At 46.9% G+C, this 126,383-nt stretch overlaps 4 protein-coding genes and 1 long non-coding RNA gene across 17 annotated transcripts; 1 reads left to right on the top strand and 4 right to left on the bottom strand.

The window, feature by feature from the left end:
• Positions 1 to 5,205: 5,205 nt before the first annotated feature.
• Positions 5,206 to 14,894, bottom strand: RABIF (RAB interacting factor). Its single transcript, XM_004321348.4, has 2 exons — positions 12,537 to 14,894; positions 5,206 to 7,813 (listed from the first exon to the last, which is right to left on the bottom strand). The coding sequence occupies exons 1-2, from the start codon at positions 12,660 to 12,662 to the stop codon at positions 7,568 to 7,570; spliced, it is 372 nt and encodes a 123-aa protein (XP_004321396.1). The 5' UTR covers positions 12,663 to 14,894; the 3' UTR covers positions 5,206 to 7,567.
• A 141-nt stretch (positions 14,895 to 15,035) lies between these two features.
• KLHL12 (kelch like family member 12) lies at positions 15,036 to 43,910 on the bottom strand. Of its 7 annotated transcripts, none has more exons than XM_004321347.4 (12): positions 43,612 to 43,910; positions 41,247 to 41,490; positions 34,789 to 34,942; positions 33,321 to 33,538; positions 28,885 to 29,034; positions 26,611 to 26,725; positions 19,430 to 19,536; positions 18,448 to 18,643; positions 17,855 to 18,013; positions 17,445 to 17,543; positions 16,560 to 16,746; positions 15,036 to 16,418 (listed from the first exon to the last, which is right to left on the bottom strand). In XM_004321347.4, exons 1-12 carry the CDS (start codon positions 43,908 to 43,910, stop codon positions 16,292 to 16,294), a joined length of 2,055 nt encoding a protein of 684 aa, XP_004321395.4. In that variant the 3' UTR covers positions 15,036 to 16,291. The 7 variants fall into 7 exon arrangements, with proteins under 7 accessions (XP_004321395.4, XP_019801118.1, XP_073653129.1 ...); XM_019945559.2 differs by lacking the exon at positions 43,612 to 43,910 and adding an exon at positions 43,221 to 43,336 and having other exon boundaries at positions 41,247 to 41,480; XM_073797028.1 differs by lacking the exon at positions 43,612 to 43,910 and adding an exon at positions 43,221 to 43,336 and having other exon boundaries at positions 17,445 to 17,486; positions 41,247 to 41,480.
• On the top strand, positions 43,235 to 44,123 carry LOC109551755 (uncharacterized). Its single transcript, XR_002178453.3, has 2 exons — positions 43,235 to 43,355; positions 43,615 to 44,123. It is a non-coding gene; the product is annotated as an uncharacterized lncRNA (long non-coding RNA).
• Positions 44,124 to 48,656: 4,533 nt separating this feature from the next.
• Positions 48,657 to 61,917, bottom strand: ADIPOR1 (adiponectin receptor 1). 3 transcript variants are annotated; one of them, XM_033841980.2, is made up of 9 exons: positions 61,763 to 61,870; positions 56,747 to 56,896; positions 55,936 to 56,170; positions 54,164 to 54,280; positions 52,969 to 53,140; positions 52,336 to 52,522; positions 51,182 to 51,369; positions 49,833 to 50,026; positions 48,657 to 49,486 (listed from the first exon to the last, which is right to left on the bottom strand). In XM_033841980.2, the coding sequence occupies exons 3-9, from the start codon at positions 56,074 to 56,076 to the stop codon at positions 49,358 to 49,360; spliced, it is 1,128 nt and encodes a 375-aa protein (XP_033697871.1). In that variant the 5' UTR covers positions 56,077 to 56,170; positions 56,747 to 56,896; positions 61,763 to 61,870; the 3' UTR covers positions 48,657 to 49,357. The 3 variants fall into 3 exon arrangements, with proteins under 3 accessions (XP_033697871.1, XP_033697806.1, XP_033697909.1); XM_033841915.2 differs by lacking the exon at positions 56,747 to 56,896 and having other exon boundaries at positions 61,763 to 61,917; XM_033842018.2 differs by lacking the exons at positions 56,747 to 56,896; positions 61,763 to 61,870 and adding an exon at positions 61,312 to 61,679.
• Positions 61,918 to 64,506: 2,589 nt separating this feature from the next.
• On the bottom strand, positions 64,507 to 69,643 carry CYB5R1 (cytochrome b5 reductase 1). 5 transcript variants are annotated; one of them, XM_019945567.2, is made up of 9 exons: positions 69,571 to 69,643; positions 69,115 to 69,264; positions 68,928 to 69,000; positions 68,302 to 68,408; positions 67,931 to 68,060; positions 67,188 to 67,271; positions 66,223 to 66,308; positions 65,650 to 65,749; positions 64,507 to 65,320 (listed from the first exon to the last, which is right to left on the bottom strand). In XM_019945567.2, exons 1-9 carry the CDS (start codon positions 69,583 to 69,585, stop codon positions 65,148 to 65,150), a joined length of 918 nt encoding a protein of 305 aa, XP_019801126.1. In that variant the 5' UTR covers positions 69,586 to 69,643; the 3' UTR covers positions 64,507 to 65,147. The 5 variants fall into 5 exon arrangements, 3 of the variants coding, with proteins under 3 accessions (XP_019801126.1, XP_019801125.1, XP_019801127.1); XM_019945566.3 differs by having other exon boundaries at positions 69,508 to 69,624; XR_002178456.3 differs by having other exon boundaries at positions 65,183 to 65,320; positions 66,171 to 66,308; positions 67,133 to 67,271; positions 69,508 to 69,633.
• Between the last annotated feature and the right edge of the window lie 56,740 nt (positions 69,644 to 126,383).

Genomic DNA, 126,383 nt, shown 5'->3' with positions numbered 1-126,383 from the left:
TTTTGATCAGAGGAGTGATGTGATCAGAGAAGCATTTTAGACAGTACACAGATGTACTTTTTTTTCCCCCAGTAGTGGTTTCGTATTTTTCCATGATGAAGGGCATACACACGTTTTCCCTCTCCCCAAGCTGTCAACTGAGGGACCTCTGAGATGAAGTTTTACTTCTAAATACCTAAGTGAAACTCGCTGGTCCATCTTGTAGTGTGAGAGGCTGGCTGTCGTCTTTTTTTTTTTTTTTTTTTTCTGTTTGTTTGTTTTGCGGTACGCGGGCCTCTCACTGCTGTGGCCTCTCCCGTTGCGGAGCACAGGCTCCGGACGCGCAGGCTCAGCGGCCATGGCTCACGGGCCCAGCCGCTCCGCGGCATGTGGGATCTTCCTGGACCGGGGCACGAACCCGTGTTCCCTGCATCGGCAGGCGGACTCTCAACCACTGCGCCACCAGGGAAGCCCTGTTGTCTGGTTTTAAAAGATGATTGGGGCCCCCCCAATGATACCCTCACCATTGTGCAGCGCCGTCCAAAGGACCTCACGCACCTGTCATCTCCTGTGGACAGGTGACTGCACCCAGTGTATGTGGGTCGGGCTTGGAGGCTTGGATTCTTGCCTTGGAAAACCTGCAGCGGTAATGACTTCCTGCTGGTAGAGCTCAGGAAGACAAAGTTACGGTCACCCACCAGTGCCCCTGGATTCCTGCACCTGTTTACCCACAAGACACTAGCCATGTCATTTGAAAGTATCCTGAAATATTTTAAAACTAAATGCCCAGGGGGCTTCCCTGGTGGCGCAGTGGTTGAGAGTCCGCCTGCCGATGCAGGGAACACGGGTTCGTGCCCCGGTCCGGGAAGATCCCACACGCCGCGGAGTGGCTAGGCCCGTGAGCCGTGGCCACTGAGCCTGCGCGTCCCGAGCCTGTGCTCTGCAACGGGAGAGGCCACAACAGTGAGAGGCCCACGTACCACAAAAAGAATAAAATAAAAATAAAAAAAATAAATGCCCAGGCTTCCCTGGTGATGCAGTGGTTAAGAATCCGCCTGCCAATGCAGGGGACATGGGTTTGAGCCCTGGCCTGGGAAGATCCCACGTGCCACGGAGCAACTAAGCCCGTGTGCCACAACTACTGAGCCTGAGCTCTAGAGCCCTCAAGCCACAACTACTGAGCCCACGTGCCACAACTACTGAAGCCTGTGCGCCCAGAGCCCGTGCTCCGCAACAAGAGAAGCCACCGCAATGAGAAGCCCGCGCACCGCAATGAAGAGTAGCCCCCACTCGCCACAACTAGAGAAAGCCCGCTTGTAGCAACGAAGACCCAATGCAGCCAAAAATAAATAAATAAATTAATTTAAAAAAACCCAAAAAACTAAATGCCCAGGTGTCTCAGGTGGCTTAAGTCCAGGGTGCCCAGCTGAACCTGGAACTCTGAAAAGTGTCATTTGGTCCCAACTGTGGGGTTTTCTGAGGCTGCCAACGCTAAAGTGGATGTTCCGGTCAAGGGATAAGGGGAGAATGTGTGGGTGGACATTCAAGTGAGTGCTTTGAAACCTCACGTGTACAAAGCTCAGATGTAACCTATTGCCTGTCACTGCCTTGAACAAAACAATTTTCACGGGGTGTCCTGCTGAAGGTGGGCACTTCAATGATCAGAGTGAAGCTGCCTGGCCATGAACTCAACACCATCGTCTCTGCCTTTGCCTCTTTGGCATTCATCCCACCCGCTGGCAGAGTCACCCAGTTACAGTCCTTCCATCCCCCAACTGGATAGAGCCCCTCCGACCCAGGGATTATAAATACATTTGAAACAGTGACATCCTCAGTGTTACTTGTGGAAATGACACCGCCCCCTTGACACCATGCTTCTTTACATCACACCAATTAAAATTAGTCCTTTTTACAAGGTATTTGGATTTATTTCTACTATCTAGACTATTTCCAAGTTTAGACTTTTATTTCTGACTTTTCCTCCTCCCTTTCTCTATATCTCCTGTTAACCTGAAAAATAAAAGAGGCAGTTATTTTACCAGCAAAATGGGTTTACTCAGGAATGGCAGAGAATTTAGACTTGGGACAGGCAAGCTGTGGTGAATCGCAGGTAAGCTGGGAGAGCGCGGAGGGACGTGCTTTCACCAGGTTTAGAAGGAGCTTGGGGACATGTGTTCTGAACAGGACACAGGGGAAGAACAGGGGTCCGAGGCTGTGAGGCTTCTCATTGGCTGCCGGGGTGGTCAGAGTGGGACCACCACTGGGCAGGGAGGGACTTTCCTTCCCTTTTTTTTTAAGCAGGAGATAATCTGCCTATGTGAAAAATGCCCTCCCTTGTACCAGAGGGAAAAAAGCAACATCTTATCTTCCCTCTTCCTGCTGGTGATGCAGGCACGAGCGTGAAAGGCCCCCCTTCCGGCCTCCCCACTCCATGTAAGATGAGGTTCCTTGATTTCTTCTCACACACTCCCCGCACACACACACAGTCATCTCAGCTCCAGGAATTTAAAATACTCCCAAGGTTGGAGGGGAAGGCCCACGGTCAACTCTAGTTTTCAAGCCATCTGAAGAATCCTGACAAGTCTGCATCCTTTTCCTCTCGGCACCCCTGCCCCATGCTCCCCCATCACGTAGCAACAAAATGACATGTAACTGAAATGACAAACACGGTGAGCCTGGGCAGGGGAGGGGCAAAGGAAGAGGGAGAGTCTTTGTGGGAACAAGATTATCCTCTTGGTGAACAATCAGGGTACCAGGGAGACACCAGGGCCATGCCCAGGCTCATCATTCTTGAGCCAGTGACAAGGCTGTGCAGGTGGTTCCTGCTTTCAAATGACTGAATTGCTTACAAAAGTGGGCTCTGTATAGGACCATTAGTTACTTTCTTTTAAAAATCTTTTTATTATGAAAATATAACGTGTTCAGAAAAGCACACAAAAGATGTACAGCTTAATTTATGACATAACCACTATGCAGATATTTAAAAACTAGAACGTTACCAACCTTGCAGAAGCCCTCCTGACCCTGCCCTTCCAGATCACGACCCCCATCTTTGTCATAAATCAAGTATCCATATGCATGGTGCTGTTTCTGGGAGATTTTGTTTTACCCTTGTGACAAACTGTGGTGTCTCTTCAAAGGAGAAACTCTCCCATCTGGTTGTCTCTCCAAAGGAGAAACTCTCCCGTCTGGTTGTCTCCCCAAAGGAGAAACTCTCCCGTCTGGTTGTCTCCCCAAAGGAGAAACTCTCCCGTCTGGTTGTCTCTCCAAAGGAGAAACTCTCCCGTCTGGTTGTCTCTCCAAAGGAGAAACTCTCCCGTCTGGTTGTCTCTCCAAAGGAGAAACTCTTGCATCTGCTTTTTCTCCTTGACCGTCTTGGCTAGTCTTAGTCCTCTGCACTTACATATAACTTTTATTTTATTTTATTACTTTATTTAAAAAGATATTTATCTATTTATTTGGCTGTGCCAGGTCTTAGTTGCAGCACTCGGGATCTCCATCGCTGAGTGCGGGATCTTTAGTTGTGGCATGCATGTGGGATCTATTTCCCTGACGCGGGATCAAACCTGGGTCCCCTGCATTGGGAGCTTGGGGTCTTAGTCACTGGATCATCAGGGAAGTCCCCTTACATATAACTTTTAGAATCAGTTTGTTGAATTTCACACACACAAAACCTGTTGGGTTTTTGATTGGGATTTTATTAAATTTATATACATCAGTTTGGGGAAAAGTCAACATCTTTACAATTAGTCACGAATTGGCAAAATTTTTCTTTAAGGACCAGATAAATATTTTAGGCTTTGTGGGCTAAGAGGCAAAACTGAGAATTTTATGTAGGCAAAAACCATCCTTAATTCACAGGCTCTCGAATCTCAATAAATCAGATGTCAGCTTGAATGGATCTGGGCTGTGGTTTTCTGGCCCTGTGAATTTGCTTGTTTTCCTTCAACTTCTCTGGGTAACGCCGTATGAGGTCTTGCGTTGCGGGCTTGCAAATCTACTGGCAGCTCCCAGTTGCCTAGTTCTCTCTCCAGCTGTTGTCTAATCTTCTATTAAAACCTTCGGTGAATTCTCACTTCTGGTTTTGGATTTTTTTAGATTCTAGAATTCACTTTTTTTTTTTTTCTCACACGTCTGGTATCTCCTTTGCAGAGTAAGCAGTTACTTTACCGTCTACCTCTGAAAGCTCCTGTTTCCCCAGCCTCAGTGGGCCTGTTCCCATGGCCTTTTGTTTTACTGGTTTTATCATCTTGTCTCATATGCTTGGTTACATTTTATTATATTCAGTATATTGTCTTAGCAAAATTGTTTGCAGAAAGAATTTGAAGTTTAGGATGGTGACATCTTCCTCTAGAGAGGGTTTTTGTTTGCTCATGCCAAAGGCCTGGGGCAACGACCACTTGGGATCACCTTAATCCAATTTCAAGGGCTGAGATTTTGAGGCTGAGCTGCAATCCATCTTAGAAACTTTCTACTCCCCACCCTGCCTCGCCCTGCTTCCGGGGGCAAAGGACCGAGGGCACCAACCCGAAGTGAAGGCAGGCCGCCTGGTCCACACCCTGTGACAGGCCCTGTCCCTGCCTTCTGCAAGGCCGTCAGGACCGCCCATCACCCTCCGAACTGCCTCCTCTAAGCTGGGAAACACCCGCAGGAGGAGAGCGTCCATCACGCTAAGCCCACTGCCCGGGGCCTCCATCTTCTCCGTGGTCCAGATCCAGTAATTCTCCAAACTTGTGTTAGCGCCCTGATGCCTCCGGACTTTTAAAGCACGTATCCAGCCTTTCGAGCTGCCCTCACTGGGATGGTCAGTCCACCAGTACTGGGAGCAGAGGTCCTCATAGCCACATGGCGGAGTTCTGAGGAGCCTCATACAGTGCGCTAACAGCAGTAAAGTGTCAGTACACCGCTGTCCACCTTTAATTCTGTGTCAAAACAGGAAGGCCCTGGAAAAATCAACTGCTCCCCCACTGCAGCTGCAGCCTCGATACTCACAGCCGCGGTCGTGGGCTCCCCCTTGTGCCCCGGCGCACACAGCGACCTGACTCACAAGGCTTTCCCCAGAGCCCACCATGTGTGGGGGGCAGGGAGACGACCTTCATTCCACGACAGACACTGAAGGGCTGATTCCTCAGCCGACAGACCCCAGGGTAAATCCTAAGGCGCAGGTTTCAGCCCTCATCTCTGTTTCCAGTTATACATTCTTCCCAAGGACGTGCAAGAATCTAATTGTCACTGTTTAAATGCCTTTATTTCTTTCAAATCAAGCTGAAAAGGCAGAATAACAACTTGATATTTTGGCTACTGGAGGAACAAAGTTTGGGAATTCTCAAGAAACGAAACACAAGTGACCAGTAAGTATATAAAAATTTCATTAGAAATAAAATAAATGCAAATTAAAACAATGAGACGCTATTTTTCCTACTATTAAAGTATCAACATATTCATTTAAGACAATAAATACCCAGTGTTAGGAACTGCTGGGGAGGAGGGTAAAGCCGCACAGCCGTTCCGAGCTGTGCGCGTCAGTCAGCAGAGCCGTGAAGACGCACACACCCTGCAAGCCCGCTGCTGCTGACGCAGCCGGGGAAACAGTAGAAAAGCCTGGACAGATTCAGCCACAAGGTTGCACCTTATATCACATGGTTTAGGAGAGGCTGGAGACAATCTAACAGTGGACTGTAAAATAAATTACAGTACAGAAATACAACGGCGGAGATGGACATCACCTACGTGGGAAGTCAGTATTTTGTTAAATGGAAAAAGCAAGTTATGAGAGTACCACATGATCTCATATTTGTTTTAAAAACCCGACGTTTATTTATACAGTACATACTGAAAAACACTGAGAAGAACGTAACACCACACTACCGTCGGCAATCTCTGCATGGTGAAAATATGAATGATTAAAAACATTTTTATACCTACTTTTTTTTTTAACATCTTGGTTGGAGTATAATTGCTTTACAATGGTGTGTTAGTTTCTGCCCTACAACACAGTGAATCAGCTATACATATACACATATCCCCGTATACCTACTTTTGTATTTATCTGCTATTTCTGTGATTAAAAAAGGAAAGAAAAGTAAAAGTCTAATTTAAAAAACGCCTTGCCCAGGTTTTGGCTCATGATATGAGGGGCCACATGTCCCCAGAGGCATCTACGTGGTTTTGTTCCTTCTGACCTGAGTGGATATTCTCACAGTTTTTCTGCAAATGCCATAATCATGGACATCTGACCATCCGTCTAGAAAACAGTTCTCTCATTTTCTACCAGAGCTCGTGAGGCTACGGCCGGGGACGGAAGCCACCTTTCTAGGGGAGGAGGTTGGTGGCAAAACTGTGCCCAAGGCCCGCACTTTAGTTGGGGGGCCCTTAGACCAAGTTCTGGGGAGAAGGAGGGAGGAAGCAACTGGAAAACAGGTCCGAAGGAATGCCTGTAAGGTCTCCACTTAGCCCTCATTTGCATTCTAGGTCTCCTGAGCCTTAGAGGCACGGAAGATAGGAGGATGCCTGGAACCTGGTTTCACAGATTCTTTCTGAGATGGTGAGTCGTTTCAGAAGAGAAATGACAGAACTGAGAATTGTACTGAACATCAAACTGTCAGAGCAACCCCACAGCTACAAAGAGAGGCATCTGGATGGAAAGTCTGTATTCTGGGTTAGTCTAGAGATTCCAACTGAATCAGAAATCTGTGAGGACCACGCCCAGCGCATACAGTAATGAGGCCACCATCCACTTAAGAAGTCTGTCCTAGGAGCAAAGAGAGAGTTATATGAGAGTTATATGAGTCCACGTAAGACAAACCAATGAAGTCATGTATGATGCGGCAAAGGCCCGCCCCCTATGTCCTGCCCTCTCCGCTGACTCCAGGAGATCTTGGGAACACAGCCAGGGCTGAGTTTTCCTCGGGGTAGCTGACAGATGGGGTTGGAAATCTGACTTTCAGCTTACAGGCTATATATAGCAGTGCGGAGCTAACACAAAGAAAAACTACATCAAGATTTGAAGGGAAGAGTGGCCACACCCACCTTGACAATAAAGTCGCTGTCAGCCTAGAGGAGAGGCCCCTAAACGTGGTCTTAGAGGCATGTCCAAAGGAATGTATTTCTGATTAGTGGTTTAAATACTGCAGTTGGGAAATGTTTTACTTTTAGAAAGAATAAATTACTGTAAATAAAGTTAGCCACACAACAGACGTCCGTGCACTTTCCTGAATGAGAAAAAGGCGGGTTTCAACCGTCAGCACCTCATGAGCACCATCCGTCACGTGTCATCACGGCTAAAAGTTTGCATAACTGCTCGGAGGGTGAGAGCCCCAGGGTACAGGACAGCAGGAGGCCGGGAGGGGAGCAGATCTGTGGAAGCGCCCCGTGTCCTAAACCCGGGGGGAAAGGGGGCTGAGCAAAGGCGGTAACGCCTGTGAACTAAGCAGGAGGCCGGCGCTGAGGCCGTGAGGAAGCACGTGGACGCGTGCTGGACGGGGCGGGCTGACGCCCGTGACTGACGTTAGTGCAGAGAAGGCGACGCGGCCGTCCTTGTGGGGAGTAGCTTTTATAGTGGGGGTGGAGCTGAGTCCCCTCCCCTCAGTCACTCATGGGAAACCCGTTCCAAGGCCACATAGAAACTGTTCTTGTCGTCCAGGCAGTGCCAGCCGATGGGGCCGATCTCGCAGTCTGCGCAGACCAGGAACTTGATGTTGCCCACGTCCTTGGTGAAGCCCACGTTCTCGAAAGTGAACATGTCCTCCACCAGCCAGTGGTCCTGCAGAAGGTCGCCCTCAGGGCTGCCGCCGTCGGCCAGCGCCGGCTTCTTCCTCATGGGCGGGAGGCAGAGCTGCGTGGACAGAACACAGCAGAGCCCTGCTCACTCCGCACGGCCGGCCCCCGAAGCTCCCCCAGCCCAGGCGCCCGGCAGTAAGCCCCAGGCTGCCCCGGCCCTCGCCCGCCTCTCAGGAGAAGGGGGAGAGGCGCTGCCTGGTTGCCGCGGTAACCGGGACGCCCTGGGTCCTCAGGACCAGCCTGTTCCTCCCCGCCCCCGCCCCCGGACCCTCCAGGGCCAGCTCCTCCCGGACACTCGGCTCCCACGTGGCCTCCTCAGGGTCTCCCCCAACCGGACAACCTGCACGAGCTTCCCATGCTGCCCACTGCATGTGTATTCGTTAAAGTGGCTCGGCTGAGGCATAACTGACGCACACTGCACAGATCCAAAGTGGACATCTGACACATTCTGGCACACGTATACCGCACACCAACAAAGCTTTACCACGATCAAGATAACGAGCATATTCGTCACCCCCAAATTTCCTCATGCTGCTCCATTTCCTACTCGTCGTTTCTGAAATCATCTTATCAGTTTACTGGCTCAGTTACTTACCAGGGGGCTCCCTCCACCAGCTCACTTTTCCTGTTCATTACCACATCCCCACTGCCTGGAACAGCAAGAGACACAGAGCAGAACGCAAATATCTGGGACAAGGGTAAACACAGGATGTCTGGCTTCACGCTATTCCACCACTGTTGTTACGAAGATACTGGGTTTATCTTATAAAAGGAACATTAAAAAGGAAAATCTAGTTCTAGAATTGGGAATATTATCTCTAGGACCCTTGCATCTCCCATTCACGAGGAGAAAGCATGCGCACACACGCACGCACGCATGCAATCCCTTTGACTTCTTCCACGTGGTTAGCGGACGCCTCAGCTGCCCCGCCCACTGCAGGACACGTCAGCCAAGCTCCTTCCCTGCTCCACCCTATGGCTGCCGCCAATGCGCGGAGTATTTCCCACCCCATGATTCACTTCCAACGCACCCCCAAACTCTAATAAAATAGGACGGCCTTAATGTGCTAGCCTGGCATTGGCAATGAGGACAAAAGCAAACAATTTAAAAAGTTTTTTAAAAATTCGACCGACATCAATGCTCTGGTGGGGATGAGAACGTCAGGAGGCCACAAGAGCCGCCAGTGTGTGAAACACCCTGGAGCCCGCACTTCTGAACTCCAGGCCTGCAGACGCTGGTAGGGTATCCCTGGCAGGGAGGAGGGAGCTCTGACCCAGGACATTCCCCCTCCCTGTCCTCCAAGCACTCGGCTTGTTAAAACACATCTGTGCATTTCCCTTTGCTGTGTCACCTGAGGCTTCATCTGAGGCCATCATAAAATATGATAGTCCCTCTTCCTGTTATATTGTCATTCCAGCCACTCCTTTTGCCTCATCTGATGGTTAAATGAGTCCCTAATGCTTTGTTTTACCCTGAGTGAAAATGGGAACAGGCAGAGGCAAAGAGAGGTAGGAATCAAAATTCAGGAACCAGAAAACCTGAATTCCTGTCCTTTGAGTAATTTTCTGTGGGCCTAAACGTCCCTAGGTACATTTCCAGCCACCTCCTATACTGTCGGTGTGAAATCACATCTTAACTAAATGCAAGAGGAGTGAAATGTGAGGGGAGAAAATCAAAGACTATATAAGCGTTAGCCCTCAGGACATGTCTAGCAAAGGAGCACGAATCCCCCACACTGTCCCCGTTTGCAGTGCATAAGGCCACTTCTGCTGTCTCCCATTTGATTAGTGACTAAAGGGCAGGACTATTACTAGCCATTCATTCAAGGGGTCAGTCACACTGGGTCCTGTTCCCGCTCTTCCTCAACATGCCCATTTTTACTGAAATCCTGTTAAGTCAGACCCATGTATTTGCACTCGTCTGTGTATCTGTGCCTGGATCTCAACAAAGTAGAGGACAACGCTAGGGTCACGCTGTGGGATGTATCATGTGGGACACAATGAGGCTTTCTGGACAGACTACTGGGGTGGAAATCTAGAAATTAATACCTAATTTGAGGTGGCCAACTCGGCTGTCTGGGAGCCAAAGTCGCCAGACCCCTGACGAGGTGGGTTAGCTGTGCCCCAGGGCCCCGGCCAGCACCCCTGATCCCGGCCAGCTCTCTGAGACGCATCGAACACCACGACGCTGAGATTCTGCTGATGTCTCACTGAAACTTCTTTTGCTTTCTTCAAGAACTATTAACAGTACCCGTTAAAAAATAAAATATTTTCTTTCTCTTTGTAAAAATACATTCTCATTATAGAGAACTTGGCAAGCACGCTGTACTATAGATGAGAATAAAAACTGTCACAGTACAAAGTAAACTTGTTAACCTTTTTTGTAATTTTTCCCCCTTCAGTGAGTACATGTGGTGGTTTTATTATTTTTTATTATTATTTTTTTAAAAATACTGACATGGGGAAAGAACCCGTCTCATATATATATATATATATATATATATATATATTTATTTATTTATTTATTTATTTATTTATCACTGCATTGGGTCTTCGTTGCCGCGCGTGGTTTTCTCTAGTTGCAGTGAGTGGGGGCTACTCTTCGTTGGGGTGCGCGGGCTTCTCATTGCAGTGGCTTCTCTTGTTGTGGAGCACGGGCTCTACGTGCATGGGCTTTGGTAGTTGCAGTGTGCGGGCTCACTACTTGTGGCTCACGGGCTTAGTTGCTCCGCGGCATGTGGGATCTTCCAGGACCAGGGCTCAAACCCGTGTCTCCTGCACTGGCAGGCGGATTCTTAACCACAGCGCCACCAGGGAAGTCCTTTGTAGTGGTTTTAAAACCACACAAATGTCCACAAATTCTCTGACAACCTTTCCAAGAAGTGGAGACTATGCCTCTCCCCTTGAGCCTGGGCAGGCCAAGGTGGGTGGGACAGGCTAGGTTAGGGAAGGCTGGGCCACTTTCGCAGGTTGCTCTTGGAACAATTGCTCTGGGAGCCCTGGTGACCCTGGAAGAACCATGGCTATCCTGCGGCCTCCTGGCGGATACCGGGAGGAGCGGTCCATCACAGCCTGTCCCAGGTGCCTGAATCCTCTCAGTCCACAGGCAGACATGGGAGTGGGCAAGCTTCTGAGATGACCCCTCTAACTGCTGCCCCATGAAACACCATGAATGAGAGAACTGCCGAGCTGGGCCCTGCCAACCCCCAAATTTGTGAGCAAAATAAACGTTCATGTTTTAAGTCACTGTCTGGGGTGATTTTGTTATGCAGCAATAACTAGAACAACACTGCCCAACACACCTGAGGCATGTTCCATTTTAATTCCTGATTTTTCACTGTGATAAACTATACATAACATAAACTGTACCATCTAAATAATTTTTAAGTGTGCAGTTTGGTGCCATTAAGTACATTCACATTACTGTGCAACCATCACCACCATCCGTCTACCCTTTTATAACCACACTTGCCAACACCCCTGACCCGCCCCCGCTTCCTAAACCCTGGCAATCACTAATCTGTTGACCATTTCTAAAATTCAAAAATGTCATATAAATGGAATGACACAATAGTAATCTTTTGGGACCAGCTTTCTTCACTCAGCATAATTCCCGGGAGATTCATCCTCATCCAAGTTGTGGTGCCCGTGGTGTGGCATCATTCACCAGCAGAATGCCTGCTGGGCTGTTTCTGGTTTTCGGCTCTTAGGAATAAAGGTGCAGTGAACATTTGTGCACAGGTTTGGTGTGAACATGTTTTCATCCCGCCAGGGATAAAGGCCCGGAGAACACTTGCTGGGTCCTATGTTAGGTGCATGCTTAGTTTGAGAATAATGTCTCGGTTTGCTCTCATTCTCACCCAAACAGTGCTCTATCCTTTCTCTCCCACAATCTCATCTTCCACCCCCCTCTCCTGCCCCAACTGCCCTCTCCCTCAAAAGGTAAGAAAGCAACTATTCCCTTCTCTAACTCATCACCCTTTCCCTACATTATCAAGCTCTTTGGTGTTTCTTTCCTCTGTGACTGTAATTTTCTCCTCTGCCCCAGACTGCAGGTGAGATTTCACAAAGGACCGAGTCGGGGGTCTGAACATTTTATAAAGAAACCGCTCACAGGACTTAAAAAAAAGGACACGTCGGGTGATCGATGGCGCCTGCGACACACGGATTCGCTCCGCCTGCTCTAACCCTTAGTCTCACGGACTGAGAACTTCACTCCCTCATTTGCTTAATATTCCAAAGTCTCCCTCACGCGCGCGCAGTCTCCTCCCTCACGCGCGCGCAGTCTCGGGGCAGCGGGCGCGGGACACGGGGTCTGTGCAGCGGTGTGAACGACACTCCTAGTGATTCACGACGTCGACGGGGATCACAGACCCGGGAGCGAGCGAGCGCTCTGAGGGTTCGGGCCTCGCCCCCAGGACGACCCCCGCGTCCCGTCCCTCCCCACCCCGTGCCCACCCGCCCAGTCCCTGCGAACCGCCCCCCAGTTTCCCCGCCCACTCCCCCCCCCCGGGACTCCGCGCCCACTCCCGGGGCGGGGCGTGGCGGCGCAGTGGAAAGGAGGCTGCGGAACGTGACAGCTGGACGAAGGGCACCGACACCTGAGCCTGAGGAAGTAACACTCAGGCTCCCTAGAAGGTCGGTCTGCAGAGGCCCGGCGTCGGGACCCCGCGGTCGGCAGGCGCGGCCCCGGGGCGCCAGTGTCCGGTCGTGTGTCCGGGTCCAAGCCGAACTGGACCCGGTGTCGCCGCCCCTCCCCCCCCCCCGCGTCCCCTCACCTGCCGGCGGGAGAAGAGCGCCGTGCCCGGCTGCAGCACGCGGGAGCCACAGCGCTGGCACAGCACCGCCTTCCGGTTCCGGCCCTCCGCCGACACCAGGTCGCTCGGCGGCGCCGCGGGCTCCATGGCCTCTACCCGGGCCCTTGGCGGCGACGCGCACGCGCGGTCTCAGGGCGACGTCTTCGTACCGCGCAGGCGCGGTCGCGGCGGCGCTCCTTCAGCGCAGGCGCCGCTTCCCGGCCCTGGACGCCAGTGCGCAGGCGCGGCCGTTCGCTGCCGCCCAGGCGGCCGGCGTGGTTTTGTAACAGATGTCTCCTGGGATGTGACAGAGCTTCTGCCCAGGCTCACCTGGGCGTTGGGCTTCCCTTACACTGAGTGAAACCTGAGCCAGTCCAGGTGTGCGTTTAGTCCCGTGAACGACGGGGACGTCCTGGGGTCAGACCCCCATCAGCAAATCTCAGCCGCAGTGGCTCACATGGGACGCGACCTACAGGGACACCTGCCTTGTGGGCGGAGGCAGGCGCCTGGAAGCTTCAGTTGCTGCTCTCTGTTCTCATCATACGGACCACTAACTACGTGGCAAGACGTGGTGTTGACGCGCTTCCAGAAACGTCTCGAGTCCCAGTTTCCCTATGGGTCGGTCGTAGCGCAGTGAAGCGGTAGAAGTCGGAAAGGCTGCCTTCCAGGGCCCACGGGTCCAGGCATGGCCCTAGAGCCACTGCTGGGTCGTTACGCTGTGTCTCACGCTCTCCGGTTCGTCTTCGGATGTCTAGCTTACTAGTTGTAGAGCGGCAGGCGTGGCCTTCCTGAGATGGCAGGGGAGGCAGATAGAAGGGGAGCCAAGCCACCTGAGAAACGTCTCATCTACCCAGCACCCCCTGTCGGCGGCACGTTTTTCTTCTTCCTCTTTGTCCTTCATTAATTCAACATTGGCTGAGCAATTACAGAACATGCTACACCCTGAGGATACTACGACGATAGGCACTTTGTACTGGAGAACACAGTTTAAACAGGAAGACAGACCCAAACCCAAGGACATGTGATAAAGACGATCCAGGGAACAAAGTAAATGGAAGCACAGATCAGGGGTAATTCCACATGGGGAGTCAGAAAAGGCTTTACTTAGGTGACACTTGAATTGGGCATTAAAAGGTGACTAGGATTTTGCCGGGACAGCAAGATTATTTCAGATAGAAGGAACGGTGTAATATATCCACGAGGGTGAGAACAGATTTAGGAATGGTTAAGACCACTGTGGATGAAGCACGTGATACCTGGGGGGAGTGAGGGTGGTAGAGGAGGCGAGTTCAGAAAGGTGCCGTGAGTCCAGATCACCATGGGTCTAATGTCATGCTAAGGAATTCAAACCTTATAACACGGACAACGGGAATCTATGGACTTTTAGGCCAGAAATATCTGTTTGGTATTTACTGAAAATGTGCTGTATGTTTGGTATTGTAATGGCCCTGTCCGTGCTTTAGAAAGATAACTGATGACAAAATGGAGGGGCTAGACTGGAAAGCAAGAGAAGAGTAGAGGTAAGGGTATCAGGAGACGGTGCTCCATGAGTCTGGGCAAAAGATAGGGGAAAAAAACACAGGAATGGATTTGGAAAAATTAAACTCATGTACAACCTAAAAACTAATCGGATGTCTGTATTGTGGTGGAGGTGACAGGTGACACAAGATGAAGGTAGCTTTAGCTTTCAGAGGTTGCATAACTTAGTGGCTGCCTGCCAGTTAACGGGAGCTAGAAAAACAGGAGGAACCACCAAATAAGGGGTAGCTGTGTGTAGGTCCATGAGCAGGGGAAAGCACAGAAGATTGGGGAAAGAGTGGAAAGGGATGGAGGGGGCTATTCAGCTGTGGCTGCCATCGAAGAACCATTTGGGAATTTGGTCTGAAACTCAGAAGTCAGCCGTGAAGACAGCCCAGAGCCCAGAGCCATGGGTTCTTCACCCCCTCCCCTCCTCTGCCTCCCCTGGTCTCTTCCTGAGAGAACAAGTCACATGTCTCACAGTTCGATTTAATCGGCAGGCACAATCCCTCTGCTAGAGAAAGGCCGGCCGGCCTCTTTGCTGAGCCTCTCTGGCTCCCCCTTCCCTTTGCTCTGGGAGTATCAAGATTTTTGCATTTCTGCAAGCCTTCCGCGTAGCTGTTTGCATGACAAACAGCTGTTTGTGGCACAAATCGAGGCAAACGGAAAAAGGACTGGGGCGACTAAAACCCTAAAATTCAAGTGGTTACAAAACGAGCCCAAGATTGCCTCTTCTTTATCCCCTGTGGTTTCTAAGTAAAGTCCAACTGTGAGAGTCCGTGAATACGCAATTCAGTTAACCTTGTATTGATGGGAGTCTCCAGAGATCTCTTACCTGTCTAACAGAGACACAGCAGAGCTAGTTGGCAAACACACAGGTGAACGGGCTGAAGAGACAGGACCTGCAGCTGATCCCTATGCCTGGTCCCCCAAAATGTCTGCAAGACAGGCACTTGAGACCACTGATTTTCAATATTTTCTTAAAAAAAATACAAACAAATGAACTTGAGGTCAGTACAACTCAGGGAAAGAGGAAAAAAAGGAATTTCAGAGCAAAGGGAAAATGCATCCTTCCTTAGGTGATCACGTCCCCACACTCCCAATACCCACAGAGCAGGAATGTCACTGCACAGCACAGGGGAGCCTTGGAGGGACAGTGGGTACCGAAACTAACAAAAGGAGTTTAGTTGTCGTTGATTATTCTGTCCTGGGATGAATAAAATCCACTTTGAAGACAGGGAAGGGGGATTCTAATAGCAAAGAACTACATGTACAAAACACAGCAGTAAAAACCACACCTTAGCAGAAGTATGTCCTTAAAAGAATGAGGGAGTAATGAGGCAGCTGAACTTCTAGGCAGCTGCCCCCCCCGCCCCTCCCCCACCCCCTCTAAACAGTATGGACGCATAACAGTGGAGTGAGTAGCATTTGCTTCAACAGAGGAAGACCTTCCCCGTATAGATGAGTCACGGCAGGGAGGACTACTGTGAAATCACAGGAACTTCTGGTTTATCCCTGGCCCACTGAAGGCCCATTCTCCTCCACCTCTGCTCACCCAACATGTGCTGGCTCTGTCACTCTCTCAGTCCCCAGGGCCCAGGGGACCACGGAAAGACCCTCAAATAACACTCCCTCCTCAGCCTTCCGGCTGTCGCAGGTTCACTCCCATCCCACCACGTCCAGCTCCCTTCCCACACTCTACACCCAGCTCTGACGCCAACCCTGTCCCCCTGTCCCCAGGCCCCCAAAGTTTTGACAGGGCTCTTTCCTCTGTTTCCCTCCAGATCGGAACTGTGTTGCCCCTGCTACCTGTAGACTAGGAAAGATATTTATTGTTGTGAAACAAGAGTTGGTACCCTTCCAATGATCGAGGCTGGATACCGCCCACACCCCGGCGCTGCGCTCATACCTTAATTCTCTGCAACACGCGAGGCACAACTTAAATGTATGTTCTCCCAAGCGCACGCTGAGTCAGAAACGAGGGGAGAGTGCCCCCGCGGCCGGGAGGAGAGGTGGTCTGGCCTCCCACACCCACTCAGTGTGCAGCCTCCTCCCCTGAGGGTCTGCAGCCCACCCTCCTCAGGGAAAACCACCAGTGCGAGGGGCGTCAAATAAGCACAATCATCGCGGCACTGGTGCCTGTAATCACCCTGTGCACACAGTGAGAAGCGGACATTCTGGAAAGGATCCTTGGTTCCCTGCCAACTGTGTCGGACCGGTCACTTCTCGCGGAGAACACACACGCCAGCGTCGCAGCGCTGGGTTCCCATGGAGGTTACGACCTCCCAGCTGTCGATGATGGGGTCGTAGCACTCGATGCTGCTCAGCAGGGAGTTCCCGTCGTAGCTGAGGGGGAAAAGGCGGGACTGAGCTCTGCAGCCGCATGGCCCCCTCCCGCACAAGGCGTCTCCCTCCCGGACCAAACCCCATCTCCACCCCCGATGCGGCTCGGATCACACCACTCTAGATGCCTGGTTTAACCCTCACCCTGCAATTGCATAAAGTCTCCCCCGAAGCACCGTGGCCCCGACGTAGCATCGCGGGGTGGTCATGCTAGTGACCGTTGTCCAGGAATCGGTGCGAATGTTGTACGCTTCGACAGAAGAAAGGTGGGCTGTACCATCGAATCCCCCAACCACATAAATATGGTCATTCAGCAGGGCTACTCCCGCACCTGGGGAAGAAAAGGTACAGCAAATGAATACTGCTAAGCTCAGGATCTGAATTCTAGAAACAAAACACTGTCACTGACGGCTAGCTGAATTCCAGAATGGCCGAGGGATGGGGACGGGGCCAGACAGGCCTGGAAGAATCTAGTCCTGCACAGGTTACCCGCCTGTAAACCCTCTTGAACTGGCTGTCATCTTCACCTTCGTTAATTCACAGCCCAACCCTTATCAGCAGAAAAGAAGGAAGTGGAAAAAAGAAGGCAATAAAGGGAGGAAAGGAGTTGTGACTGGCTCTGGAGCACATCTTGCCCAGAGGAAGGGTGCTCTCCTTACCTTACCCCAGCCTGGGGGCTCAGGAAGCCCCTTCGCTGCACACGCACATTCCCTCAGGCAGTGTGCACCACATGCACAGAGCTGGACTGGCTGCTAGGATGCAGGGAGGGGCCCAGATGCAAAAAACGAGTAAGACAGGAAGCCTTCGCCCTCAAACTGTACCCTAGTCAAAGTTTAGGCTGCCTTTAGTCTCACTGTATTTAGAGACAACAGGCTGGAGGAGAATGGACCTGACTCATGTTCCCCTCTGTCTCCAGTGAAGACGGGGCTGCAGCCCTGGTCCAATGCCTGGCCTGTGGCTGCACCCTCACTGCACATACAAGGTTTGGACAGCTCCGTCTGTTGCCCCCCAAGATCTGACTGGTCTTACCAGAGCGCTTGGTGGCCATCGGTGTGACATTAGTCCAGTGTCCTGTATGGGGATCATATTTCTCAACTGAATTTAAGATATTCAAGCCATCATATCCTCCTGAAAGACAAAGCAGACCCCACTCCAGAAAGAATGGTAAGTCCTGATGCCCATTCCCATTCTGCCTTTCTCGAGTGTTTCAACTAAGTCTTTTAGTTCCAGTTCTCCCTCAAGGGTTCCAATAATCCAAAAAGAAATCTGGCAGTACCCTGTTTTCTGCTTCCATGAAAAGGAGAATCCCAGTTAATGAAAAATATACTGTGGCAGACCAGGGTTTTAGTGGAAGGAAGTCTACGAACTTCATTCTGGTAAAAAGGATCCCACCCCGAGGCTGCCGCCCATCAGTTCTCCCCGCGTCCCAGCCCGCACACCTAGGCAGTAGATGACCCCGCTGGCCACCACGAGGCCTGCGCCTTCCCGGGCCGTCTGCATGTCTCCCAGCATGCTCCACTGGTCGATGTTTGGGTCATACCGCTCCATACTGGTGTGACGCCTGCTTCCGTCAAAGCCCCCAGAGACATAGATCATATCTGCTCAGAATGAACAAGTCACAGCTATTAGAGAACGAGAGCCTTCTAGTAACTCTTTTCTCTACAAATCTCCCACAACTCTTTCCAATGTTTGGGGGCAAAAACAAGTGTTTTTTTAAGGGATAAGTCAATTAAGTCCTTTTTAAAGAGGACAGCACAATCGAGACATGTAAAAAGAATGGGGTAAGATGGAATCTTCAGAAACATTCCAAGACTAGATGGGAATTTGCAAAAATACAACTAGTGCCAATTCCCCACTCAGCACAGTGGAACTTGATTTACCAACTCTGTTGTCAGCGTTGAAACACCCATGGGTATTTCTGAAAGCAGAAAGGCGTATCCGATCTTACCAGTAGCCTCCACATTTCATAGAGAGGTATGAACCCCGATCCAGCCACCCCAAAATGCAAACACTGCCCTGTGCACCAGCCTACCTCCTAAGGTGGTGGCTCCGGCCAGGCCTCGTCGGACATTCATAGGGGCCACAGAATACCAGACCCCATCTTCGTCTGCTGTGTAGTCTAGACACTCCACTGAGCTGAGGCGGGAACGGCCATCATAGCCGCCAATGACGTAGATCCGGTCGTGGAGGGACACTGAGGCTACGTAGCGTCTCTTCCGAGTGATGCTCTAGGATTCAGGAGGGAAGAGGTGCCTCTGTCATTTCAGTCATGCCAGTCTTAGGCCTCACCTTTTGCTGTCCTTCCTGTTTTTATCTGCGCACCTCTGCTTCTTCACCTGCCACTGTGAAGCCTTCTGAGCAGAGGTTCATCTGCTGTCTGGATGAAAACCTCTTGCTTGTTGTGATGCTCTTACAGATTAAAGCCTTCTGTACATTTGCCTCCTTCCAAGGCTTCCAAAGGACCTAATGTCCTTCTGTTATCCAGTATCCGATTCCTCTTAAGGCACTGGGCTAAAGACCGGTATCCTTCCATAAAGTAGAAAGCTATTACCACAGTGCTATCTAAGGGCCAGGACCTGAAGACCCGAAAAGTTACGAGAAATGATCAAAAGATTTCCAAGTTTTCTCAGAATTACTATTGTTCATTCAGCACTGAAACAGAGACACACCAAAGGAGAGAGATACAAACTTCCAAGTTCCACTGGATGCCAGTTCAGCTTAGCACAGTTTAACACAGTGTTCAGGTTAACAGGGCACGAGGGTAGCACCCTGCGAGTTGCACAGGCAGCTTGGGAAGGCGTGGGAATGGTGGCGGCCAGCTGAGTGTAACTTGGCACAGGGTCATTAATATTTCTTATGTCTAATTAGTCAATAACTAACTACTGAAACTAACTGCTGTAAGGAACACGATGCTGTTACCAGGCTTTTCTACTCTAAGGGCTGGATTCGTTATGATCTGGAGCCAGGGACTGCATTGAAGCTCTTTCCCCAGGCTTGGTTCCACCACTACTTACTGGCAAAAAGCTCCACTCCTGAGTCTTGGGGTCATACTTCTCTACCACGTCGATGGGAGACTGCTGGCTTCCGAAGCCCCCGACCACCAGCAGCACTTCGTTGGCTCCTGAGGACAAGGGAGAAGGAGAGAGGTCACTTCCCCATCGCTGCTGGGTAACTCCTCACAGGGAAGGAGAAGGAGAAACAGGGCTAGGATACCTTGTTCTCTGCAGCCCAGAGAAGCCATCTGAAATAGGAGATTCATCATAAGGCTGCCTAATAGGAAATTATTTCTTCCTGAGAACCTGAATCTCTGAAATTTAAATTTCTGGACAACACTAAAACTCCGGAAGGCAAGCGTGAACACACCCTGCACCATTTCAACCCATCTAGACAACTCTGGCTGATTTCACAACAGGCTCCAAGTGCAGGCTGGAGGCTGGAGGAGCTCTCTCTGCCCTTCTCACCCCGTAAAACTCAAAAGGGGAGTTTTTTTGCCATGGCAAAGAATGCTCTCCTAACCTTGTCCCCAAAAAGTTGAGAGTTGTGGCTTAGGAACCAAATGATAGATTAAAAAAATCTTTTCCATGACTTTTATTTTTCCAAATTAGCCAACTATACGACCACATTCCCTGCTAATTCGTCAAAACTGCCAGGTAATCATAAGACTAGGCTTTTAAAGGGAGTCTTGTTCTCTACTATTTTCCCAAACAAGGCATTTTGATAGCTTTTGTATCATCCCCTTTCCCCTAAGGACTTATTTGGATAATCTTATTCTGATAATATTTCTTTTGAGGAAATCCCCCGTGTATTGTGCTACTGGAGAGAACACTTATCTGGAGCATTTAGGGAAATTCAGTCCCCAGGAGGGCATTTTGTTGACCTGGACTTGAAAGAGCAAATGCAGTACCTTTAAACTGACAAGGAATACAGACCAGCCCCTAATGAAGTCACGGCTGTGACAGTCATCCACAGCGGCTATGACCGTCAGGGGAAAGCTCACATACCGCTTCAGAACACTCAGCAGGAAGCACGCCACCATCACTTATGAAGTATTCTCGCAGAAAAATTGAGGCTGAATCTTGAATCTTATCAAGCGTCTAGTCTAACCACCAGTTTACAGGAAATATAGGGGACAGAAGAATGTGTTAAATGAGACTACTTGGATGCAGTCAACAAAATCTAGACTGTGGGAAATTCTACAGGTTTCTTTAACAGATAAATTGCAAAGGGAAACCAAAGCAGGAGGGAAAAAACTATGGATTAAAAGAGACTAAAGAGGACTTCCCTGGTGGCGCAGCGGTTAAGAATCTGCCTACCAATGCAGGGGACACGGGTTCAAACCCTGGTCCAGGAAGATCCCACATGCCACGGAGCAACTAAGCCCGTGCGCCACAACTACTGAGCCTGCGCTCTAGAGCCTGCGAGCCACAACTACTGAGCCCACGTGCCACAACTACTGAAGCCTGTGCGCCTAGAGCACGGGCTCCGCAACAAGAGAAGCCATCGCAACGAGAAGCCCACGCACCACAACGAAGACTAGCCCCAGCTCGCTGCAACCAGAGAAAGCTCACGCGCAGCAACGAAGACCCAACGCAGCCAAAAGTAAATAAATAAAGCCCAACAAAAAATATGTGGAAAAAAATAGTTTCAAAATAAAATAAAAGAGACAAAAGAGTGCTATGAACTCAGTGCAACGTGTGGGCCTTGTCTGGATCCTGATTGGAGCAACTGAAGTATAAAAAACAAAGAAAAATCAATTACGGGAAAACTGAGGAAGTGTGTATGTGTACTTGATATCTGATGAAGATAAATACTTGGCTGTGTGTTTCTTATCTTTTAGAGATACACACAAAAGCATAATATATATGGATGGAAGTTTATCCTGTCTGGGATTTGCTTCAAAATACATAGGCTATGAGTTGATAATTGTTGAAACTGGACAATAGGTATGGGGGAAATCCTTATATTATTCTGTTTTTATACATGTTTGAAATTTTTCTTAAACCCACACATAAAGCACGGACTTTAACCTCCCCCTCTGAGAGGGCACCTGTCTGTGAACTTGCCAAATAAAGTATGTGGCCCCTTCTCCAACGTGAGCAGCCATCTTCTTTTAGAAAACAAAGCATTTGAACAAAGGGCCCTTTTGTATGATGCAGGTTTTATTTCTGAAATCCCTCCAAGCTGGGGCAGGCCAGGGCCTGCGTTGGCAGCACTTCCCCGCCATCTGCCCCTTTCTCCCCCTCTGACTTGAGCAGAGGAGGTGAGACAGTGATGAGTCCCGAAAGCACCCACAACAACCGAGGGGATTTTCTATGCTTCGCACATTAAAAAAAATACCATTGATTTTCAGCTTTAATTTCAAACTCTGGAGGACCAATAGTGCTCCCGTGGCTCCAGGCTTCTCAGTAAACGTCCTGGTAACCTGCATCCACAGAGGAACGTGGGCAGGGTGTCAGCGTAAGTCGCTCAGCGACTTATGGCTCTGAACCCTGGGGCTCCTAGACCACTAGAAGCTGGGGTGTCCAAACCTCTCTGCAAGGAAGGCCTATTTTCATTACTTTCCCTGAAAGATCCTGTGTTTTGAAAGACTGCCTGCCACGTGAGTTTAACTTCCCCACTGCGGCCGGAGTTCATGTCAGTGCCGACAGAGCTTTTGATAAGGACAAGAGGGCCAGTGTTTTAACACTGAAAACGTGTCATTTTAGTCAGTTCTGATGTCTGTTTAGCCTGTGTAGCTTTTTCTAGCAGAAAAATGATTTTCTTTTAAAAAGTTTAAAAAATAACTCAAGGGCTAGTATGACTGTCATCCTCACTCACATGTTACCCACCCTTTGGTTCAAAAGATTTAAGAATATTATGTCTTGTGATTATAAAACATGTAATATATAAAATACATTTTCACTGTTAAAAAGCTTAAAAAGAAAGTGTTATGAAAAAATTTAGCTATAATTCCACAATACAAAGACACAGCAAAACATAAGATTATTTCCTTCCAGCTTTGTTTCTAAATATTTATAAAACATAAATGGGACCATACTGTAGTGCGTCCTGTTTTTATTTCATTTTCTCAAAATATTAACAAAATCCTTTAATATATGATTTTAATATTCTTAGGGATTTCAGGAGTTCATGATTTGGGGTTATAAATAATCACATATAATCCTATGATAAACATCCTTGAATATGAAACTTTTCCCAGTCATTTTCTTAACACAGTAATGGGAGGGCTGCCTAGTGAAGAACATGAACCTTAAAGAAGTCTTTGGATGTATATTATAAGATACTGAGGTTGAAACAAATTCCATACCCACCAACACTCTAAAGGCGCCAATCCATTCTACTCTCTGTAGCACTGGTATTGTCTTTTTATTCTTTGATACTTTGGTAGGCAAAAAATTGTATTTATTGTTTTAACTCTTGCCTTAGCACTGCTAAGACTTTATAACTACTTCGGCTGAATCTCGCCCCTTTTATTTAGCAGGACTCCGCTTCTATGAGCCGCACACTCAAGTCTCTAGTGTTTCTTTCTTGTGTGCATTTTTATGAGCTGTTTGCATGCAAATGACTTTAACCTTTTGCTGTGGCTGCAGCAGATTTATTTTCCTGATTTGTCTTACAATGTTGTACCTGATTTTTATTTAGTCAGGTACACTGGCCTTTTCTTTTGCAACTTCTTCTATTGCTTTGTGCCTAGAAAGTCTTCCTCCCTCAGAGGAACTCCTAGGGTTTCACTGTCTTTGGACCCTCAGCTCGGACCACTACTCCAGCAGACTTACTAATGTGAGAAAGAGCCAGGGGAAGGGCTGACCAGAAGGAAGCCTGTTTGTTCTCTGCCAAGGAATGGGGCACTTGCCAAGTTAGATTTTTATCTTTATGATGAGGAAAATGTGTCTAAAACACCTGGTAAGAGCAGTGTGAAAAGGCACATTACTCACACCGAGGCCTCCCGACAGTGCCAGTCACTGTTTTTTATTGGGGGGGGAGGGGAACGTGTGTGCGCTGGGGTGTTTTGTTGGAGGAAAGTGCAGACAGGCTGCAGGACTGCTAAGAACAGGTTCAGGGACCGACATTTCCACGTGCTCAGAAAAGAAGCCAGTGACAAAGTAGGAACTACAATTTCTATTACATCTTTTATGAGAGAGTAATGGGTAAGATTAACAATTAAAACAAAATCCCCACACATTATCTGGCATGCTATTTTTCCTCAGCTGTATATTTAATTTCCTTATGCTGTACGCAAAGAGCCATCATCCTGGTAACTGACTTAGCAACCTCTACGAATAGAGACGGGCAGAGGACAGGATGGCTGGAACAATTTACTTCTCAGGTACTAACGTGGAGATGCTAAATTAAGAATCTCATAGGGAACAGTTTCATTATTTCCTTCCTAGAACTTTTGAGAAAATGACCTCGAAACTACGAGGGCGTGTAGAGTCATATTCTAATCCCTCAAGGTCAGGACAATAAGCAAGTTCTCCGAGCAAGTAGGAGCTTTCTCCTGCCTGTTCAAAGAAAAGCAGGAAATGCACTCTAAAGGACCTTCTGGGTTTGGTGGTTCACACAAATTTTTATTGGACTTAGTTCGATTTAACAAGCGATTATGTACTGGTTGGGACACTTCTGGCTCTACAAGAAAGAAACACATCTTCTGTATTGGAAAGAACTCTAGTGGCTGAATTTAACTCCTTTCATATGCCGAAGAAGAAATGGTAATCCAGAGAAGCTGAAGGACTTGTCCAAGTTCAAACAGCACGTTAGCAGACTAACAGAACCGGGAGGAAAACATCAAAGTGAGCGAAATGTCTTACCTCCTAGTGCCAGATTCTTTCCTCTACATCACCGGCTCACCTGCTACTTACAGAATATATATCTGTTATCTTCTCTGTCAGCTTATGGTAATAACACGGAGGTATAGAAACAAAACACTAGTAGTTAATATTCCCCCGCAATCTCACTTTATTAAAGGTTTGGTGTTTATCCTGTATACATATCGTTTGTTTACGCTCAGGCAAACACACGTATGTAGGAGGTTTTGCTTCCTTCTTTTCCCCCACTCAGCGTGCACAATTAATCTTACGTGTATCTGACTCAATGCTTTTAACAGTTTCGTGACATTCCATGGTACAGCTGTGCTATAATTCAGTCAAGCATTAATCCCCCTTTACTTGGCGTTCAGGCTGTATTCATTCTTTTCTGTACATTAGCAATTTATAGTAAACGTCCTTATGCATATGTCTTTCCTCATATGTGCTTATTTCTGTACTGACACGCTGTTTCTACAGTACAGATTCCCGGAGGTGGGACACACAGGGTGTGCTCATTTTAAACTCCAGTGACTACCTTGTTCTGATCTGTGGTTCCAGACCTCCTAGTGGAGCATCTTTTAAGTGCACGGTGTTCCCTCACGCGTCCTCCTCTGTGTGCTACCTGTGCACCTCCCGTGCCGCCTTCTGTGGGGTCACTGCTCTTTTTCTTGTTGATACATATGGGTTCTTTTTACAGTAGAAATGTTAACCTTTTGTCATACATATTGAGTATATTTTCTCCCAGTCCCCGTCTTTTGACTTTACGTCTTTTGCCATCAATTAAAAAAAAACAAAACCCCCCAAAAAACTGATGCAGTCAAGTAACCTTGAAGAGTTCTAGGTTTCTCTGTTTTAGTTAAAAAACAGGAGTAGAGAGAAGGGAGGTTGCTCTCTCATGGACACAGAATCTCAGTTTTGTAAGATGAGAAGAGTTCTGGATACGGGTTGTACAACCGTGTGAATGTATTTAACACCGCTGATCTGTACACTTAAAACGGAGAAGACGGTAAATTTTATGTTATGTATATTTTACCACAGTTAAAAATAGAAAAAAAAGGCTCCCACCCAGAAGTTAATCAAATAATTTTCGTATAATTTCTTCTAATATTTTCATGATTTTTCACTTAGCCCTTCAATCTTTTAAAAAAAATTTCCTTTTGTATTTTTTCCATTTATCTTGTGTTGATGACATATCTCTGTATATAACAAGCGATACAGATCACATTTTGTCATCTCCCAGGAATTAACAGAACAGTATCCCTTTAAAAACAACAATAACAAAAAGTAGTATCTCTGGGTGGTGCAATTATGGATGACTCATTTATTTATTTTTTGCTTCTCTGTATTTCTAAAACTTCTACAGATAGGTACTACTTATGCGATTAAAAAATGAGATAAATCATCATTCTACTTAAATCTATCAATGAAAGGCTTAATTATCAATTAACACCTTAGCACACATGAGTCCACAGTCAGATAAGAGCAAAAATAGGAAGTGATAAAAACAAGATACTACCCCATATACACAGAGTAATTTATAACCTATGAAATGCTATTACATACAGTATCTAGGATCCTGGGACAGTGAAATGGAAATGACGTAACATTTGAGCACAGATTACATGCCAGCTGCAATGTCAGGCATCTTACATGCGTGATGTCATTGGGCCTCCACAATAACCAGTGTGATAAGACATTAGCGTCCTCATTTCAGAGGCGGAAGCATCGGCTCAGACAAGTGGACACCCTGCCCAGGCTCACAACCAGCCAGTCACTGGCTGGGCTGGGATCTGAACCCAGGTCTGTCTGCTGACATGACAGCCTCCGTGCACAGCACTCACGTGTGCCGAGAGCCGTTCTCAGCCTTTCACTTGCTCTTCACGACAACCTTCAAGGGAGGAGCTATGATGGCCCCCATTTTACAGATGAGGCAACTGACACAGAGAGGCTGAGTTTCCTGCCGAACACCTGGCAAGTGGTAAATGGGGACCTGCACCCAACCCACAGTCTGGCTTGAGTCCAGGCCCTTGACCACTGCATGCCATTGCCTCTGACCACCCTGGACTCCTCTGCAGTTCACCACGCTGCTGCTTCCCCTTCCTCTTCACGTGGAGAAGGGCAGAGGTGGGGGAAGCAGACCACTTACTCACTACATGGCATTTGAGATATTTCTAATTCACAGGCTCCAAATATACTGAAATAACAGTGGTAACTTATGTCGCATAATACTTGACAATTTATGAAGTGCTTTCACACACTTTATCTCATGTAATCCTCCAAAGAGTTATGTGAAATAGAAGGGAAGATATCCTTGGTTTATAGGAAAGAAAGCTCCGGGTGGTAAAGGGACTTGTACAAATTGACACAATTAATACAAGATGCCAGCTTACCTAGACGCGCCCTTGTCCTGGGTCCCTGCATCTGACTGCGCAGCTCAGGCCTCAGATGAAACTTCTTTGCTTCATCAACGAGGTCCCTGCACTGTAAACTACAGCGGATGAAAGGCTGAAATACAGCAGGTAGGAGAGTGAGCTGCAGGACCACCTCTAATAAAAGCATAAATGGCACATATAAAGAACTAAATTCTTAACACAGAAAACCAGTTTCCAAAGCCCTGTGGTTCCAGGAGGGCTGCTGGTAATAATTATGCTATGGGCTTCCGGAATGATTAAAAAAAGATTTTTTGAATAGACGTTACGTGATTCAAAGGTATGTGTGGGGTATGTGAGTGGACTATTAAGGAAGAAATTACAAACAGGAGGCAAAGAATTTGAGATGTGACACTAAGCACAGGCATCTTTTCTAATGCAAACGACTGCAAAGCTGTGTCTATAATTAACTTCAAAAGAGACCAGGGTTGGGCCAGAAGCAGGCGCCTGTCTGGGCCTCACCTACACATTACAAATCAGCGGCCCCCAGGGTAGCGTCCAGGTAATGCGCATGGTGAAGGTCAGAAAACGCATCACGAGATCTCAGGCTGGAGAAACACTTATAAACAAACACGATATGATCCAAGTTGATATTACTGGGTTGACCAAAAAGTGCGTTCGGTTTTCTCCTAAGCTGGCTCTAGTAGCACTTAGCTGACTTTAACTTCATTTGAAACAATATTTTTAGATTGTATTGTGACAGCTGTCATAGCGTGCATTAAAAAACACTTATCACAATTGGTGAATTTTTCTGTAGCCATTTTAATACTGAAGATGGAAGAAAAAAAGCAACATTCTTGGCATATCATGCTTTATTATTTCAAGAAAGGTTAAAAACGCAACTGAAACGCAGAAAAAGATTTGTGTAGTGTATGGAGAAGGTGCTGTCACTAATCAAATGTGTCAAAAGTGGCTTGCGAAGTTTCGTGCTGGAGATTTCTCACTGGACAATGCTCCACAGTCTGGGAGACCAGTTGATAGTGATCAAATCGAGACATTCATTGAGAAAATCAACGTTATACCACGCGGGAGGTAGCCCGACGTACTGAAAATATCCAAGTCAAGCATTGAAAACCATTTGCACCAGCCTGGTTACGTGAATTGCTTTGATGTCTGGGCTCAGTATTAAGTGGAAAAAAACCTTCTTGACCGTATTACCGCAAGCGATTCTCTACTGAAAGGTAACAAAAATGTTCCGTTTTTAAATTGTGACGGATGATGAAAAGTGGATAGTGTACAACAATGTGGAACGGAAGAGATCGTGGGGCAAGCGAAATGAAGCACCAGCCAACCACACCAAAGGCCGGTCTTCATCCAAAGAAGGTGATGTTGTGTATATGGTGGGATTGGAAGGGAGTCCTCTATGATGAGCTCCTTCCGGAAAACGAAATTAATTTCAACAAGTACTGCTCCCAATTAGACCAACTGAAAGCAGCACTCGACGAAAAGCATCCAGAATTAGTCAACAGAAAACACATAATCTTCCATCAGGATAACGCAAGACTGCATGTTTCTTTGATGACCAGGCAAAAACTGTTACAGTTTGGCTGGGAAGTTCTGATTCACCTGCCAGACATTGTACCTTCGGATCTCCACTTATGTTGGTCTTTACAAAATTCTCTTAATGGAAAAAATTCCAATTCCCTGGAATACTGTAAAATGCATCTGGAACAGTTCTTTGCTCAAAAATATAAAAAGTTTTGGGAAGATGGAATTATGAAGTTGCCTGAAAAACGGCAGAAGGTAGTGGAACAAAACGGTGAATATGTCTTTCAATAAAGTTCTTGGTGAAAATGAAAAATGTGTCTTTTATTTTTACTTAAAAACTGAAGGAACCTTTTGGCCAACCCAATAAATGCATCGAACTCCTTTCATGCTGGCCTCACCAGAAGTCAAAAATAGAGACTAGGTGAGCAAAGCATCTTTTCCAAGGCAATTTGGAAAAATTTCTGTTTAACAGAGAAGGGGACAAAATTTATCATCCGATGTTGCTTATGCAAAACACTGAGGAGCACGTAAAATGAAAAGACAACAAAGCACAAAATTAAATTAAGCCATAGACTTTCATTTCTGCCAGGAGACTGACCGGCCAAGCGACCGCCTGCAGACTCCCCGCCCCAGGCCCCCCAGGACATGCTTCCCAGGATGCTCGTGCCTCCTCTGAGGTGACCAGTTCTGAGTTCACGACATGAAGCTACAAGAGACGCCCACCGCCCTGGGTCCTGTGTGGCTCACCTCGGCATCTATGACATCCGTGATGTACCTGGGCGTCAGCAGGGGCATACGGACGTACTGCAGCAGGTCCGGCAGAGACTCTTCCCGCCCCTCCCTGGCGTGCTTCACCCAGTTGATGACGGCCTCGAAGACCGGCTCTTCAGAATCCACCTGCGAGTGCGTGACCACATGGTGGGGCTGCTCTGTAACCTCGCTTCCCTTTCCTTCCCGCCCCATTCCCGCCACCGTTATTTCCCATCTCCCAGAAATAAGTAGGCTTTTGGGAAAACAATCATTTCAGACACAACTTGCTGATATCATGAAGAGAGTTATAGTCAGATTCGGTGGAAAAAACCTAAGAGAGAGAGTACCTAATAGACCATCAGTCACAAATCGGCTTTTAATTCAGAATTTTCCCCATTCCTGAATTTTTTTCTGGTCATTTCTGAAACTTCAGCAGGGGAAGGGGGAATCTGCTGCCCTACTTGAAACTGGCTCTTTGTTTTAAAAAGAAAATTTTATTTTTATTTTTGGCTGTGTTGGGTCTTTGTTGCTGCACGCGGGCTTTCTCTAGTTGTGGCGAGCGGGGGGCTAGGCTTCGTTGCGGTGCGTGGGCTTCTCATCGCGGTGGCTTCTCTTGTTGTGGAGCATGGGCTCTAGGCACACGGGCTTCAGTTGTTGTGGCACGCGGGCTCAGCAGTTGTGGCTCGCGGCATCTAGAGCGCAGGCTCAGTAGTGGCACACGGGCTTAGTTGCTCCGCGGCATGTGGGATCTTCCCGGACCAGGGCTCGAACCTGTGCCCCCTGCATTGGCAGGCAGATTCTTTTTTTTTTTTTTTTTTTTTTATTTTATTTTTTTTTTTTTTGGCAGGCAGATTCTTAACCACTGCGCCACCAGGGAAGCCCCCGAGACTGGCTCCTAAAATAACTTATATTCATAGGTGTTGTCTAAGGACCTCCGTGCTCACTCTCGGACCCTTCAGCCAAGGCTGTGAGCAGGAACTTCCCTTACGGCATCGTAAAGAGTGCAGGGTCTGCAAAACACTGTCAATTAGTATTTGAGCAACTACTCTGTATTAGTCACCATGTTATTTGAGATGACACATATAATTAATCATTTGGGGAACTTAGGTCTAAGCTACATAGGACAGACTGGATAAGACACACCCTAGAAAACCTACATTACGTCCCTGGACAAGCACAAGGTACAGTAACACCTAGTACCTCCCCGAGACTGACACCTGAGGACTAGGCCTGTGTCCCTCCATCAGCCCCTGGAGTGTGTCTGTTCTGAGATAACTTTCAGAGTGTGACAGTGCCCAGACAAAGACATCACTCTGTGGACTTCTCTCAAGAGCTGAAAATACAGAAAATGTTTCAGAATGTTCATTCATTTGATGGATTTACCAAACACCTACTAGTGCCAGGAATTGTGGAGGGTAATTATACAATGGTGAACAAATCAGACATGAACCTTCCTCTTAAGTGGGGAGATAATTGTTAAATCAGAAAAACGAACAATCCCATTCTGTCATTATGTACCACATAGGAAAAGTACAGGGGCTATGAGACAGAATAACACGAGATTTCTTCATTTAGGCTGATGGGACAGGGAATGCCTCCCTGCAGGAGCAATAGGTTTAAACCTGATGGAAGAGTAGCAGTTAGCCTCGGGGCAGACAGAAAGCACTTGGAAAAGCCCTACAACTGCACCGTCCAACACAGTAGCCATGAGCCACATGTGCTATTTACATCTACATTAATTAAAATGAAGTTAAATTAAAAATTCAGCTTCGGGAATTCCCTGGAGGTCCAGTGGTTAGGACTCTACGCTTCCATTGCAGGGAGCACAGGTTCGATCCCTGGCCGGGCAACTACGATCCCGAAAGCCGTGTGGTGTGGCTAAAAAACCCCCCAAAACCCCCAAAGTCTGTCCTTAATAGCAATGAACGTGGCAAAAAAAAAAAAAAATTCAGCTTCTTAGTCACACTGGCCACATTTCAAGCTAGTGGCCAGTGAACTGGACAGCACAGACACAGGTCCTTTCCACCTTCACAGAACTTTCTATTGGACAGCTTGGGAAACGACAGAGGCTGGTGTGGCAGAATGAATGAGGGACGGGACGAAAAAGGTCAAGCTGGAGAAGTAAACAGAGCATCAGGAGACTGGATTTCACTCTAAACCGTTAACAGGCTTCAAGTAGGCCAGTGTTGGGCCACACTGATGTCTGGTAAAGATTACTCCGAGAGCCACGGGAGGGCGGTTTAGAAGGGCTAAGAGCTGGGAGGCCAGTTAGAGGCTACTCTGGTCCATCAGGCAAAAGGTGATGATGCTTAGACTACGACAGTGATGACAGAATCTGTGTAAGCAAATTTATGGGAGGTCAAACTAACCCAGCCTACTCACGGTTTACATGCAGGTGAGGGTGCAGAAGGGTGGTCATGATTTTTTAGATAAACTTTGGTTAAAGGCAAGGATGACAGGCTAATAGTTCTGAACAGCTGCATGCTAGACTCTGACACATTCTAGGTTTAAATTAGATATATCCATTTAAAATGGGTTTTTCAATCATGAGTAGAGATCCTTGATCTTACTGAGGACAGAATAAACTAGAATTGCAGAGAAACAGCTAAACTGGGAAGAAAAAACCCCCAATACTAATGCTTCACTATGGAGAAAATAGTCTCCATAATAAATTTTCCCAGAGACTTCGTTTATGTATCAGGCACTGACATTCTTATTTAACGCTCAGAACAGCCCTACGTAGTAAGTACGACTGTTATCTACATTTTATGGGAGAGGGATCTGAAGCTCAGCGGTTAGGGGACACGCGTCACACAGCCAAGCCCAAACCCCAGCGTGACCCTGAAGCCCGTGCTGTTTTAAACAACGTGACATGCTGCCTCCATTGTTTCAAGTACTATTGTTTTACATGGTCCAGAGGAAGCGTTAGCCCCAGGGCCAGACATCTGGTTCCTGCTTCTGGCTGGTATATGAAAGAGAAAAAATGTCATTTGCTGAAAAAAAGCAAAGGCCAGTCTCGCTGGACACTTAAGGAAGACCGTACAAAAGAGCTCATCCCGGCTTCTGCAGAGGTCAGTTGTTTGCCCTCCCTGTTCCATCCGGTTTTATCCCCCAGTCTCCACTGTTCTAAAATAAATGGTTGCTGTGACTACTTCCAGATCTGGTCAAATAGAAACACAGCTCACAGCTCCGTGGTGAAGAGAACAGACTGTGGATGCAGATGGGCGGCACAAGTCCTGCCCCTCCCAGCTGTGTGAGGGTGGTGACTAATCACAGCGCCAGTTTCCTCCTCTGAAAAATGGACCCAGTTCTGAGAATTGAACAAGATTTACAAATGCCGGACTTCCCCGGCAGTCCAGCGGTTAAGATTCTGTGCTCCCAACGTAGGGGCCCGGGTTCGATCCCTGGTCAGGGAACTAGATAGAGCCTGCATGCCGCAACTAAGCCCCGGCGCAGCCAAATAAATAAATAAATAAGTAAACGTTTAAAGTCGTTTCTCATTATTATCTCAGAATGAGAGAGGAAAAAAAAAAAAAAATAACTCTTCGCCTCCTTAGAGAATCGAATGTCTCCTCACTGGGGAAAACAAACCCAACAGGTGGACTCCTCCCCAGCACTTGGCTCTGCTAGGTGTCTTCCAGAAGCTCCTAACCAGAGGGCTGGAGCCCTGGAGAGGAATGTCTGGCTGCCGCGACACGCACAGCCCCCGCTGCACTCACTGCAGCTCCCAGCCTAACGACAGATCCACATGCAGCACCCCACCCCCCACCCCCGCTCTGCTCAGCGGAGGACGAAGGCTCGCTCCCTGCTGGGCCGCGTCCCTGGGCGCTTCGCACACGGAGGCGGGACCCTATCGCTTCAACGCCTGGTCTGCAGGGCCCTCTCCTCCCACGGGCGCTGATGAGCTGCCTCTGGCTCACCATCTCCAACCTGCTGCCCCGTCCTTTCTGACCCGCTCCCTTTACGATCCCGTTTAAATCCAGAAGGTTTTCTTCTTTCCTCTATGGAATTTCCTCGCCTTGAACAGGCTCATTATTCTCCTGACACTCAGTCATCATTTTTGTCTTCCTGTTTGTCGCCACTACTACACTGTGAATTCTCTGGAAACAAGACTGTCTCTTACGCACTCTTGGCTCCCCAGCACCTGGCATGGCGACGGCTATACAGGAAGATATTCTTGGTAAATGTTTTAAAATGCTTATTCCATACTGTTTAATAGTGATTCTTAACCGCTGGGATCACAAATTTCATTGAGGGAGGTAGCGAACTCCCTTCCGTAAATAGGCAAATACGTTTGGCATGCAATTTCAGGGACATTTAATGAAACCTCAGAGCTTAATATGGGCCCTGCTACAGAAGTACAACAACTCCGCCTTACTTTCTGGTCTTCTGGCCCAGTCCTGACAAGAGCTAATGCCAAGCCAAGTCTGTACCTGGATCTCATCACACTTGATGAGCTTTTCCACCTCTCCTTGACTGAGAAGAATGAATTCTTCATGCTGCACCACTTCAGGAAAATGCTTCTGGCTAAAAACCTCAGCTGCTTGCATCAGATCAACACAGTTGTGAGTTTCCGCAAAGTCCCTGATACCCAGGCAGTTAGAAGGGTCCAGCTGGCTTTCCAAGAACTCACAGCAGGCTTGCTTCACGCCTAGAACAGACAAAAACAGTGAGTCCTTGAGGACACTCGGCCAGGTGGATGGGCCTATATTCTTGGATCACAACATCACGTTGTATCAGAGGAACCCTGGCTCAACACCTAAGAATCAGGTTAGAAATTTTATGCTTTGGAAATTCAAATCCTATTTTTGTCTTATGTGCTGTGTGGCCTTCTGCAAGGACTTTACAAATGTCTGCTGCTGCATTAGAACAAGTACGGCAAGACGAATTGCTTCTGTGGACACCGCCACAATTAAACAAACATGCCTACAAAACTCCTGGGAATCAAGCTATAAAATCAGCTTAATTTAGCACAGTGTACCTAATTTCTACTCCACATGAAAACTTACTAAAAGACTCCGGTGAAGGAAAAATAGGAGATACGGATAACAATCTCACATTTGTCTAACTGAAAAGCTCAGAGTATAAAATTAATGTTGGAGCTGTGCACTAATGCAAAAACTTCACACTGTTTCAATCATGTATCAAAAACTGAAAATAACAGAAACAGAACTGGAGGTTAGGACAGACAGGTTGGGAACTGGAAGGGGGATCATCTCTAATCCTGTGAAAACTTTACACTTTCATTTTTGTGTGTCAATTTAATTTTTTTTTTTTTTTTTTTTTGCTGTACGCGGGCCTCTTACTGTTGTGGCCTCTCCCGTTGTGGAGCACAGGCTCCGGACGCACAGGCTCAGCGGCCATGGCTCATGGGCCCAGCCGCTCTGCGGCATGTGGGATCTTCCCGGACCGGGGCACGAACCCGTGTCCCCTGCATCGGCAGGCGGACTCTCAACCACTGCACCACCAGGGAAGCCCCAATTTAAATTTTTAATAGATAATTTAAATGATTCAACAAACTAAAGGTACAGAAGGGTTTATATGAATAGTCCCCCTAGCCTCCCTACCCACCTGGCCATCTAGTTCCCTTCCACGGAGGCAACGACGCGTATCGGTTTTCTGTGTTTCCCTGCAGGACTGTTGTGCACATACATGGAAGGAAAGGCATCTATTATCCCCTCCTCCCCTTTTTTAAAAACAAAAAGTAAATGCTCTCTCCCAAAGAGCCAAAGACTCACATTTGGAGGCTACTCTATACCGCAATTGAAATCTCAACTTCTGTGCCATGGGCAGTAAACATGAGGCCCACAGTCTGTCTCCTTAGTTTTCACGATTAAGTTTACATCACGAATTTTAAACATCTCCAGGGTCACTGTGGCACGAACAACTTAGCATCTGTACCTTTCAGCTGAAGCAGGCAGGCTGCAGGGAGCAGTTCCTGGACATTCTCCACCGTCACGTGCACGGTCTCTGTGTACACAAAGTCCAACAGGATTTCCATGGTCGAGGCAGTTAAACCCTGGATATCTACATACGGCTTCCCCTTCTCTGAAAGCTGAAAGTTCAAAGGGTATGAAATCATGGTGGTTATAATTCCACAAGATTAAGGCAGAGTCTCATATACAAAAGCTGGAAGGGACATTAACAATATTAACTGAATATAAGGAGGAACCCTGGCTCAACGCCTAAGAATCAGATTAGAAATTTTATGCTTTGGGAATTCAAATCCTATTTTTGTCTATGTGCTGAAAGATGTAAAAAAAAAGATCGACTATTTTGTTTGATTTGTACAAAGCAAACACGGCATATATTTGTAGCTTTTCAAATAGGGGGGAGCTATGTGTAACCCAAGAAGATACAGAGATGACACCTTCCTGGAATATTAATTTTACTTGTGAATAATTTTAAATGCTGCTTTCATATTAAAACAAATACAGACGTAACACCAGATAGAACCAAAAGTTGCCATGAGCATGCCACTAGTGTCCATGAGCTTCTGAGATGAAATACAAACTTCGCTGAGATTTCATGCTTGTAGATGCCCCAGGAGTTGCAGCTCCAGACCCTCCAGGATGAGCCAGCACTGTCCTATCTGTCCCTAGACAACACGCAGGTCATCTTGAGAGGGCTTCTGCTGTGCCACTGAAGACAACAGGATTGTTTGATACTTTTTCAAATACTGGGTTGACTCTCTTTTGGGATTACCGAATTACTGGTGGTACATTTAGTCTAGACTATATCCTTGGAGTTATGAGTATAGTTGAGGCCAGATAATCATAGAAAATGGTTTAGCTAAGGGTAGAAATCTTCAGTTTTACAGGATAGTAAACTATCTGAAAACTGATTACCTTACAAAAATTTTATTAGATTGTAATCTTAGTTTAGAGATTCCAATTACTTACAAAATTCCAGGGCACGTCCATTATGAACTAAATGTCTTTATCATCAGCCCAGAATAATAATCAGAAAGTATTCCCTACCAAAGCCAAGAACAAAATAAATCCCTAACAATACAAAAAGTCACCAGTACATTATTTTGGAAAAACATTTTACTAACATTTAACACAGTATTTACAAACAGAAACATGAGTACATTTATGTCAGGAATTTCTTAGTCAATAAACTATATTCCCATTAGCCAAATAGCTTAACTATATAAATGAGATCACTATGTAATAACTTAGAGTAACTGTAGTATTTCGCATTAATATTTGCTTTACAACTTTTCAGGGTGCCTCTCATTTACTATTATTTCATCTGATTCTCACAGCAACCTGGTAAGGCAGTTAGGTCCGATATTACTGCCCTTTAAGACACAAAGGATCTAAGGTTCAGAGAAGTTATGTGACTTAACCAAGGCCTCAACTAATAAGCGACAGATCAGAGCCAGGCCTCCTGCCTCACCCTGTGCTCTTTCAGTTGCACCACATTTAAGGAACAATTTAGGGATGGAAGAGAACGAAGAAGCCATCAAGTTCAATCACCCTGTTCTACAGACAACCCAGTGAGGTTAGATGGTCACCAGGGTTCACACAGAATTACTAAGAGAACTGAACCTAAAATCCAGGTCTCTCCCACCTCCTAGAGAAATGAAAATAAAAACAAAAATAAACAAATGGAACCTAATGAAACTTAAAAGCTTTTGCACAGCAAAGGAAACTACAAACAAGACAAAAAGACAACCCTCAGAATGGGAGAAAATATTTGCAAATGAAGCAACTGACAGAGGATTAACCTCCAAAATTTATAAGCAGCTCATGCAGCTCAATATCAAAAAAGCAAACAACCCAATCCACAAATGGGCAGAAGACCTAAGTAGACATTTCTCCAAAGAAGATATACAGATTGCCAACAAACACATGAAAGGATGCTCAACATCATTAGTCACTAGAGAAATGCAAATCAAAGCTACAATGAGGGGCTTCCCTGGTGGCGCAGTGGTTGAGAGTCTGCCTGCTGATGCAGGGGATGCGGGTTCATGCCCCGGTCCGGGAGGATCCCACATGCTGCGGAGCGGCTGGGCCCGTGAGCCATGGCCACTGGGCCTGCGCGTCCGGAGCCTGTGCTCCGCAACGGGAGAGGCCACAACAGTGAGAGGCCTGCGTACCGCAAAAACAAACCAACAAACAAAAAACAACAACAAGCTACAATGAGGTATCACCTCACACCAGTCAGAATGGCCATCATCAAAAAATCTACAAACAATAAATGCTGGAGAGGGTGTGGAGAAAAGTGAACCCTCTTGCACTGTTGGTGGGAATGTAAATTGATACAGTCACTATGGAGAACGGTACGGAGGTTCCTTAAAAAACTACAAATAGAACTACCATAAGACCCAGCAATCCCACTACTGGGCATATACCCTGAGAAAACCATAATTCCAAAAGAGTCACGTACCACAATGTTCATTGCAGCTCTATTTACAATAGCCAGGAGATGGAAACAACCTAAGTGTCCATCAACAGATGAATGGATAAAGAAGATGTGGCACATATATACAATGGAATATTACTCAGTCATAAAAAGAAACGAAATTGAGTTACTTGTAGTGAGGTGGATGGCCCTAGAGTCTGTCATACAGAGTGAAGTAAGTCAGAAAGATGAAAACAAATACTGTATGTTAACACATATATATGGAATCTAAAAAAAAAAAAAAAAAAGATTCTGAAGAACCTAGGGGCAGGATAGGAAGAAAGACTCAGATGTAGAGAATGGACTTGAGGACACGGGGAGGGGGAAGGGTAAGCTGGGACGAAGTGAGAGAGTGCCATGGACATATATACACTACCAAATGTAAAACAGATAGCTAGTGGGAAGCAGCTGCATAGCACAGGGAGATCAGCTCTGTGCTCTGTGACCTCCTAGAGGGGTGGGAGGGAGGGGATATGGGGATATATGTATATGTATAGCTGTTATTCAGCTATACATACGTATAGCTGTGATTCACTTTGTTATACAGCAGAAACTAACACACCACTGTAAAGCAATTATACTCCAATAAAGATGTTAAAGAAAAAAATCCACGTCTCTGGAACCACTCCTTTAAACAACTTAAATGCAAGGGTATGCAGAACAGTATGGAGGTTCTTAAAAAACTAAACATAGAGTTATTGCACTCCTGGGCATGTAACCGGAAAAGATGGAAACTTTAATTTGAAAAGACACGTGCACCCCAATGTTCATAGCAGCACTATTTACAATAACCAAGACATGTAAGAAACCTAAGTGTCCATCAACAGATGAAAGGATAAAGAAGATGTGGTGTGTATACATATATTGTGTGTGTGTATATATGTATACACACACACACACAATGGAATATTACTCAGCCATAAAACAGTAATAAAAACAATTGTGCCATTTGCAGCAACATGGATGGGCCTAAAGATTATCATAGTAAGTGAGGTAAATCAGACAGAGAAAGACAAATACCATATGACATTACTTCTGTATGGAGTCTTAAAAAGTGATACAAATGAACTTATTTACAAAACAGAAATAGACTCACAGACACAGGAAACAAATTTATGGTTACCAAAGTTGGGGGGAGGGAAAATTAGCAGTCTGGGATTAACAGATACACACTACTATATATAAAATAGGTAAACAACAAGGACCTACTCTATAGCACAGGGAACTATATTCAATATCTTGCAATAACTATAATGCAATAGAATCTGAAAAAGAATATACAACACACATGTATAATTGAATTACTTTGCCGTACACGTGAAACTAACACAATGTTGTAAATCAACTATACTTCAATTAAAAAAAAAACAAACCTCAAGGGGATAGGAGGATGAGTGAAACAGATGAGGGAGATTAAGAGGTACAAACTTCCAATTACAAAATAAGTGAGTCACAGAGATGACATGTACAGCATGAGGAATAAAGTGAATAATACTTTAAACCCTGGATATCTACATACGGCTTCCCCTTCTGTCACCTTTGAACAGTGACAGATGGTAACTAGATTTGTTGCGGTGATCATTTTATATTGTATAGAAATAATGAATTACTATGTTGTGCACCTCAAACATAGTGTTGTAGGTTAATTATACTTCAGTTGAAAAAGACAAGACCATTTGACACTTTCTTGCCTGATGTCAGTTTTTAAAGAAAGACTATAAAATAATCACTGGTGAGAAAAAAAAATAAAAGAGAGTTCTTTTACAGAACTCCACACTAATTCCTGAATGTGCAGAGAAAGAGTGAAGACAGGATGCACAACATGTAGTGAGCAGCCAGCAGTCCGAGTCCTCAGTGCTTCCTGCTGGCAGCCATGACATTTGCCCAGTTAAATAAATATCACCACTTCTGGTGCTCCTTGGGGTACCGTACAGGACAGGGCCTGTAATGTCTCCCTGCACAGGGTCACTTTAAAATTAGCCTGGGGCTTCCCTGGTGGCGCAGTGGTTAAGAATCCGCCTGCCAATGCAGGGGACACGGGTTCGAACCCTGGTCTGGGAAGATCCCACATGCCGCGGAGCAACTAAGTCCGTGCGCCACAGCTACTGAGCCTGTGCTCTAGAGCCCACGAGCCACAACTACTGAGTCTGCGCTCTAGAGCCCGCAAGCCACAACTATTGAGCCCAAGTGCTGCAACTACTGAAGCTCACGCACCTAGAGCCCGTGCTCCGTGACAAGAGAAGTCACTGCAATGAGAAGCCCGCACACCGCAATGAAGAGTAGCCCCTGCTCGCTGCAACCAGAGAAAGCCCGCGTGCAGCAACTAAGACCCAACTCAGCCAAAAATAAATAAATAAATAAATATTAAAAGAAAAAAATTAGCCTGGGTCTGCTGGGGCGACGTGTCAGGCTTCCGCATTCTCCCTACCAGCCATGTGACTGAGCGCTGGTTCAGCAGCACACACGACTCTGGCTTTACAACTAGAACAGCAAAATCAGAATCAAGCTAAGTTAATTTAGGATTAAATCCCCTCTACCATTTACAAGCTATAAGGCATTTAGCACCTGAGACCTTATTTCTTCATTTGCAAAATGAGATGGTAACAACCACCCCTGCGGTGAGTGGGAGGCGACAATCACCTAACACAGCATCTGCCCGTAAAAGGCAGTTACTGACATTCTCATGACACGATCTCTCCCACTCAGGTCAGCAGCAACACCTGCACTGATAAAACCCTGGTGGTTGAGAGGATTTTTTAAAAAGTGTTACTGTAATGAAATATGTCAGCCATACATATAAGTAGAGATAAATGATATAATCAAGTGGTGTACTCACCATTCAAGCTTAAAAAGAAATGAAGACAATTTATTTAAAATTAAAAAATCAGACTTGAGATATTGGGAGCTGAGGTCTGCAGTGGTCCCCTCTGCTCAGCTGAGTCCCTCACGATTCACCAAGCAGCCTCCTTCACATCTTAGCTGTCTGGCCAGGCAATTACTAAGGCAGTCTTTTTCCTAGTACTCTGAGAGCACTACCTCTTTTCTTGCCAAGCCAACCTGTTTCTAATTCCCTTGTTAAAGGCTTGTGCTCCAGAGCCAGCATATTTTTCTAGGTGATACTTCAAACACCCACAGACTCAGGCACTAAGCCCTCTCCCTCTCATTTGCAATTACTCTAAAGCCTTCACTGGTAGAATGAAGACTGATTTTCTCCACATATTGTTAGAAGGAATGGGATGAGGACTGAGGCTCACTCCTCTTTCCTTCCCCCCTCCCTCTTCCCCAGTATTCATTTTAAAATATTAAACTTTAGAAGAAGGAAAACAAATTTAAAAAACAGTAAGTAGCGCTTCCCTGGTGGCGCAGTGGTTGAGAATCTGCCTGCCGATGCAGGGGACGCGGGTTCGAGCCCTGGTCTGGGAGGATCCCACATGCCGCGGAGCAACTAGGCCCGTGAGCCACAACTACTGAGCCTGCGCATCTGGAACCTGTGCTCCACAACAAGAGAGGCCGCGATAGTGAGAGGCCCGCACACCGCGATGAAGAGTGGCCCCCGCTTACCACAACTGGAGAGAGCCCTCGCACAGAAACGAAGACCCAACACAGCCAAAAATAAATAAATAAATAAATTTAAATTAAAAAGGCAGTAAGTAAAATCCAATAGTTGGTATTTGTTTTACTACATGCTAGACATTGTTCTAAGCACGTCATATGTAATTTTCTCAAGTAACTGTAACAGTAACCGTATGCTATTGTGTATTACTATTATCCCTCATTCAGAGATGAGAAAACTAAGTGGCAGATCTTATCCAGAGTTGGCCCATTTAACACCATACTATAGAAATTCACTATTACATCAGACTTCTACTATTTTATTCAGTGAAATGAGACAACTGTGAAGTGACATGTGTGAGGTTCCACTTGTGAGGAGATGACTCACCACTTACCTCACTGGTGAACATGGCACAGAAGTAATCGCTGCAGGCAGCCAACACAATCCGATGGGCAGGGAAGTCTTTCTGTTCCACTCTCAGTGTCACATCACAGAGGGTATTGCTCTTCCTGAGGGAGTTCATGGAATTGAGGATGGATTTAGCATGAGTATTTGTCATTATGTCTTTGGGGGCCATAATGCCTCCCATCAGGCAATATGGAGAGAGAATGAAAGGGATCCTTGGATTCTGCAGGTACAAGAGAGGAAAAAAAAAAAACAAAACAATGAGCATATTTGAAGGACTGGAGAAACTAAATATATTCAATTAGCTTTACAAATTAAGGAGGCTCCATCAGACTCAAACATCCACAAGTAGGAAGCACTCCTATGCCTGGTATTACCAACACAATCTAGCCACTAATTATCCCGAGTAAAAATGATCTCTTCTTCCTCTGAATTCCATTATCATCGAGTGTCCAAACCACTTGACATTTATTGTAATCAGTATGCAACTGTACTGTAAGTAGAAAGAGACTATACATTTCCTGCCTATCTTCACAAGGCTGCTGTCTCACATGATAAAGTGAGAAGATAAAATTTCTTAACAGTGTGACATCGCTATTTTTAATATAACCCTAACCCTTAAGCAGATTAAGTAGGTAAATATTTAGAGGGTGGGGACCCTGTTTTATATATTTTTTTCTCTCCTAGCAAGTGTATAATAAATGGTTAGTAATAGAACACAAGAAAAGAAAAACTGCATATTCAACCTAGGGCAATAAAGGCCAGTATCAGTAAAAATAAACTTTTTTCTAAAGAAGCACACAAATAATTATTTATGATGACTTCCAACTATATCTGGATTTCTTCTTAAAGTGAAACTTCAAATGAGGACCCAATACCTATACTGAATAATGGAAACCATGCAAGCTTATTTATGAACTTTCTCTTAAGCTACTGAAGCTCTTCTATAGAAGGGTCTCCCTACTCTATTTGTAAACATCAATCAGCATTAACAAATCAATATTTGCAGTAATTCTTCTATACTGAGAGAGAGAGACTTACTAGGATAGAAACCTATCAAAATTCTACTACTAATTTTACGGCCATAGCCAGTCACTTGTAAAGTTCACCTGTATGCATCAATTAAATGAACTCAGTAATAGCAACAGGTTACATATAAAAAAGAATCAATGTAAGAAGTACTTTCGTGGTTGTTGACAGGCTTTAGTCACACTATTTTTTTGTTGTTGTTGTTTATTTGCTTCCAGGACAATTTCTGGGGAATGAAATGGGGTGGCTATTAAGAGAGTCTGTCTTATGTGGAATCCAAAACTTTCTGAAAGGATCCAAGAAAATAAAATCAATCTATGGTTTTCAAGAGTCCACAACTCACAACCATAATTTCATATGAATAGGAAAAACGAGATCCTAAATTCTCATCTACTCCTGTTTATACTTAGCGTATTATTCTTCTATGAGCGCTCCAACCACTCCGCAAGACCCATTTTACAGAAAAGGGGATTCATCAAAGCATAAGATGATTTTCAAAAAGATTTTCCTTAAGTCAACTTAGTTTCAACTCTGGAGATGTGAGAAAGGTCTGCACAGACCCCCCCCCTCCCCCCTTTACGGTGAAGACCTTCTCGGGGGATTACGACCTGGCTCGGCCTGTCAAACCAACGCTACCCCAACGCGGCTTGGTCTCCCTCGCGGGGTTCTCGACCTCCGCCCTCCGCCCAGAGGTGACCTGACCCAGGGCTCCCGCCAGCCTCCCGGTGGAGCGGCTGCGCCGCGGAAGCCTTGGGCGGCGTCGAATTGCGGAGGGGCCGCCTTCCCGGCGGGCGAGGAGCGATGCTGTCCTACCCGACAGCCTGCAGGCGGAGGTCGGGGCGCTGCACGCCAGTAGACTCCTCCTCGCCCGGAGGGGACGACGGTGGGAGGGGCGGGAGGGAAGGGCCTCGGCCACCGCCCCCGGGCCACTCACCTGCGCTCCGGCCCGTGGGCTGGGCGCGGGGCGAGCGAGCGGCCCGGGAAGAACCCAAGCGCCGCCGCCCCGACCCGGAGGCTCCGGCGCGGTCCCGGCGGCCGCGCGGTGATGACGTCACGCCCGTCCTGTCACGTGAGTGGCCACGTCACGTGACCCGCGGGTGTGCATTGCCGGCTTCTGCGAGTCTGGAGAAAGCAGCGAGGAGGGTTTGGGTGACTGGGGGCGGGGAACTGGGGGCGGAGGGGGGTTCGGGCGCGAGGGCCTGGGTGCAGCCCCAGCCAGGTGACCGGCTGAGACGATGTTCCCCAGGGCCGCGAGGCGCGGCGGACTGAGAGGATTCCAGAGCTTTCTAAGCTAAGGGGCTGACTGCAGGGCGTGTTTTACCTGACAGGTATTCAGGAGCCCTCTTACATCGAGAAAACCTACGGAGGCTTCCAATTTCTTCACTTCCATTGTCCACAATGGCCTTTTCGGGCCGACCATCGCTGTGGTGAGAATCCTCTGAGTCCTTCGACCATGGACTTCAGCGTTCTCTGCATCACAGTCGGGCCTGTCATCACCACTGGGTGGTTCTCCTCTGCTTCTGCACTCCGAGACAGTTAAGTGGAAGGAACTGGCGGTCTCTAGAAGCTGCACACTGCGAGGGAGATTGCGAAGGATCTTCTTAGAAGTCCCGGGAGTCCTCATCTCCCTATTCCGCTTCTACTGCCTTTCACAGCTCTTGGATACGGAGCTTCTGATTGATTTCGGCGCACTTATCTCAGTAGCTCAGAAGGGAATGAGGTTCCTTGATTCAGTTCATGTGAAGGTCCAAACCAGTTGTGTTTGTACTGTTTTCCTCTGTGGGGCCTTTGATTCTTTAGGGATAATAAAACTATAGCCAAGTGGGTAGCAGTCTAATTTTACGTAGTGTTTCCATCTATCATATCGTATCTCTGATCTAAAATTCTCTGATTTACATATTGTGAGTGCAGGATTGGTACAAGTTTTATGGGGGGCATTTTGGAAAAGTTCACCAAAATGTGATGAATGCAGATATCCTTTAACAGCGATTTTAATAAATCTATCCTGTGTATACATTCACACACATGTAAAATGATGTGTGTGCAAGGTTGTTTGTAGATTGTATTGAAAACAAGTTTAACGCCCATCAGTAGGGGACTGGTTCAGTAACGTATAGTACATCCATACAGTTCAGTACCATGAAGTTGAGAAAAGTGTGCATACTTTGCTATTAGTTGTGTAAAAGGGTTGGGGAAATATAAATAGTCGTACTTGCCTGTATATGTATAAAAATTGCATTTGGAATAATACAAAATAGAGTAGTAACATTAGTTTCTTTGGAGAGAGGAACTGGCTGGTTGGGAGACAGGGCGGGAGGGAGATTTTTTCCTCTGTATATTTTTATGCCTTTTGAATTTTGCATCATGTGAATTAAAAATATGTATAATTTAAATAAAAATAATACCTTGTTTTCTGGTTGCAGAATAGCACCCAGATGCTTTAATGATATTGCCTAATTCCTGGCTGCTAAACTGAGTTTTTCCAAATATGAGAGGGAACTTAATAAAAGAGGCTTTGTTTAGAATATGCGCACTCCTTTTCCTGAGAGTAAAAGATGGAGAAACTGCTAGCAAGAAAGCCAGCACACTGTGGGAACTAGTTCAGGCTTCTGTTTTCTTCAAGGGTACAGCCCTAGCATGTTCTGAGTGCTTAAGTTGTGGGAACACAGTCCTCAAGTGAGAATATTTCGAGTCGTTTGGACATCTGACTCAGTACGCTACAGCCCAGAGTGATTCTGAGTTTCTTAAGTCCGTTGTTGGAGGGCTGTGTCTGCATGAGGTGAGTCAAATCACCCAGGTTCCACACATTGCCCTGCCTTTTTGTTTGGACTCCAGGGATGACTCTGGGTGTTTACAGCTACTGAAGGGTTTCAGTAAGGGAAAACGGGGATGTGCTGTGGAACTCTAGATCAGGTACGTAGAATATAGGTCAAATCTCTAAACCGGCTAGGCAGAGTGCATTGCATTTTTGTGCCACCAGAGTATGGCAGAAATGAGAATGTGCCTCTTAATTACTGAATGTAATCACAGCAGGGGCCCAGCTGCTGCTTTGAAATTCATCATGAATTTGCACCCAGGCCTACCTCATGCCTCCCAAGGGCTGGTTCCTGCCCCTGACCAGTGATAACACAGATACTAAGGAAGGCACTTTCTGGGGGAGATGGGACTCCTCTGTGAACCGCTTTTACATCAAGGACTTCTCCCAAACTTCTCCAAAGGTGCTGAACCTTTTTTAGATTGCAAGACAATAGATGTTCTATAGCTACAGATTAGTCTCTTCCCTAATTGTTTACTTATTGATAGGAAGAGGACAGAGTCAGATTCTTAGCTTTTATTCTTGGCCTCTCTTTAATCAAAACTTATCAATGTTTCTGTCATCACTTACTTTTCTCCTATATTGCCTGGCACACCGCAGGTCCTCAACAAGTATTTAGGAAGTGAATGAACCATAGCATGCAGTTAGAGAAAGAAGGTAATATTCACCTGCTGCTAGTTAGCAGTTTTGGTAAAGGTAAGGGATAGTGAAATCAGGATTTTTAAATGATCTGAGGCTTTAGAACCTGGGGTTTAAGTCAGAATGATCTGGATTCAGATACTGCAATCCTGTCATCTTGTGAAAAAGTTTTGGCCTTTGGGGGCCTTAATTTCTTCATCTGTGGAATGGGGTAATACCACCTACTTAACAGGGTTAAAAATAAAGACAAAATAACATGAAAAGTACAAAGAAGATGCTCAAGACATCAAAGAAGATGTCTCGCTCAGACTGTTTCCCTGGTCCTGTCTACTGGAAGATGATGAAGCACATACACATGGGGTCTCACCAATTGCTGGGGGTCTCATATTTCCTCAAGCACAACATGGATGGAGTTGGACCAGATGTGGTCTGTTTCCTTCCAGTTCTTTCTATACTAGTGGTTGCAAACTCAGATGCCTCCGGGGGCCAAGCAGGTGACCACACTGCTGGGTAGGGCCGAGGATGAACCTGAGAGTGCAGCCCTCTGTAAAGACACAGCCGCTACTGGGCCGAGGTTGACTGTTTCCAAACAGGTCACGTTTGTGAATGTTTGCGGCCTGCAGGTCAGCAGTTTGAGACTTCTGCTATCAGCTCCCTAAGTACTTTTTTAAATTTAAAAATGTTTTGTATTAAACAGATATACTTATTATATATGCAAGAAAAAGTGATCACAGTATAAAGAATACCCAGGTATGCACCTCCAATTTAATAAATATAAGCTTTACTTTAGAAATATCCAGTATGTTACCCTGTCCTTTCCCCTTCAGAGGTAACCATTTTTCTGAATTAACATTTCCTTTTTTAAAGTATTTACCATGTTTATACCCTTAAGCTATCATTAACTTTGCACATTTCTGAACAGTACATCAGTGCAATCACACCAGATATATTACTCCAAGCAGCCCCACTCCCTCCTCCGAATCTTGAGATTCAACCATGTTGTCATCACTGTAACTAGCTCTCACTGCTAAATAGTGTTTCATCATAAGAATAAACCAAGATTTATTTTTCCACTCAAAGTTCTGGATGGTTGGCTTGTCTGCAGTATGTTGCTACTAGGCAAAGTTACAATGAATCTGTTAGTACAAGCTGAGTTTCTCAAGGGTAATGTTTTTCAGAATGTGAGTTGTGACCCATTGGTGAGTTATGAAACTTAGTGGGTCAGAACCAGCATTTAAAAAAAAATTTATTTTTGGCTGTGTCACTGTGCGCGGGCTTTCTTCAGTTGCGGCGAGCAGTGGGTCACTCTTCATTGTGGTGCACGGGCTTCTCACTGCGGTGGCCTCTCGTTGCGGAGCACGGGCTCTAGGTGCGCGGGCTTCAGTAGCTGTGGCTTGTGGGCTCTAGAGCGCAGGCTCGGTAGTTGTGGCACACAGGCTTAGTTGCTCTGCGGCACGTGGGATCTTCCCAGACCAGGGCTCGAACCCGTGTACCCTGCGTTGGCAGGCGGATTCTCAACCACTGTGCCACCAGGGAAACCCCAGAACCAGCATTTTTTAAATGAAGTAACCTAGGATAGATATCAGATGCATCTCACATTGTATTGTTTCATGTAATGTTTGAATGTTGTAACATGTATACTCCACCATGTCCAAAGTGGTCCTATGGTTCCACCAGCAGCATCTGGTCTGCTTCACATCCATACCAACACTCAGTCTTAGGACTTTTAATTTGTGCCAATCTGGTAGGAGTAAAATGGTTTATCAGTTTGGTTTTAATTTACACTTCCCTGATTACCACTGGAGGTAGAGATTTGTTGGCCTAGTTGGATTAGTTTTAAAAGGATCACTTGTTCTCCTAGTTGTACAAACTTGACCCTTAAAGTGAACCCAACTCTGCAACTCAATAAGATTCCCATGTGGGGACTTCCCTGGTGGTCCAGTGGGTAAGACTGCACGCTCTCAGTGCAAGGGGCCCGGGTTCGATCCCTAGTCAGGGAACTAGATCCCGCATACATGCTGCAACTGAGTCCACATGCTGCAACTAAGAAGTCTGCATGCTGCAACGAAGATCCCTCGTGCTGCAACTAAGACCGGCGTAGCCAGAAATTAAATTAAAAAAAAAAGAGATTCCCGTCCAATGCCTACACTAGCTCAGAAGTGACTACTGCAGGCCTTTTGCATCCAATGAACAGAACTCGTTGTCAGGCTGGGGAAAATTTGCAAAGGCACAAAAAGGCATGGAATAACCTCTTGAAGAGACCTTAATCAGGGCAGTTTTAAAAGAACTAAAGTCTAGAGTATTAATATCATGTAGTAGACCTTTGATGCTCACAAGGCAGGTATCTTCTTTTTTTTTTTAATTTTATTTATTTATTTATGGCTGTGTTGGTTCTTTGTTTCTGTGCGAGGGCTTTCTCTAGTTGTGGCGAGCGGGGGCCACTCTTCATGGCAGTGCGCGGCCTCTCACTATCGCGGCCTCTCTTGTTGTGGAGCATAGGCTCCAGACGCGCAGGCTCAGTAGTTGTGGCTCATGGGCCTAGTTGCTCCACAGCATGTGGGATCTTCCCAGACCAGGGTTCGAACCTGTGTCCCCTGCATTAGCAGGCAGATTCTCAACCACTGCGCCACCAGGGAAGCCCGGTATCTTCTAATTACTGAACTCTACTGCAGCACAACACCAACTTCTCCAGGAAATGTCTGTACGCTAAGTGGAGACACGTAAAGCGGCCTGGAGCAGCACGTGCTAGGAGTTCAGTTAGGCTCATTCGCTGGCCCGCACACGCCAGCCTGGCAATACCTATGATTCAGATTTGTGCCTCAGCAGAATCTGCAATGATTTTACTGGTTTTAATCCTTTGGACTTAATCCTTTGCAAATAGCTGAGACCACACATGTTAAATCTTTGAATGCCAAGTGTCTTCTGTACTCTTTTATTATCATCATAGTCTTTGCATCAAGATACATAGCAATGATAGCAGGTTTCTTTTTAAAGCTTAGTATTAAATATTAAATATCTTTCCCCACTTTAATTTTACATTACTCTGCCAAGAAAACATTAAAACTCAAGTTATTTGAAGCCTGGACACACTTCCATGATTAGCCAGCTGTGTAAAAGTTGGTGGCTTTGCTCTTCCTGCTGTGTGAGCAAGTCCAGGCCCTAGAAAGATGGACGAGGTTGTAACTGTTTCTCAAAAGTGTGCTACAAAAACGGATGGCCTGTTATAAGCCAGGTTACAAAGTCAAGACAGGGGTGAGGGAGGGACAGTTTCTTCCAGAAACAGAATTTCTGAAGAGTCCCAGTCCATCATTTTTCCCCAGAACGGTTGGAGGAGGGGTAAACTCTCAACATGAGCTTCAAAGCCCCGTCTCTGTGAGGGGACAGTAGTCGCCTTACCGAGGGGCGTGCGGCCACGTCTGCCCATCCCCACTGCTCTCAGCGAGGGAATGGAGAGTTTATTGCCCGGTGAGTGTGAAGTGGGCTGAAGCTCGGTTGGTTCTGAATTCTCTAAGAGGTTTCTTCTAGAAACAAGACAACTCAGACTCTTCCTCTCACTTCAGCAAAGAAGTTATTTTAAAAGCACTTGGGAAGTTCCTGCTGTGCCCTTGCGGGGCGGCTCAGAGGAGGGAGTCGTCAGTACAGCCCCCTTCCAGGCCGTATCGGAACTCCTGAAGGTTGGAGACCCCGTAGAAGTGGACGAAGGCGGCTGCCACCACCAGGACGTGGAAGATCTGATGAGACTGGAACTGCAGGAACACAAGAGAGGGGCCTCAGGGTGACGGCACGGAAGGCTGGAGGCAGTGGAGAAGGCACTCGCCTCTCCTCGTTCCTCCCTAAAGTTTTTTACATCATAAAAGTGATAGATTTGTTGGAGAAAAAAAATTTTTAAGCCCTGTCAGGGATACGCCAAAATGTTACTATCGGTCACTCCCCTCCCCGCCATTCTCCCACCTACATGCATGCACATGCATGTAGGAACTCGTGTGCACCCCCAGACACTACCTGACCCATGTCTCTCACTGCCTCTGACTCCGAGCTCTACCTGTGGGCCGGTCTCACCACCACAGGCCCCACTGAAGTGTCGTTTCTTACCCATATGTCGAATTTTCCAGGGAAGAAGCGCTCAGGAATCCGCGCGGCATAAAGGCCGGCTCCGGTGATGTACATCACAGCCATGAGGAAGAACCAGCCCATCTGGCCCACCGTGGTGGCCTTGACAAAGCCCTCCGCGATTGTAAAGTGCATGGTGGGCACGACGCCGCTCAAGCCAAGCCCCAGGAACACCCCTGAACAAAGCAGACACAAGAGCGTCAGGCATGGAAACAGTACCGCTTGGAAGGCACTGCTGTCTCACTCTGATGAGCTACTTTCTGGTGAACAGTACATGTTTATTGGAAATTTAGCGCAAGATGGAGAACACTCAGCAGACACTTCTTTAACATTCAGAATGGGAAGAAGGCTGTGTAGATGCTGATATAGCTATTCCCTCCTAAGGAGCGCCAAGAACAAACGTCTCACATTCTTCACTATCCGTGAAGCAGCCGAGGCGACCATGTAGGTCAGAACTTCCTGATGGCTGCCTTGGGTACAGAACCGACATGGTGAGGCCTCAGGTAGTTTGCCAGCCAGGGAGGAGCAAGACAGGTTTCCCATTAAGGTCAGGACCCTGACCTCCTGAGGAGACAGAGAGACCCAGACTGGAAGTCGTCAGTGGCCACTGGACACAAAGTAAGTAAACGGACGGACAGAATGGGTGCCGGCTCAACACCATGGCCATACACGCAACCGCAGGGCAGGGACTGCCTCTCCGTTTCTGCAGACGGCCTTGGTAAAGCATCAGTCTGGCACATGGTCGGCACTTGATGAATACTTAATTATTTTAAATGAAGGTTAAAACACAGCAGATGTTAAGTCTAAAGGGACCGAAGACTAGTGCTAATCGATGTGTTGCTGCGAGTAATAAAGCTTGAGTCTGGATGAGACAACAGGAAGATGTTTATGCTCACAGCCATCATGTTACTTGGTAACAGTGTTTATGCCCAAGGTATTTTACTTACCAAGCCAAGCCTTCCATTCCTTAGTAAAATAACTTTGGGTGGTTTAATTTTAGCCCCTTGGTTTGAGCTCAGCGACCCTCAGGTTACTAAAATGACTGCTTTGTACATTTTTTAACTTCCTCAAACCAAATATAAGAGCAGTCATTTCTATACTTGTAGCTCATTGACCAGGTTGGTAATTATCTGTCCTATTAACATTTTACTGAAATAGTATGAAACCTGGGGGAGAACTGAGCTTTGAAAATGCACGCTGTTTTGAAAGTTCTAAACACAGATCAGTTCTAAACACAGATCAGTTCTAAACACAGGTCAGGGCCCAGGGTTGACCCCCTTGGACTCAAGGTCCAAATACCTATGAGGTTTCCGCTCTGTCTTCCGACCCACCTGCTCTTGTCTGCCGGTGCTTAGGAGTGGCAAACCGGTCCCACTGGGCCACAATGATGGCAGAGATGCCCAGGACACAGACGCTGGAGAGGTAGATGAGCCGTGGCTGCGGGGAGCAGTAGAAGGAGTAATAGAGCCAGGGCACGAAGCTCCCCATGATGAGCAGGGCGATCCCTGAGTAGTCCAGCCTGAAAAAAGCCACAGAATGAGCGGAGCGGTGGGAGAAGTGAAGAGCTCCTAGGGCTTTCTGTTCTCCAGCGGCTCTCAGACGTGACCGCCCCCAGCCCCTCACTTCCCATACGATCTGTCCTATATCCTGAATCAAAACCCCATGAGGTCAAGCACTTCTATTTTGCAGTGGAAAAGTCTGAACTGTATCCCTTTCCCCTGGCTGTGAACAGCTACATCCCCCTCATGGATACTTAAATTCAGGAATTCCACCATATTCCAGCCAGTCTCCAGCTTCCACGCAGGAAGGGCTCTGAGTATTCCCCAGTTCGGATAGGTTGAGTTCTAAAAACAAAACCCTTAAATTGGGAGTATTATTAAGGTGTACTGTTCTGTTTTAGTCGACTTCTTAAAGATAAAAATGTATTCTTGTTACTGGTGTTACTGAGAAAAACAAAATAACTCACCATCACCTCCAAAACCACCACCACCAACAACAAAAAAAGCAAACAAACAGAACTCCAGGCTCAGAACTGGGGAATAAGGAGAGCCTTAGAGGATGGACATCTGGGGCTTCCAGCAATAGGCGGGCAGCAAAGATAAGCTTCACTGGACCGGTGGGTCGGAGCTCCAGCAGGACGGAGCACAGAAACTTTGCCACGCCCTGAACGGCTTGGGCCACCAGGAAGGTAGGACAGGACTGGGTACTCGGTCCGAGAGAGCAGCCCACTGGTACTCCAAGTTTCACAAAGGGCAGCACTGCACAGGGAGAAAATATACCCACAACTGGGCTCCATCTGTTAAGGAGGCTGCAGTGAAACTTCTCATGAAGGACTTAAGAGAAAAGTTTCCTGATCCTCTTATACCAGCAAAACAGAAAGCCCTTCCTCTGGCACATCAGGGAATCTTTAGGAGTTGCTGGAGTTTCCAGGACGCTGCCAGGACCTGGATCACAAGGTGTCCCTACCGACGTTCTTCTCACTCACTTGGAAAAGGTCCGAGAGACCTTCTCTGAGTGACAATAGACGGTGTGAAAGAGCCAGGAGAAGCTGAGGCAGAGCACCGCGCCCAGGAAGAACATCCCGAACACCACCTTCTCCTGAAGGGGGGCCATGAAGTACATGTTTGGTCTCAGCATGGTCAGGATTCCCAGAAAGAGAAACAGCACAAAACCTACAGGACGGAGAGAAAAGAGGCCTGAGGAAAAAGGGAACGTGTGATGATTTAAGCCAGCATTAAAGCTACAGGCTGAGCTGTGGGCACCGCAGTCGACAACTTCCGGAGAAAACGGCACCCGTCACACAAACCCAGACAGAAAGAGCATCCTCTGAAATGCTGGCGTTTTGTTTCTACCGCGGGGACTGTGAAGTGGGAGGAGCTGCCTGCACCGGGGATGGTTCTGACCACAGAGGACGTCATCTCCTCCGCTTCTAGGCCCCCCCACCCCCGCCTTACAGACCAGCGACGAAGGGCCCAGCAAGCTCACTGGTAGTTTAAAGGCACGATGCCAGCTGTCAAACTGTCACAACAACGTTGCTTTTCTTTCCCATGGACAAAGGCTGTACAAGTGCTGGCGTTTAAGGAGACAGAAAGTCCAATCCTCCACCCATACCACTCACCAAGCAGGTGGGTCCAGATGTTGCCGGTCTCCGTGTGGATGCGGAAGATGCTCTGGAAGCAGGCGCGGAAGGAGGGCATGGGCGGCCTGTGGCCGTGCAACAGGTAGTCGTTGTCCTGCAGCCAGTCGGGGAGCACATCGTATGGGATGACCCTCCAGCGCCCCTCCCAGACCTGCAACCACACACTCTCTGAGCGGGGCCCCGAGGACGCGAGCCGCCCCAAGGACAAGGGGTGAAGGAGAGCGTCAGGCTGGCTCCAGAGGGGCCCAGGGAACGGTGGGGCCAGCCTGAGGCCAGAGAAGCCAAGACACAGCACGAGCGAGGTCGCCCCAGGACCGACGACTTGTGAATGGCTTTGTTCTGTGTCATGATAGTTCACCTGGATACGCTTAGGTAAGTAGATAAGTGTTTCTCAGTCTTTAAAGAGAATATGGCAGGACCTCCCTTCAGCTACTTGAGTTTTAAAATTCAGTAGATGTAGTGAATGAAAACAAGGAAATAGAAATTATATATATGGTTTTAAAAATATACATTTACCCCTCTGCCCTCTGCCCCCGGAGACTCTGGTGGCCGCCTGTCCATCCTTTCCCCCCTTTAGATACTACGTTCTCACTGGGTTGAGCCTATGACTTTTCAAAGCAGGGCTTCTTAACCTGGGACGTATGGACAATGGACTGTGTTGGAAATTTGGATGGAAAAAAATTTTTATTTTCAATCACTTCTAACTAAATTTAACATTTCCCCCAGTTGTAAGTGTGAGCAAGTCTAGTATTAGAATTTGTGACTCTGTCACCAATAGAAATCACAGATATTTTCATACACTAGTTTTGCAGATATCAAAATATTATTTCTACTGATTACCACTTAGAAATGATAAATTCTAATAAAATACATTATAGCTTGTCATGCATAGCTAACGTATTAATAAAGGTGCCGTGTTACTATATCACATTCTAACATTTTGATGACTGCCAAAGGGACTAATAGCAAAAACAGGTAAGAACTCCTGTTTTAGAATATATTCTGAGCAACGCCAACACAGTAGGCAGTAAAAATTTAGCCAGATTCCCCTTGATTTACTTCACCGTAAAGGAAAGCAAGCCCACGCACAGGAGCGAAAGCTCTTAACCCCAGGGCGTGCCCGCCAGGTGCGGGGAGCCCAGGTGAGCCTGCCCTCCCCGTTCCAGGACAGGACCTTGTACACAAACTCCTCCATCTTCTCCATGGCATGGTGGGCTTGCAGGGGCAGCGTCAGCACCCGCACCTCCTCCTCCTCTTCCTGAGGCACTGCGCGTGCCCGCTCTTCTTCGGCCTGCAGGAACGAAGGAAACACACACACACCCCAGGAGTTCCCTAGTCCAGAGTGAGCGATCCAGAGAAACCCCAACTCACTGCTCTCTGCCCAGCGTCTCTCCCACACACCGGCCTTGTGGCCTTTTCTCCTACGGCATGACAGTGCACGAGTTTACAACTCCGTAAATGCTGGAGCGAAAGCCCAACGCAGCACATGGGGGACAGACGGATGGAGACTGGCACCCGAGGCACACGGGACTAGCGCACCAGGCCTACATGCTCTGCAAGTCCCAAAAGCCCACCCTTATCGCTAACACAGCGGTTCTGAACTTGCCCCATTTTCCCGAATATTTCTCTCTTCCAGATCACTGAATGCTCAAAAGAATGAAAAAGACGGAGTTTCAGAGATTCCCCTAACAATTTAAATCTGTGCAGTTCTCTGTTCACTGGCTCTGGGGGTGCCACGGCGACTGAAACTCTGCATCCACAGCAGCTCCCAGGAGGAGCAGGGCCTCAAAACTGGTTCCGGAAAGAAGCTGCAGGCCCTCCTGAGCTGCACAGAAGCCTGACACACAGCGTGCAGTCCGACAGCCCTCGCCTCCCAAGGAGAGGCTCCGGGCCGTGTGCGGACAGCAGCTCCTCCTCCCGGCTGTTCTTTCCCTTGTGATGCTTCCTCTTAGATTTCGCGACACAGACTGATGCAGACCCGTCTCCCCCTCCGTAACGGAGTCCTTGGTTTCACTCAGGGTGGCAATGCTACTGCAACTTTGCTCAGGCAAAATGAAAAGACCACACCGATGTGCATGAAGCGCGGCCAGGTGCTTTCAGGAAGGGTGGGCCCTGCTCCCCCAGCCCCGCCCCTCGGTGACACAGTAAGAATGAGATGGAAGAGCAGGACAGGTGCCTCCCGGGTGCAGCGTCCATACCAGCCTGTGGCGGCTACTTCCAAGACTCTCTCTCTATGAGAGAGACTTCCACCTTGTCAAAGCTACACGTTGGCTTTTTTTAAACATCTTTATTGGAGTATAACTGCTTTACACTGTTGTGTTAGCTTCTGCTGTATAACAAAGTGAATCAGCTATACATATATATACATCCCCATATCTCCTCCCTCTTGCATCTCCCTCCCACCCTCCCTATCCCACCTCTTTAGGTGGTCACAAAGCACCGAGCTGATCTCCCTGTGCTATGCGGCTGCTTCCCACTAGCTATCTGTTTTACATTTGGTAGTGTATATATGTCCATGCCACTCTCTCACTTCATCCCAGCTTCCCCTTCCCCCTCTCCGTGTCCTCAAGTCCATTCTCTACGTCTGCGTCTTTATTCCTGTCCTGCTCCTAGGTTCTTCAGAACCATTTTTTTTAGGTTCTATATATATGTGTTAGCATACAGTATTTGTTTTTCTCTTTCTGGCTTACTTCACTCGCTACAGGGGTTTTTGTTTGTTCATTATACGAAGCCTAATCTTGCCTGACTGCTTCCTTGCTTCAACCACAGACAGGCACTGGCCACTTGCAGGATTTCAGGTCTTGTGCTAAGCACTGGGGTATAAGCAACCGCTTAGTGGGAAAAACAGATAAAAAGAGCTACACTACAGCGTGATGAGGACTGGGGTAGGGAGAGTCCCTTTGGGAGACCAACAGGGGAGAGGCGGGCCCTGGGGGGACAACTTACTTTGGTTGGGCTGGCGACGCCCCGCTTGCCCTGCTCCTCTAGCAGGGGGCCCAGCTCAGCCAGCTCCACTGTGTCCGCCTCCCTGTTCCCGGCAGGAGCCCCACTGCCCTGGGCCACCACAGGTCCTTTGTGAGAAGACATCTGGCTGGTACCTCAATGCTCTGCGGCTTCAGCTTGGGGAAAGGGTGGGGTCTCTCGGCCCCAGGGGGCAGAGAGTTCCTTGTGATGGAAGACACTGAAAGCAAACACAAACACCAAACACAATACACAGGGACTAAGACACAGCCCCTGGACTCACAGCCCCTCCAGTCCTAGAGGCCAGTTAAGTGCTTTTGTTCTCCTCTTAACTATCACCCTTTACTTGGAACCTCACTAATCTTAAAGATAAGGCTGAAAACCTAGTTGCTTGCCTCCAAAGGATTTGTTTTTTGCACCAAACGGTCACCACAGAAGAGCAGCTACCCACCCGCAAGTCCCTCCCACGCGCACGGAGCGGAGTTTAGCCCACCAGCCCCAGAGCTAGTCTGCCCTGCAAAGTCCTGGCCCTGAGACTCAGGAGGCAGAAGAGGAGGCCGACACCTGCTGTGACCGCTGCGAGGCCCCCGGCTTAGACGTGAGCTAACTGCCGACTGAAACCTACAAATGCTGACACGTGTGCCTCGCACACAAAAGGAACTCGGCTGTGGGCTAGGTGCCCAGTGGTTAGTTTCTCTGCCAGGTCTACTACTTCTCTTATAGGATCACAGCCCGGGTTCGACACCTGGACAGCAAGCTTTCCACACAGCCGCCCCTCACAGCAGCAATAACTTGCCTGGATGCGGGAGGCTGAAGGCAGGAGGCAGCCCAGCCTTGCCCTCTGCCACCAAACAACCGGCTCAGCGAGTTGTCCCAGTAGCCATAGCTGATGACCTACGCCCCATTCAGACGAGTTTTTCAGAGACCTGAGACAGGCACATAGATCCTGTAAGGAAGTAGTCTTTAATCAGGTCCCAGGGAGATGAAGGCGTATGGAAAGGAGGGGAAAAGTGCCCCAAGATTTCCAGCCCCGCAACAAAGGCGTTTCCTGCTCGCAGCAGGAGGAGCCAGAATATCCACATTTTCTTGCACTGGGGTCACCTGAGCCCCGAAAAGCACAGGGCAGTGCAAAGAGAGCCAGGCAACACCTGCACTCGGGGCGAGCTGCATGACAGGGAGGAAACGGAAGCTCGGGCAACCCACACCTTTCCTATGGGCAGTCAGCACAGCCCTGCGCACCGTGTCCGTCCCCGGTGGCTGTTCACAGACATCCACCTTTGGCATCTTGTACCAGTTCTTTGTTTACCCAACAGTGATCTCAATTCCTTCTCAGGGATTATCATGCGATATATGCAGTCAGGTGAGGGCAATCCTCAAGTTTGAAAACAGTCATGCTACGCTCAACACACCAAGCACAGCTGAAAGCTACTGGCAGAGCTGGTTCAAGAGAACAGACGCCCATAACTCAGTGCACGCAGACCTGTCTTCGGTGTCAACACACAGGCAGTTCCTCTTCCTCCAAATGTGCAAGACTCTGACAAGAGAGACGCCAGCCCATAGTCATAGCCAACAACTGAGCCCAAGGAGAACAGGAAATTGGAGGCCTCTGAAACCTCAAGAGATAGGCAACCCATGTAAGCAGAAACATTGGGAAATCTTTCTCAATAAGCTGACCACAAAACATATTGCCTCAAAGTGAAGTACTACTGAATAAACAGCTTAAATAAGAAATAATTTATACTGGGGCAAAAACATAAATAGCTTTGGGCATCTTGGAGTAGTCTGAAAAGGGGACTCAGCTATTCTAGAATACCGCTGCCAGTATTTGAGGGGTGGCCATTAAGGCTTAAGCCAGATATATAGATACAGATATTCTCGGGTTCTGGGATACAACACTACATGGATCACAAATTTATACATATCCCTGATTTTGGTCAGAACACGTATTTCAAAATGAATGAATGAATGAATGAGGCAGCATTCCAGGCAAGAAGCATACGACCTATTAGCTTCTGTTGCTAGCTAAGGGTTTATGGACTTGTGCTTGTAGGGCTTCCTCCTGTCCCTCTCCCCAGAGTAAGCCAACACATTCACTGAATACTTAACAAATGTATTTAGGGCCAGCACCCTAAGGCACTTTAAGGTACTGTGCAAAATACAAAGTTGAACAAGTTAAGTCATTGTCTTGGAAGAGCCTGTAATCAGATGGCATAAGGTAATCTGTGATATGTACAAAACCAGTGATACAACTGCACTGCTCCAGGAGGACAGTGGACGGAGAACCCCTAAACTAGGATGGCCACACACTAAGTTCAGTTACTTTGAGTGCTGTCATGTCACCACAGTGAGCAAAGTCCACTGTCCAGCTGGGTCTTTTAAACTGTAACAACACAGGGACAGGAAAGGGAGAGAGAGGGGTCGGAGGTGTGGCAAGAAAGAAAAGCCAATGATGAATGCTAGGACCTGAAAATATCACTTGACAGAGTGGGCCACTCACAAACAGCTGGGAATTACTGCAAGCAAGCGTTTCAGTTTCTACTATATACCACCAGCCTCCGCCCCTAAAGTGTTAAGACTGACTCTGGGAACCTCAGGAGAGCAGAAGGTACTTCAGCTTTCTACTAGCTTTCCTATCCTTACCTATTTTAGAGGAAACACATTTTCCCTCAAACTCGCCACACCCAATATAGCAATTATAATTGGGCCAGACTGCACTGAGTGCATTTTTGATGGGATTTCTTCAATTCACGCTGATAAATCTTTACCACTAAGCTTTCCAGCTGGATAACCCTATGACACTAGAGAATAAAGCTGTGGAGGCGGGGAGGCGCTTGTGCTCCTATAACTAAGATCATCTGGTGCCAAACTAGGGAAAGGACTGATTCTTAACTGCCAGCATTTACTGGTGAGTTTATTTAGCTCACACTTTTGGAGACATTTATTTTGTGAACCAGTTCCCAAGTTTTCCAGGCTACAGCACACTCCTTCCCTGGAGTCAAAGGCACAAAACTTCTTCTAGGAGTTTTTAATCTGGGGTCTCTGGGCGCTCAGAGGTTCCATGGGTAAGCTCCATCTTAGGCCTACATGACTCACATTGTTCTAAAGCAAGGCTAGCCTAGCAGTAAAGACAAAGAACACAGCCATCTTCTCCTCTATCTGCTCTCTTTCTTAGGGAAGGTGCTTTCATAGCACTGCTGGGGGGTAAATGAGTCAAGGCAAAGACTTATGTTTGAAAACTATCAAATTGCAGTAAGGGAGCCTCAGCTTTCCTATTTGATCACAGTGTCACTGACTTAGAGTCTGCAGCGAAAAATCACAACGTAGCTTTCTTTGTAGCTCTTCTCCAGATAAAGCTATCCCAACAGAAGGGGTCTGTTTTTTTTTTGATCCCAGAGACAGGTAAGCTTTTCAAATGCCATGACAAAAAGAAAAAAAGTAAAGTATACAGGAATATGAAGGCGTTTCGTACCAGTCCTTGTTTTTAATACTTGGTTTTTAAGTAAATTACACATATATGGCCACTATAGTTACACATTATAGTGATAACTTTATACTGTGAAAGCCCCGATGAAACAAAAGCAAACTAGGTGCACGTCTAAAAGCCAATCACTTGGAATCAGTTTGCCTAGAGGGCACTTTCAAGGATCTCTTCAATCCAAGATAGCTAAAACTTTATGAACATTAATCACGTCCCCAACATTTCTGAGCGGGAAAAGGGAATCAACTTTGAGTTCAGTGAGAGGAACAAAGTCCAGTGGGTGCCATGAGGGACAAATGGACATTAAGGACAAAATGTAACAACTTTGATGAGTACCAGCACCAGAAAATACCCCACTAGTATTAATAAAGCTTCTGGATTTAAAGATGACTGTTTAGTTCACCAGCATGATCACAAGTAGATGGGACAGGAGACTGTAGCAAGCGTGTTAAAGACTTTCCGTGTGGCTTTATAGTAAAGGAGTCAAGGAGATTTCTTAGGGAAAAATAGAGAAAAAACTTTTGGGCCGAGAACGAAGTTCAAATGTCTTTTATCCATCTGCGAATACTATTGATTATACACAACACACGTGGCACTGTCCGGCTACAGAGAAGGCAAAGAGACCAGTTAGTGGCTTCGCATGGCTGCTGGCCTCTATTTTAAGAGGAGGCAGTAACTTCTGTTTTCTACTAAAACCACTACAAGGCTAAATGCCATAAAGTGCTGGAAGAATTCAGAAGAAAAGCTCAATTTTAGTTGGAATAATCAGGAAAGGTATGGTGGAAGATTTTAAGAAAGGATCTTGATAAGTAAAGATGCGATCCAGGCATTCCAGAAGGGTAGTGCTATGAACCTAGGCAGGCTTGAAAGAACAAAGTCCCCAGGGCAGTGAATAATCCACCTTCCATAAGGAAGTCTTGGAAAGGTAAAATGAGGCCAGACTTAAGAAACTGGAGACAGCCTAAAAGCCCACCTACGGTGGTGCACTTTATCCATTAGCAATGGGGAGCCTACCGGGTTAAGGCTGCGCCCTTGTCTGAGTTTCCTTCCTAGTTGCAGGCAAAGTGTTTGCTTACAATTTCTGTTTATCCCCTGGGGATCATGTAATTTCTTGGCCACTGAGCATGGAATGCCTTCAGATTCTACTCAGAAGTTAGGTATAGTTTTGTGGAGGTCTAACCCTAAGACGTTGCTCACAGGGAACAAGATTGATTCCCCAAGTATCAACCACTATAAGGTAACAGAAGTTACTCCTGGGATAAAGAAACTTAGTGGCTGCAAATTGCTAACTATTACCCTGACGCTGCAACCTGTCTGACACCACCCTGCCTAAGTTCCTAGTACTGTATGGATGCTGAAAAACCTAAGGAACAACAGTTGCTCCATCACCGGTGCCGCAACCCCTATTAAGAGAGAAAAGCTGGAGACAGATCCCAAGATCACTTCGTTTCAGAAAAGAACCAGCCATTATAGCGTTCGCTTGAGTTAAGTCAGTGGCCTATATAGTCCCTGCTGTGTTTTCTAGCCTTTCTTCTACATACTGGGGGGAAACTGGTTAATCCAGCTAAGTACTTAGTAAGCCTCCTGTTGCTCCTCTGACACCTGAAACTATGTAAATGAAATTCGTCTTGTCAGTTTCCCTTTCGCCAATGTAGCACCAGAAACCGAGGAGAAACATACCTATTTTCTTCAAACTCGAAGGCTTGACCAAAAATCTCAAACATAGGATGGCATCAATGAGAGATTTCTGAGGGAATGAAATTCCGTTTTTCCCTAACGTACTTTAGGTTTTGCTCACATTGCAGCTTTTGGGACTACCTTAAACAAAGGCAAATTGTCCACCAACGTCCCCTTCTCCCCCATCAAGGTGGGCGCACACTCACGGTCTAGGAACCTTGGAGCTCCTCAGGCCACCACAGGCGGGTACTCCCAGCCGAGAGGCGGTTCCGCGACCCAGGCCTGCAGCCCCTCCGCGCTGGCCTCGCGCGGCGTTGGGACCAGGCTCAGCTCCGGCCTGGCGGGCCCGAGTCGGAGCCCAAATCCGGACGTCTCACCCCGACGACTGGGAGGCACGGCAGCCACCGCCGCGGCTGTTGGCAGCGGGGGACGCGGCGCGCACGGGAGGGGCCACGAACGTGGACACCCGACGCGGAGTGGCCGGAGGCGCGGCCGGCTTCGGGCGGGGGTCTCGGGGCCCTCGGAGCCCTCGGGACGCCTGGGCAGGCCGGCTCCACGGCTGCCGCCTCAGGCCCACGCCGAGGCTCCCGGGGGTCCTCGCGCTCCGGTCCACCCCCGCCCTCCCACCCGCTCGCCGCGGAGCCCCGGGAAACTTACGGCAGGCGGCGGGCTCTGCTCGGGGCCGCGGACCCCGCGCTACATCCCGCGGCGCTAGAGACGGCCTGTGGCCGAACGGCCCGAATCTTCTGCGCCCTCCCCGCGCCGGAAGGGGCGCGCAACCGCACGGCGTCACCTCCGCGGGAGCGTCACGTCCTCACGGGCGCTCCGCCCCCTTGGCCTCAGCGAGGCCCAATCACAGGCCGGCTTCTCAGCCCCGCCCCGAGCGGGACCCGCCCCTCCACCTGGCCCCGCTCCCTCCAGCCCGACAATCTTTCCTCAGTCCCAATCACAGGCCCGCTCCCTCGGCCCCGCCTCCCCATCGCGGGTCCCCGCCCCTCCTGACGGCCCCCGCCCCCTCCGCGGCTCGGCGGTGCCTCAAGTCCCAATCGCAGGTCCTCTCCCCTCGGCCCCGCCTCCTGCGCTCGGGCCCCGCCCCCTCGCTCTGCTCCAATCGTAAAACCCCCTCTCAAGGCCTTGCGGGGACCACGCCCCCAAGTTGCAAACTAGGGCGCGTGATGGGGATGGAATTTCAGGGAATTAGACCGAACCCTGCGAAGGAATGCCGAATTTCCTACCCTGCACCTAGTCCTCTAGGCTGGGCACTTCTTAATCTCTCTTTTTCAACCTCATGGCTCCTCCCTCCCTTCCGTAAATATTTACTGAGCGCCAGTCGTGTGCGAGGCACGAGGCAGGCAGGCTCCTGGTTAGAAACAGCGCGGCGGCGCTGACTGGTCTTCCTCGGGGACTCCCTGCTCCACCCCGGGCTCCCGCTGCGGCCAGAGGGCGACCGCGGGGTGCTGCAGCCCTCGCCTGGGCGACTGACACTTCTTACTTCTCCCAAGGCTGGTACGTGACCAGTCTATTCTAGATGCAGAGAGAAGGTACTTTAGTATGATCCTGTATGGATGCTTCAGGGCAGTGGGATTAATTCTGGTGCTGGTTAAAAGCGTAGCAGGCTCTGGAGTCACATAGACCCAGGCTTCTGTCCCTGGCCAGGCTCTCACCTTGAGCACGTTACCGAACGCTCCACATCATAAGTACCTCGTCTGAAAAACAGGAATAAAATAGTGCTGTTTCACGGGCTCTTTGTCAGGATTGAGATAATTTATGCAGGCTCTTAGTTTGATGCTTGGCAAATCGTAAATGCTTCACAAACCTTAGCTATTATGTGCTGCCCGCTGTATAAAACCCTCAGAAACGTGTGCTGTCCACAGGACTGAGTGTGTTTCTCAGCATGGCGTTACCAGGCTCTTACCTGCTCCCAGGCCTCGTCTTCCTCCACTTTCCCTCTGGCATTTGGGCCTCAATGAACTTGCCTGGTTCTCCAAATGTGAACTTCTCTTCCGCTCCTCAGGCTTTTGCACATGCTGGTCTTTCTGTTGGATTGCTCATGCCCCCATTCTCTGCCAAAGGATCCAAGCAACTTACAATTCCCAGTTCTAGGTTTGGCTTTGGATTGAGACAATCCTAGCTTCATATTCAGGCTCTGCCAGCCACTGACCAGCTGTATGACCTTCTGCATATCCTTAATCTCAGACTCACAGGATTATAATAAGGATTCAATTACACAATGATCATTTAGCACAGCGCCTGCTACGAGGCTGTTAACTAAAAAACTTTGTTTCTTCTCTTCCTCCTTCTCAGAATCTTTTCCAAACCCTTCCCATCTGCACCTTGTATTAACCACACTGTGTTGTAATTATTTATCGCTGTCTTACTCTAGACGATGAGTTGTTTGGGGTCTAAGAATAGTCTTGGTCATGGTTGAATCCTCAGGACCTAGCACAGTGCTTGGCATGTGGCAGGTCCTTAATGTTTGTATATTGAGTGGATAAGGCAGGAACCCGTGCGAGACAAGGAATGAGCTTCTGTGTGGGAAATTCTCTTTGCTGGGCTGCTTCACTGTGTGAGCCCAACAACCCTAGGCAAGATTTTCCTTTTTGGAGGTGAGGTAGCCGAATGTGTCTCACAGAGCCCAGTACACACACACACCAGCTGATCAAGACATGTCTGTTGGAATACCAGTAACACAATTTAGTGATGGTTCTACCCTGGGGAGCGTCCATAAGCCTTTCTTCCAGGGGCCCCAGGGGAAGCAGTACACAGTTCCATGCAGAAAAACAATGCCGACCTTCCTCCTGACCTGATGCATTGTTCTTTTCCAGTGTGATTAAGAGAAGATCTGAAGAGGTGGCCCTGGTGTGACGCTGGGAGGGAGTGGACTGGGCCAGGCTGTTGGAGCAGGAGAAGGGCGGTCAGGACAGATGTACCTGGGGGCCAACTCTGTCCAGGCACCAACCAGTCTGGCTAGGGCTGGTGGTGTCAGGTTACTTTTTAAAGGACAAGGCTTCTCTTCCAAATAGAAAGACAATACCTTGACTTATTTGCCAGGTACCCTGAAGGATAAATGCAGTGAAGAAAGGGCCAAGAGAAGGAAGGAGGGAAGGAGTGGCCAAACCAAGGACCACTGTGAGGGGTACCTGGGCTCCAAAAGCTTCCCTCTCACTTGTATTCTCCTTCCTCCACCTTAGAAGTTCTCCAGGGAGAAGCTGAGCTTCTGGCTCTGCAGAGACAGCTGCTAAGATGAGTGTGGAGTTTGGTGGCAGCTCACATTTCAGCACAGGGTACAACCGCTCAAAGGTTCTTTGGAAGACCTGGGGGAAATTCTGTGCTGGGAAACCCTTCCTCCCAAGATTCTCAGGCATGAATAGCCTTGGAAAAAAGGACCCCAGACACAACCACCGCTTCGGTAGAACACAAGGGCCTTAGCCCCATTTATTTGCATAAGCCAGAGGTTTCTGCCACAGTAACAGTCTTAGATCGTGGGGAGCCCTTTCCCTCCAGCCTCGGCAGGGGCAGAGGGAGACAGACACACAAACACATCTTTCAGATCCCTTTCTCTGAGGTCTGAAGAGACCATCTCCTCCTCTCCTGTTGCCTCTAAAAGATTAGCTTTCTAAGTCTGCACCCCCCACCGCACACACAGTCTGCTATGGGTTAAGCACCAAATGTTAAATCAAACCCATTAAACAGGTTGCTCTTTAACCACAGACACAAAGAAGAGTGTGATGCCACGAAGGAACTGGCCAGTCTTGGAACAAATGTACGTGCTCCCTTCTTTCTGACCCATGGAAGAGTCTGCTCCTTGAGCCTGACCTGGATGTTTCATCACAGGGAGACTGGGGAGCCTTCCAGGAGATGACTCGGCTTTGGCCCTCTTCCACGGCTATAAGGATGTTGTTCCCGCAGGGACCATCCAGATTCCAGCTCCGGAGAAAGACGAAAAGGCTGACACTGTCGGGAAGGGCATCTAGGGCTTATAGCATTTGAGGGCTAACTGGGGGCAAGTGCCGGCAGCGGGACCAGGGAAGTGAGGGGATGCTCAGTAGGTAAATCGCATCCTTTGCGAGTAGCCCAGTTTGTCCAAGTTGGGGTGGCAGGCCAGCTGCACCATCGCGGGTGGCCCACAGAGCAGCAGCAGCACATCCTCCCCTGGGGCGGGCAGGTGCTCCTGGATCATGTCGGCAGACACAAAGCCCTTGCTGTAGGCCCAATCTGCATGGGGAGAGGAGAGAATGACACTCCAGATCCATGCTGGCAGTGGGGTGCAGTGCGGGGCCGGGGTGGGGTGGTGGCAGTCCAGAAAGGCTCCTGAGAGGGTACAGAGCTGTAGCGGCAGCTGGACGGGTCTACTCAGCCTGCTTCAGCGGCACGGCCAGCCCTGCACCCACCCGGTAAACAGGAACCGCGGGGAAGAGTCCAGGAGACCACTGTGTCCATGAGCTCAGAGTTTGGCAGTGTCGGGCAGGGTCGGTTTCACTGAAACCAGAACCCACAGATGGGCGAGGCCCTGATTTGGGGATGTCCAGAAATGGGGAGGGTACCTTCTGGGGGGTGATCCAGAGTGAACCAGAGCGTAAAGTGGTCGGGGTGTCGGGCCTGCAGCTCCTCTAAGTCCTCCCGTAAGATTATGTCCTTTTCAGTCTGAAATGAAGAGGAGAAGCAAAGTCTTTAGGAACCTTCTCAGGTTCCTAAGCACAACAACATAAAGTTCTCTGCTGTAACAACTTTCCAACCAGGAAAGAAAAAGAAAATTGAAGTTCTAGGGAATAAGCGAGGGTTTTAGGGAGCTAGGATGAGGGGAGGGAGAGGGGAACAGCCTTTATTTACACAGTATGAAGGAATAAAGACAGAATATTTAACAAAGGAGACTCAAGGAGCAAGTTTCTATACTCAGGACTAGACTCCTTAAATGTTTTCTTTTTTTCTTTCCTTGCGGGCCAGGGAGGGAATGTGGCTCAGTGCTCTGTCCTCCTTATTGTGGAAGAGGACCCTCTGCCCGCAGGGAGGCCTTGGCCAGAGGCTGAGCCAGGCACTGGGCTCGTTTTGCCCGTTGGTACCATACCTCTCCCCACACAGTAACTCTGAAGTCCCAGGACTGAGAAAAGCAACGCAACCTGGTTGGCAAAAAGCAGAAAGCACTGGGTTGGATCTTCTGGGTCTTTCAGGATGGCCTGGATCAGCTGCAGCATTGGGGTGATTCCTGCACACAGATGCCCCACGGTGAGATGCGGTGGCCACCCTCCCCATCCCTGCTCCTTAGCTGCCCAACCCTTTCATCTTAATTCTACTCACTCACCCCTTCACTCTGTTTTCCTTTGTGTCCTAATTCTCTACACTCCCCCTGTGTCTTCACAGCACCTACATTTCTGGACAGATAGGCCCTTTACCCCAAACTCACTAAAATTCATATCTCGTAGGTGAATTGTGGTCACGTGCTCAAAATTCACATAAATTCATATTGCTGAAATCCTTCTAAGGAACCAATCCAAGACTCTCTGGAAGTCCCTTGGAGGCTAAGGCTCCAGTATCACAGATGACTGCAAGTACCTACTGATTCAATGCTGAGATGCCTGGAGCCCTGGACATGCAGGTTAAGTGCACGTGCTTTGGAACTGAGCAGAGCTGCACACTAACCCTGCCTCTACCCATGTGGAAATGATTCAACCTCTCTGAACCTCTGTGTTCTCATCCGTAAAATGGGAAGGCTTGTACCTATGTCATAGACACATACAGAGTCCAGCAGAGTGTCTAACATAGGGAAATGTCCAATGTTAATTTTCTATCTTCTCCACTGTCCTAGTCTTAGCTGCTTCTCTGTTCTCACCTAAAATTTATTAGATTCATTCCATCTGAGGTCTCCGGAGAGCCCACACGATTTGTTTCTCTCATTCTGTCAGTTAAAATAGATTTTGGGGGGTTTCTACCTCATTATGATTTTGTTTTGCAGCAACTGGGGAGCTCTAGGCATTGCTGGGAATGCCCTGATTAAGTCTGGCCATGATTACCAAACCTTCTGAGGGTCACCTGGAAGCTGCCACGGCAACAGTCACAATGGTGGGAGGGAGCAGGGGACAAGAACCTGTGCCGCCGGCAATCATTCCCAGTTTCCTGGCCACTCGCGGTTCTGGTGGAGACTTTTTGTTGGGCTGAATGCTAAACATCCCTGAGAAGTCGAGTGGAGAGAGGGGTGAAAGAACAGTCAATTCAGGAAACTAAGTAAACAAATGCAAAATCGAAAATACGTCCCAGGCCAGTTCTGCAGCTGCTGTGGAATCTGATCCTGGAGCTTAGGTGTTGAGCCAGCCCTGACAACAAGACACTTCAGGGGCAATGGGGCCAGGACTGTCTGTCCCATATTATGAGCTACGAGTCAGTTTAGGAACACACAGTGAGTCATAAGCTAACTCCCACAGAGGGTCACTCCCTGCTCAGGGCGACAGGCATGAGGCCAGGTGTGAATCTATTTTCCCAAGTGGCACAGAGCAGCTCCCAGGCTTGCTAATGCACCCAGCTGTTCCCACTGGAAGGGCTGAACGTAATCTCTGGCTCTCTGCATAGCTCGGCCTGAGGGGCAGAGAGAAAGAGAGGCCCGCGTTTGCATTAGTCATCTCCAGGGCTGTCACAGTGGGTGAATTCATGTGGATGGAGAACAGATCCCTGTGTCAAGAGGGGCTGAGGAACACGCCTTTCTATAACGTCAGGGCTGTGTTTACAGGAGGGGCAGCTGGCCTTTACCCACGTGCACACACACACATGGACACACAGAACCACACCGTGTGGAGAGGACGCCGGGCACCGGAGACGTGGGAGCTAGGCCGTTACCTTTCCCAGCGTAAGTGAGCAACCCACTTGGCCCCCGAAACTCCACCATGTCCCCAGTCTTCAGGCTATCCAGGTACTGAGACATCTTTCCCCCCTCAGGAAATTTGGGGTGCACACCCTTCAGGTAGACCTGATAAGACAGAATGGAAAGTACTTTGTTTGGAATGTCCCTGGTTTCTGAGCCCCCTGTTGACTGAACCTGCCTGAAGCAGGGCAGGGATGACACACATGCTCTCTCTTCCCATTCCACATACTTCCTTCCGGTCCACAAAGGACACGCATCTCCTCCTATCAAACACATCTTGGAAGTTTCTACAGGTCCCAGAGGGAGGAGGATAAGGGGCTCCTGGGGCTCCTTCCAACCTTCTTACCTTGATGACAAGATCCACATAGCCTTGGTCCTCATCGCTGGTGATGGGAGTGTACGGCCTGATGACCAGGCTGCCATCGATCCGGGCAGAGAGGTAGACATGTTGGCCTGGGGACCACGTGCAGAGCTACATAAGGACTCCTGTGGAGGTGCTGCATTCCTGTTACCTTTCAAAATAATCTGGGAGGTTTGAGAGGACAGAAGCGTCTTGCTCCGTGCTGGGGTCCCAGTGAGCAACCAAGCAGGGAGGATTCACCCCTTTGAGCCCCCAGCTGGATCCCTCATAAACTCCCCTCTGCTGAGATTCTTATCAATGACTGCCCAGGACCTTAGCAGTGAGTTGAGGGTCTGGGCAATGGGGAAAAGATTAGTGCTTGCTCAGCGGGGATATAAGCAAATCCTGCAGGAAGGAGGGAGGACTGCTGAGAGTTGAAGATGTCTGGGGGCACAGAAGCCACACCCTAGAGTGGCCCAGGGCACCTCACAGCCTGGAGGATACGCAGCCTGGTGTGGAAAGGGTGATGGGGTGGGGAGGCACAAGACTGAAGCAGCGCGTTTCAGGAGACCCCAGAAGGGGGCTCACCCTATTAGAATACCAGGGAAAGGAGCCCACGCCGCAGTTCTTACCCACAGGCAGCCCCAGAACGTGGTGGGCGGTGGGCAGGGCAAAGCGGAACCTCTTGGTGTTGTGGTTCACGGTCTGGAGGACGGATGACAAGCGTCTCACCAGGCAGGTCTGGTGTCGCCAACTCCCCGGGGCATCCCAACCACAGCCGAGCGTAACTCAGGTCCCCTCCGCTACTCCACAACTCACTGTCTTGTCTAGCAGTCGCAGCAGGTACTTCTCATTGGGGTCCAGGAGCGTGATCCGCGGCCGGCGGGACCTCCGCACCAGGTAGGAGCCCAGAGCCAGGCCGAGCAGAGTCAGCAGCCCCACCCCCAGGGAGGCCAGCAGGACTGGGCTCTGCGGGCAGAGGGGGCAGCGTGACCGTCGCGCCGGGGAAGAGCCCAGGGCGTGGGCGGTGACGGGCCCCTACGACCTGCACCCCGGGTGGCGACCCCGAACTCCAGCGCAGGAGCAAGCCGAGCTCAGGGGGCAGCCTGGGTGGGGTCCCCAGCCCGAGCGTGCGGTACCGAGACCCCGGCATCCAGGGCGGGTGTAAAGCCCTGCGGGGCGGGGTCGGCGGTGAGAGCCCCTGGTCCGGACCTGAGTGCCGGGAACCAGAAGGGGCGGAGTCCCCTGGTGCGGGATACGGAGCGAGGGTCTCACCGTCTGCAACCCCATCTTCAAGAGCCGCGTCCTCCACCTCGCAGCCAGCGCCCAGATCCCACAATGCGCCGCGGGGCGGGCAGGAGGCGGGGCATGGAGGGGCGGGGCATGGCTGGGCGGGGCCCGGTAGGGGCGGGGTCACTCCGCGCCCCACCTCTTTCCTCCGGACTCGGCTCCCAGGTACTCCTACAAGGAGGGGCTGCAGCTCCAGACCCTCCCCCCCAGCCTTCTGTTCCTGCTACTAAGACCACTTAGCGTCGAACAGGGAGGGAGTCCTGTCAAACGTAGAACCACACCAAGCTGGAACTGGAAATCTCCAAGTCTGCAAATTGCTTAGCAGGGAGGAATCTGGCGTTCAGAGAGAGACAGGCTCAAAGTAGAGCAGGAGGGCCTGAAACTGATCATTGTGTTGTCACGTTAGTTCTTCAAAGGGCAGACTTTCAACCAGAGGATTCACAGGCTGGCCAAGTCTCCTCGGGAATGACAGTGGCATCTTCATTTCCTGCTTCCGTGACTGGTTTTGCTCACATGGCCAGGCCCTCATGCCATCAGGCTCATTCAGGAGCTCCTTTCGGGTCCAGATCAAGCTTCTCATCTGGATCTGGGTTCTCCAGCCCCCGGGGCCAAAGACCTGGCTTTGGGGGCAGACTGGACTGAATCAGAACCTGGACGACTTCCTCAACTTCTTTCTGATTCCTGTCTACCGATAGATAAGTGCTATGAGGCATGTAATGTGCTTAACATGTGGCCTGTCATAGAACAAAACACTCAACAGATGTCAGCTGCTACAATGACTCTCTGCAGACAGTGATGATGCCCGGCTAGAGATTCGAGCTGAGCCCTGCTGCCAGCAGAGGTGGGGGACAGGAGGAGACGGTAACAGATGCTGAGGGCCAGGAGCCACACATTGGCCGAGTTGCCCATTCCCTCTCATACCCAGTTCCCAGCCTGGTTGACGTTTGCTCTTTTTTTTTTTTTTTTTTTTGCGGTACGCGGGCCCCTCACTGTTGTGGCCTCTCCCGTTGCGGAGCACAGGCTCCGGAAGCGCAGGCTCAGCGGCCATGGCTCACGGGCCCAGCTGCTCCGCGGCATGTGGGATCTTCCCGGACCGGGGCACGAACCTGTGTCTCCTGCATCGGCAGGCGGACTCTACCACTGCGCCACCAGGGAAACCCTGACGTTTGCTCTTGATTTCTCCTGAGGCCTCTCTCCCTAGCCTGTAGATAACCGTCTTCTTCTCACTGTGCGTTCACATGGTCTTCGCTCTGTGTGTGTCTGAGTTGGCAACCTTTTTCTGTTTGGGTCAGATGGTAAATATTTTGGTGGCATACGGCCTGTGTAACAATTATTCTGCTTTGCTGTTGTAGCATGAAAGCAGCCATAGATAATACGTAAATGAATAAAAGTTACTACGTTCTAATAAAATTTTACTTACAAAAACAGGTAGTAGATCCTCATCCAGGATTGCCAAAATCCCTCAAATAAGCTGATACGCAACCCCTTACAGACCCACAGAAAAGTACTCAGAGACTGTTCTGGGAGGCCGTCCAGACTCTCCAGTCTGGATTTGGACACAGAGAGACACCCCCAAGTGACCCAAAGGACACTGCTTAGGTGACGAGCACTGACCTCCAGCCTACCCACCAGAGAAGTCACCTGATTCCTGCCCAGGCCTGCACGTGGCCCCATCCGCCACCATCCAGCCATGTTCCAGGCCAGCTCAGAATGGTCTTCACCAGACTGGACAATGCGTGGTGAAGCTCCAGGCTCAGAAGAGCCCCCTAATTCCAGCCTCCTGAGACAACCACCCTTCTCAGTCATGTATACGTCTAAGAAAGGTAAAAATTCCCATGTTCCATGCATTTTGTGTTGACCAGTAAAATGAAAGCAAAGTCTTAGGGTGAGGTTTCCGTTTAAAAATTCCAAAAAGAGCTTTTTCAGCTGACAAAAACCTTTTTTGTATTGGCCTGGTAATTCTTCTTTACCTTGTTATTTTGCCATGGCTCTCAATCAGACGCTATGTATATATTTGTTCAGCTGTTCTAGTTGTCTTCACTGAGAAGTTTCAAATTACCTAGATTGCTATTCTAAAAAAACTTTTATGTACGACTTGAAGAGATCTTCAAGACACAACCGTTAAATGCAAACACTCAGGCTTCAATACAGTAGATTCATTACAAAATTATTAATTAATGCAAAAAAAACTACACATTTCTGTTCAGTGTAATTACAAATAAAGAAACTACAGAAGATTCTGTTACTGGTGGTTTGTCTGACTATGAACCCTATAAAAACTCTCCTGATTAAAACAACTATATATGTGACTCTGAAGGACATTGATTGTCTCTGTGTCCCACTGATTTTTCTCTTAGGTGACTTTCTTCTTGGCTTCTCCTTTGAGCAAAGTGACTGTAGGGAGAAACTTCCACAGTAGGTAAGACTTGGGTTTCGGCCTCAAATAATGTGGAGGTGACTCTTAGTTTTGCCTCTTTTAGGAATTTATATAAATGGGATCGTACAGTATGTGGTCTTTTGTATCTAGCTTCTTTTTTGCGTTATGTTTGTGAGATTTATCCGTATTGTTGTGAGAGTAGTTTATTCATTTTCATTGCTGAGTAGTGTTCCGTTGTATGATTAGATCAAATTTATTTACCCGGTGTACTACTGACGTTCATTTGGGTTGCCTCCAATTTGTGACCATTACAAATAATGCTCCTGTATACGCTGTCGTACATGTCTCCTGGGGCACAGGTACTTGAATGAGTGTTTACCTAGGAATGGGATTGCCCCATCATCAGGTGCACGATATTTGATGCAGTGGATTCTGCAGTTTCCTAAAGTGATTGGGCCGGTTTGCACTTCCACCAGTAGTGATGAGAAGTCTTGCTTTTCCACATCAGAAGTTGACAAATATTTCTGTAAAGGGCCAGACAGTAAATAGTCTAGATTTTGTGAACTATACAGCCTCTGTGGCTGCTATTCAACTCTGGCCTTGCAGCATGAAAGCGGTCCTAGACAATGTATAGACAGTTGATCATGGCCGTGCTCCGATACAGCTGTGTTTGCAAAGCAGTTGGTGGACTGTGTTTGGTCCATGGGCCACAGTTTACCAATCCTTGTTCTCTGATACATCCTTTCCAACATGCGGCACTTCAGTCTTTTTAGTTTTAGCCATTTAAATTTTTATTTGCTGTTCCCTGAGGAGAAATGAGATGAGCTCCTTTTGAAACGCTTCTTCTTTTGCAGAGTTCCTTGTTGAAGTTTTTGGCCCACTGGGTTGCCTGCCTTTGTCTCATTCATCTGTACTAGTTCTTTAAACATTTCTGGGTGGATGTTCCTTGTTCTATGTACTACAATACTCCTCCTACTGCGTGGCTTGCCATTTCTTTCTCTTCATGATGTTTCTTCATATGCCATTAAATTCAGCCTATATTGAAGATTTCTTTCCTTATATTTTCATTGCCTTTTGTTTCTTCTAGTTTACTAAATTCTTATGATGGATGCTTACCTGTTTAATTTTTAGTCTTGTTTATTTTATAATTTATAGTCTCACTTATTTTCATTTAAGTCTATAAATTTCCTTCAAGAACAGGATTAACTGCATGACCCAACTTTTCCTATTAGTAATTCCATTATGGTTCTAAATATTTTCTAACTTCCATTACTCTTTTTCTTTAGCTTATGAATTATTTAGAAATATGTGTGTATGTTAAAAAATATGGGTTTAAAAATCTTTCTTTTTATCATTAATTTAGAAAACAGGTAGGTTAGAAGCTAATTGTATTGTTGTCGGTGAACTTGGGGTGTCGCTTCAATTCTTCGGGACTTGTTGAGATGCTTCCCAGTCAATTTTCATGTATGTTCCATGTATGCCTTTAAAAAAATTATAAAGGATGCAATGTTCTATATGTGCCCATTGGATCAAGCTGGTTGATTGTATTCCAACCTTACTAATTTTGTTTTTTGGCTGGGTAGAGCATTGTAGATCTATCAGTTACTGAGATATGTTAGAATCTCCCACTACGATGGTGAATGTAGCAATTTCTCCTTGGTGTTTTGTTAATACTAATTTTGTCTCCTTGAGGTAAAGTCTACAGTTAAATACATTGTTTTAGCTCCCTAATAAGGTTCATCTTTCATCAAACAACCCCTAAGATATGTCTCGATCTTCTTTATCTCTGGTGATGCTTCTTTTTTTCTACCCCTTAATGTCTGTCTTGTCGGATATCATTTATTTTAGTTGTATTAGCCAGGTATATCTTTTTTCCATGCTGTTCCTTCCAGCTTTTCTGTTATTAGGTTATCTCTTTTCTGTTATTAGGTTATCTCTATTAGGTTATCTCTTTTCTGTTATTAGGTTATCTCTCTATTAGGTTTTCTGTTATCTCTTATAAATAGGAAAAGCTGTATATTTTTTTAAATTAAGACAATCTTTTTTAGCTAATGAGTTTGGTTCATTTTCATCTATCAGGTAATATTTATATTTATGAATTTATGCTATTACATCAAGTATCTTCTACTTTTCTTTTTTTTCTCTCTCTTTTTGCCTTTCAGGAGACCTGGTTGAATTTTTCTTTTCTTTCTCATTACTTTTTTTTTTTTCTCTCCCTCTCTCTGGTTTTGGCAGTAAACACTCTTTCTAGCCTTTGGAGTTATCCTAGAAATTTAACGTGAATATTTTAACCTAATATTTGAAGTTAATACAATAATGATTTTTTTTTCTTCTGGTTCTCACTATGGTGTCTTATTTCCTTGTGTGTTTTGCGATTTTTTTTTTTTTTTTACTATGAGCTTCTATTCTTCAGAACTTTGTGAGGATTCTTTGAGTCCTAAATGCTTCAAAAGATTTGTATTTGCCTTTTCCGGGCATCTTGGTGGAAATTACCAACTTGAGTGGTGGCCAATTGAAAATATTATCTTGCTGGAGATTTCTGAGATCACCTCGTAGTGTTGATTCAGGTGGCTGCAAATCTACACAAGGGACAGCTTGTATTTGGGAATATCAGGGGAGGTATTTTCCCCTCTAGTAGATTTTGTTTCTGTCCCGTTCAGTGGTGTGTATTTTTCCCTAGTTCTCTCTGTTGAATGTGCAGCCCTTGCTGTTGCGTCTTTACGTGGTTGTCTCCCGTATCTTGAAATCCTAGGTTATCCTGACCTTTTCCCGTCCCTTGCACCCTGCTCAGCCCAGTGTCACAGGCACTTGACTAATTCCCTCAGGACAAAAGCCAGCTTCAGGCCTTATTTACCTATCTGGAGTCCTAGTTTTGTTTAATTTTTTGGTCTCTGAGAATTTCTCATATTGTTTTCATTCCAGTGATCCACATAACAATGGCTTTTAAGTGTTATGTGTAGCATATTTAGTTGTTTTAATCAGGAGAGTTTTTATAGGGTTCATAGTCAGACAAACCACCAGTAACAGAATCTTCTGTAGTTTCTTTATTTGTAATTACACTGAACAGAAATGTGTAGATTTTTTTTGCATTAATTAATAATTTTGTAATGAATCTACTGTATTGAAGCCTGAGTGTTTTCATTTAACGGTTGTGTCTTGAAGATCTCTTCAAGTCGTACATAAAAGTTTTTTTATAATAGCAATCTAGGTAATTTGAAACTTCTCAGTGAAGACAACTAGAACAGCTGAACAAATATATACATAGCGTCTGATTGAGAGCCATGGCAAAATAACAAGGTAAAGAATTACCAGGCCAATGCAAAAAAGGTTTTTGTCAGCTGAAAAAGCCCTTATTGGAATTTTTAAATGGAAACCTCACCCTAAGACTTTGCTTTCATTTTACTGGTCAACACAAAATGCATGGAACATGGGAATTTTTATCTCTCTTAGATGTATACATGGTATCCCATGATGTTATTCTGTTTCTAATGAATTGGGAGAATAAATATCCCAGTGAGAGACAATTAGTTATATTCAAAGATTTCTTTCATAAGTTTAAATTTAGGAAATATTTCAAAACCAAAAAAAGACTACAGGGCTTCCCTGGTGGCGCAGTGGTTAAGAATCTGCCTGCCAATGCAGGGGACACAGGTTCGAGCCCTGGTCTGGGAAGATCCCACATGCTGCGGAGCAACTAAGATCTAGAGCCCGCGAGCCACAACTACTGAGCCCACGCACCACAACTACTGAAGCCCGCGCACCTAGAGCCCTGCTCTGCAACAAGAGAAGCCACCGCAATGAGACTCCCGTGCACCGCAGTGAAGAGTAGTCCCCGCTCTCTGCAACTAGAGAAAGCCTGTGCAGAAACAAAGACCCAACACAGCCAAAGATAAATAAATAAAATAAATTAAAACAAAAAAGAATATATTAAAAAAAAAAGACTACAAACCTCCTCATTTATGTTGTTTTTTTTTTTTTAAATATTTATTTATTTGGTTGCACCAGGTCTTAGTTGTAGCAGGCAGGCTCCTTAGTTGCGGCATGCATGTGGGATCTACTTCCCTGATCAGGGATCGAACCTGGGCCCCCTGCACTGGGAGCACGGAGCCTTATCCACTATGCCACCAGGGAAGTCCCTTCATTTATGGTTTTTTTTTTTTTTTTTTTTTAGTACGCGGGCCTCTCGCTGTTGTGGCCTCTCCCGTTGCAGAGCACAGGCTCGGGACGCGCAGGCCCAGCGGCCATGGCTCAGGGGCCCAGCCGCTCTGCGGCATGTGGGATCTTCCCGGACCGGGGCATGAACCCGCGTCCCCTGCATAGGCAGGCGGACCCCGAACCACTGCGCCACCAGGGAAGCCCCTATCTATTTCTTTATCACATTTTCTTTATCCATAATAGTGTTGTTTTGACAAGGCCATCTACCTAAAAACTGTAGCCTTCTAACAGGGCATAACTTTTTGAACTAAAAACTTTTCTCCTCCCCACTTTGAATCTTCTCCCAATGTTTGCTCTCTTTTCCCTCCCTCTTTCTCCTCTGGGAACCAAAAAACAAAAAAGCAAACAAACAAAAACTATTAAAAGTTTTGTATTGAAGTTAGGATGGTTAGAGAAGATCTAGAACATTTTTTTGAATTAACAGTTATGTGTAACCTTGATGTACAACTTATTACTTTTCCCTTTTATGGTCAGTGATTTTTAAAACCCTGTTTAAGAAATATTGTATCCTACAGGGTTGCAAAGATATTCTCTTATGTTTCTTTCTAGAAGCTTTACAATTTTGCTTTCTCCCCGCAGCTTTATTGAGGTACAGCTGACAAATAAAAATTATATATGTTTTAAGGGTACAACTTGATATTTTAATACACACTTACATTGTGAAATAATCACCACAATCTAAATAACATACCCATCACCTCTCATGGTTACCATTTCCTTCTTTCCTTCCTTCTCTCTCTTCTCTTCTCTTCTTTTGTTTTCTTTCTTTTGTTATTAATCTTAAGGCCCTTAAGACCTACCCGCTTAGCAAATTTCATGTATAAAATACAGCAGTGTTAACTATAGTCACATTGCTGTGCATTAGATCCCCAAAACTTATGAATCTTCACATCCTTTGATAAGATCTCCGCACTTCTCCCTTCCCCCGGCCCCTGGCAACCAACATTCTACTCTGCTTCTCTGAGTTTCATTATTTTAGATTTTACACATAAATGAGATCATGCAATGTTTGTCTTTCTGTGTCTGGCTTATTTCACTTAGCATAGTGTCCTCCCAGTTCATCCATGTTGTCACAAACGGCAGGATTTCCACCTTTTTAAAGGCTGCACAATACTTCACTGTATACCTTTATATACCACATCTTCTTTATCCATTCCTCTGTCGATGGACATTTAGGTTGTTTCCTGCCTTGGCATTGTGAAGAGTGCTGCTGTGAACATGGGAGCGCAGACGTATTTTGGATAACCTGATTCCAATTCCTTTGGATATATAAGTACCAAGAAGTGGGATTGCTGGATCAGAAGTTAGTTCTATTTTTAATTTTTTGAGGAACTCCCATAATGGCTGTGCTAATTTATGTTCCCACCAACCGTGTACAAGCGTTCACTCTTCCCCACATCCTCACCAACGCTTACCTTAAAAAAAAAATTTACTGAAAGCAATTCTAACAGAAGTGAGGTGATATCTCATAGTGGTTTTGGTTTGATTTTCCCTGATGATTGGTGACATTGAGTATCTTTTCATGTACCTGTTGGTCACTTGTATGTCTTCTTTTGAGAAATGTCTATAAAGGTCCTTTGTCCACTTTTAATTGGGCTATTTTTTTCTGCTCTGGGGTTCAGTGAGTCCCTTATATATTTTGGATATTAACCCCTTATCAGATAAATATCTTGCAAATAAACATTTTCTCCTATTCAGTAGGCTGCCTTTTCATTTTGTTGATGTTTCCTTCACTGTGCAGAATATAGTGTTAGTTTTTACCTTTAGGTCTGCGTTCATCTCAAATTCATATTTGCATATGGAGTGAGGTAGGGGTTGAGGTTCATTTTTTTTGCCCTGATATCCAGTTGTTTCAGCACCATTTTTGGAAAACAGCTTCCCTTGCCTTCTGAATTACCTTGGCATCTTGTCAAAATCCAGTAACTGTGTAAGCCTGAGGCTAGTTTTACTCTATGTAGTTCCACCGATCTATCTATCTTTACTACGCTGTGAATAGTATCAATACAGTTCATTGAATTTTAACAAATGTTTGCAGTTATAGAACCACCGTTACCATCCTCAGGATATAGAACAGTCCTGTCCCCCTAGAAAGCTGCTTTGTGGTCCTTTACAGTCAATCTCTGTCCTCCCCTGGCCCCCCCAATCCCCAGTTCCAGAAAACCACTGATACGGTTTCTATCAGTATAGTTTGCCTTGTCTACAATTTATTTATGTTAATCTCTTTATGACTTCTGATGAACATTTGAGTTGTTTCAGCTTTTGGCTACAATGAATAAAGCTGCTCTAAAAATTCATGGGCAAGTTTTTGGGTAAGTAAGAGCGGGATGGCTGGTTTGTGTGGTAGGTACAGGTTAACTTTTGTAAGAAACGGCCAGGCTGTTTTGCAGACTGGCTGCACCACTTTGCATTCCCACCAGCAACGCTCATCCACATCTTTGGCAACACCTGGTATTTCAGTCCTTCGGTTTTAACCATTCTAGCAGATGTGTGCTGGTATCTCACTGTGGATTTTTCCCTTTTGTAAATTAAGATATAATTTACACATGGTAAAATCACCTTTAGAGTTCTGTACCTTTTAAAAAAAATTAAATTAAATTTTATTTATTTTTGTATACAGCAGGTTCTTATTAGTCATCAGTTTTATACACATCAGTGTATACATGTCAATCCCAATCGCCCAATCAGCACCCCCCCCCGCCCCCACGGCTTTCACCCCTTGGTGTCCATACGTTTGTTCTCTGCATCTGTGTCTCAATTTCTGCCCTGCAAACCGGTTCATCTGAACCATTTTTCTAGGTTCCACATATATGCGTTAATATATGATATTTGTTTTTCTCTTTCTGACTTACTTCACTCTGTATGACAGTCTCTAGATCCATCCACGTCTCAACAAGTGACCCATATTCGTTCCTTTTTATGGCTGAGTAATATTCCATTGTATATATATATACCACATCTTCTTTATCCATTCGTCTGTCGATGGGCATTTACGTTGCTTCCAGGACCTGGCTATTGTAAATAGTGCTGCAAGGAACATTGGGGTGCATGTGTCTTTTTGAATTATGGTTTTCTCTGGGTATATGCCCAGTAGTGGGATTGCTGGATCATATGTAATTTTATTTTTAGTTTTTTAAGGAACCTCCATACTGTTCTCCATAGTGGCTGTATCAATTTACATTCCCACAACAGTGCAAGAGGGTTCCCTTTTCTCCACACCCTCTCCAGCATTTGTTGTTTGTAGATTTTCTGATGATGCCCATTCTAACTGGTGTGAGGTGATACCTCATTGTAGTTTTGATTTGCATTTCTCTAATAATTAGTGATGTTGAGCAGCTTTTCATGTGCTTCTTGGCCATCTGTATGTCTTCTTTGGAGAAATGTCTATTTAGGTCTTCTGGCCATTTTTTGGATTGGGTTGTTTGTTTTTTTAATATTGAGCTGCATGAGCTCTTTATATATTTTGGAGATTAATCCTTTGTCCATTGATTCGTTTGCAAATATTTTCTCCCATTCTGAGGGTTGTCTTTTTGTCTTGTTTATGGTTTCCTTTGCTGTGCAAAAGCTTTGAAGTTTCATTAGGTCCCATTTGTTTCTTTTTGTTTTTATTTCCATTACTTAAGGAGGTGGGTCAAAAAAGATCTTGCTGTGATTTATGTCAAAGAGTGTTCTTCCTATATTTTCCTCTAAGAGTTTTATAGTGTCTGGTCTTACATTTAGGTCTCTAATCCATTATGAGTTTATTTTTATGTATGGTGTTAGGGAGTGTTCTAATTTCATTCTTTTGCATGTAGTTGTCCAGTTTTCCCAGCACCACTTATTGAAGAGACTGTCTTTCTCCATTGTATGTCCTTGCCTCCTTTGTCATAGATTAGTTGACCATAGGTGTGTGGGTTTATCTCTGGTGTTTGCATCTTGTTCCATTGATCTATGTTTCTATTTTTGTGCCAGTAACCTATTGTCTTGATTACTGTAGCTTTGTAGTATAGTCTGAAGTCAAAGAGTCTGATTTCTCCAGCTCCATTTTTTTCCCGCAAGAGTGCTTTGGCTATTTGGGGTCTTTTGTGTCTCCATACCAATTTAAAATGCCATTGATAATTTGATAGGGATTGCATTGAATCTGTAGATTGCTTTGGGTAGTATAGTCATTTTCACAATATTGATTCTTCCAATCCAAGAACATGGCATATCTCTCCATCTGTTGTTATCATCTTTAATTTCTTTCATCAGTGTCTTATAGTTTTCTGCATACAGGTCTTTTTTCTCCCTAGGTAGGTTTATTCCTAGGTATTTTATTCTTTTTGTTGCAATGGTAAATGGGAGTGTTTCCTTAATTTCTCTTTCATATTTTTCATCATTAGTATATGGGAATGCAAGAGATTTCTGTGCATTAATTTTGTACCCCGCAACTTTACCAAATTCATTGATTAGATCTAGTAATTTTCTGGTGGCATCTTTAGGATTCTCTATGTATAGTACCATGTCATCTGCAAAGAGTGACAGTTTTTCTTCTTCTTTTCCAATTTGTATTCTTTTTATTTCTTTTTCTTCTCTGATTGCCGTGGCTAGGACTTCCAAAACGATGCTGAATAATAGTGGTGAGAGTGGGCATCCTTGTCTTGTTCCTGATCTTAGAGGAAATGCTTTCAGTTTTTCACCATTGAGAATGATGTTTGCTGTGGGTTTGTCGTATATAGCCTTTATTATGTTGAGGTAGGTTGCCTCTGTGCCCACTTTCTGGAGAGTTTTTATAATACATGAGTGTTGAATTTTGTCAAAAGCTTTTTCTGCATCTATTGAGATGATCATATGGTTTTTCTTCTTCAGTTTGTTAATATGGTGTATCACATTGATTGATTTGCGTATACTGAAGAATCCTTGCATCCTTGGGATAAATCCCACTTGATCATGGTGTATGATCCTTTTAATGTGTCGTTGGATTCTGTTTCCTAGTATTTTGTTGAGGATTTTTGCATCGATATTCATCAGTGATATTGGTCTGTAATTTTCTTCTTTTGTAGTACCTTTGTCTGGTTTTAGTATCAGGGTGATGGTGACCTCACAGAATGAGTTTGTGAGTGTTCATTCCTCTGCAATTTTTTGGAAGAGTTTGAGAAGGATGGGTGTTAGCTCTTCTCTAAATATTTGACAGAATTCACCTGTGAAGCCATCTGGTCCTGGACTTTTGTTTGTTGGAAGATTTTTAATCACAGTTTCAATTTCATTACTTGTGATTGGTCTGTTCATATTTTCTGTTTCTTCCTGGTTCAGTCTTGGAAGGTTATACCTTTCTAAGAATTTGTCCATTTCTTCCAGGTTGTCCATTTTATTGGCATAGAGTTGCTTGTAGTAGTCTCTTAGGATGCTTTGTATTTCTGTGGTGTCTGCTGTAACTTCTCCTTTTTCATTTCTAATTTTATTGATTTGAGTCCTCTTCCTCTTTTTCTTGATGAGTCTGGCTAATGGTTTATCAATTTTGTTTATCTTCTCAAAGAACAAGCTTTTAGTTTTATTGATCTTTGCTGTGTTTTTTAATTTCTATTTCATTCATTTCTGCTCTGATCTGTATGATTTCTTTTCTTCTGCTAACTTTGGGTTTTGTTTGTTCTTCTTTCTCTAGTTCTTTAGGTGTAAGTTTAGATTGTTTATTTGAGATTTTTCTTGTTCCTTGAGGTAGGCTTGTATTGCTATAAACTCCCCTCTTAGAACTGCTTTTGCTGCATCCCATAGGTTTTGGATAGTCGTGTTTTCATTGTCATTTGTCTCTAAGTAGTTTTTGATTTCCTCTTTGATTTCTTCACTGATCTCTTGGTAGTTTAGTAACGTATTGTTTAGTCTCCATGTATTTGTGTTTTTTACTTTTTTTCCCTGTAATTGATTTCTAATCTCATAGCGTTGTGGTTGGAAAAGATGCTTGATATGATTTCAATTTTTAAAAATTTACTGAGGCTTGATTTGTGACCCAAGATGTGATCTATCCTGGAGAATATTCCATGCGCACTTGAGAAGAAAGTGTAACCTGCTCTTTTTGGACTGAATGTCCTATAAATATCAATTAAGTCTATCTGGTCTATTGTGTCATTTGAAGCTTGTGTTTCCTTACTAATTTTTTGTTTGGATGATCTGTCCATTGGTGTAAGTGAGGTGTTGAACTCCCCCATTATTACTGTGTTTACTGTCGATTTCCTCTTTTATAGCTGTTAGCAGTTGCCTTATGTATTGCGGTTCTCCTATGTTGGGTGCATATACATTTATAATTGTTATATCTTCTTGTTGGATTGATCCCTTGATCATTATGTAGTGTCCTTCCTTGTCTCTTGTAACATTCTTTATTTTAAAGTCTATTTTATCTGATATGAGTATTGCTATTCCAGCTTTCTTTTGATATCCATTTGCATGGAATATCTTTTTCCATCCTCTCACTTTCAGTCTATGTGTCCCTAGGTCTGAAGTGGGTCTCTTGTAGACAGCATATATATGGGTCTTCTTTTTGTATCTATTCAGCCAGTCTGTGTCTTTTGGTTGGAGCATTTAATCCATTTACATTCAAGATGATTATCAATATGTATGTTCCTATTACCATTTTCTTAATAGATTTGGGTTTGTTTTTGTGGGTGTTTTTCTTCTCTTGTGTTTCTTGCCTAGAAAGGTTCCTTTAGCATTTGTTGTAAACCTGGTTTGGTGGTGCTGAATTCTCTTAGCTTTTGCTTGTCTATAAAGCTTTTGATATCTCCATCGAATCTGAACGAGATCCTTGCTGGGTAGAGTAATCTTGGTTGTAGTTTCTTCCCTTTCATCACTTTAAATATATCATGCCACTCCCTTCTGGCTTGTAGAGTTTCTGCTGAGACATCAGCTGTTAACCTTATGGGAGTTCCCTTGTATATTATTTGTCATTTTTCCCTCGCTGCTTTCAATAATTTTTCTTTGCCTTTAATTTTTGTCAGTTTGATTACTATGTGTCTTGGCGTGTTTCTCCTTGGGTTTATCCTGCCTGGGACTCTATGTGCTTTCTGGACTTGGGTGTCTATTTCCTTTCCCATGTTAGGGAAGATTTCGACTCTAATCTCTTCAAATATTTTCTCGGGTCCTTTTTCTCTCTCTTCTACTTCTGGGACCCCTATATGAGAATGAGAATGTTGTTGCATTTAAGGTTGTCCAAGAGGTCTCTTAGGCTGTCTTCATTTCTTTTCATTCTTTTTTCTTTATTCTGTTCCACAGCAGTGAATTCCACCATTCTGTCTTCCAGGTCACTTATCTGTTCTTCTGCCTCAGTTATTCTGCTATTGATTCCTTCTAGAGTATTTTTCATTTCAGTTATTGTATTGTTCATCTCTGTTTGTTCTGTAATTCTTCTAGGTCTTTGTTAAACATTTCTTGCATCTTCTCGATCTTTGCCTCCATTGTTTTTCCGAGGTCCTGGATCATCTTCACTATCATTATTCTGAATTCTTTTTCTGGAAGGTTGCCTATCTCCACTTCATTTAGTTGTTTTTCTGGGGTTTTATCTTGTTCCTTCATCTGGTACATAGCCCTCTGCCTTTTCATCTTGTCTATCTTTCTGTGAATGTGGTTTTTTTCCACAAGCTGCAGGATTGTAGTTCTTGCTTCTGCTGTCTGCCCTCTGGTGGATGAGGCTATCTAAGAGGCTTGTGCAGGTTTCCTGATGGGAGGGACTGGTGGTGGGTAGATCTGACTGTTGCTCTGGTGGGCAGAGCTCAGTAAAACTTTAATCTGCTTGACTGCTGATGGGTGGGGCTGGGTTCCCTCCCTGTTGGTTGTTTGGCCTGAGGCAACCCAACAGTGGAGCCTACCTGGGCTCTTTGGTAGGGCTAATGGCAGACTCTGGGAGGGCTCACGCCAAGGATTACTTCCCAGAACTTCTGCTGTCAGTGTCCTTGTCCCCACAGTGAGCCACAGCACCCTCCCCCCACCTCTGCAGGAGACCCTCCAACACTAGCAGGCAAGTCTGGTTCAGTCCCCCCTGGGGTCACTGCTCCTTCCCCTGGGTCCAGATGTGCACACTACTTTGTGTGTGCCCTCCAAGAGTGGAGTCTCTGTTTCCCCCAGTCCTGTCGAAGTCTTGCAATCAAATTCCACTAGCCTTAAAAGTCTGATTCTCTAGGAATCTCCTCCCGTTGCCAGACGCCCAGGTTGGGAAGCCTGACGTGGGGCTCAGAACCTTAACTCCAGTGGGTGGACTTCTGTGGTATAAGTGTTCTCCAGTCTGTGAGTCACCCACCCAGCAGTTATGGGATTTGATTTTGCTGTGATTGTGCCCCTCTTACCGTCTCATTTTGGCTTCTCCTTTGTCTTTAGATGTGGGGTATCTTTTTTTGGTGAGTTCCAGTGTCTTCCTGTCGATGTTTGTCCAGCAGCTAGTTGGGATTCTGGTGTTCTCGCAAGAGGGAGTGAGAGCACGTCCTTCTGCTCTGCCATCTTGGTTCAGGCTCCTCTTTGTCCAGCTGATGGATTTAAAGTCGGGTCATGTGATTTAAAAACCAGTGGCAGGGGACTTCCCTGGTGGCATAGTGGTTAAGAATCTGCCTGCCAATGCAGGGGACACGGGTTCAAGCCCTGGTCGGGAAAGATCCCACATGCCGCAGAGCAGCTAAACCCATGCACCACAACTACTGAAGCCTGCGCTCTAGAGCCCGCGAGCCACAACTACTGAGCCCGCATGCCTAGAGCTGTGCTCCTCAACAAGAGAAGCCACCGCAATGAGAAGCCCGCGCACCACAATGAAGAGTAGCCCCCGCTCACCACAACTGGAGAAAGCCCGCATGCAGCAACGAAGACCCAACACAGCCAGAGGAAAAAAAAAAAAAGTGGCAGCTGATTGATTTAAATCCCGGTCATATGACATGAGGCAGGGTGCTAAGAACTTCTTTTTCATCTCTGGCTCGGAATATCATATTTATAACTTGGTTATTCTTATGACTTAGAAAATGAGCTGTCTCTCCTTGGAACCATCAGGAGAAAAATACAGTATTTCAGGTTCATTCTTGAAACCAACTTCTCACGGTTAAGGTGTATTGACTAAAAGATCTTCCTTCTCCAAGAGATTCTAAACCTCTGTAGGACACTTCATTGCAATTAGAGGAAGAAGAGGAATGAAATCAGGCCAGCAGCTGCAAGAAGCCATGCAGCCCCCAGGACTAGGGAAGCAGGGGGGAGGGGGGCTGAGAGTTGCCATTAGAGCAGACAGCCCCCAGAGGGCACAGAAGCGCCGTCAGAGCCCACCTGTGGCTCCCACTTTGGCACCCCAGGATCAGAGTTGGGTTTGGTGATGGGGTTGCTGTAACCCCAAGGAGGTGAGCAGAGAGGAGGTGTTGATTACTGGTCTCCTCTGACCTTCTGGCCCAAAATGCCTGGCTTCACAGGGGGGACAGAGTTTTGCTTTCAGCATCCGATGGGGCACTTCCAGGCTGGTCGGTTTGCCCAGTGGCCCGGCAGCCTGACAGGCTGTCTGCGGTGTGACCACCCTTTGTTTCTCCAGAAGCTGTACATCAGAGGGTGCGCAGGTGCGGGCGCCAATCCACCCACCCCCCCAGGGGGACGGCACCCTCCCTGGCTGTACCCTATGATCACCAGGTACTTGAAATGACTGCAAGTTTTTTGACTTCAAGGAAAAGTCCACATAACCGCTTCTGCCTCATAATATGTGGGATTCACTATAATGGAAGGACATTATAAAGAACAGGTGGAAAACTCACCTGTCGGTCTCCATGTAGGAGTTTATTTTGCATGAATCCCTCCTACACAGTAGATAGCAGAGGATTATTTTTGTTCCCGTGTGTGTAGTTGTGACGGAGGATGTAGGTATGGTGATTTGAAGCCCTCAAAGAAATATTCTCAGAACTCTCAAGACTTCTCTCGATTGGAACCGAAAGAGACCTGGAAAAGGAGGAAAAGAAAAGGAAGAGGGAGAAAGAATGACTGTTTCTCAGTAAATTCACCGTCTTGGTTGATTGTTCTGTCTTCTCATTTCTTCAGTGTTCCTTTCTTCCCCTTTTATTCCCTTCATCTGTGATGTGAGGACTATCTTTAATATATATATTTTTAATTAATTAATTAATTAATTTACTTTTGGTTGTGTTGGGTCTTCGTTGCTGCACATGGGCTTTCTCTAGTGGTGGTGAGTGGGGGCTACTCTTTGTTGCAGTGTGCAGGCTTCTCATTGTGGTGACTTCTCTTTGTTGTGGAGCACGGGCTCTAGGCACACGGGCTTCAGTAGTTGCGGCACGCAGGCTCAGTAGCTGTGGCTCGCGGGCTTAGTTGTTCGCGGCATGTGGGATCTTCCCAGACCAGGGCTTGAACCCTTGTCCCTTGCATTGGCAGGCAGATTCTCAACCACCGCGCCACCAGGGGAGTCCTATCTTTAATATTATGTTTGGATTTCTTTCAGTTTTGTGTGTGTGTGTGTGTGTGATTATTTTAAGTTGCTGATCCCTTCATTTCAAATGCACATGAACAAAGCTGCATTTTTCCTCTCCTTCACCACAACTACTGAATTTGACCTTATATTTTACAGCTACTTGCTTTGTGTGTCCCTTAACTTCTTATTGTGGATATAGATGATTTTATTCCTTTTTTCTTTCATCCTTCCTACTAGCTGTGTACATGGTTGATTTACTACCTTTACTGAATATATTTGCCTTGACCAATGAGGTTTTGCCTTTAGTAATTTTCCCTTCATTATTTTTATGTTTCAGTTGTGGCCTTTTCTTTTTCACCTCGTGAAGCCCCTTTAAGATTTCTCATAAAGCTGGTTTGGCGGTGCTGAATTCTTTTAGTTTTGCTTGTCTGTAAAACTTTAGATCTCTCCATCAAATCCGAAGGAGAGCCTTGCTGGGTAGAGTAATTTTGGTTATAGGATTTTCCCTTTCATGACTTTAAATATACCATGCCACTCCCTCTGGCATGCAGAGTTTATCCTGAAAAGTCAGCTGATAACTTTAAGCAAGTTCCCATGTTTGTATTGTTTTTCCTTTGCTCCTTTTAATAGTGTCTTTTTTATCTTTATTTTTTTTGCCATTTTAATTACAATGTGTCTTGGTGTGGTCCTCTTTGGGTTCATCCTGTTTTGGCCTTGTTGTGTTCACTGGACTTGGATGTCTGTTTTCTTTCCCAGGTTAGGGAAGTTTTCAGCTTGTATGCCTTCAAGTATGTTCTCCACCCCTTTCTCTTTCCTTTTTGCTTCTGGGACCAGTATAATGCAAATGTTAGTACACTTGATGTTGTTTCAGTGGTCTGTTAAACTTTCCTCGTTTCATTTTATTTTATTGTTTTACTGTTCATCTTCAGTGAGGGCCAGTACTCTGTCCTTCAGTTTTCAGATTCATTCCTCTGTATCATTTAGTCTACAGTAGTGTCCTTTTAGTGTATTTTTCATTTCAGTTATTGTATTCCTCATCTCTGTTTTGTTGTTCTTTAATGGTCTAACTCTTTTTAAAAAAATCTAACTTCTTGCTCTGGTCATCGGTTCTTCTCCTGAGTTCTTTGATCATCTTTACAGCCCTTACCTTGAACTCTTTCTTGAGTAGATTGGCTGTCTCCACTTCACTTAGATCTTCTTCTGGGTTCTTATCTCGTTCCTTCATTTGGATCGTGTTTCTGTGTCACCTCATTTTTCTTAACTTGCTGTTTTTATTGCTATGTATGTAGTAGGTTCATTACATTTCCTGACCTTGTAGAAGTGGCCTTTTGTAGGAGAGGTCCTATGTGTCCCAGCAGCCCACTGTCCCCGGTCACTAGACTATATGTTCTAGTTGTACCCCCTATGTGGACTGCTTGGGCTCTTCTGTTGTGGTGGGCTGACTCTTGTGGGTGGTCTGGTAGGCCTGGCTGCCCACAGACTGCTGGTTTTCCAGGCTCTGCCGTGTATGGAGGCTGTCTGTGCTGCTTGTTGGGACTAAATCATAAGGCAGCTGGCTGCACAGTGCTGGGGGACACCAAATCTAGTGCTGGTTCACTTATGGGTAGAGTTGCAGTCCAGGTGATATCAGGGCCAGTGCCCAGTCGCTGGTCCTGGGGCTATGCTGGCTTCTGGGAGGAAGACACAGGTCCTGAGCTCTGGCTGCAGGGCCCAGGAGTCCCAGAGTTGATGTTGGATCGCTGTTCCTGACACAGCTATCTGCAGGGTCTGGGGTATCCCACAACTTGTGTTGGCGTTCTGATGGGCAGGGTCAGGACCCAGCTGAGTCCATGGCTGTTTCTGGCCTGCAATTGAGTGGCCTGGTTACACAGGCTGCTGGGCTGTGGTATTCCTGGAGCTGGTGTGTACCTGTTGGTGTATGAGGCTGATCCCAAGGCTAGAGCAGCTTTGCTGTTGGGTAGGTCAAAGCTCCATCCAGTCCCTGTGCAGTAATCACCTGCCGACAGGTGAGGCTGATTCCAAGGCCAGAGCAGGCTCACTTGTCGGAGTGACCAGGGATTCTGGGGCTGGTGCCTTCCCACTGGTGGGTGGAGTTGAGATCCAGGGTCTCTGGCTGGAAGGTCCTGGGGGTCCTGGGTCTAGTGCCTGTGCACTGAGGTGTGGAGGCTGGTCCTGGGGCTTTTGGTGGCTGGGCCATGTCCAGGGCCAGCTGTGCGTTGAGGGGGACTTAAGGCAGCTTGTTTGCTGGTAGATGGGGCTGTGCCCCTGCTCAGTTAGTTGCTTGGCCTGCAGCATGCTAGTACTTGTGTCTGTAGACTGGTGGAAATGGGTGGGGCTAGGTCCCGAGGCTAATAAGCTAGCGGGAGGATTCTGAACTTAAGCTGCTGGTACCAGTGTCCACGAGGTAGAAGGAGCTCCCAAAAATGGCTGCTGCCACTGTCTGTGACCTGAGGGTGAGCTGTAGTTGGCTCCTGCCTCTCCGGGAGACTCCAAGATCAGGAGGTAGGTGTGACCCGGGATCCTTTCAAATTACCGCTTCTGTTCTGATTCCCGGAGCATGTGGGATTTTGTGGGCATCCTTTAAGGGTGGAACCTCCATTTCCCACAGTCCTCTGGCTCTCTGGAAAATAAACCCGACTGGTCTGCAAAGCCCAACTTTCTAGAGACTCTTCTTCCCAGCACAGCATCCCTGGGCTTGGGAGCCCAATGTTGGGTTCATACCCCTTGCTACCTGGGAACACTTCTGAAATTGTAATTATTCTCCCATTTGTGGACCACCCACCTGGTGGTATGGGTCTTAACTATACTAGATTTTGCCCTTCATTCCTGTCTTGTTGTGGTGTCCTTTTATGTCTTTAGCTGTAAAAGATGTTTTATGGTAGGTCCCATCCTTTTTCATCAGTTGGTGCTCTGTAAATAGTTGTGACTTTAGTGTGCCCATGAGAGACATCAAGGCTCTGGGTCTTTCTACACCACCATCTTGGACAATCTCTCCACTTCATTCTTAAATCATATTATGTAATTTTTCATAGTATCCTACTTGATTTGTGACAGTTTGAAATTTATTATAACTCATGTTTACTTGTCTGTTTTAAAAAATTGAAGAGTGCGTTCATTCATTTTGGAATGAAGGTAGTGACCTGTGAATTTCCATAACTCAAAAATCAAGGCTAGGACAAAAGCCTTTTCTACCTGTTACCCTCAAACTCTGCACCCCACCCCAGCCTGGGGATTAACCTCTTGCACCCATGCTCACCCTCTGTTTTTGGACTGTTAACCATCATTACATCTGTATGTGTGTTGACAAAGTGAATTATAGTCTTTCCAGGTTTTTTTTTTTTTTTGCTTTAGGGAATAATCCTACTATGAATGTACATTTACTGGCTCTGCTGAAGTTCAGATATAAACCTGTCAAACACATCACCAGAATTGGAATTGCTTGTATATACACTTTGATAAATTTTAGAGACAGTGGTAGAACAGATTTAAATTGTATTTCAAATGCCACAATATTCTCACACCATGAAAACCCTTCCCTTTTTTAATATATTTGTGTGTGGTTCATCTTTATGCCGTACTATATTTCCCAGAGGTGGGGAAATGTTATGTTTCTTGCTAAAACATTTACTCTGTTGTTCAAAGTCAGGCTTTTAGTGGTTTTAGCATGATCATATTTCCATGAACTTGCAAGTACAAGATGTTCTCTCACACTGTCTTTTACTCCCTGCTGTTTTATATTGCCCTTCTAATTCTCAGTCCTGGTCTGTCTTTATGCTCTTCATCAACCTGGATAGATTATACTATTTTCTCCCTTATTCAAGACCAATAGAACAGAATAGAACATCCAGAAATAAACCCTGCTATATGGCCAAATGATTTTTGACAAGTTGCCAAAGCTTTTCAGAGTAGGAAGGGTAGTCTTTTCAACAAATGGTGCTGAGAAGTCTTGTTGTCAACATGCAGAAGAAGGGAGATGGACCCTTAGCTAACTTATATACAAAAAATTACTGAAAATGTATCAAGAAACTGAATATAAGACCTAATAAGAGAAAAAGTCTTAGAAGAAGACACAGGACACAAGAGCTTCATGACATTGGATTTGGCAGTGTTTCCCTCAATATGAAACGAAGGAACAACAAAGCCACAGCTAAGGAAAAATAAACAATTCGCAGTACATAATTTTTTTTAACAAGTGTGTATCAAAGAAACGTAAACAGAATAAAATGGCAACCCACAAGATGGGAGAAAATATTTGAAAGCCATCTATCTGACAAGAGATTTCTATTCAGAATATACAGAGAACTCCTACAACTCAACAAAAAGCAAACACCCTGATTCAAAAATGGATAAAAGACTTGAACAGATGGTTCTTCAAGAAAAGATGTACAAATGACTAAGCCCTTGAAAAGATGCTCCATATCACTAAATGCGTGTTTGTCTACTTGTGTGCATGCATACACACGCAAACACACACACACACACACACACAAGCAGAAAACAAGTATTGGTGAGGATGTGAAGGAAAATGGAACCCTTGTGCTATGTCAGTGGGAACGTAGAATGATGCAGCTGCTTCGCAAAACAGTATGGTAATGTTTCAGATATTGAAAAATAGAATTACTACATGATCCAGGAATTTTATTATGAGGTATACCCAAAGGAATTGAAATCGGGGTCTTAAAGAAATATTTGTACTCCGATGTTTATAGCAGTAATAATCACAGTAGCTAAAATATGAAAGGAACCTAAGTGTTTATCCACCAGTTCCTGGATAAGAAAAATGTGGTATACCCATAAAATAGAATATTATTCAGTCTTAAGAATGAAAAGACCTAGGAATAAGCTACAGAATGGATGAATCTTGAGAAAATCTAGCTACCAAAAATGCCATTTTTGTGACTTTTAGCGAGTCATAACAATACAACTACTTATTTCAGTTATATGGGGCACTTAGTGTAGTCAAAATCACAGAAATTGAGAGGGTAATGATGCTTTTCAGGTGGTTATGGAACAAAAAGGGAAGTTATGTTTAAAGGATATAGAGTTACCATTTTAAAAGATAGAAAAGAGTTAGAAAGATAAATGGTGATGTTGGTTGCCCAATAATGTGAATGTATTTAATATCACTGAACAGTGCACTTTATAATAAACATGTTATATTTTATGTTATTTGATTTTACCAACATAAAAAATTGGGAAAGAATGTACTATCAGGAAAAGGAGTGGACCTGGGGTAGAGCAGAGAGCAGTCAGAAGGGTGAGACATTGCCTATGTTGAAGAAGAAGAGCTGAGAGTTTCATTGGCCAGAAGAGACTTTATAAAAAAAACTATTACTCTGAGGGTGTATTAAATAGATATTTATGGGTGTACTGCTATCTCCCATGCGCTATCCTTTTTTTTTTTTTTCCTGTGGTACGCGGGCCTCTCACTGTTGGGGCCTCTCCCGTTGTGGAGCATAGGCTCCGAACGCGCAAGTTCAACGGCCATGGCTCACGGACCCAGCCGCTTTTGCAGCATGTGGGATCTTCCCAGATCGGGGCACGAACCCGTATCCTCTGCATCAGTAAACGGACTCTCTACCACTGCGCCACCCGGGAAGCCACCGTGCATCATCTTAAAGAACCTTTAATAAAGTCCATAAGGCTTGCTGATGCTTTAAAAAACTAGATTCCCTATGGGATAATTAGAGGGTGGTACTTAAGTCTATGTCTAGGTTGACAGATTTTGCAGGGAAGATGAACTTGAGAACAGTGGAGACCCTGAGAGTGTAAGTACATGGAAATTAGGAAAAAAATAACAAAGAGAATTAGGAAAACTTTAGACTTCTAAGGTCATGGATTACTGAGTCAGACCTGAAATTTCTAAGCGGTTATACATTCAGTTGCTATTTGGATTACTTGTTGATAAAGATCAGTGGAAAAACTAGAGTCGTTTCCAAGTGTAGGTAAGATATAATGAGAGGTTGGAGGTGGAACGTAGGGAGGCCCAGAGAAAAGTGGGAAGGTCTTATTGGGCCACGATGGTGGTATATCCCGCAGAAAAGATGGTAGGGCAGACTGTGGATTCATCTTTCTTATTTTGGCCTCCCACCTCATCCTTAATAATTCTTTGGGAATATTTCATTGCTCTGTGATGCAGGTACAGAATTCGAGTGAGGAGACTACACCCTCAGAGTCCAGCTGTCTGAGTCCTCAGTGTGCTTCAAATGACGGAGTTATTGCTTCTTTATGAGAAGAGTTAGTACCTTGTAGCCAAGCTTAAGCTGGAGCTTATGCAATATTGATTCCATTTTATATATACTGTTGGCATGGAGGTCCCTCCTCTTTCCTTGACCATTATGAATTGGATCTGTATTTCTCAATATTTGGGTATGTCAGATAAATACATTAAGTAAAGGAATCCTATATATTGCTTCCTGCATCGTTTGCTCTTTCTTGTTTCTCTTTTACCCTTACTAAATTAGCACAGGGAGAGACCTTGAAATGTTCTAATCAGGAGAGATTAATTTCTTAAAGAAGAAAACATAGAAAACATTTTTATCCACTTTCACATTGAGGATCAAGGGGAATGACATCAGTGAAAATGTCACAAACTCTGGCTTGTGTCCATCGCCAGAAACACTGACAGGTGGTAAAACCTGTCAGAAATGATCTTATCAACACATGTAAGTTTTCTTTTCTTTTCGCCATGTAGATTTATCTTTCGTTGAAACTTTACTTACTACAGGATGTGGAGAATAAACAAGGAAGTAGAAACTGTGTTTCCTGATGAGAGAATCACTAAGTCACATTAGCAGTGCTGGGCTATGTCTTACCAAGACCGTAATTAAAACAAACAAACAAACAAACAAACACCTTTTTTTTGTAAGTCAGTTCTGACATTTCATAGTTAAAGGCAAAGTAACAGATACAGACTTAGATTTACTAGAATTGAGTATAATTTTGATTGTACCTGTGTTGAATGTTTGAGCATGACCTGCTACAATATTTCATTATACTTATTTCCACAACTGACAAAGTCCGTTTTCCACTACTGGTATGTTTCATGAAGGAATGCATAGGTCACTAACCCCAGCTGGTCACAGGTAAACTCTGCTGCATGGATTATTGTATGTTTTCCTGCTGTAAGACCCTCCGTTCTCAAGTATCATGCCTGCAGAATATCTGGGCTCTTCTTTTTTTCTGGATAAAGCTTAGACAATCACCTAATTTTATGAGAAATATATAAATTGTATTTGCATATTCTTCAGTTTATTTATCTTCTCTTTCAAGTCCTAAGTGCAAATAGTAAAGTGATTTACAAGAGGGTGGTAAATAAGACAGCTACGTTTATGCTCCAAAATTAGCAATAAATCATAATACAATTGTAAATGCATTATTGTGTGATTAATATATAGATACTTATGTAGATGCAATTTTAGTAATGCTTTGTGGAGAGCCTCAGAATCTAGGTATTAAAAAAAAAAGAGTTCTTGAAACAATCAGGGAATTATAGAGAAGTCTTTATGTCTATACTCATCAATTTGAAATAATGCATTTTCCCAGAAATAAACTAGGCATAAAATTGTAGCAAAAAGGTACGGGAAATGAAACACCATGTGAGATGGCCATACAAGAAAAAGACTATTCTCAGAGAATAATGAACCGTTTGGAGTTCAGCAGAAGGGTAAGACGGATTCAGAGAGTAATACTTTGGAGAGCCCAATTATGAGTTCCTCATATTTCATCTTTGGAGAGACACTAGTCATTTGAAATAGGATGTTATAAGGTGACATTAACATACTTAAATACTTTCATTTAGAAATGGCAACTTAGAACCAGAATAAATGAAAGAGAACACAAAATTATGTTTTTGTTGATTTTTAAAGACCTCAAGTGAGTGTTGATAATTTAAAACTACATGGTGTCTTGAGTAAAGTTGCATGGAATTTGAGATCTGTAAAAAAGCGTTTCCTTTCTGTAATGCTTGGATGTGAATTGGGCATTTTTGCAAGAAAGAGATTTCAGGATGCAAATCTCATGTCTCTAAGGTGGGAAGTCAGTACCTAATGGAACATTCTATTAAACTTGCGAGAGTGGAGAAATATTTCTTTGGGGGGAAGAGGTCACGAATCCGTTTTTAATAAAGTTAGTGGTTTGTAGTATACAGAATGAGCAAAATGGCTACTTCTGAACTTTAAGAAAAAAATGATATAGTTTTTCTGCATTTATATTATGAAACTGATGTAAAATATCAAAAATACTTGACTGTGGAAAACAATGTAATCAATTTGACATAATTTATATATTGAACCTGTGGTACCTACACACAAAAAACTTACATTTAGGAAATATTTTCAAGTATAGATGATTTACAATGTTGAATTTCTTTTTAATACTTTTTTGGAGTATAATTGCTTTATAACGTTGTGGTAGTTTCTGCTGTACAAAAAAGTGAATCAGCCATATGTATACATATATTCCTCATATCCCCTCCCTCTTGAGCCTCCTTACCATCCTCACTATCCCACCCCTCTACGTCATCACAAAGCACCGAGCTGATCTCCCTGTGCTATGCAGCAGCTTCCCATTAGTTATTTTACATTTGGTAGTGAATATATGTCAATGCTATTCTCTCACTACGTCCCAGCCACCCCTTCTGCCCCCTGTGTCCTCAGGTCTGTTCTCTACATCTGTGTCTTTATTACTGCCGTGTCACTAGGTTCGTCAGTACCACTTTTCAGATTACATATATATGCATTAGCGTACGGTATTTGTGTTTCTCTTTCTGACTTACCTCACTCTGTATGAAAGACTCTAGATCCATCCACCTTACTAGAAATAACTCAATTTTGTTCCTTTTTATCACTGAGTAATATTCCATTGTATATATGTGCCACATCATCTTTATCCATTCAACTGTCGATGGACATTTAGGTTGCTTCCATGTCCTGGCTATTGTAAATAGAGCTGCAATGAACATTGTGGTACATGTATCTTTTTGAATTATGGTTTTCTCAGGGTATATGCCCAATAGTGGAATTGCAGGGTCACATGGTAGTTCTATTTTTAGTTTTTAAGGAATCTCTGTACTGTTTTCCATAGTGGCTGTATCAATGTACATTCCCACCAACAGTTCAGGAGGGTTCCCTATTTTCCACACCCTTTCCAGCATATATACAATGTTATGTTAATTTCTGCTGTGAACCAAAGTGATTCAGTTATATATATATATATATTCTTTTCCATTATAGCTTATCACAGGATATTGAATATAGTTCCCTCTGCTATATAGTAAGACCTTGGGTTTATCCATCCTATGTATAATAGTGTGCATCTGCTACTCCAAAATTCACAATGTTTCCCTCACCCCCTTCTTGACAACCGCAAGTTTGCTTTCTGTATCTGTGTGTTTGTTTCTGGTATGTTCTTTTCCGAGGATTACAGTGTACTGAGTCGAGATCTCTGTGCTATGCAAGTAGGTCCTTATCGATGATCTATTTTCTCTATGGAAGGATATGCATGCTAATTTCAACCTCCTTGTTTATGCCTAGCCCCATTCCACCTTTCCACTTTGGTAGTCATAAGTTTGTTTTCTAAACCTGTGACTCTGTTTCTGTTTTGTAAGTTCATTGGTATCCACTTTTAGATTCCACCTGTCAGTAATATCATACGATAAGACTCTCTGTCTGACTTATGTCACTTAGTATGATCCTATCTAGTTCCATGCGAGTTGCTGCAACTGGCCTTATTTCATTCATTTCATGGCTGAGAATTATTCCACTGTACATAAGTAGCACATCTTCTTTATCCATTGTTACCTTCCAAGGACATTAAGGTTGTTTCCAAGTCGAGGCTCTTGTAAACAGGGCTCCACTAAAAGTTGGGGTGCCTGTGTCCTGGCAATTTATGGTTTTCCCACGATATACGCCCAGGAGTGGAATGCCGTGTGCTCTGTAGCTCTATTTTGTAGATTTTTTAGGAAACAACGTACACTTCTCCAGAGTGGCCGTTGGCAATTTACATTCCCACCATCAGCGTAGCAGGGCTCCCTTTTCTCCACGCCATCTCCTGCATTTCTTGTTTTTAAGTTTGTGAGGGTGGCCATTCTGACTGGCGCAAAGTGATACCTCTTTGTACTGTGGATTTGCTTTTCCCCAGGTTTGGGTGGCCAAAAAGGGCGTTCGGCGTTTTTGGCCGCCCGAATCGTAGGCGATGTTGAACAGCTTCTCATCTGCTCTCACGGTGAGTCCAATCTACCTCTTGAAATACGGTTCCTGCAGTTCTGCCTTGTTTTCAAGTCTTTTTCAAACACTTACCCCATTTTTCAACGCTAGGTGTCATTTACAGTCCTGCAGGTTTGTGCATTGCAGTGCCCCTGAGCACAGGTTTTCAACTTGTTTCTGGAACCGGCCACAAAGCGGCAGGATTGCCTCAGGCCCCATTCTGCTTACTGGGGCAACCTGAGCCTTCGGGCAATTCCTCTCCTTGATTGGAGATTAGAGTGGTATGTGCCTTCCAAACACCTAGGGCTTGTGTCTCATTCCTCTCCCCGCTTCCCTTTCATGCCCTGGACAAATTCGAAGCAGCGCAGACCTGCTGTTGAGGGTGCTGACTTCCCCCGGTGGGGAGACTCCAAGGCAAGAGGCTGTGGGGGGGACCCCATGAACAGGAGATGTGGAGATGGGGTGACTTTTCCAATCTCCTCCTGCCCAGACGGTCCACCACCCTCTGTGTGTCCCTGGCATGTTTCAGCTGTAGGTAGACTCCCTGCACCTGGAGATTAGGGACCTATGCAGCGGGGACATGCACTTTCACTCCAGCGGGGTTGCATTCGCTGACCCATCCTCACCAGGTCGCTCAGCCCCATGAGTGTCCAGCCTTACGACCCTAGCCAGCTCTGGGTGTACATGACGTGACACCAGGTTGGGTGGTGGCCCCTGAAAGAATTTACTTAGAATTCCTCTCTGTCTCTCTCTCTTTATTTTTAATGTGGAGTATAGCTGAATGCTGTGTTTCTTCCTGGTGTACATCCACTTGATTCACTTACAGAGAGACATCTATGTATTCTTTTCCAGATTCTTACCTGTCTTATATATTCTTTCCCGGTGAATACAGTGTGTTGAGTCGAGTTCTGTGTGCTATACTGTATCTCGTGTTGATTACCTATTTTGTCTGTGGAAGGGTATGTGTGCTAATTTTAACCTCCTGGTTTAGGTCTTTCCTGACCTCACCTTTCCCGTTTAGTAGCCAGAAGTGTGTTTTCTAAATCTAGGTCTCTGTGTTTTGCAGATTAGTTCATCTGTATCCATTTTGAGATTCCATCTATAAGTGACATCGTATGAAAAGTCTCTTTCTCTGTCTGACTTATGTCACTTAGTATGATGCTATCTAGGTCCATGCGAGTTGCTGCAACTGCCCTTACTTCATTAACTTCATGGCTAAGTAATATTCCATTGTACAGAAGTACCACATCTTCTTTATCCATTTTTGCCTTCCAAGGACATTGAGGTTGCTGCCAGGTCGAGGCTCCTGTAAACGGGGCTGCCTTAAAGGTTGGGTGCCTGTGTCCTGCCGATTTGTGGTTTTTGCACGATATACACCCAGGGGTGGAATGCCGTGTGCTCTGTAGCTCTATTTTGTGGATTTTTTTAGGAAACTCTATACCTTTCTCCAGAATGGCTGTTAGCAATGTACATTCCCACTATCAGGGTAGCAGGGATCCCTTTTCTCCACTCCCTCGCTCGCGTTTCTTGTTTTTACACTTTGTGAGGAGGGCCATTTTGAGTGGTGTGAAGTGATAGCTCTTTGTAGTGTTGATTTACTTTTCGCTCTTGTCTCAGTTGCGCAAAAAGTGCATGCGGCTTTAAGGAAAACTCCTTAAGCCCTTTTTGGCCACGGAATCATCCGCGGTGTTGTTGAGTAGCTTTTCATGTGCTGTAATGGCGAGTCCAATCTACCCCTTGAAATCATGTTCCAGCAATTGGGCCTTGTTTTCAAGTCCTTTTCTTAAGTACCCCGAGACATTTTTCGACACTAGGTGTCATTTACATCGCTGCAGGCTTTGTGAATTGCAGTGACCCTGAGCACCGATTTTCACACTGTTGTTACCGACCACAAAAGAGCAGGATTGCTTCACGCCCAATTCTGGTGTCAGGGGCACCCTGAACTTTTGGGAAACACCTCTTCCTGATTGGAAGTTAGAGTGGAATGTGCCTGTCCAATCACCTGGAGCTTGTGTCTCATTCCTTCCCCACCCCCTGCTTCCCCTTTATCACCCGGAATTATTACAAGATGTGCAAACCGGCTGTTGAGGGAGCCTCCTTCCCCAGGTGTGGAGACTCTATGGAAAGAGGATGGAGGGGGAAACCCCACCCCCGGGAGATGTGGAGATGAGGTGACTTTTCCAAACTCTTCCAACCCAGATGGTCCACCACCCTCTGGGTGTCCCAGGCGTGTTTCAGCTGTAGGTCGGCTCCCTGTGCCTGGAGATTTAGGGCTCATGGAGTGATGACGGCGCAGTACAGCTGCAGTGAGGCTGCATTTGCTGGTACGTCCTCACCAGGTCACGCAGCCCCACGAGTGTCCACTGTTAGGGGCCTAGACAGCTATGCGTCTGCAAGATGCGACACTAGGTTCGGTCACTGCCCTTGAAGAATTTACTAAGGATTTCTCTCTCTCTCTCACTCCCTCTCTCTGTCTTCTTTAATTATCTTTTTTTCTTATAGTGGAGTATGGCTGATTTGCAATGCTGTGTCTCCCTCCAGCGTATATGCCCTTGATTCACTTACAGAGTGACATCTAGGTATTATTTTCCAGATTCTTACCAGTCTTACAGATTCTATTCTGGTGATTACAGTGTGTTGAGTCAACTTCTATGTCCTATGCAGTAGGTCCCTGTCGATTACCTATTTTGCCTGTGGAAGGGTATCTATGCTGATTTCAACCTCCTGGTTTATGCCTCCCCCCACCCCGCCTTTCCCCTTTAGCAGCCATAAGTGTGTTTCTGAATCTGTGACTCTGTTTGTTTTGTATGTTAGTCCATTTGTATCCATGTTTAGAATCCACTTATAAGTGACATCATATGATGTCTTTTTCTCTGTCTGACTTATGTCACTATGATCCTATATTGTCCCATGCGAGCTGCTTCAACTGGCCTTATTTCATTCATTTCATGGCTGAGTAATATTCCATTGTACATAAGTACCACATCTTCTTTATCATTATTTTCCTTCCAAGGACATTTAGGTTGCCCCCAAGTCGAGGCTCTTGCAAACTGGGCTGCCCTAAACGTTGGGGTGCACATGTCCTTTCCATTTATGGTTTTCCCAGCGTATACGCCCACGAGTGGAAGTGCCGTTTGTGCTGTAGCTCTATGTTCTAGATTTTTAAGGAAGCACCATACACTTCTCCAGGGTGGCAGTTAGCAATTTACACTCCCACCATCAGCTTAGCAGGGTTCCCTTTTCTCCATGCCCTCTTCTGCATTTCTTGTGTTTACACTTTGTGAGGTTGGCTCTTCTGACTGGTGGGAAGTGATACTTCTTTGTAGTGTTGATTTGCATTTCCTGCATGTCTGGTTGGCCCAAAAAGGTGTAAGGGTTTTTCCTTAATATTGCTTCAATCCCCATTCTGGTTACTGGGGCAACCTGAGCCTTAGGGAAATTCCTCTTCCTGATTGGAATTTAGAGTGGCATGTGCCTGTCCAAACGTGTACGGATTTTGTCTCATTCCTTCCCCACCTTCCCCTCCATCCCCTGGACAAATTCCAAGCCATGCATCCGGCTGTTGAAGGTGCTGACTTCCCCAGGTGGGGAGACTCTAAGGAAAGAGCCTGGAGGGGAAACCCGAGCACCAGCAGATGTGGAGATGGGGTGACTTTTCCAATCTCTTCCCGCCCATACGGTCCCCCATCCTCTGGGTGTCTGGTCGGGCACCGGGTGGTTTCCAGCGGTGTGGGCTCGGGCGCCCCCCTGCAGGGAGCAGCCCTGATCCCGCGCCTAAAGCGCCACCTGCTGGTCTCTCCGTCCTCCCGTCAGGCACGGTCTCCATCTTCCCCCCTGCCTCGGATGGTCCGTCCCTTCACTGTCTGGCGATCAGCCTCTCATCCCCACCGCCCCCAACCCTAGCTCCATACCCCTGGTCCTGCCTCATGGATGGCCCAGGACCCTCCCTGGGCTCCCCGCCTGCCCACCCTTGGTCTGTGTCCTCAGTCCTCCCATGGGGACAGGTGAATGTTCCCTCTGGAAGCTCCAAACATTTCACCCCAACATCTTCCCCAGGGTCGGCCCCATATCCCGTCAGGTTGTTCCACCCTCACCAAGCCCCCAACTACATGGCAAGGGCGGGCATCAGGTCTGCTGCATGCTCTGCTGTGTGTCCTGCTGTATACACAGGCATGACCCTGCCCCAGGGTGCAGGAAAACCAGCCTTCCTGCGGGATGTGGGGAGACAGACCGACCACAGGGCGGACGTCCACTCTCGGCTCACCAGGCAAGGGCAGCCGGGTTCTCGCTCATTTGACCATTTCTCACCCAGCTGGACCGTGACCTGGCTTTGTTCCCACCCCTGTTATCCCTCCACTGGCCTCACTCTTGTGAGCAGAGCAGGACAGTGTGGTCAACGGTCACAGGCTGAAGAACAGTGACACTGGCTGACCTGTGCGCACCCGTGCTGACCACATGGAACGGGCACTGCACCAGGGCCCGTGCGGTGTGGGTTCATCTGCCCACAGAGAGGCCGGGCCTCTGCTCCTGGCTCCAGGAGGTCACCTTGAGTCTGACGGGAGTGTCTGTGCTCCGTGGGCCTCGCTCCAGGCTGGTCTGTGCTGATGGCATGAGGCCTGGTGGGGCTTCCTGGGTCCCTCACGTCGACCTGACAGACCCAATAAGCCCTGCACCTCAGGACTCAGGTGGGCTTCCCTGGGCTGCCACAGCCGAGGAGCCTGGACCCTGCTCATGCCCCTGTCCTCGCTGATTTTAACTTGCATCCTTCACCATAATAAACCCTGAGTGTAACAGCTTCAGGGAATTCTGGGAGCCTCCAAGAAAAAAGCCACGGAGGGGGTCTCTGGGTCCCCGACTTTGCAGTTGGGGTCAGAAGTCGGTGGGGAGGATCTTGGGGCCCTGGAATCTGAAGGGCCCCCTACCAGGGGAGGGGTAGGAGACCCTGGGTGGTAGTTAAGCTGAGTCCAAGGCCCTCCTGCGTAGGAGGCTTCCTAGCCCCGGGGATACTGAAGCGGCCGGCTCCCTCCTCCCCTCCGCCTGCAGGCCTGGTCCCTGCTCTTGAGAGATTCCCTAGGGTGGCGTCCTGGTGCTGGAGGTGCCCTGATGCTGTGGCCTCCTGAGCCCCCAGTGAGGATAAAGGGAGTGGGGGAAGACCTGTTCACAGAAAGGGAGCTTCTGCCGGAACAGAGCCTGGGTCTGCTGCCCCCGACCCCAGGTGCACTGGGGCAGGAATGTAAGAGCGAGGCTCCCTCCCCTCCCAAGACACACAGGACACATGGGCGCTGGTCGCTGGACTCCCGCACAATATTAAAATCTCCCACGCAGGCCTGATGGGTGAGAGACACTATTTAAAGACTATTAATGGGGCCAGGGGGGCCCAGGGAGTGAGGCTGATGTGGGGAGAGTTGGAAATCACCCAAGGACACACTCTCCCTGCAGTGACCCCCCAGGTGAGCCCAGGTGGAGGTGGACCCATCAAGTCAGAGCCCATATTCGGGGTCTTTTGGGGACAAATGGCCAAGCACCCCCAGTACTTGCCTCCACCTGCTGCAGTTAGGGCCTGCCCTGTCTTCTTCATGGTCAAGTTCTCACCCCTCCCAGAAGCCCTCTTGGGGGTTAACATGATGGGCATGTCCATGGCAGGACTGGAGGGTCTGTGGTGGGCTGGAGGCCTCGTGGCAGGCAGGAGGGTTCCCACCGACCCTGCCAGTCCATACCTCACAGTCATAGGCCCGCACAGAGTCCACCAGGCTGTGGATGTGGTAGAAGGTGCAGAGGTCCGGGGACCGGTCCAGCCCATGCAGGTGTCTGACCACCGAGCGGTCAGTGTGGAGTATTCCCAGGGAACCCTGGCCGTGCTCGCACCCTCCCGGGAAGGACACGCCAGCATGGTCCCTGGAATGACCGGGAGGTCAGCCAGAAGTGCCCCCCACCCAACCTCACTGTTACCACAAGAAACAAGAGACAACTCCGTGCAGAAAGACAGAACATCACCAGCCTGATGCTGTCCTGAGGAAGGTCGGCTGGCATCTGGGAACTGGGTGCTATGGTGGGTTGAATGGGGGGGTCACCCCAAAATTTATATCCATGTCATCCCCCCCCGAATCTGAGAATGGAACCTTATTTGGAAGTAGGGTCTTTGCAGGTATAATTAGTTATGGATCTGAAGATGAGGTCATCCTGGATCCGGGTGGCCCTGAATCAGTGACAGTGTCCTTCTAAGAGACAAGAGGAGAGACACAGACACACAGGAGACACCATGTGAAGACGGAGGCAGAGACGGGAGGGATGCGGCCACAAGCCCAGGGACGTCTGGAGCCCCCAGAAGCTGGAAGAGGCAGGCAGGACCCTCCCCTGGAGACTCGAGAGGGAGGGCGGCCCTGGGACAACTTGATCTCAGACGTCTGGCCTCCAGGACTGAGAGAGGACAGGTTTCTGTTGCTCTGAGCCTCTGTGGTCGTTCGTCACAGCTGCCCTGGGAAGCTAATGCAGCTGGTGAGCAGCTCCCCGGCCTGATCTAAACCCTCCCTCCTCCCGTTAGGGGCAGCCCCCTGCGCCCATGCTGTTTGCACAAACCATGTGGTTCATGCTGAACCCCGGCTCCCCTTCTGGGCACCGGCATTTTGGAGGGTGAGGGCAGGCAACACCACGTGACCAGCCCCCAGCCGGGTGCCAAGCCTCTAATGAGCTTCCCTGGGGGCACGGGGGTGCGGGTAACTGTCGTGGTTCTGCCCTTTGTCGCTGGGGGAAGAGACACCCTAGAGACCCTCGAGGGAAGAAGGGGGCATGAAGGGTCACGAGGTGACCGGAGCCGGGGTCCTCCCCCCCCGGGCATCCCTACTGTGTGCTGTGACCCATCTCAGCTGTGAGGACACAAGCCACAAGCATGTGCTGGGTCCTGTGAGCCTCCCAGCCGGTACCTGAAGGTGAGGGCGGCCCTGCAGACCTAGCCCTTTCCTCCACGTCTAGTAGGTGGAAGACCGACTTCTGCTTGCCATTCCAGAAGTGGTTCTGGGGCTGTCCTGGGAGGGCTTCTGGGGTCATGCAGGCTGAGCCCCTGTTGCTATCTCCCCACTTCCCCACAAGAAACCCAGAGCAAGCAGTTTGCCCTGTTGCCTGAATGCCCCCCACCAGTTTTCTCAGGAAAGAATCAGGGGGCTCTGTAGCAGCGTCCGCAGACAGCTCTGCATCTGGGCCCACGTTCACATCTTCTGTGTAAACACCTAGAACCTTCCCTGACACGTGCCCCCGGCTGACCCCCTCCGCATGCAGAGCACAGGCCCCAGTGTGGGCGTCAGACTGACCACCCGTCTCAGCCTCCTGTTGTTGTCAGAGCTGCTCCAGGCCCTGCTCAAACCCCGTGCACCCACCTTTCACAGGGCTGTCCTGCACCCCCACCTTCAGCAGGAGTTCCCCTAAGTATTTAAGTGAAGGGGTCCAGAGATAAGAAAGGAAGCTACAAACAAACAAACAAACATGGAACAAGCTGGGACCAAGACGGCAACGAATGTGACCTCCAACCGACCCCGAGTCTCATCACGTGTTGAATTTACTATATCTGCATATTAGGTGACACACCCACCGGCGGCCATGACTAGACATGAAGGACCAGAAACGGGTAAAAGGAGGTGGTACCCCAGCCCCTTGGAAGAAGCCCCGCCCCTTCCCCGGAAGGCCTCTTCATCCCACCACTAGCCTCACTCCTCCTCCCTTTGTCTTTACTCTTTAAAATTAAACCACTGTCTCCAGGAGGGCGAGAAGTTGATCTGTGAACTTAGTTCCCGCTTCTCCATTCTTTGGCCACTGAATAGAGCCTGTGCTGTGTTGGTCTCGGCTTTGGTTCTGTTATTTGCGTACTTGAACCCACATGCAAAAAGGAAACCTTCCCCGCTGGGGCAGAGCGCCTCGCAGGCTGGGGCCCGAGCAGGGTCCACACGACTTCACTTGGTAACAGTCTGTAAGGGGACAGTGGTCTCTGCCCGCGGGCTGGGGAACACCTACAGCCACAGCACCGGCCCCGTGGATGGCACGGCCCCTCGTGGGCCTGGACCGTGTGCTCTCGTCCCCCCACGCCTGACACCCCTGACAGTCGTGACGTGGTGACACGGACTGCTGGGCATCCAGTTAGGAGGGACTAGAGGCAGCACCTGGTGCCAGGTGAGACGTGCCTTTTCACGGGCAGGGGACATAGGAGATATTAGGACTTCGTGTCTAGAAAACAAACCAAGCAGCTAGAAGCTGATCTGAGCCGTGGACTTGAAACCCACGTGCGAGGTGAGGGCTCCCACTGGACACTGGCTCGGGAGCTTCTGCACAGGTGAGACCACATCCGTGCTTCCTGCCCGACCCCTCCAGGCCTCCCTGCGGGCACAGCTGGGCCTGCGCCCCTCAGGCTCCCCGACCCAGAGCCTGGAGGGCTGATGCTGTCAGGGCCTGGGGACACGAGGGGTCCCTCCACCAACGCTGCTCGGCCCCTCCTCCCCAGTGACCAGGGGAGGGAAGACCCGGGGAGTCTGAGGCCTGGCACAGGCAAAGCTCGTACCCTCCCCGGGACACCCGGCCCCGCCATGCTTCCTCAGGCCCACCACCTGCCCCTCCCTGTGCCCGCGTCCCACCGACCCCCATTCCCGGCGTGGACGTCCACGTGCACAAGCTGCCCCGTGTCCTGTTCCCACATGGGACACCCCCATCCCTGCTTCTCCCTAATGACGGCCTGGACCCCGAATTTTCTGGGCAGGAAGAGGGCCGAGGAGGACACCGGCCTGTCCCGCCTGCCTCCCGGGGGCCCAGACACAGGGCTCGGGGCTGCTGGGCCTTGAGGTCTGGATGCTCCCAGGTGTGGGATGAAGCCGCCACTGCCCGCTGGAGCTGCTCCTTCCGAGACTCAGGAAACAGGGGGACCCACCAAACGGAGCCCGTCCCCAGGCTCTGCTGCCAGTCTGCTCGGCTTTGCTCTCTCCCCATCCTGAAGACAGACCTGCGGGAAACAGGGCCTGTGATTCCCATACTGACGGTGTTCTGTGGAATTTCCACTAGACCCCTTCCTACCCTGTTCTGAGCAAATCACTAGTCAGTCCATGCTACCATCACCCCACGAGCAGACCGGGAAGCTGAGGCTCCAAGAAGCCAAGTAATCCAGCTGGAAGCACAGCTGTGGGACACGGAGTGGGGTCTGCACCCGCCGCCCGCCCAGGGGGACTGCCCACTCCCCGCAGCTTCCACGCCTGTTCCCTTCACCCCCTCCTGGGACCAGCTCACAGAGCCTCCTCTTGGGGGGATTCACTTACCTTCTTCTAACAGGATCTGTCTTACTATCCTGTTCTGGGATCACCCGGAAGGCTTGTCGCTCTGAAGCACGATCGGCCTCACGTCACCAGGGCAGCTTTCCTGGATCAAACTCACCACCTACCTGTCCGCTCCCAGCTCAGACCCAGAAAGGCCCCCTCAGCCCCGAGCCCCATGGCTCTGCCTGGGTTCCCACCTCCTCCTGCCTGGTCCGTCCCTGCCATGTCCCCTGCAGGGTCACCAGGAGCTCCCACCTGCCCGAGGCAGGCTGTCTGCTCTGTCCTGGGGAGGCCTCTGTGGTGTCAGGTGGACGAACAAGAGGTACCTGTGGGGCCTCCCTCACGCAGCACAGTGGCCAGCACCTGCCTACTGACCTCATCATTCTAGATGGACAGGGGTTCAGGGGCCCCGTGGCATCTCCTGGTTCTCATTTCATCCCAGCACTGCCCACAGGGAAGTTGCTAAGCAACCCTGTGCCGGCTGCACAGAGAGGATACGCATACACACGCCCCCCTCCCAGCCCACGGGGCTCTCGTGGTCAGGCCCCTCCCAGGGTATGGAGCTCCCCTGGGCAGGCACCCAGCAAGGCTGGGCACACAGGAACCATGCACATAGCCCTCATTGCAGAGCACCCCCAGCCCACCTGTCGGTCAGAGCTGACACAGAGCACCTCAGAGCAGGACCTGAACTAACAAACAGCAGCTGCGACAGGTCTGTGACCCGGGGCATCACTCTTTGCAGCCTTCTTCCACCGGGTCTTCCAGAGGCTTCCACTGCAGCTGGGGCACCAGGCCTCTGTCTCCACCCACCACCCCTCCTCTCCCTGACTCCTGGGTTCCTCTCATTAGGAGAGGGTTTTCTTGAAGTTGTCTCCCACTCATGGGCCAGATAAAATGATTAGAAAACAAGCCAAAGCTGCAGCCCCTTGTCTATCCTGACTCTCAGGAGCCCACACCTGTTCCTTGGACCTGGCCGGTTCAGCAAGTTCCATTTTCTGCAACTGTGAGCCCCTGAGGGGTGATGATTGGCTGACCTGGGCAGCCTTACCGTGCCGGCCAGCCCTCCCCAGGTGTGCCTGGGTTGAGATCAATATAAATACCACTCCAGGCAGCAAGAGCCCCTGCAGCCGTGCCTGACGCCATTTTCTCTGCCCTGTCAGCAGTCTCGGGGCTGGGCTGGTGTGAGGGAGTGAGCGGCCACGGCTTTGTGGGTGGCCCGGTGTGAGTGGGGCTCTGCTGGACTTTCTGCAGCAGTTGCCAGGCTGCCACCTGCTAAAGAAGAGGATGTGTCACCCATACCTGCCGCTGGAATTTCTCCCTGGGCAGAGGTGAGGAAGGAAAAAAGCAGTGGGGGCAGGGACAGGACGGGTATCTCAGGCAGGGAAATGGAAATCTTCCAGAAGAGCACCCAGGGCCAGGACCATCCTGGCTGGCCTGCAGGCACCAAGTCGGCCGGCATGCTGTTGCTCGTGTGGCTCTATGGCCCTTCCTCTAGGCTTTCAAGTCCTTGTATATATTCAGGTGTTTTACCTGGGACGGGTGGGAATAGTTCAGCAGCAACTGGACTGGGGCTCAGCTCACGTTTACTCACAGATGCCTTGGCACGGTGCCCCAGCTTTGCAATGAGGACGCTTGTTGCGTGGGGGCTGCTGGCTGAATGGGAGACGATTCCCCACCACTGACCAACTTCAGAATTGTTTACCACTGGAGCAAGTGCCCTGATCGGGTTTTCCTCTGTGTAACTGGTGGGTTCTTAATTAGCAACGTGAATGGTGACATCAGAGGTCCTGAATCAGGATGGAAATACTTGTCCCCAACAGGTACAGGCGTAAAGACCTGGGGAGGCCGTGTGCAGCCAGCAGCCTCAGTGATGGGCTTCCGACTGACCCCTCAACATTCTGGTGTCCAGCCTCTGCTTTAGGTTTTCTGGGCCCCAATGCTGACTCTAAGGGTTCTGCAATCCAGCCTCTGTTGGCCTCAGTGAGACCTGAACTTCCAGGATCCTACAGAGCAGGGTCTGTGTGACTGTTCTGTGGCTTCTGTAACAAATGACAACAAGCTGGGTCGTTTAAAACAACAGGAATTCATCCCCCGCAAGTCCTGGAGACCAGACATCTGAGATCAAGGTGTTTCAAGATGGAAGTCCCTCCAGAGGCTCCAGGATAGGGTTCTTTCTGCGTTTTCCCACTTTTGGGGGCTCCAGGCATCCCCAGGCTTGTGGCTGCATCCCTCCTGTCTCTGCCTCTGTCTTCACGTGACTTCTACTCTGTCTGTGTCTCTCCTCTTTTGTCTCTCATAAGGACGCTCTCAATTGGATTGAGGGCCACCCTAACCCAAGATGACCTCACCTCGAGATCCTTAACTACATATACAAAGACCCTTTTCCCAGATATGGTCCTGTTCATGTGTTCTGGGGGGGACACATCTTTTGGGGCCAGCATTCAACCCATTATCTGTGTATAAAATACCCCTCATTTTAGGAGATTACCAAGGTCCCGTATAGATTGGCACAGACAGCAGCCATGTGGGTGGGGCCTGGGCAGAGTGAGGACCCTGGAATCACCTGGAGAGGATGAAGTCCTGGCTGCATTAGGTGAGCTCTTCCACCACGGGGCCCGTGGAAACAGCCACTCCACTCTGTCCGTGGAAAGGGACCCAGTGCCGAGTGCAGAAGTGGTTATGTTGCAAAGCTGGCTCTTCTGGGATCTCATCATCGATAGCATCATGCCAGTAACTACGGGCTTGGGGGAATCGGTTTCTGGCACGTGATGACAGCACTGTCTCTTTAGGCTCATCCAGCCTAGAATAGGAATGTTTGAAGAAGACTTCGGGAGATTCCCTAGCTTGGTTGTTAAGGAAACTGAGCAGGTTTGTCAAGGTTGTCAAGGAAACGTCTCCCTTAAACTGAAGGCAGGGCTGGGAGAGCTGAACTCCAGGGGTCTTTTAAAGGGGCTGCTCTGAAGCACCATCACCTGAGCGGTGGTCTCACCGTGAGTTGGGGTTTGAGAAAAGTGTGATGAGATTGAGCCTGACTTTCTGTGACAGCTGGGGAGGGGTTTGTAAAGCACCTTAAAAGCGCCTTAAAAGCACTTTGCTTCGTTGCTAAAACAGAGTGTCTCCCAAATATGGGCCGAAGCTCAAGATATCTTTGTCCTTTACTTGTGAGAGTCCAGGGCAGGTGTCCCAGGCTCTGTCCCCCTTGCCTCTCCTCCCTGCTTCCAGGTGAGGGCTCCAACCAGCAGGGTGGGGTAACCAGGTGGGCATCATGCCCTCCATCCTAGGATGCAGGCTGGTCAAGGCCCTCACCACCTCCACCCCTACCCCTTGGTAACACGAAGACACTGTGCACCGGCTGCAAGGGGTGGGAGGCCTGGGAGGTGCGGGTTAGCCGTGAACAGGTAAAAGGGAAATCAGTTCTGATGGGCAGCTGCGCGGCTCTGCTGTGAGGGTCGCCTGGATGCTCGCGCACACACTCTGGGTCCTGTGACGCTTCGATGCTTCGTGGTTCTGGAAATCCTGTAGTGAAGCTAATGCTCTCAGTGGAGGTGGGGAAGCCAAAGGTCCGCAGTTCACACTGAAGTTGCTGATGTACATGCAGGACGAAACCATCTCGTGTGAATGTAGATCAGGCACGTTTAACGTGAATGCAGTCGTGTTATGCCTAAAATCTATCTTGTGCCTCCCGTCAGGGACCCCCTCCTCAGTTCCTGGGGTTTCTGTAACTCACATACAGGGGGATGGAGAGTGGGTTCTGTCCAGTCTGAGCCCTGAGTTACCCTCCGTGTGAGTCTGCTCAGGACCGCCGTAACAAATAGCACAGACAGGGCAGCTTGGGTAACAGACCTATCTCCCAGCCCTGGATGCTGTCGGAGATCAAGATGTGTGCACGCTGGCTTCTCCTGAGGCCTCTCTCCTTGATGCTTAGACAGCCGTCTTCTCCCCAGGTCCTCACATGGTCTCCCCCTGTGCCTATCTGTGTCCTAATCTCTTCTCGTAGGACATCAATCCTATTGGATTAGGATCCACCCTGTGACCTCATTTTTACCTTGATCACCTCTTTAAAAATCCCATCTCCAGATACAGCCGTATCTTGGGGTCCTGGGGGCTAGGGATCCAGCATGTGAATTTGGGGGCATGTGACTGAGCCTATACCATCCTCCTTAGGAACCAAGTGTGCTTCAGTCCTTCCTTCCCTCAAGTCACACGAGGTGATGTAATGGCTCAAGGAGAGGCCACTCGTGCAGAGTGTGTGTCCCAGCTGGGGAACCCTTCTCTGCTCTCTTTGATCAGGCCGTGGCAGGGCCTGCCCCGTCCTGAGGTGAGCAGTTCTGGGGTTTCCTGCCGTGTCTCCCGGCCTGCTGAGGTGCTCATTGTCAGGGAGCTCAGGAGCCAGCAGCCTAGTGGGGATGCCGGGGACTCTCAGGGCCTTGGCAGATGTCTCTCCCGGCAGATACCCTAGCGAAAGTGGGGAAACATTTGGGGGATTACAGGCGGGAGAGAGTCAGTCTCGTTTATGCTTCAGAAAGACCACGTTGGGGTGGGATGTGAGACGCACCGTGTGGGCAGGGAGCTTTGTCAGGCCTGATGGAGGAACCAGGCACAAGATCGGGCTTGGGCCAGGGCTGTGGGCGTAGAGGGGAATTAGTGTGGGAACTGGCCACAGACTCCGGAGGAGGAGCTGACAGTCACTGGGGCACAAGGAGAGTGGGAGCCTGGGAGGACCCAGTATTACCGAACCGCTTGGGTCTGCCTGCCCGAGTGCAGTAAAGCCAATCTACTGACACCAGTTGTGGTGAAGGCAAGTGCAGCTTTAATTGTAAAGGCGCCAATACAAGGAGGACAGTTGGCTTGCGCTCTAAAACCCCAAACTCCCTGAGGGGTTTCAGCAAAGCATTTTAAAGGCCAGTTTAAGGAGGGGGGCGGCCGCAGGGTATGTGATCAGCTGGTGCACAGCTCTCTGGCTGGTGGTGAGGTAACAGGTGGTTAACATTATAAATTCTTAGGTGCCGGTAGCTCTGGGGCTAGCTGTTCATGATCATCAAGTAGTTAATTCCTTCCGCTTGGCGGTGGAGGAAGCGTGCATCAGACACTGTTATCCGGGTACTTCAGAGAGGAGCGACAGCAGAGGATATGGGGGAGGGGTCTGTCCTGGGAAGGCCCCGGAGGGTCCTGCTCGGTTACACCCGGTGCCTGGGCTCAGCAACCTGGGAAGGTGGGGCTGCTCCTGGGTGTGGGGAGCTGCAGGATCCCAGTCCTCTGAGCGCCCTGTTAGCCCCCAAGGTGAGATGGGGGTGCAGTGACTGGACAGAGGCGTCTGGCCTGGGAGAGGAGTCCAGGCTGGGAATGTCACTGGAATCATCGCAGGGAGGGAGAGGAAAGGCCAGTGGGGGCAGGTAGGTCACAGCAGACTATGTGCAGGTGACTGGGGTCCTGTTGGAAGCAACTCAGAGCCAGAAAGGCGTGGCTGTCAGGGGCTCAGCTGCATTCTCCTGTTCCTTTGTAAAACCGCTGTGTCAGAGTTTGAGACACCGCCAGGAGACGTCTGGGCCCAGTGCTGCCACGGCTTCATCTAAGGGGCCAGGGGGAACAGAGAACCACTGCAGGCCCCGCCCATGTCCTCACTGGGAATGAACCCCATCGGGGCTCCTGGGCTCACAGACTTGAGGGAACCTCTGTCCTCAGGACCGGTCTTCCTCCCTCCTCTCACCTGCTGGTCAGAGGCCCAGGAACCCCCAACCTGGTTCCACCCCCAGGGTCTGGATTCAGAGGCCCAGGAACCCCCATCCTGGCTCCACCCCCAGGGCCTAGATTCAGAGGCCCAGGAACCCCCATCCTGGCTCCACCCCCAGGGCCTGGATTCTGGGACAGCTTAGAGGTAAGCAAGACCCTCATGTTCCTTTATCTGCCTGGGGGTGAGAATGTCTTAAACGCTGCAATTGACTGATTATGGAGGGCTGAATGTTTCCAGCAGGTATGGGTGGAAAGATGGGGTGTGAAGTTCCTATGTCTTCAGTGTCTTCCCAGCATGAAGATGTGTGTGTTTCCCCCCGCCAGTCAGTATCCTCCCAGGAAGCCCAGATCCACGATTACGAGGGCAGAGGCTCTCTCCTTGCTTATCTGTAACTTCCCACTCCCACAGCAAGGAGCCTGGCTCCCACCACTTGCCATTGATTTACGCATTGCTCCTTTCCAGATGACATGTGCAGAGGTTTCAGAATTGTTAGCTACTACACCCTGGAAAGAACTTCATAAAATAAAGCCCTCTGTTTATGTACAGTCCATTTTGCCTTTAGTCTGTAGATGCCATTCATTTCCAAAGGTGACTTAGGTCAGCAACTCTTACCCCATCCCCATACAGTGAGTTTTTTCCATATATTTCTTTTAAAAAAAAATTATTTTTGGCCGCCTTGGGTCTTTGTTGCGCATGGGCTTTTCTCTAGTTGCGGCGAGCAGGGGCTACTCTTCGTTGCGGTGCGTGGGTTTCTCATTGCGGTGGCTTCTTTTGTTGCAGAGCACGGGCTCTAGGCATGTGGGCTTCAGTAGTTGTGGCTCACAGGCTCTAGAGCGCAGGCTCAGTAGTTGTGGTGCACGGGCTTAGTTGCTCCACGACATGTGGGATCTTCCTGGACCAGGGCTCGAACCCGTGTGCCCTGCTTTGGCAGGTGGATTCCTAACCACTGAGCCACCAGGGAAGTCCCTGGATAGCCTCTTTTGATGCACAAAGGTTTGTAATTTTGAGGAACTCCAGTTTATTTTTTCTGTTATTGCGTGTGTTTTAGTGTCAGATCTAAGAAACTGTTGCTAAATGCAAGGTCATGAATCCCTTGGTTTATTCCAGAATACTGTCATCCCTCGGTATCCACTGGGCTAGGGTTTAGGTCTGGGGTTTGAGTCAGTGTCAGGGTTTAGGGATCAGGGTCAGGGGTCAGGGTTGGAGAGTCAGGGTAGAGGGTCTCGGGGTGTGGGGTTAGGGTGTTAGGGTTAGAGGTTAGGGTTCTTTAGGGTTAGGGTTAGGTTTAAGCATAACTGGCCTCCATTGCCTTTCCCTTCTCCCCTCTGAGGCCTCCAAGATGGATAGGATTTGCCCAGTGTCAAACAGGAGTCAGGGAGCTGAGGTCAATAACTGTTTTCTGGCCTCCCCTCCCCCAGTCCTGAGCTCTGAGAGAAGAATGAAATGTCTGTTCTTGTCTTGGACTGTTTTGTATCCAACTCGACCTCTGTCAAGGATTGGGGAGGGTGTCAGAAGCCATGCGTGGTTTCCTTCTGCCCTCCTACCTGGGAAGGGTGATGCTGGCCTTACTCTGCCTGGGCAACCCCAGGTTCCAGCACAGCCCAGACAGGAGGGCACTCAGTGGACATGTGTGGATTTATACAGGACTGGGTGCAGTGACCTGCCAGCCCCCAGATGCTGCCTTCTTGAGGGCTGCTGGGGCCCTCCTGGCACTGGAGGCATCCTTTGTCCCATCTGAGTGGGCATGAATAGATGATCAAGTCTCAGGCAGGACAGCCCTCAACCTCTGACTATCCAGGCAGGCATCTGTGGTCCTCTAGCTCAGTCCAGCCTGGGCATTGTCAGGCCCTCATGTACAGTTACGGAGCTGACCATGATGCCGGGCAATTCAAGAGCTACCTGGGCAGTGTAGACATTCCTTTGAGAAGTTTCAACCACCAACATGCATGTGGCTGAGAAGAAGGCCTCCCCCTCACAGCCTCATAGCTTGCCAAGAGAGGTAATAATCCTCTAGACATTGGAGTGTGGCCCTGACACACACCCATGCAGCAGACCATGGCCCTGCAATCCTTTGGCCTTCCAGTTGTAGGAAACTTTTGACATTCATACTCATTAAGAATCGAAGATATGGGAGCAACTGGACCTCCCAATAGGAGGTTCACACTGAGACTGCATTGTCCTGGAGAGCCATATGCATCCGTGTGGCCTCGGGAAAGCCTGCCAATTAGGGTTCCATGGCATGGAATAATTCTTGAGCCTCCCGTTACTTCATTGCACAAGAGTTTCCTTACCACCCTAGCATTTGGTTTCTTCCCTTAGTAAGGGAGAGAGAAGAAAGTGGAAAAGGAGCAGTATTGTTTTTCAGGGATGGGCAATTGATATGACCAGGGAGATGGCATAGCTCAAGGGCTCCCACCTCTCAGGGGCAGGCATGAGGTGTGTGTGTCTTCTGACGGCACATGGGCTGTTCTGGGCCAGCCTCTGAGATGTGAGGACCTGATGCCCAATGCAGGAGACTTGAGTTTACCACCACCAATTCCTGCCTTTTCAGCAAGTGAAAGAACTTCTTGCAGTCTTGGGAGGACAATAAGAGCCCTGGATGAGTCGCTGCAGCCCCTGACCCTAAGTGAACCCCTTTCTTCCTTTTGTGTCAGATTCTGTGCTGTGCAGTGAGCTGTGATTGACGTAGAATCTGTTGCCTTCTCCCAGCTAGCATCTGTTCTCATGCCCAAGTCTAGTGCCTGAGTTTTCCTTCGGGAATTACATCTCCCCTGCTTCCAGTCCAGACAGTTCCAGAAGGATGACCCCAAGTTGCACCCAGCTCGAAGATGGGTTTATAGCCCACATCTAGCCAGTCCCATTTTCCATTTTCTGGTGATGGGTCAAGGATAAGAATGCAACCCAAGCCAGACCAAAGGCATTTAAAACCATGATTTTTCTTGGAATCCAAGAAAAGGAGAAACTTTCTCGGAAAATGGATGGTGAGTGGTCGTCAGCCTAGAACTGCTGTTGGCCCAAGGGCAGTGAGAGAGCCTGCCTGTGAATGGGGTCCCCCAAAGGCACTGAGAGGGACAGAGGTTTGGAGAGAAGCAAGGTCACACTGAGACAGTGTGAGCCACTGGACCTGCCAGGCCCAAACCCATTCTTCAACTTGCCACTTGCAAGTGTTTCTTTATTTCTACCCTTACAATAAATACTAATTTATTTTACTTCAGTAAGTGTGTCCAGTCGCTGGGAAAAGAAAAATTCCTAGTTGACACATCTGAATCAATAATCCCTGGTCCTTTCTCAGGTGTCCTCACTGGGTAGGCGTGGCTGGGGGAGGTGAAGACACTGGGTGGGGTCAGATATTAGGGGAGCTGCCAGACAGCTCTGTCCCTGTTCCTTCCCTGTCCCGAGAGAGGGAAAGCCTGGAACAGTGATAGGATAACCAGTAGGGGAAGAGGTTCCTCAGTGGTTAATTGGTCTTTTTGTGTTTTCCTTAATTTAGGGTCCATTTTGGTAATGTGTTTTGACAAAGAAATCACCCATTTCCTCTCGATTTCCAGTTTGTTACAATAGGTTTTTCTTATTTGACTTTTAATTTTTCCCATCTTTATCTACAGAATCATCACAAATAATGAACAAATATTGATAATTTATTATTAACTCAAGTCCATATTCATGTTCCCTTTGTTATACCTTTCCTTGTCCCAGGATCACAAATGACATGTGGTCATCATGATTTCGGGTGGCCTCGGCCTGCAGCGGCTTGAAGCAGGGTTTTGGTTCGCGGCCAGTGATTGAGGTCGGGTCGCGGCGGTGAGAGGACCGTATCCTAGCCACTAGACCAGTGGTCAGTGACAAGGTCCTGGCCCTACGGCTTTGCAGAAAAGAATTCCCAGAAAGATGGAAAGTATTGAGACAGAGTATTTATTAGAAAAAAAAAAGAGTAGAGTACGTGTGGCTAGACACACGGGCCGTCTCAGAGAGAGAGTTGTGCCCTAGAGGCAGTTTGAATCCCTTTTATGGGACATTTCTTCCATGTTTCCTTTGGCCAATCATTTTGATTTGCCTGGTTCAGAGTCCTTATTTGGTGTATCTTGGGATCTTCCCATGCATGCATGTGTATCTCTTAGCCAAGATGGATTCTACCGAAGAGGCCTATGGGTAGACTTAGCCCCTTAGCATCACTTCTCTTTTGACCTCCTGGGAGCCTTTCTGCACATGTAGTTGGGGAGGTCTCCTGACTTTAAGAATGAGGAATATATGATCTCTTTTCTTCTATCTGGGCAGGGCCCAGCCTCGTCTCTCAATTGTCTGTTATTCCCATCTCCGAGTATTGGTTCACAGGGAATTAACTCAAACCGTTTGCCCTGGGGGGCCCGTCTGTCTCCTGCCTCAGTCATGTCTGTTTAGTCTCTTCCAGGCTTTGACAGTTGCTCAGACTCTCCTTGTTTCCATGAACTTAACAGCGTGGAGGACTGCTCAGGTATTTTATAGACTGCTCTGCACTGGGATTTGCTTGGTGTTTCGGTCGTGATTAGACTAGCCTTTGAAAAAGCAAATCACAGAGGTGAAGTGTTTCTTCTTCACTATATATCGAGAGAACAGGCTCTCAAGGGAACTTCTCACTTATATTCTCAACTTTGATCACCTAGCTGAGGTAGTGTTTGTCAAGTTTTCCCACAGTGAAGTTCATTTTTTAAAATTTATTTTACTTTTTTTTATTTATTTGGTTGTGCCAGGTCTTAGTTGTGACAGGCGGGCTCCTTATTTGAGGCTCGCCGGCTCCTTAGTTGTAGCATACAAACGCTTAGTTGCGGCATGCTTGTGGAATCTAGTTCCCTGAGCAGGAATCGAACCCGGGCCCCCTGCATTGGGAGCATGGAGTATTAACCACTGAGCCACCAGGGAAGTCCCATGAAGTTAATTTTTCCCCATGTCCATGCTGTGTGTCTTATTTAGGAAGAAGTCATAATGCAGAACCCACACTTGAGGAGAGAGGGGTTAGCTTCACATCCCTGATGGACAGCTGAGTGTCTATATGAATTGTTTAGAAGCTTTCTGCATAGGAGATTTCTGTTTAACACCATTCATCAAAAACTATGTAATTTATTTTTACCAGCGTGGGTACATGAATAATTATTGTAAACTTTTGCTTATAATCCAGCACTACGTTATTAGACTGCTTAGTTCATTCTTGCTTTGGCTGTTGAGAGCTTTTTCCATTTGCTCCTGTTTTCATTTTACATAATTTTTCTTTTTCTTTTTTAAAAATTATTTTTGTCCGCGTTGGGTCTTTGTTGCTACGCGCAGGCATTCTCTAGTAGCAGTGAGCGGGGGCTGCTTTTTGTTGTGGTGCGCGGGCTTCTCACTGTGGCTTCTCTTGTTGCAGAGCACGGGCTCTAGGCACGTGGGTTTCAGTAGTTGCAGCACGCAGGCTCAGTAGTTGTGGCTCCCGGGCTCTAGAGCACAGGCTCAGTAGTTGTGGCGCACCAGCTTAGTTGCTCCGCGGCATGTGGGATCTTCCTAGATCAGGGCTCGAACCCATGTCCCCTGCATTGGCAGGTAGATTCTTAACCACTGCACCACCAGGGAAGTCCCTTACATAATTTTTCTCTTGTGTTTTTTTTTCTTTCGGTATTTCTTTACTTTCTGATATTTTAAGATTATCTTGCTTCACGTATTTACTGACTCAGCCCTTTCTTCGCAGAGCCCTTGTTCCTTTTATTAGAGAATGATATTAAAAGTGTACTTGTGGTAGCTAAATTTGCTCAGCTGACAATGCTTGGAAGTATATGCACATGTCCCAGCCTATGCATTATACACATAATTATAAACATTTCCATGGGGAGCTATGTGTACCTCTGTCAGGCTAAAGAGAGTTTATACTGATGTCTCCAACCTGATCTGTCATGACGTGGATATTGTAACCTTCTCCCTTTGTTTGTCTGTGACTTCCCACTCCAGTGGTAAGAAACCTGGCTTCCACCATTTGTCATTTATTAAATTCAGTGCTTGTTCCGTTCGATGGTGGATACAGTAATTTCAGTTCTGTTAGCTGCTACCCACCATGGGCAAGAACTCTGAGTCCACTGTGTATGTATGGCGCATTTTGCCTTTGGTCTACAGATATGTTCATTTCTATAGTTGACTTAGGTCAGCCCATTTGTCCCACTACCAACAGTGAGTTTTTTCATACATTTCTAAATCAGTTAGATTCTTTGTTACATGGTGTATTCCAGCCTTTGACACCTCCATATCCTAAGTAACTACATTTGAATAGATTATAATTTACTCATTGGGTTGTAAACATCTGTGGGTGTAGACAAACGCATCGTGGCAGGAATTCATAGCTCTAAAGTATCATGTGAACTGTTTCAACCACATGTTCCATAAACTGTTTCCCAAACATGTCTGTTTCGCCTTTTCTAGAATATCATATAAATGAGGTCATACAGTGAGTAGCACTTCAGACTGGATTCTTTCACTTAGCAATGTAAGTGTTAGATTCATCTTTATTTTTATTTATTTATTTATTTTTACACGGGTTGATGGTCCATTCCTTTATATCTCTGAACACTATTGCATGGCATGTATATGAGAGGAAAAATAATTTTCCCTCTTCTCTGTTCTTCATCGAGATCCCCCTTGTAATGAAAGGGAGATGAACCGGAGAAAAAGAATCGGAAGTTTAATTTATACCATGCGTACCTACTTGTATACTTGACAGATACCCAGGAAAACTGAGACACTCCCTGAAACGGCCCAAGCCATTACCTTAAGTGCCATCTTCAGCCCAGAGCAAAAGAAAGATTTTAGGGAAAGAAGGAAGCCATTTAAGGGAGGTTATTAGGCAAAGCACAGTAAACAAGGGTACGGTTGTTATGCAGATGTACATCCAGGCCTCTTTCACTGACAAGATTGCGTTAATACTTAGTCATCATTCAATTCCTGGTCCAGGGAGGGACACACCCTTAAAAATGGAGATATCCTTAACAAATGTAAATTTACTTTATAAAAGAACATTTTCTACTTGGTTTTCAAAGATTTTCCTGGGTTGGCTGTTTTTTAAATTAATCAGCCCAAAATAATCCTTTTGTCAAAGGGACATATTTTGGGGTGGTGTGTTCTGCTCCCCTTGACATGTTTGTCCCACAATTTGCTTATGAATTCATCTACAGAAGGACATCCTGATATCTTTACTTTTTTAACTCGTGAGCTCTCGAGCACAGGCTCAGTAGTTGTGGCGCACGGGCTTAGTTGCTGCGCGGCTTGTGGGATCTTCCTGGATCAGGGATCAAACCCGTGTCCCCTGCATCGGCAGGCAGATTCTTAACCACTGCGCCACCCAGGAAGTCCAAATGCTAGCTTGTGTTAGAACACAGTTTTTCAAAGCAGTTGTCTAAATACAAGAGGTGTGCTTCTTGGATCCGAAGGGGTGAGACTGTTTAGATTTGGAAAAAACTGCCCAACTGTCTTCCAAAGTTGGTTGTCCATGCATTCCACCAGCATCGTGAGTATACTCGTGTCTGCTCGTTTAGTATCTGTATATCTTCTTTGTCCAGGTGTGTGTTTCAATCTTTACCAAATCTTAATGGGCTTGTTTGGTATAATTTGAGTACAAATCCTTTATCAGATATGTGTTCATAAAAATTCTCAGTAAAATAGAAGTAGAAGGGAGTTTTCTCAAGTTGATAACAAAAATCTACAAAAACTGTAACTTCACATTATGCTTAATGGTAAGAAACATGAAACTTTCCCACTAAGTTCAGTTAAAATTCAAGGATGTGGGCTTCATATCCTCATCCTGTCCTTTATCTGGTCCACAAGTTGAGAGCAAAGAGTTCAGTACAGATCTGACGTATGAGAGCACAGGCTCCGGACGCGCAGGCTCAGTGGCCATGGCTCACGGGCCCAGCCGCTCCGCAGCATGTGGGATCTTCCCAGATCGGGGCATGAACCCGTATCCCCTGCATTGGCAGGCGGACTCTTAACCACTGCGCCACCAGGGAAGCCCTCTCCTTCAATTCTGAATCATAATCTTGCTGGTAGAGTATTCTTGTTGTAGGCTTTTTCCTTTTAGCCCATTGTATATATCCTGTCATTCCTTCCTAGTCTGCAAAGTCTGCTGAAAAGTCAGCTGACAGTCTTATGGGAATATCTTGAACATAACTAGATGCTTTTATTTCACTGCTTCTATGACCCCTCTTTACCTTAAATTTATAGCACCTTCAAATATGTCTTGGTGTGGACCTGTCTGTCTTTATCTTCTTTGGGAGTCTGTGTTTCCTGGACCTGGATGTGTGTTTCCTTCCCCAGGTTAAGAAAGTTATCAGTTACTATATCCTCTAATATGTTCTCTGCCGCTTTCTCTCTTCTCCTCTTTCTGGGACCCCTGTGATGCTCATGTGAATATTCTTGATGTTGTCTCAGAGGTCCCTTTACCTATAGTCTTAATTCTTTTCACTTTGTGCTATTCAGCTCGGGTGGTTTTCACTACTCTGTTTTCCATTTCACTGATCTGTTCTTCTGTATCATATAATATAATGTTGCTTCCCTCGTGTGTGTGTGTGTGTGTGTGTGTGTGTGTGTGTGTGTTTTAATGTCATTTACTGTATTTTTCAGCTGTTTGGTTCTTTTTGACATTTTGTTACTGTTTGTTGAAGTTCTCACTATGTCCATCTGTTCTTCTCCTGACTTGGGCGAGCGTCTTTATAATCATTACTGTGAACACTTTTTTTTATCGGGTGGAATGCTTATCCCTGTTTTATTCAGTTCTTTTTCTGATGTCGTGTCTTGTTACTTCATTTGTAACATATTCCTCTATTTCCTTATGTATCCTAATTCTCTAGGCATTTCTACTCATTAGGTTCAGGTTGTTACATTCCCAGGTCTCAGAGAAGTGGCCTTATGTAGGAGATGACTGATAGGGCCCAGCAGCACATTGTCCTCTGGCCAGCAGAGCCACATGCTCCAGGGGTGTCCCCTGTGTGGGCTGCACACACCTTTCTCTTACGGCAGAGCCAACTTCTGTGGACAAGCTGGTAGGCGGTATTGGACCCTGGCCTAAATGGCTGTAAGGCCCTGCAGTATGTGATTGCCGTAGCCGAGGCAGCCCTCCCTTATGGGTGGCTGTGTGGTGCTCCAGGTGCATAGGTGGACAGGGTAGGCCCCCAGTGTGTCTGGTTGTGGGGCCTCTGGTGCAGGAGTGCTATGGTCATGGTGGTAGATGGGGCAGGCCCCTGATTCTAATCAGTTGCAGGGAAGACTCTAAAATGTTGCTTGCCAATGTCTCAGTTCCAGCTGCCTCTTGCCTTTCCAAGAAGCTCTCCGAGATTAGCAAGTGGGTCTGACCCAGGTGTCTTTCACACTACTGGCTCTGCACAGGGACTGAGAACATGTGAGATTTGTGTGTGACGTATGAGAGCAAAGTCTCAGTTTTCTTTAGCCTCCAGCTTTCCTGAAAGTAAGCCCTGCAGGTTTTCAAAGCCAGACCTGCTGTGTTCTTTTCTTCCCAGTGCAGGAACCCTGGGCTGAGCAGCCTGATGCAGGGCTCAGACCCTTCCCTCCATGGGGAGGACCGATGCGATTGTGATATCTTCCAGCTGTGGGTCACTGTGCTCGAGGTGTGGGTTCCAACTAGACTGTGTTTCCGGTCCTCCTACCTGCCTTGTGGTTTCTCCTTCCTTATATCTTTAGTTGTGGAAAACCTTCCTTGCTCGTCTTTAGGTTAATCTCAGAGATAATTTCCATGTAAGTTGTAGTAATTTGGGTGTGTCCGTGGCAGGAACGGAGCTCAGTATCTTCCTACTCTTTCATCTTAATCCCCTCTCAAGAATTCTTTTAAAATATATGCATTTATTACTGTAAACATAACTCTTTGAATTGCAGTCTTGTTCCTGTATTCCATAAATTTAGGTACTTTGTGTTTCCAATTTTGTTTGCTTTAAGATTTTTTAAATTTCCCTTTTGATTTATTCCTGTATGCATTGGCTATTCAGGAGCTTATTTTGTTCAATTTCTAAGTGTTTTTGAATTTTCAATTATTCTTTTTAATATTGAATTCAGTTTCATACAACTGTGGTTGGAAATGATCCTTGATATGATTTCAGTATTCTTGGATTTTTGAAGACTTGTTTTGTGGCTTAACATAGGATCTACCCTAGGAAATGTTCTATGTGTACTGAAGAAGAATGGCAATTTTGCTGCTGTTGAGTGGAATGTACTGTATATGTCTGTTAGGTTCATTTGATATCAAGTGTGGGTTCAAGTTCGGTGTTTCCTGATTGATATTCTGTCCGGATGGTCTATACAGTGTTGAAAGTTGGGTATTGATGTTTCTTACCATTATTTTATTTCTGCACATTTTCCCCTTCATGTGGGTTAATATTTTCTTTATATGTTGAGAGACTCCAATGCAGGATACACACATATTTATAATTGTCATAATTTCTTGATGAATTAATCCCTTTATCATTATATGATAACCATCTTTCCTTTGAGAGGTTTGACTTCAAGTCTTTTTTGCCTGATAATATACTAGTCAGGCAAGTATGATTTTTATGGAGTATTTTTTTTCTCATCATTCAATTTTATGCTATATATGGATTTAAAGTTAACATGAATCTCTTGTACACAGTATATAATTGAACTTTCTTTAATCCATTCAGCCACCCTATGGATTATTTAAATTGAAGTATAGTTGATTTACAATATTACATTAGTCTCAGTGGTACAACATATGGATTCAATATTTTTATAGATAATGCTCCACTAAAGTGATTACAAAATAATGGCTATATTTCCCTGTGTTGTATTATATATCCTTGTTTGTTTAGTTCATACATAGGGGTATTGGATTTAGAGAAACAAACTACTGTCTTTCCTTCCCCACTTCACTCATCCCACCAGTAACCATTAATTTGTTCTCTGTGAGTCTTTTTCTATTTTGTTATATACATTCCTTTCTTGAATTTTTTAGATTCCACAGAGAAGTGAGAACATAGAGTATTTGTCTTTTTCTAACTTATTTAAGGAGGTACACATATTCTAGGCCTATCCACGTTGTTGCAAGTGGCAGAATTTGATCTTTTTTAATGGCTGAGTAATAGTCTACTGTGTATAGATACCACATCTTCTTTATCCGCTCATCTGTTGTTGGATATTTAGTTTGCTTCCATATGTTGGCAATTGTAAATTATGCTGCTATGAACACTGGGATGCATGTATCTTGTCAAATTGGTGTCTTCATTTTCTTGGCACACATACCAACCGGTGGAATTGTTGCCTAATACGATAGTTCTACTTTTAGCTTTTTTCAGAACCTCCATATTGTTTTCATAGTGGGTGTACCAATTTACAATCCCGCCAACAGTGTACTAGGATTCCCTTCTCTCCACGTCATGAACAACATTTCATATTTGTAGACTTTGGAATAATAGCCATGTTGAGAGGTGTGACGTGACGTCTCATTGTGGGTTTTGTTGTGGGTCATTCATGAAATTTAATTTACAAAAGAAGGTGATAGGCTGGATGTGATCTCCAGGTTGAGTTTGCTAATGCCTGGTATAGGCTAATTTGAGGAGAATTAATACCTTTACAATGTTATTTATTGCTTAATTTTTTCAGGTTGACATTTAATGATTGGTAACTGATTAAAAAATTTTTCTCCCTAAAGGATATCTGAAGTCTGTCGGTTTGTTTCTGTTTTATAAATTAGTTCATTTCTATCATTTTTTAGACTCCACTGTAAGTGATATCATAGGATATTTGTCTTTTTCTATCTGACTTACTTCACTTAGAATGAAATAAAGCCATTTGCAGCAACAGGGATGGACCTAGAGATGATCATGCTTTTTCATTTCTCTGTAATAATCGATTGTGTAAACGTACCACTTCTTTATCCATTCATCTGTTGGTGGACATTTCGGTTGCCTCCATGTCTTGGCTATTGTAAATAGTGCTACAGTGCATGTTGGGGTTTGGGTGCATTTGTCTTTTTTTGACTTGGTTTTTTTTTTGTTTTGTTTTGTTTTGGTTTTTTTTTTGCGGTACGCGGGCCTCTCACTGCTGCGGCCTCCCCCATTGCAGAGCACAGGCTCTGGACGCGCAGGCTCAGCGGCCATGGCTCACGGGCCCAGCCGCTCCGTGGCACGTGGGACCTTCCCGGACTGGGGCACAAATCCGCGTCCCCTGCATCGGCAGGCGGACTCTCAACCACTGCGCCACCAGGGAAGCCCGCATTTGTCTTTTTGAAGTCTGGTTTTCTGCAGATGTATGCCCAGAAGCAGGACTGCTGGATGATAGGGTAGCTCTATTTTTACTTTTTAAAGGCTTCTCCATACTGTGCTTTATAGTGGCTGTTACCAGCTTATATCTCACCAACAGCATAGGAGGGTTCCCTTTTCTCCATTTCCACTCCAGCATTTATGGTTTGTAAACATTTTGATGATGGCCGTTCTGACTGTGCGAGGTGATACCTTCTTGTAGTTTTGATTTGCATGTGTCTAATAATTCGAGATGTTGAGCATCTTTGCATGTGGTTTTTTTAAGCACTGTGAGAAAAAGTTACATTTGACATTGGCTTTTTGAAAGTCTGTTTTGAAGTTTTGTTCGATAACTACCACAGGACATTTATTAAGGGCAGGTGTCATTTACGCCCTGGCAGTCCTTGTGCATATTAAGTGCCCATAAGCACATGTTTTAAAGTTGCTGCTGTGGAAATGGGTACAAGCGGTAGGATTTCCTTCATGCCCCTCTCTGGTTACTTGGGTAACCGCAGCCACTGTGAAAGACAGGCTCCTGGATTGTAAATTAGTGTGGACCGTGCCGGAACAAACACCCAAAATCTTGTGCTTTGTTACTTCTTGTTTTTTTTAAATTTAATTTTTCTTTTTTTATTGGAGTAAAGTTGGTTTAAAATATTGTTTGTGGTAGGCGTACAGAATCTTGTTCAGTTATGTATATTTGTATGTCTATTCATCTTCACATTCTTTTCCCATATAGGTTATTAGAGAGTGTTGAATAGACTTCCCTTTGTTATACAGTAGGTCCTTGTTGATTATCTATTTTACATGTAGTAGTGTGTAAATGTTTTTCCCAACCTCTTGATTTATTCCTTCCCCTCACCGTTCTCATTGGGTAACCATAGGTTTGTTTTCTAAGTCTGTGAGTCTGTTTCTCTCTCTTTTGTTTTATTTTTTTGGCTGCACTGCAAGGCATGTGGGATATTAGTTCTCCCAACACCAGGGATCGAAACCACGCCCCCTGCAATGGAAGCATGGATTCTTAACCATTGGACCACCAGGAAAGTTCCTGTTTCTCTCTTGTAAATTAGTTCATTGGTATCAATTTTTAAATTTCACCTGTAAGTGGTATCATATGATATTTGACTTTCTCTTTCTGACTTACTTCACTTAGCATGATTATCTCTAGGTCCATCCATGATGCTGCAAACAGCATTGTTTCATTCCTTTTCATTTCTGAGTAATATTTTACTGTGAACATGTACCACTTCTTTATCCATCCATGTGTTGATGGATATTTGGGTTGCTTCCATGTCTTAGACATTGTAAATTGTGCTGCAGTGCACATTGGGCGCATGCGTGTTTTCCGGTTCTGGTTTTCTCTTGTTATACGCCTGGGGGTGGGATTGCTGGATCATATGGTAGCTCTAATTTTACCTTGTAAAGCACCTCCGTACTGTTATTTATAGTGGCTGTTACCACCTTAGGTCCCAACAACAGTATAGGAGGGTTCTCTTGTTTCTACAGTCTCTCAAGCATTTATTGTTTGTAGAGTTTTTGATGATGGCTATTCTGACTCACGTGAAGTGATCCCCCATTGTAGTTTTGATATCTATGCTGCTAATAATACACGAATTAGAGCATCTTTTCAAGTGTTTTTCTTTTAAACAGTGTAAAATTTACCTATTGAAATAGGACATTGAAAGTCTGTTTCTTTTGAATTTTTTTTTTGCTTACCTACCCCTGGACATTCCCTGATGGCAGGTGTCATTTACAGCCCTACGGTCCTTGTGAATATTAAGTACCCATAAGCGTTGGTTTTAAAGTTGTCGTTGCAGGAAAGGGCAACCAGGCAGCGGAAGTTATTCATACTCATCTTGATTCCCAGGGAAAACAGAGCCTTAGTGGAACTCCTGTTCCTAGGTTGTAAATTAGAGTGGAAAGTGCCAGGACAAATACCCAAAAGCTTCTGTCACGTTGCTTCTTGTTTAATTTTTATTTCCTATCAGAATAAATTTGATTACAATGTTGTGTTCTAGGTGTACAGAATCCGGTTTATTCATACGTATACATATATCTAATCAGGTTTAGATTCTTTGCCATGTTGGTCATTACAGAGCATTGAGTAGACCTCCCTTGGCATCCAATAGGTCCTTCTTGATAATTTATTTTGTATGTATTATTAAATGTATGTTAACCTAACATCCTAATTTTTCCATTCCTTTCACCTTTTTTCTAAGTCTGTATGGGTCTTTCTCTGTGGAAATATGTTCATGGGTATCAATTTTTAGATAACGCCAGTAAATGATATCATCGAATATTTGTCTTTCTCCTTCTGACTTACTTTACGTAGTATGATTATCTCTAGGCTCACCTGTGGT

Source organism: Tursiops truncatus, chromosome 1 (genome assembly GCF_011762595.2).
Source record: "Tursiops truncatus isolate mTurTru1 chromosome 1, mTurTru1.mat.Y, whole genome shotgun sequence".
NCBI classification, from domain to species: domain Eukaryota; kingdom Metazoa; phylum Chordata; class Mammalia; order Artiodactyla; family Delphinidae; genus Tursiops; species Tursiops truncatus.
The sequence above is the reverse complement of the archived record's forward strand: the minus strand, read 5'-3'. Positions and strand labels throughout refer to the sequence as shown.

Excerpts from the sequence above, each read along its gene's own strand:
- RABIF (XM_004321348.4), bottom strand. The coding sequence starts at position 12,662 with ATGGAGCCCGCGGCGCCGCCGAGCGACCTGGTGTCGGCGGAGGGCCGG. Across the intron at positions 7,814-12,536 it reads CGCTCTTCTCCCGCCGGCAG|CTCTGCCTCCCGCCCATGAG; the intron begins GTGAGGGGACGC and ends CTGTCCACGCAG.
- KLHL12 (XM_004321347.4), bottom strand. The coding sequence starts at position 43,910 with ATGAGGACTCCCGGGACTTCTAAGAAGATCCTTCGCAATCTCCCTCGC. Across the intron at positions 26,726-28,884 it reads CGGATGTCATAGATGCCGAG|CCTTTCATCCGCTGTAGTTT; the intron begins GTGAGCCACACA and ends GCTGTATTTCAG. Across the intron at positions 17,544-17,854 it reads CGGGGTCATCTACTGCCTAG|GAGGATATGATGGCTTGAAT; the intron begins GTGTGCGGGCTG and ends TTTGTCTTTCAG.
- ADIPOR1 (XM_033841915.2), bottom strand. The coding sequence starts at position 56,076 with ATGTCTTCTCACAAAGGACCTGTGGTGGCCCAGGGCAGTGGGGCTCCT. Across the intron at positions 50,027-51,181 it reads GCACCGGCAGACAAGAGCAG|GGGTGTTCCTGGGGCTTGGC; the intron begins GTGGGTCGGAAG and ends TGCTTTGTTCAG. Across the intron at positions 49,487-49,832 it reads CTGGAAAATTCGACATATGG|TTCCAGTCTCATCAGATCTT; the intron begins GTAAGAAACGAC and ends GTGTTCCTGCAG.
- CYB5R1 (XM_019945566.3), bottom strand. The coding sequence starts at position 69,585 with ATGGGGTTGCAGACGGTGAGACCCTCGCTCCGTATCCCGCACCAGGGG. Across the intron at positions 68,409-68,927 it reads CGTTCTGGGGCTGCCTGTGG|GCCAACATGTCTACCTCTCT; the intron begins GTAAGAACTGCG and ends CGTGGTCCCCAG. Across the intron at positions 67,272-67,930 it reads GCTCACTTACGCTGGGAAAG|GGATGTTTAGCATTCAGCCC; the intron begins GTAACGGCCTAG and ends TCGACTTCTCAG.